Raw genomic sequence first — 144179 nt, 5'->3', positions numbered from 1 at the left:
TTTCAAAAGAAGATATAAGAATGGCTAACAAACATATGAAAAAATGCTCAACATCCCTAATCATCAGAGAAATGCAAATCAAAACCACAATGAGATATCACTTAACCCCAGTGAGAATGGCCTTTAACAAAAGATCCCAAAACAACACATGTTGGCATGGATGTGGAGAGACAGGAACACTCATACACTGCTGGTGGGACTGCAAACTAGTGCAACCCCTGTGGAAAGCATTATGGAGGTATCTTAAACAGATTCAAGTAGACCTGCCATTCAATCCAGCAATCCCATTATTGGGCATATACCCAAAGGAAAAAAGGTCATTCTGTAACAAAGACACATGTACCCGAATGTTTATAGCAGCACAATTCACAATAGCAAAGATGTGGAAACAACCCAAATCCCCATCAATACATGATTGGATTAGTAAGCTGTGCTCTATGTATATCATGGAATATTACTCAGCTATAAGGAATGATGAACATACGACATCTCTATGGTTCTCCTGGAGAGAGTTGAAACCCATTATATTAAGTGAAGTATCCCAAGAATGGAAAACCAAGCATCACATGTACTCACCAGAAAATTGGTTTCCCTGATCATCACCTAAATACACATCTGGGAATGACACCAATCGAATATCAGACTGAGGTGGGGGGTGGGGGAGGGGATGGGTGTATGCCTACACAATGAGTGCATTGCGCACCTTTTGGGGAATGGTCACGCTTGAAGATGCTGACTCGGGAAGGTGGGGGTGGGGAAGGGAGGGATATATACCTACATGATAGGTGCAACGCGCACTATCTGGGGAACAGACACGCCTGGAGCTCTGACTTGGGGGGAAAGGCGGTATATGGGCAACGTATGTAACCTGAACTTTTGTACCCCCATAATAAGCTGAAATAAAAATAAATAAATAAATAAAAAATATTCTATAAACATCCAGAATAGTTTTTTTGTTTGTTTGTTTTCATAAACGTTCCATTTTGTAAATGCCTGGTAGTTTTATTTCTTAGACATAGGGTAAGTATATATGAATTTTATGAGAAACGGCCCAAGATTTCCATAGTAATTATATTCCCACCAGCAAGGTATGACAGTTTCAAGTGTTGCCTATGATTTCCAGTACTTGATATTGTCTCTATTTTTTATATTAGCCAGTCTAATAGTTGTATAGTGGTATCTCATTGTGTTGTTAATAATTTACAGTTCCCAAGAGAATAACGATAGGGGAAATTTTTTTCATGTCTTTATTTTGCATTTGTATATTATCTTTGGTGACTCATCTAAGATATTTTTCCATTTTTAATTAGATTATTGCCTTTTCCCCAGCTTTATTGACAAATGTAAATTGCATATATTCAAGGTATACACATGTTGATTTGATATATGTATACTTTATGAAATAATTACCATAATCAAATTAATCAACACATTCATCACCACACAGAGTTACCATAGTTACCATTGTGTGGGTGTGGTGAGGATAATTATTATCTACTCTCTTAGCAAATTTCAAATATACAATACGGTATTGTTAATTATAGTCACCATGCTGTACATTAGATCTCCAGAACTTATTCATCTTATAGCTGACAGTTTGTACCCTTTGAACAATATTTTTCCATTTCTCCTACCACCAGCCACTGGAAACCACTATTCTATTTTTGGCTTGTAAAAGTTTGATTTTTGTAAATTTCACATATAAGTGCAATCATACTGTATTTGTCTTTGTATGCCTGGCTTATTAAACTTAATGTAATGTCCCCCAGTTTTAACCATGTTGTTGCACATAGCAGGATTTCTTTCTTTCTCGTGTCAAAATGATATTGCATTATACATATACATATCCATGTTTTCTTTATCCATTCATCCAACAGACACTTAGGTTGTTTCCATATCTTGGATATTGTAAATAATTCTTAAATGAATGTGAGGGTGCAGATTTCTCTTTAAGATACTGACTTCAATTCCATTGGATATATACACAAAAGTGGGATTGCTTGATCATATGGTAGTTAAATATAACTTTTTTTGAGGTTTTTGAGGTAACCCCCAAAATACTGTCCCCATAATGGCTGTGCCAATTTACATTTCCACCAACAGTGTACACATGTTCCCTTTTTTCTACACATCATCAATACATCTTATTACATGATTATTAATGTAAAATATTTTGTGAAAGAGAAGAGAGGGAGTTAACAAATGATTATACTCCATGTTTCAAATATTCAAAGTTGATTTTTTTCAGAGGGATCAGCATTGCAAATGTTAGGGAGGAATGAAGTAACCTGACAATTCTTGGAACCACAAAGAATTCGATGTGGCTAAGGGAAGTGTGAAGAAATTTCAGGGGATAAGTATATTGTAGTATTTGTTTTAAGATTGTTGACTGAACATGTGGACTTATCTCTGCCCCCAAACTCAAGTCAGCACAGTAAAAGCACAAAATAACAGTAACAATTAACAGGAGGAAAAAATAAACAGAGAGAATAGGAAAAGAGATAATACTGACTACAATCAAGGAATATCTCAAAAAGACAACTCCAGGTCAGATAAAGGAAGTAAATAGTCAGCATTAGAGCCAGAAAGTTTATGTAGAAGAGATATTTTTAAAAAGTTGAAATTAATAGATTATGTGATATTTTTTATCATCTTAAGAGAATATTTATATTTACTTTAGAGAGATTAGAAGTGAGTTAATAATAGGAATGTGGAAAGCAAAACAAACCGAAAGTATAATGACTAATTCCAAAGAAAATGAAAAAAACATTTATAATATAAACATGGCCTACCTGTGAATGGTGTATATAAGAAATAATAATATACTTTATGTATATTGATGTCACCAAAAATTATAATATAACTATTGCTGCATAAGAATTTGATATGTTCAACAAACAATTTATTTCCTCCTGGATGCACAAAAAGAGTTACCAGCTCATTGAATGGAGTTACCACCATTCAATGAATGGTGAAGTGATTATTTCTAACCACTGGACAGAAATAATATACAACTTTTCCAGATTTGCCCTAAAATAATTCAAAATCTCCTTCACTTTTTTGCTTTTCCTTCACATTTGGCTGACTGAAGACCTCTGTAATAGACATCTTTGAGGTAGCATCTTAAGTTGGAACAGTTTGTATCCTTGAGTATTTGATAAAAGGTAAACTGCCCAGGGATCTTGCAACTAAGAAAACTACATTTGATTTTGACTGAGAAATAAATGTTATGTTAGGTCACAGAGCTGTTTGATTATTTATTTGTTTTCAGATAAGAGCTAGTATTCCTTGGCCTAACTAACATGGAAATTGAAACTGAAGTTTCACTATAGGCTTGTAGATAGTTGGTATGGTTAGAGTTATAATTCTATGTTGAGAGGTAAGATTATTTTTGAGGTTTGACGGTATTCTAGACTATTCTTCAGGAACCACAACATGGAAAAGTAGGAGAACTACAGAACAGCACCAGAATGAGGGATGAAGGTCATTTCCTTCCTTCCTTTCTTCCTGTATTAGTCAGGATTGTCTAGAGATACAGAACCATTAGGAGATGTGTGTGTGTGTGTGTGTGTGTGTGTGTGTTTGTGTGTGTCTGTGTGTGTATAAGGTCAACATCAAAAATAGAGACAAATCTCTTAAGTAAAAAGTTTTTATTTGTGAATAATGTACTTGATGTAGGGGATTGCAATTAACATACATACAGACTAGGGTGGTCTCCAGTATTTCTGGAGAACAAAGGAAAAGGTTAGAGTTTTACTGGGGAAAGAGGAGATTACTGGCACTGGGGGTGTCTTTTGGAATCCCGGAAGCTGTGATTGGTGAGTGGTGGTAATTGCTAGGTAAAACTTGAAATCTTAAAGCTATAGCAGGCTGTTTCATCAAATTGGGCCTGTAAGACAGTATGTCAGGCAAAGGTTTATGCATAAGTGTCTAACTGCCCTTATGTGACTCACGTAGTATGCTGCTGTTTGGAAAAATTTCTTTCAATAGTTCTGCTATCAGGCAAATTGTTCACGAGAGCTCTACCTTCATGGCCTTTGCCAGTTTCATTTTGCCAGGGTTTGACACAGTGACTCAAAGCTGATCTGACAACTTTCACTCTGTGTGTGTGTGTGTGTGTGTGTGTGTGTTTTGACTCACATGGTTATGGAGACTGGGAAGTCTTAAACTTGCCGTGTGGCTGGCAGGCTTGGGACCCAGGAGAACCCATGGAACAAACAGTTCCAGTGTGAAGGCAGTCTGCTGGAAAATTGCATCTTGCTTGGGAGGCCAATATTTTTGTTCTATTCAGGACTTCAACTGACTGGATAAGACCCACAAGTATTGTAGAGGGCAATTTGCTTACTCAAATTTTACTGGTTTAAATGTTAATCTCCTCCAAAAACACCCTCCCAGTTGACACATAAAATTAACCATCATACTTCTTTTCTTTTTTGTTTTTTCTTTTTTCCTTCCGTGATAGCTCTATTTTCAACTGGTTTATATGCTTATCTGCTAAAGGAGTCATAGGAAAAAGATGGAGAAGTTTGACAAGGAGGAGGGATGATTGATAAAGCAATTTGCCTGAATTGTATGCAAATCACAGATGGAAATAATCCTGACCAGAAGGAAAGAAACTTCATCTGCTGAGAAGAGAGAAAACCCTGATGCTATCTCCACTGTGCTTCACTCCCCCTCATCCACCCCAGCTTGGTTGCAAATATACCACTTTCAATGTCTAAAATGCTGTAGTTCTTCTCTTGGACTGCAACCACCTGCCTCACTTCCGCATTGACTCTGCTTTCATCAGCAGCAAGAGGGTCAATCCCTCATTCCTCCAAGCCTTTTAGTCATAAGATTCAAAATATACATATATTTCTAAAAGGCTGCCTTCTTTATAAAACCCCTGTCTCCTTATTTGCTCATTCCACACTCTTCTTCATTTCTCTCCCTCTAAATTCAGTCTCCCAAGTATTGTTGGATATATACATTTTTTTTAGTTTTGTCAATTGCATTTAATACAACATCATGCTGTTCAACTTCATCCAGGGCCTTACTGACTGTCAGAAACATGTTTGTGTTTTAATTGCATGTTGCAAATTTCCGGGGCCTAAGGTGATTTCAACATTCAATTTTGTTTCCACATGCTTCTTTCTCCAACACAACCTTTAATTAATTTACACACCACTTTCATGGAATTATACCAGTGATCTTCTTATGACAGTCAGTACTCTTTCCCCAGCCTCTGTCCTTCTCCACCTCTGCAGGATCTCACTATGTCTACCACATCCTTCTTGAAAGAATCTCATTTCTTAGTTTTATTATTCATTATTTTTCTGTTTCCTCAAACTTCAAAGATGAATCAAAATATCCCTTAAAGTTTGGTTTATTTCCACAAAGTCTACATTTTTTAAATGAGATGCCCTTCTTTTGTACTCAGAGTTACACATGGAAATAGTGAGGAAAAGTTAATGTCTTTTTATCTTGGCAAACATCTAAGAAGGCAATCGAAGTGAATATTTTTCAAAAGATGTTATTTTCCCTAGCTAGCATAGGACATTTTGAGCCATTTGGAAATAATTTTATAACAATCATTACTCAGTAAAAAACGAAGGGACTATACTGCTTTGATACATAATAAAGGAAATATAACTGGTTGATCACCTAAGACTCAAGTTGACATAGAATTATACAGCTAGTGAACAGAATTGCTTGTGTGCAGGTGGAGCTAAAATTAAGAGACTTGTAAACTACAGGTGGTGCTATTATTGGCATCAACAAAAATAGAAATGTTTTACAAAATTGAGGCTATCCCTAACTTGGGAAACAAGGAGACTGACTATAATAGGCATAATACATACAAAGGCTTATGATAGGAAATACATTAATAGATGAAGCTTATATCACAAAGTAAGAATTCAGGCTTGAAATCAATTAAAACCTCCTCCTCTCTGTATAGTTCATTAAATAGTGACAGGAATTAATGAAGAAATTTTTAAAAATGCGGTCTTATTCCATCAATGTTTTTAATAGCAGACTGGTACCAATCTATATAATCTGGAAAAAAAAAACACAGGGCAAGGGATTGAACTAAGCAGGTTCTTAATAGATTTTTAATGCTATATTCTAAGAGCTGAGAGCATTATAGTGAACTCATAAACAAAAAGGTTAGTATGCACGAAGAAGAATAAAAATAATTAGAGAGGATATTAGAGCATTATTAAAAGGGAACATTGTTTTATTTCGTGAATTATTTGAATACATAGAAAGCACATAAAAACATTTATGCAGATATTTGGGATATCTGTATATCCCAAACACTTGCAAACCTCAAAAATAAAACAGTTTTCTGGTAAAAATTCTTCAGTTCTTTTATTGCTGATATTATGCAATTGGAAAGAAATTATTTTTTTTTTTTTTTTTTTTTTTTTTGAGACAGAGTCTCACTTTGTTGCCCAGGCTAGAGTGAGTGCCATGGCGTCAGCCTAGCTCACAGCAACCTCAAACTCCTGAACTCAAGGGATCCTCCTGTCTCAGCCTCCTGAGTAGCTGGGACTACAGGCATGCGCCACGATGCCCGGCTAATTTTTTCTATATATATTTTTAGCTGTCCATATAATTTCTTTCTATTTTTAGTAGAGACGGGGTCTTGCTCTTGCTCAGGCTGGTCTCGAACTCCTGAGCTCAAACGATCCGCCCACCTCAGCCTCCCAGAGTGCTAGGATTACAGGCGTGAACCACTGCGCCCGGCCTGGAAAGAAATTCTTTATTTAAATTTTATTTTTCAATTTTTTTCTTAGATGACAGCTAAAAATGTAGTTGAAGAAGCAGTGTATGAATGCATACATGTGTATACGAGAGAGAGAAAAATGGATATTTGGAGCATAGATTATTATTATTAATTTCTTATTTTTACTTCTATTTACTAATATTGTTTTTTCTACTGGGAAGTATACAGAGAAAAAAACTCACTTCTCACTCTTCAAATAACAGTTTGAAAGAGAATCACATAATTGACCTCAAGGTGAAAAACTCTGCCTCATGGTAGCTCAAACCTTTGATCTATCCAACACACTAACAATATTATTTTTGACAGAGATCCACTGAATTTCAAATCTGGTCTCTATAAACCATTTATAGCTATAAGCAATCCTCACAGGCAGCCTAATTCTGTATTTATGAATCCTTGTGGGGCAGATTTCCTGCTATGTCTCCATTTGATCAAAATAGGAGAGAAGCAGACTAGGAGAGAAGCAGTTTCTTTCAATATTTTTTGTCCCTAGACACATGTAACCATATTCAATGAAGAGTTTGCTAGAAAAAGTAAAACTTATTCACAATCAATTGCCCCTTTTGTACCAACCAAATTCATCTGAGACTTCAGTGATGGACATTTGTAGGATGAGGCAGAAAATGCACTGGCTGAATATTTTATAATTTAGCCTGTGTAAACCTACTTAGAGAATACAAAGTACTGGAATTCTAAGCAAGACAATACTATGAATAAATTTCAGAAACTTCTACAAAGAGAAAACATGCCATTCTGAAGGATGACTTATTTTGTTTTTGCCATCCCCAGAATCTAGTCACCTTACCAATAAGAGCTTGCTGTAGGGCCAAAAAGTTCTTGATAATGAAATAATAGCTTTCACAATTCAGTTCGGGAGGAGGAGGGAAATCACAATGGCCTCCAGCAGTCAATGCTATACTTTTATCATTGGTTGTTTTATTTAATCATAGATATGTTTACAGAAGTTTGTGGCAGAGTAAAAGATCCCTGGCCTGATCAGAAAATAAACTATACCTTTGGTGAGAATTACTATAAAAATTATTATAATAATCTCATTATTTCAGACCTTAGGGACAAAGTTTCATTTTAAAGGTTATACCTTCAAATGTTGTATGTGAAATGTAAATCATGGCCTTCAAGACTTTCCTTCCAGCCTAATTATAATTTTAATTTTTATGCTAATAATTATTGAAAAGCACATTGAAGAGCCAACATATGTAAAGGTGTCCTGAATTTCAACAGGTAGAACAAATCATCACTTAAAAGAATTTTGAAAACAAGAAAAGATTTTAAGAAAAGTGAATCAAGACAAGGATTGAATTAGAAGGAAGTGAAATTTAGAAATTTTTAACTATAATGTACTAAGAAAAAGTACAGTTTCACTTCTATGTAGATTTTTTATGAGGCTATAGTTTCTTCTATGTGTATGGAAGTACACTATGAACTGTTTTTTTTTTTTGGTATCACAACAAAAAATTACTTGAATCACTCACTGCTTTTCAAGTATTTACATTGCTGTATTCATGCATTTATACCTTTCCTACAATATATACACCATTGCACTAGACATTACTTAAAAACAAAAAGAAAGAAAAATTTCTCCTTTGCTATGGAAAGCTGTGACAACTTGACTAGGCTATAGTGGCCAGTTGTCAGTTGTTTGGTCAAACACCAGTCTAAATGTTGCTCTTAAAGCTATTTTTCAGAAGTGATTAACATTTAAATCAGTAGACTTTGAGTAGAACAGATTATCCTCCATAATGTGGATAAATTATGTAATTGGTTGAAAGCCTTAGAAGAAAAGACTGAGTTCCTCCAAAGAAAGAATTCTGCCTCTAGAGTGCTTTTAGAGTCAAGATTACATCATTAGTTCTTCTCTGGGTCTCCAGCTTGAAGGCTTGCTGTGAAGATTTTGGAATTACCAGCCCTCAAAATCACATGAGCCAATTCCTTAAAATTTCTCTCTCTTTGTATCTCTCTCTCTCTCTCTCTCTCTCTCTCCACCCCCTCTTCTCTCTATCCCACCTTCTCTCTCCATCTCCACATACACACACAGCCTATTGGTTCTGTTTCTCTAAACAGGAGCTCATTCATTCATGATACTCTTTGTGAACCTTCTAAAATTGTTTCTTTTATTCCTATTCCTAATACTATAGTCACTTACTTGCTTTTATATGTTTATTAATATTCAAAAAGTCAGAGCTTTCAGAATGTGACATTTCCAGAGAGCTTTTTCTTATTCATTTATTCAAGAATTATTTATTGAAAGTGAACTAAAAGTGCTCCAGTAGCTAAAGCCATAGTGGTGAATAAGCCCAACAAAGTATTTGTTCTCAAGTTTGCAATTCTTATATAGACCAGTCAAGAACCCCTGAAATATCACTAAATTTTTAAACACAATTTACATTAAATGTTATGTAATTTTAATAACTAAGTATACCAAAAGTGTCTACATAAAATTAAGATGCTTCTAGTGTAAGCAGTTCTATTTCATGATAGTCTTTAATGAGTTGAAAACTTCTATTTAACATTAGCATATATATGGAAATGTGAGTATATAATAATTGTTTGATTAATTCATTTTTTCTTGACTCATTCAATTTGTATATCTCTTAAATGTCTAAGAAGTATTTATGACAGCTTGAAAAAAGGCCAAGTCATTGTAATTGTGATTTATGTAGCTAATAGTATGTAACTCAACCAGATACAGAGATATCAGATTTTCTTATTAAAATTTAAACTTGGATTCTAATTTTACAAAGAAACTTACTTATTTTAAGTGGTTTTATGAAGTAGTTTCATTTCTAATTTACATTTGTTTCCTAAATACTGCTACTGGCCCTAATTGAGGATATCATTATCGCCCATTAGGGCTATACTAACAGCCTCTGGATAGATTTCTTTTACCTCCACCCTCTGCCATCTTAAATCCAGCATATCCACCTGTATGAATATGTAATTTCCTTACTCAAAAACTTACAGTGATTTCATATCTAAAACAGAACAAATCTCAGATATCTCCACTCCCAATGTGAGCCCTTTACACCATTGACACCTAACACTCCAGTCCCAGATCTGTTTCATCTGATGTCCTTCTTATCTTCATCTCTGCACATGGTACATATATCTTACTTATGAGTTCTAGATGTGTTTATATTGAATTACCACTTGAATTTTTGTTTATGAATATTTGTTAAAACTGTCATAGATTGTGCTACTCTTAACATCACAGAATTGGAGTGACTAAGTAAACTCTCTGGAGAGTGGCAATTCTAAACACTCAGACTGCGATAATTTCATGCCAAAATGATGCTGCCTCAAGGCTTCCAACTCATTCCACCAGCTGATATAAAGAATAGAAACATTTTTCCCATGGGACTCTTAGACCAGCTATCCAGAGATTTTTATTAATATTCCTCCAATATTAGGCAGAGCCTATGCTCATAAAATAAGCAGGAAGCAGTTACAGAAGACAGACCTCTGTCCTTCTACAACCGTTTAAGATTAAAGACGATTATTATCTCTGAGGGGGAATGAGATAGGGAACTGGCAGGCACTGCTTAACACAGAGTCAAAAGTCCCTAACCAACCCTGATCAAAAACAGGATGTTGTGACAGAACAAGTTAAGACCAGTCAAAACCAAGATGGCAAGGAAATTAGCCACTGCTTGACTGTAAGCTCATCACACCCTAATTATAATATATTAGCATGCTTAAAAAAAAAAAAGAAAAAAAAACCTCCCACCAACACCATGACAGTTCTAGGAGGGACCCTACAAAGTAAAATAAAAAGGGGAAGTCCCAGTTTTAGGAAGTGACTGCCCTTTTCCAAGAAATAACATGAATATTCCACCCCTGAATAGCTTATGATTAAGCCAGTGCTTAAATAAAAAAACAAAGAAATAAATAAACCAACAAAAAATCCAAAGGGGCTGTTCTCCTCAGCAGGGAGAACTAGCCTTTACTCTGTCTGTGGAGTAGATCCTCTGTATTTCCTAAATAAAACTTGTTTTTGCCTTATACTGTTGGCTCAGTCTTGAATTCTTTCTCATGCAAAGCCAAGGACCCACTTGGACTCTAAGTGATTCCCAGCATTGGGAATTATTTTCCTGTGCCGAAGATTATTTCCAAAAATGACAGCTATTCAAAATTCAATTCATCATTCAAGGTGTGGTTCAAATTGTAGTGTTTTAAAAATTGTTCACATTGAAAGGCTTCTTCAGTTCTCTGTATCAGTCTTTTAGTTTTGTATCTTCATAAAGCACTATTACTGCATCTGTCAATATTTTTGTATTGGAAATACTTATACCTTTGTCTTTCTTCTTAACTACTAGAAAAACCATGTTCCATTTATTTTGTATTTTTCCAACCCATCACAGAAGTGTTGTTTGATAAACGTTTGTGAAGTAAAAGTTAAACACTTTAAAAAACAGTAAGACTTATCTTTAAGGATCAGGATAACCAAATGTATGGGGTTGAGTAGCAAAGTTTTCAAAAGAAATATCCGAAATTCCCATTCCTCTTTGTAAATAGGTGCAGTTGGTATATATTCTGAAGTATGACAACTGAATGACTAAAACCAACTTTTAGTGCTGAAAGTATTCATTTATGAGAGCTATTTAAAATCTAGTTATTTCTCAGGCCCAAAAGGAGTAAAGCATGAAAAAAAATGCAAGGAAAACTTGAATATAAAATGAAAATGTGACTAATTACTTTTAACTCTAGATACATAACCTAAAGAAATAATATATTAACAAAAGATACAGGTGGAGCTGGGGTATTTAGGATGCACATAAACCAAGTAATCTTTAGAGAAAGGTCAACTCACAGGCTCAAATTTGAGTACCATAAAACAACTAGTTGAACCCATGTATGAGATGTATGGTCAGAGAGAACACACTAGCAAACAGAGAACAGGGCTCAGAGATCCTGGATGAGGCTCAGGGCACTATGCCCAGCTACTCCTGCCATTCCACATTAGCCTCGAGTTAAGACTCAAAGGGACTTCCTTGCCAAGGTCTTAGGGTCTTACTGCTTTTCAGCAATGGCACTTTTTCCCAGATGTAGCAGGTGCTTCCAGACACCAAATTACCTTTGCATGCTCAGAACCAACATTATGAGGTTCTTTCGGAGGTGGCAGCAGCAGTCTGGAAGCATCTCACTTTCCACACTTGAGCTCTAGCTTTAGAGAATCCCTCCTTGAGGCTGTAGATTTGGACAAGCTCTACTTCCTTCTCTTTACTCAAGCCCTAAAGGAGGTTGTCAGCTTCCTGTAGTTGTTGTTGGGTATACTTACTAGCCCCTTCTTGCTTATTAAATGTTCCAATACCTGTGTAAATAATTTTCTTTCTTAAAGTCCCTCTATTGAAATAACTAGTATGATTTCTGTTTTCTTTTCTTTTTTTTTTTTTTCTTTTTTTTTTTTTTTTTTTTGAGACAGAGTCTAACTTTGTTGCCCTGGCTAGAGTGAGTGCTGTGGCGTCAGCCTAGCTCACAGCAATCTCAGACTCCTAGGCTCAAGCGATCCTACTGCCTCAGCCTCCCGAGTAGCTGGGACTACAGGCATGCGCCACCATGCCCAGCTAATTTTTTCTATATATATTTTAGTTGTCTATATAATTTCTTTCTATTTTTAGTAGAGATAGGGTCTTGCTCTTGCTCAGGCTGATCTCTAACTCCTGACCTTGACCGATCCACCCGCCTCGGCCTCCCAGAGTGCTAGGATTACAGGTGTGAGCCACCACGCCCGGCCTGATTTCTGTTTTCTTGATTGGACACTGGACTGATACACCTATAAATCAGAGATAAAGAAATCATACACTTAATGGAAATAACTTTCTAAAATTGTTGATTATAAAATGTTTAATTGTGGTCAGTTTATGCTTTATATCTAGATGCTGGTTTGATTGAGACAGACCAAAACCTCATGCCCTCTTCATACAAAAATTGACTAATTTATATAAATTTGGAAAGCAATATGAGATGGAAAATTAATATGCCATAATTATAACAAATAGCAGATTACCGTACCTTTAAAGTAAGCTCACTGAAGCAACAATTTGTTGATATTACTAAATGCTGTTAATTGACAGCATATTTTAAATACCACACAGTGTTTTTCATAGTTCTCATTTCCCCACCATGATTAATTCAATCCTCAGTTATAAAGTGAATCTTGATGCATGACTATTAGAATGTTGCATTTCTCTCAGTGTTTTTCAATATTCAAAAACGATGGGATATAATCATTGAAAGATAATACCTGGTACATATTCTAAAGTTGTGATAATACAATGAACTTGAGCTTTAAACAAAGGGCTTTTTATCATACATGATCCAGCTAAGGCCCTTCTATATTTTACTATTTTCTCTATAATATATTGCCTTTCTTACCATGAAGTAAACTAGAAATAAATACTAATGAGATTAAATATGCACAACTCCATATCCACCACCATGTATGTATTCATCTTAAAGACTGTAGTACAAAATTAGTTAGGTTTCTACAAAGAAGGGTGAATATATCTTTTCCCTTAACTGTTACTTCAGTTATTTGAAAGAAGGAATTACATTCAACAGTACTGACAAATAACATAGAACATCAGCTCATTCATGGTGAAGAACAGTGACATCTTTTATTTGTGCTTACTGCTATTTTTCTTAATAAATTTCAAATCAAAAGCTACAATAACACGAGATGAGAAATTTTATAGACAGTACATTCTTCTCATACTCTTGTATTCAAAATGCTGATAAACTAAAAAATTACAAACTGAAAAAGTCAATCATATTGTCTTGGTTGCTAAGATGACCCAGACCTATATGTGAGGATGTGAACATAAAACACGTCATTTAAGCATTTATCTTATTCTTTGACTTATCAAAGCACAGAAATCTCCTAAACTAGAACCCAACTTATCAATGATGGGAAAATTTTTTAGTGATTCACTTTCTGGCCTAAATATTTTTTTTCCCCCAAATATCTTATCTTCATATTCAATAATTTTGAAGTGAAAATAGCATTCAATCTAGCAAATCTTTGTAGGCAATCCTAATCTCTAAGTAGAAAAATCATATGTAATTTTACGTTTTGTTAATATTTAGACTATGCTCAATGAATGGTAAATAATAGGCATTTATTAGTATAGCTTATAAAGTAGAATATATACTGTTTTGGGAAGAAATTAGAGGTAGATTACCTGAATTAATGTTTTACTAAATAAAATGAGTTTTTCCTCTGTGTATATACATATGTCTAAGTACAAGCCACCAATGAGAGTAAAAAATATTTAGCTATGCTTCCACTTACTTTTGTATAATTTTTCTTTATAGAGATTATCCTGTTGCCAACTTGCTCTGTAAGTATAACTATGGGCTTCTGAGGATTTTAAAACATCCATATAGTACTCATCTATGTAAAATCCATGTCATAATAGCAAAAACAAACCAAGTATATAGAAATGTTAGGCACTAAATATTTTACTGTGTTATACCTCATTATAATATTTAGTTGAAATGTAGCTAATCTTTAAGATTGACCTATTCTACAAGGATGTTTTAATATTCATGCAATTAGTAGAACATATTTACACTCAATATAACCACTTTCTATCTACTGATCTCACACTACTTTGTGCATAAAATACTTGTTTAACAAAAGTATACGGAAGGGTCTGTACTTTCCACAAATGTAAGCAAATATACATCTCATGAAGAATCAAATATTTAAAAGACTCAGACTCTTTACATCTATCCCAGCAACAAAAATGTATTATTTTAAAAACCATATTAATTGATTTTACCATACAATTTTGTGTTTACCCTCATGAGTGCATACTATTAATACTATGGTACAGAAACTCAAATGTTTTATTTTTGGAAAATAATTCTGGCTTCTTTAGGTGCAATTCAGAAAGAACATGTGGCTCAACTACCAGGAGGTGAATGCCAAAATTTTGTCCACAGCCCTGGAGTTATATGCATCTCAATAGCCACAGGAATGTAAAACCTATTACATATTAACTTTTTGGTATAATACATGATGGCATTGTTGTAATCAGTTTAAGTTTATCAACTTAGTTTGTTTACTACATGCCTAAAAAAAATTACCTATTTGAACTATAATAAAATACATATTTCTGTTACCTTAGTAAATCCACTACCACCTGTACTAAATGATTTAAAATAAAAAGTTTGGCATATAGAAAGTTAAATAATAATAAGGGAAATATATATATGTATGTGTGTGTGTATACAGACACACACACACACACAAACACACGGCAGTAGTGGGGAAGAGAGAGAGGGGTAGTTCCTTCTTCCCAAACTCCTATTACATTAACTAAATTATATTTCCTGGATCATTATGATTTCAAATAAGAAGGCCAAACTTAATCAACTGTGTTGTATGTTACCTGAATAAATACTAGAGTTAAAAAACAGGAATAATTTTCAAAGAAGCTAAGAAATCATTTAAGAATTACTGTATCTAGACTCTGGTCTAGGGAAAGAGTGCCATACCAGTGAATAAAAGTATCCAGTATTGATAGATATATACTGAAGTTAGAATCAATAAACTGGTATTAAAAGTGTTAAAGTTTAAAAATAAAAAGAATCCAGACTCTTTAAGATCATCTCACTCCCATTTTTCTAATCATATTTTCACCATGTAATTCTAATTTTGCTATCTATGCAGATTGATGAAATCAGATGCCTAAGTTTGAACCTAGATATACTACATAACAAATGTGTGGCTCTGGGAAATTTATTGAATCTACTCTGATTTAATTCCTGCTATGTGATGGAGACTAGTAATAGCTCAAAGTCTCAGGATTATTGCGGGTATTGAATGAATTAATACGTGTAAAGTTCTTGGAATACGGTCTGCCATATAGAATTGGTTAATAAATGTTAGGTACCGCTAAATAGTAATTAACAAATAGTGAGTTATTTGCTACGAACCAGGTAATAAAGTAGGCTTTTAAATACATAATCTTCTTAGTCTTACAACTAATTTGTGAGGTAGGATCATTTCTTTAGATAAGGGAATTGAGCACAAAAAGAATTCCACGAATTATTGGTGACTACTAATATTCCAAAATGCTTTGTAGATATATAATTTCTCACTTAGAGCTGAGATTCTTTACATACCAGTCTCCTATGAATTTGGCTACAATGATTCAATTCCATAAAGAGTAATAAATTTGGGGAGACCAAATGTTAGATTAGTTCATGTACCTGTAAAACTGAAGATTAAACTTTGGAAAGTGATGAGAAACTTTGGAAAGTGATGAGAAATAAGACATGCAAGGCACTGTCTTATTATGAGATTTTATTTGACCCCAGATGATAGCTAAATTTTGTCACTTCATGAATTCGAGAAAAGTTTTCTGTCTGTCCTTTTTATGGAGTGACTATGAAATCTTAAATTCAAATCTCATAATTTATTCTGATCTTAATATTTTGAGGAAAGATCTATACATTCTATTTTATCAAATCTATCAAATCCCCTTACAATATCTATGACAAATTTTCCTGAGATGTTTAATTCAGTTTAATATCCAATTGTCATGTTACATGGTTATAAATAAGCTAATCCAGAATGTGAGGTGGAAATCTCTTTTTTTCTGACCTCTTATTTGTAGATGAAAGACTTCCACTAGAATAACTCTCTTGGCCTCTCTCCATTGCCTTCCAACAAAATGACATCTAAGTGGATATGTGTGTGAATAGAGCATTTAGAGAAAAGAAGATCAATCCCTTACCTTTCCTTTCTTTTAATTTCTATCATCATCACCATTACTCTTATAGGTATCATTATTGTTGCCATTATTGTTACTACTTTGACTTGCTTGCCTTCACAAATGGTATATTATATTCAGGTATAATGTATGTGGTAAATTTAGGGGAATAAATTTTGCTCCCCTAGGAAGGGGACAGAAGGGCTGGAATTGTCCAGGATAGTCTGTTACTGGGTTGGTAAATCTGTTTTATTCTGGGATGAATTATCAGTGAGCTATACTGGTCACAGATCTAAAGTCACATTCTTCTGTCTTTTTTTTAAAGTAATTAAAGTATGGCTGTATTATACATCAGCCTCTTAATTAGTTTTGAATTTTTGAAAAGATATAAAATTAATTCTACTCTAAAACTTTCAACACACAGGACTTTCAAAATATCTTCATTTTGACCACCATACGTGCAGGAAAAAGGAAAAATAGGAGACTCTAGTTGTGAAGCCAAACACCTTCCCTTTCCTCATTTCCGTTACACAGTGCTATTTCATTGCCATAAGCATCTTCCGATTCTCTTACCTACCTATTTTCCCCTGGATATTTCATCATGAAAGAAATAGAGATGTATTGAGAAGCTGCTTGACTGAAGATTTAGTATTGGCTCTCCATACATATAAAATATTTTGCTGAAATATTATATAGAGATTGTTAAAATACAATATATGTTATGCAAACAACAAAAGTTGTGATGATTTTGTAGGAAATAAATCATCAAAGCAACCACTTTTGCTGCTATGGTAAGAACAGCCAAAGGGAGTACATTTGTACTGAACTCTCCACAGGCAGAAAGAATAATATAACAGGTCATTTCTGGCTTTTATTTCTATAAGTATTTGGACTCATTAAATACATTACTAAGCTCCCTAGAGATATGCACAAGAATTAATTTGTCTAAAAATATATTCCATTCTTTCACAGAAAAGCATAAAAAGTTATTCATCCTATTCATTTATTAGGGTCAGAAACTTGGCTTCTAAATAAAAATCCCCGATATAACCAGTAAGTCAGAAGAATTTCTATTGACTAAGGAATGAAAGAAATAAGAAAGATGAATATAGGATATTTTGAAATATTGTTGTCTTAATGTTGATATATGTGCAATCACCTCCTGAAGAGTGAGCTCCTACATAGCTGGTGCTAATGACTACTAGTTTCTAACAACTAAAAGATAGAAGATGCTTCACAAGGCACTCCTCCAAGCAGGTTCAAAGGTAATTCCCAGAACCTTTTGTCATCAAGCTCACCTAAAGCCTAGGAGGAGCAGAACAATAGTGTGTTTTGCTGGAGAGAATTCCAAGAATTGAAAGAATTCAAATATATGTATGGACCATTTTTACCTATGACTATGAGTAGTGTTAATGAAGATGAAAAGGGCCTCATCTACATCTAACATATATCAAGATCCTAATGCATTTATTCATGGGAAGGAAGACTAGACACAGGAAAGACAAAAAAGAAGTACAAAAAATGATTTTTGCCCAATAATGGGATTGCTGGATCGATCCCATTATTGGGTATCTACCCAAAAGAACAAAAGTCATTCTATAAAAAAGTCACCTGTACCCGAATGTTTATAGCAGCACAATTCACAATTGCAAAGATGTGGAAACAACCCAAATGCCCATCAATTCATGAGTGGATTAGTAAATTGTGGTATATGTATACCATGGAGTATTACTGAGCTATAAGAAATAATGGTGATATAGAATCCCTTTTGTTCTCCTGGAGAGAGTTGGAACCCATTCCATTAAGGGAAGTATCCCAAGAATGGAAAAACAAGCACCACATGTACTCACCAGCAAATTGGTTTCCCTGATCATCACTTAAGTGCACATTTGGGAATAACACCAATTGGGTATCGGACTGAGATGGGGGGTGGGGAGAGGGGATGGGTGTATACCTACATGATGAGTGCGTTGCGCACCAACTGGGGAATGGTCACGCTTGAATGTTTTGACTCGGGGGGATGGGGAGTAAGGGGGGAGATGGGGGGTATAACTACATGATAAGTGCAATGTGCACTGTCTGGGGAATTACACGCTTGGAGTTCTGACTTGGGGGGATGGGCGGGACATGGGCAATATATATAACCTGAACTTTTTTACCCCCATAATAAGCCGAAATAAAAAAAATAATTTTTTTCCTTTTTCTAAACAAGAGATGTATAAGCAGAATTCTATTAGTGATTTAGTCTTTTTGATGGCTCACGATCTTTCTTTGAAATATTTTCATATGTGATATACACATGAAGAATAACATTCTACTAAATTAGTTGATTTAAGATTAATAAAACTAATAGACAAATATATCTCTTATTTTCAATGTTAAACAATAAAATATTGACACAGGAACACAAGAACAAAAATATTAAAATGTTTTCAGAAGAAGGAGAAATTCCTGCTACAAAAACGTGAGCAAGCACCTCATACTTCTATACTTCAAACAAGTCTAGCAATTGAAACATGTGTGTGCATATATTAATACCTTGTTCTCTTCTACTTACCTTTTCCCTGTATTAGTAAGACTACAGGATATTTTTTTTCCTTCATTGAGTAGTTCATTTTCACTTCAGAATACGAGTAGCTTCTGCAATTTGATGTTAACACAGACATTCTGTTTTGCTTTGTTGCGATCCACAGATAGTATGTTTTTTACAAATTGAAGAAATTGAAGGCTTATGGCAACCATGGTTAAACAAGTCTGTTGGTGCCATTATTCCAAAATCATGTGCTCACTTTGTGGCTCTGCATCATATTTTGATAATTTTCAAAATATTTCACACTGTCTCATTATTATTATATCTATTGTGGTGATCTGTGTAGACTGAGCCCATGTAAGACAGCAAACTTAATTGATAAATGCTGTGTGTGCTCTGACTGCTCTACCTATCAGCCACTCCATCCATCTTTCTCCCTCTCTTTGGGCCTCCCTATTCCCTGAGACACAACATTATTGAAATTAGGTCAATTAATAACCATATAATGTCATCTAAGTGTCCAAGTAAAAGGAAGAGTGACATGTCTCTCACTTTAAATCAAAAGCTAGAAATTATTTTGCTTAATGAAGAATGCATGTTGAAAGCCAAGGTAGAACAACAGCTAGATCTCTTGCACCAAACAGTAGCAAAATTGTGAATGCAAAGGGAATGTTCCTGAAGAAAATTAAAAGCACTACTCCAGTGAAAAAAATGAATGATAAGAAAGCAGGCCGGGCGCGGTGGCTCACGCCTGTAATCCTAGCACTCTGGGAGGCTGAGACGGGTGGATAGCTCAAGGTCAGGAGTTCGAGACCAGCCTGAGCAAGAGAGAGACCCCGTCTCTACTAAAAATAGAAAGAAATTATATGGACAACTAAAATATATATAGAAAAAATTAGCCGGGCATGGTGGCTCATGCCTGTAGTCCCAGCTACTCGGGAGGCTGAGGCAGTAGGATCGCTTAAGCCCAGGAGTTTGAGGTTGCTGTGAGCTAGGCTGACGCCACAGCACTCACTCTAGCCCGGGCAACAAAGTGAGACTCTGTCTCCAAAAAAAAAAAAAAAAAAAAAAGCAAAACAGGTTTATTGCTAATATAGAGAAAGTTCGAGTCATCTGGATAAATTATCAAACCAGCCACAACATTCCCTTAAGCCAAATCCTAATCCAGAGGAGGGCCCTAACTCTCTTCAATTCTATGAAGGCTGAGAGGTAAGAAAGCTGTGGGAGAAGAGTTTGAAGCTATCAGATGTTGGTTTATGAGATTTAAGGGAGGAAGACATCTCCATAACATAAAAGTACAAGGTGAAGCATCCAGTACTGATGGAGAAGCTGCATCATGGTATCCAGAAAATCTAGCTGATGTAACTGAAAAAGGTGGCTACACTAAACAACAGAGTTTCAAGGTAGGTAAATTAGCCTTTTATTGGAAAATATCAACTAGGACTTTCATAGCTAGAGAAAAGACATCAATGCCTGGCTCCAAAGCTTCAAAGAACAGGCTTCAAAGCTTCAAAGGACAGCATCTTATTAAGGGATAATGTAGCTGGAACTTTAAGTTGAAGCCAATGCTAATTTATCATTCAAAAAAAAAAAAAAATCCCAGGGTCCTCAAGAATTATACTAAATCTACTTTGCCTGTGCTCTATAAATTTAATGACAAAGCCTTCATGACAGCACATCTGTTGACAGCATGGTTTACTGAATATTTAAGCCCACCATTGAAACCTGCTGTTCAGAAAAAAAGATTCCTTTCAAGGTATTACTGCTCATTGACAATGCACTTGGTCATCCAAAATCTCTGATGGAGATGTGTAAGGAGATTAATGTTGTTTCTATGCCTGCTTTCACAACATCCATTTTGCAGCCCATGGATCAAGAGTAATTTTAACATTTAAGTCTTATATTTAAGAAAGACATTTTGTAAAGCTATAGCTGCCATAGATAGTGATTCTTCTGATGGATCTGAGCAAAGTAAATTGAAAATCTTCTGGAAAGGATTCAGAATCCTAGATGCCATTAAGAACATTTGTAATTCATGCGAGGAAGTCAAAATATCAACATCAACAGATTTGGGAGAAGTTGATTCTGACCTCATGGACAACTTAGAGGGGTTCACGACTACAGTGGAGGAAGTAACTACAGATGTGACAGAAATAGCAAGAGAACTGGAATTGGAAGTTGAGCCTGAATATGTGATTGAATTGCTTCAATCTCATGATAAACTTGAACAGATGAAGAGTTATTTCTCATGGATGAGCAAAGAAAGTGGTTTCTTAAGATGGAGTCAACTCCTGGGGAAATGCTCTCAAAATTGTTGAAGAGACAACAAAGGATTTAGAATATTACATGAACTTAGTTGATAAAGCAGTGGCTGGATTTGAGAGAATTGACTCCAATTTTGAAAGAAGTTCTACTGTGGGTAAAATACTATCAAACAGTATCACATGTTAGAAAGAAATCATTTGTGAAAGGAAGATTCATTCCCTTTGGAAAACTTCACTATGGTTTTCTTATTTTAGGAAATCCCCACAGCCACCTCAGCCTCCAGCAACCACCACCCTGCTCAATCAGCAGCATCAACAGCAAGGTAGGACCCTCTAACAGCAAAAAATGTATGCCTTGCTGAAGGCTCAGATGAACATTAGCATATTTCACGATAAAGTATTTTTATTTAAGCTATGCATATTTTTTAGACATAAAGCTATTGCATACTTAATAGACTACATTATAGTGTAAACATTATTTTATATGCACAAAAAATTGTGTGTGACTGCTTTATTGTGATAATTGTTTTATAGCAGTGGTCTGGAACTGAACTCACAATATCTCCAAGCTTTGCCAGCAAATAAGCTTACAAAATAATTTGGTTATGATCAACACTGACTAGGTATGACTGTAATGGCAGTATCCTTATTTAAAGCTTCAAATAAATCTTAAGGTACAGAAAATAGAGGTTTATTGGCTTAAGATGTAAACACTAATTAGTTTTGACAGTTTTGTGGAAAAAAAAAACCTCCTGCCTTTTTCCCCTTCTGGCTTCTGTACAAATATTTGATATGTTTCTGTTCACTGTTTAAAAATTATAATTGCTGGAGATCAATAATGGAAGACATTTGTGGTTCTTGTTGGCATGGAAGAATTTGATTTTTTCATTTAATAAGTGCAAGGTCAAATCCCCAGGAAAGAATGAAAGAAAATAACCTATTCTTAGTTTCCTATTGATTTGTTTTCTGATATTAATGAAATACATAAAAATATTAAAATATATTCTGTATATATTCATTCACAGGCAAAGTATGCATTAATTATGTCACTCTTTTTCCTTGTTTCTATGACAATTGCATTGAATAAACAGATCTATTTGTATTTTAATTATATTAATTATAATTCAATATGTCATTTGAAAATAATTTTAATTTTAATAAGACAATTTTGCATTGGTACAAACTTAAGAGAGCAAAATGAACAATTCAGCAAAAAGCAATTGCTTTTAATTTTCTATACTAATTACTGAAGCTGCATTTGATTTTCAAAATGTAATCAAGCTTTTTCAGTTTTTCAAGCATACATTATTCCTTTTTGATTTTTTTTTGAAGATCAAAGTACTTTATTTATTTATATATTTATTTTTAATCAATGATTTTTTAAATACATATATTTTTGTTTTTAATTAATATGGGCACATAATGGTTGTATATCTTCACAGGGTATATGTGATGTTTTGATACAGGTATACAGTGCGAATTAATCAAGTCAGGGTAATTGGAGTATTCATCCCCTCAGGCATATAACATTTCTTTGTGTTAAGAACATTTCAATTTCACTATTTTAGTTATTTTAAAGTATACCTTACTGTTTTTTATAGTCACTTTGCTGAACTCTCATTCTTTTCCCAAATATTAGATATCAGCTCTTCCACTACAGATGCTCCTCAACTTACGATGGAGTTAGGACCCTAACTACGTAAGTTGAAAATATTGTAAGTCAGAAATGCATTTAATACACCTAACCTACCGAGTATCATAGCTTAGCCTAGTTTACCTTAAATGTGCTCAGAACACTTACATTAGCCTACAATTGGGCAAAATTTTATAACCCAAAGCCTATTTTATAATAATTGTTGAATCACATGTAATCTTTTTAAATATTTTACTGAGAATGAACAACAGAATGGTTCTATGAGTACTCAAAGTACGGATTGTACTGAGTGTCACACAATTGTCAACTCAAAAAATCCTAAAACAGTTTTAAGTTTTAAACTACGTGTACATTATAATCTTGGTATTTATCTCACTGATTTTTCTTCTTAATTCATTACATTGTTTTAAAATTCATGTTTATCAAACCTACTTTCCATTGCCTCCTATATGTATCAGATCCTGTACACCAAGTGCAGGGAAATACTTAATGACAGTCCTAATTAATACAGGATCTTTATTACCATTTAGGATTATAGACATGCTTATAGATGAATATTATAGATAGATATTTTTGGATATTATAACCAATTTCACATAAAATAAGCTGAACTATTATATAGCTCACATAAGTGACCATAGGCAACATTAATTTTATTTTCATTCTCCATCATAGTAGAGGACAGAGATACACAAACCTGTGATTTTCCTTGCTATTAATACTTCTTGGAATTTGTCTTACATTAAGAACAAACTGAATATAGTACTGTGCCCATGAGAACAGACCATTTAAATAAATTCACATTCTTTCTGTCATCAATGTACCCTATAATTCTTCACACATAAGTATTTGAAAGTATTAATGAAATCAATGACCCACATAATTTGCACCTGTGAAAGATATCAACTAGGCTTTTCAGAATTTTTATCCAATAACTTCAATAAAATAACAAGTAAAATATATTCTTGACTTTTTACAAACAATATTAAATCATAAAAAGTCAAATACATGATGTTTGAACTTTTGAAAAATGGTAGCTAAGATACTAAAGAAAAAAGAGACATTTAATGTTTTGTGGATTTAATTTTAATTAATTTGTTAATTAAGTTAAAAATAGCATAGACTTAAATTTAAGGGATTTGGGACCTATGCATATTATCTGTGTGACCTCGGGGAAATTATTTAATAATTTTTGTACATATTTTCTTTATTCACAGTATGAGAGATTTGGACCTGATAATCCCTAGGATATCTTCTAGATTTAAAATGTTGTGACTTTATTAAAAAAAAACAGCAAAAACATAAATCCCAAATAATGTAGTATTCTAAGTGTTGAAGCACTATATGAGGCAAGGGTATTAACTCAACATGATTTTGAATATATTTTATATTGAACAGTGCTACCTCACCTAGATTTACAGTTTTAATTTTATAGTTTAAATACCCCAAATGCCTTATTTACTTTTCCGGGAGGAGGAAGAGAGGAAATTGGTATGGAGTATCTTTCAATCTCAATATTTTGCCACTTAGAAACACTTTTAAATTTGAGAATCATTATGTAAAGGGCACTATGTACAATGTTTGTATAAATTTCCCATTTCACTTTATTTATCCTACTGTATTTAACCTTGATTTTAACCTATTTTAATGAAAAATATTCAAATAGGCAACCAGTGACCTTAACCAATAAAGTTAACAATATTTTTATAGTTAAGACCAAAGGCATAAAGACTGAAAGGAGGGAAAATGTTATTTGGTAAATTCTCCTAATAATTTTCTGTCTATTTTCTGAATTATTCATATTTTGAAGGCTATTACTAGCTGGCATTAAGTGGTGATAATTAATTGGTTGTATTTATCTGGTAATAGCTGAGTGATTGTGGAACTGAATGAGATCACATGAAGAGTGACTAGTGTTAATTCCAATTTCAAATTTGAGTGTGTTAAATAGCCTGAGAAAAAACAAGAAGTTTGTCAAAGCAGTCACTCCAAAGAGATACAAAGTTTTTTTATTAATTTGCTACCCATATGAGAAGTAATCTTTACATACAAATATAATGAAGGCAGATTAGTCTGGACATTTAAGAAGCTATCTCAAAGTCTTCAGGTACATTTATTTACACTCTAGTCCATCTGAATAGCAATGTGAGTGATGAATTGGAGTCTATATAATTAGAAAGTAGTGGTAACAACTCTTCTTCCAAGATAACCTAGAATTGTTATTAAAAAGAAAAACAACTAGATTGCAATTTTGGATATACCAGCCATATAAACTTTAATAAAATACTTTAACTTTTTGAGTCTCAAATACCTTATCCATTAAAAGAGTGTCCTAATAAACTTTAGAAATCCCCCACATATTCACTTTATAGTAATTATTTTTTTTAAATTATCAGAGATGAAGAGAGCCTAAATACAGAAAAATAAGACTGGCTAAATAAATAATATGTGCTAAAAAATGGAAGAGAACATGAATTAGTAAGAATTCATTTAACATGGAGTAATATGAGAGAAGGAAAAATAATCCGGACCACAAAGACATATGGCAGGCTTGACCCATGAAGAAGCCATCAGTGAAAAATAAGTGAAGCAATAAAGATATAACAGAGGAAAATTCTCCAAAGATACAGGAAAAAAGCAACACTTGGATAAAGTGATGAATTAGAGAAATATATCAAATAGAGGGAAAAGGATATTTAAAACTTTACACCTCTAGGGAGTGCAGAGTAGACTTAAGAGTTGGGGGTACGTACAAAATGGAGGATTTTCCAGCTCTGTATGTTCATAGCAAGCTGCTAGCCACTCTCAGGTAAAATAGCTGTTAGGCTCTTTGGTAATCAACTTCTGTTTCATTTGTCAGAAGTGATCATAAAGTTGTGGAAAACTGAAGCCCAATAATGAAGAATAGAATGTAATAAAAGTATCTATATATCTTAGTAAAAATAGTAGAGCAAAATTAAGTTGTAGAAAACTGAAGTCCAATAATAGAGAGAAGAATGTAATAAAGGAATCTGTACATCTTAGTAAAAAAAAATGATTTGCCCAGAGTCTAAGAAAAACTACAAATTCAATAAGTATAGCATGTTACTACACTCTGAGAAATTATGAAAGAGATCCAAAGACTGGATATGAGAATATGACCTTTCTCTTTTTGAAACAAGGAAGGTATATTTCATAATCCACAGGTCAGTGAGCATGAAAATGAATTAATATTAAAACAAAAACAAAAACACTCTGTTCTATTTAGGATTTGCATTGATTTTAAGTAATTTTGACAGTAAGTTTTGTTTTGTTTTTTTTTTTCATGTATGTAGTCTTCCTGGGTTTAAATACTAATATAATGACTACTTTGTGAAAAACTATTTGGTCATTTTTTCTCTTTTGCTGTATTCTAGGATATCTTAAATAGCATGAGAATCATCTATTCATTTTACCTTTTCTCAGAATTTCCCCATGAAAATGGCTGTATCTATTTCTTGTTCTGTAGAGTTTGCAGGATAGCCTTTATGTGAAGTCTGAAGCTGTGAAACATTTAAGATTGTACCCTACTTGCAAGCTAACAAGTCAATCTGACATAGCTGGCTGGGTGTCAAATCAGACTTTTATTTACTCACAGCAGTAACAGCAGCTAGAATAAGTTCATAGCACAGGCTCCTCACGCCCAATTCTCTACAGGGCAACATGATGGGAGCCAGATGGTTATATCAGTATGTACAGAAATTAGAAACTGCTCATCCCTCCCACCACTGATAAAAACAAAGAAGAGATGGAGATGAAGATGGAGATGGAAATGGAAATAGAGATAGTATCTTTTATTCTGCAATGTAAATACATCAACCTTTGGGGAAGGGGGGTAAGTTCTATACCCTGGAATATAAACTGGCTCCAAGAAGATTTAACACACACACACCAAAAAGGTTTTATTACTCTTTGAATGGGAGCAGATGGTTCCTGGAAGAGATAAATGTCTATGGGCATAACACCTTAGAATGGGAAGTAAGAGCTTTGAGGAAATGAATGCATTCTCTCCTTTATAGCACACCAGTTTCTATTTCAGAGGGCCAGGTATGCACAGAACACTGAGAAATGTAGGGAGGTTTGTTTTCCAAAAGTTTGAAAAGAATAACTCATTCTATATTATTTTGTTTGTTTGTTTTTTGCCTAATTATTTTTGGCATGAGTTTTAGTAAGATATGTTTTTCTAGAAAATTATGAATTTCATTTATGTTTTTAGATATATTTGCTTAAACTTGACTAAATCACTTATGATTGCTTCAGTTTCCCCTGTTTCTATGTCTATTTCATTTTCATCATTTCTTATTTTGAGTATTGATATTCATCCTTCTAATCTTGAGGTGACTGGTTAAGATTTATTTTCTCAAGGAATCGAATATTGGATGTATTTATTTCTCATGAGCCTTTGTTTTTAAGTAACTAACTTTTGTTCCTGTGTCAAATAATTCTTTTATTCTACTTGGTTATTCTTATTATAGTATTTTGGTTTTGGAAACATTACTTTCACATTCATTCTTCCACTGAACATAAATATTTAGGTGTATGCATTTCTCTTGTAGTACTGCTTTACTGTAACCCATATGATTTTTATACATTTGCCTTAGACATTTTTTTTTTTAATTTAAAGGTAAATTATTAAGGTAGAGGAGTGTCAAGAAGAAACAAAAAGTCAATAAGCCCCTATTCACAAGCAACTATTGCTTTATTTTTAAATAAAAGTTACACACACACACACATATGGTTTGGAAATTCAAATGGTACAAAATGTAATAAAAGGAAAAGTAAAAATGTCTCCTCCTCCCCATCCATTCTTCAAAGTTAATATTGAATTTTTATTATTCCATACAAAATATGTACATACTCTCATATATATATATATCTCCCTGGACATATACCATTTTCAAACCTGCATAAGGATTATATAATATATACACTGAAAATATCTCTCAGAGATCGCTGTCTGTTGGCATCTAGAGTTCTACTTCATTCTTTCGAGGACATGCATGCCAATGCATGTCTTTTGAACAATGGGTATTTGTAAAGAGCACCAGCACTGCCTTTCAAATGATTTAAAACAGAATTGGGGAAATAATTAGATAAAGCTACAAAATCTTCCCTTGCTTTTTCACAAGGAAGAAGGAAAACAAATTAAAGGGAGATCAACTATATCTAATGGGATATTAGATATTTTCTAGGTATTAGATATATCTGGATTTACATTTGGACTTCACCTTTTGGCTAAGCATTGTTTAAGGGACAGCCCTTCGTTTCTAATTTTCAGTTAGAGAAACACATTGTTTTCTTGTTTTATTCATTTGCAGTGCTATGGAGCTACTATTAGCTGAAGTCATCTATGTATTTTCACTATTTAAATATATTTGAAGTCTTTGTTTCTCTCTGATAGATGAATGCTACAGTATGATCAGTTCTTATACAAATTTTATGGGCACGTGGAAAATGGCTCGTCTCTTTTCAGGGTAAAAAGTTAATATGACATTTAGGTATGATATAACCTCACATTTTTTTTCTACTTGAAAAAGAAGGGATGGCCTGTTAAGTTTTTCTTTTATTTCTTAGGATCTTTGTTTTCCCCTCTTATTTCCTGCTTTCCTCACTATCTTGTTTCCAAGTGGTACCAACAATTCTCTACATATTTGATTCTCCCTAAGAAACCCTGTTCTTCAGAGGTGGCTACATCTGGTTACACACAGCTTCTTAACTTTTCCTTCTCTTCAGAGCTGTGAATTAACAAGTGCTGATCTATGTTTAGTAATTGGGCATTTATCTGCTTTTTCTTTTTCCAGGGTGATTTCATCTGTGTTCCCTCTTTGTTCTTTCCTCCTCTACTCTGCCTCAGCTTCCAGAGTAGGTGAGATTACAGGTATGCACCACTATGCCCATTCATACTAGACTTTAGTGTTATTAGAGTGCTCTTTAAAGTGAAAGAGAATATATATTATTGTTGAGGAAAATACAAAATTATAAGAAATGATATAAAAAGAAGGAATTTAAAAATTATCATAGTGAGGGGGAAGATGACGGAGTGGTGGTGACTGCCTGGATTTGCGCTCCCAGTGAGGAAGTCATGGATCCGGACCTACCACAACGCTAGAGGACGGCTCCCATACAAGAACAGCAGTGTGAATCCACGGAAAATCAATGTGCGACAAACAGAGTGAGTGAGCTGGGGGGCCATGGTGAGCTTTGGAACTGGCCAGGCCCCTGGCTCTGGTACATACCGGAACCTGAGCAGTCACCCCCAGCGCGGGCGATCTGCGGGCACGCAATCGCCATCTTGGGGCCCTCAGCCAAGTCACTGCAGAGCAATAGGGTGCCAAGAGGCTGCCTGCACGGCCCCCTCCCCTGGTCCACGGACCTTATATAGGGGCCCCACCCATGTGTAAACACTGAATACTTCTCGAGAAGCGAGAGTGTGGAGCCTGGTCCCTGGGGACATTGGGCCAAGGCAGACTTTTGCCCGTGGGAGCTGCAGCAACTGGGGCGCTGAGCCAGCGAGGGCACCATCCACTCCCCATAGCTAGTATCTTTCCTGTGGATAGAGACAGAAACCACCCTTATAGAGGAAGAATCAAAGGGAAATAAACAAACAAACAAACAAAGAGAATTTCAGTCTACTACTAGTGTGGAACCTGCCTGCCTTCTGAAAGACCACAACATAGTGTCCAAACTCACCAAAGCGGTCTTGGATCACTCCAATCCTCTAGGGTTGGACCCATCAGAAGCAGTCCCCAAACTGAAATAGAAAAATCTCTAAACAATACACAACAGTCTCCCCCTCTTGCCAAAGGAAGCAACACACCTGGACTGCTTCACAGCCTAAGAATAGAGCACAAAGAGTGCTGTTAACCAGACTAAATCTATAAGAAAAGATCCAACAATAAATCTAGATGGGAAGGGCCCAGCGAAAAAACATGGAGAGCACAAAGAATCAAACGGAAAGCTCATCCCCAAAGAGAAATACCAGCTCCCAACCATTTGACACAAACCAGACTCAAAACACCAACATGTCACAGGAAGAATTCCAATCATGGATCATAAACAAGCTGAATAATATACAAGAATCAATAGATAAACAACACAAGGAAAACACACACAAAAAAATACAGGATTTGGAAGAAAAATTCACTAAAGAAATTGAAATATTGAAGAAAAACCAAACTGAACTCCTAGAAATGAAGAATTCACTTAGAGAGCTACAAAACACTGTGGAAAGTCTCAAGAGCAGGGTAGATCAAACAGAGGAAAGAATCTTAGAAATTGAAGATAACCCTTTCCAACTAAATAAGTCAGTCACAGAGATAGATAAAAGAAGTAAGAGAAATAATCAGAGTCTTCAAGAAACGTGGGATTATGTGAAGAAACCTAACTTGAGAGTTATTGGCATTCCTGAGGGTGAAGAAGATAATAAGCAAGGGTTGGACAAGCTATTTGAAGACATGATTGAGGAAAATTTTCCAGGCCTTGCTAATACTCTAGACATACAGATTCAAGAAGCTCAAAGGACCCCTGGGAAATTCATAGCAAATAGGAAAACACCACGCCACGTAGTCATCAGGCTGACCAAAATATCCACTAAAGAGACCCTTCTCTGAGCTATAAGGAGAAAGAAACAAGTAACATACAAAGGAAAACCCATCAGAATTACGCCAGATTTCTCAGCTGAAACCTTACAGGCAAGAAGAGGTTGGGGCCCCATTCTCACTCTTCTGAAACAGAATAATGCCCAGCCTAGAATCTTGTACCCAACTAAGCTAAGTTTGCTATATGAAGGAGAAATTAAGACATTCTCAGATAAACAAAGGTTGAGGGAATTCACCAAGACAAGACCAGCCCTGCAAGAAGTACTCAAAAGAGAGTTACACACGGATCAGCATAAGAAAGATCCACGAATGTAAAACTACTCAAGAGCTAAAGATGAAATTCCAGATACCACAATGGCTCAGGAGAGAAAACATCGCAATGAACTTCTACCCAACAAGCTGAACAAAAACTGTCTCACTTATCATTTTTCTCAATAAATGTGAATGGCTTGAATTCCCCACTCAAGAGACATAGACTGGCTCAATGGTTAAAAAACACAATCCAAGTATCTGCTGTCTTCAAGAAACTCACCTAACCTACAAAGATGCATTTAGACTGAAAATAAAAGGATGGAAATCGATATTTCAAGCAAACGGTAACCAAAAGGAAGCTGGTGTGGCAATCTTAATTTCCAATAACTTAGCTTTCAAACCAACAAAAATAATAAAAGACAAAGATGGCTACTATATACTGGTGAAAGGCACAATTCAACAAGAAGCCATGACTATACTCAATATATATGCACCCAACCTATGTGCAGCCAGATTCATAAAGCAAACCCTACTAGATCTGAACCAAATGATAGATAACAATACTGTAATAGCTGGAGACTTTAACACCCCACTAACAGTACATGACAGATCCTCTAAACAGAAAATAAACAAAGACATAATGGACCTAAATAGAATGCTAGAACAAATGGGCATGGCTGACATCTATAAGACATTCTACCCAAAGTCCACAGAATATTCATTCTTCTCATCATCTCATGGGACATTCTCTAAGATTGACCATGTCCTAGGACATAAAGCATGTCTTAAAAAATTCAAAAAAATAGAAATTATACCATGCATCTTCTCAGATCACAGCGGAATAAAAGTAACAATGAACACAAACAGAAACCCTCACTTTTACTCAAAGTCATGGAAGCTAAATAACTTTCTGCTGAATAATTATTCTATAAAGGAAGAAATCAAGATGGAAATCAAAAGTTTCTTTGAATTAAATGACAATGGAGATACAACTTATCAAAATCTATGGGATGCAGCTAATCAGTCATGAGAGGAAAATTCATATCCATAAGTGCCTATATCAAAAAGACAGAAAACCTGCAAATAGACAACCTAACGAATAGACTCAAAGAACTGGAGAAAGAAGAACAGAATGACCCCAAACCCAGCAGAAGGCGAGAAATAACTAAGATCAAATCAGAATTAAATGAAAAGGACAACAAATTAATAAGGGAAATTAATAAAACAAAAAGTTGGTTCTTTGAAAAGATAAACAAAATAGACACACCTCTGGCTAGACTAACCAAGAGCACAAAAGTAAAATCTCTAATAACTTCCATTAGGAACATGAAAGGAGAAATCACAACCAATGCTACAGAGATACAAGATATCATCTATGAATTCTACAAAAATCTTTATGCACACAAACTGGAGAATGCGGAGGAAATGGACAAATTTTTAGAAACACATAGTCTTCCCAGGCTCAACCAGGAAGAAATAGAGTATCTGAACAGACCAATATCAAGAACTGAAATCGAAACAGCAATAAAAAACCTTCCCAAAAAGAAAAGCCCTGGTCCAGATGGGTTCACACCTGAATTTTACCATACATAAGAAGAACTGGTGCCCATCCTACATAAACTATTCTCCAATATTGAGAAGGATGGTATTCTCCCCAACACGTTCTACCAAGCCAATATAACATTGATACCAAAACCAGGAAAGGACGCAACAAAAATAGAGAACTACAGACCAATTTCTCTCATGAATATAGATGCAAAAATTTTCAATAAAATACTAGCAAATCGAATCCAAGTACTTATTAAAAAAATAATCCACCATGACCAAGTGGGCTTCATCCCAGAGATGCAGGGGTGGTTCAACATACGTAAATCTATAAATGTAATTCACCACATAAATAGAAGCAAAAACAAAAACCATATGATACTCTCATTAGATGCAGAAAAAGCATTTGACAAAATTTAACACCCTTTTATGATAAAAACGCTTAACAAAATAGGCATAGATGGAACCTACCTAAAAATGATACGAGCCATATATGACAAACCCACAGCCAACATCATCCTGAATGGGGAAAAATTGAAAGCACTCCCACCCACTTAGAACTGGAACGAGACAGGGCTGCCCACTGTCCCCATTACTTTTTAACATAGTATTGGAAGTCCTTGCGAGAGCTATCAGGCAAGAGAGCAGAATCAAGGGAGTCCAAATAGGGAAGGAAGAGATCAAACTCTCATTTTTTGCTGATGATATGATGTTACATCTGGAAAACCCCCAGGATTCAACCATGAGACTCCTGGAATTGATTAACGAATATAGCAAAGTCTCAGGCTACAAAATTAATATACACAAATCAGAGGCATTTATATATGCCAATAACAGCAATCGTAAAACCAAATTAAACACTCAATACCCTTCCAAATAGCAACAAAGAAAATAAAATATCTAGGTATATAACTATCTAAAGAGGTAAAGGACCTCTATAAGGAAAACTATGAAACACTGAGAAAAGAAATAGCAGAACTTGCAGATAGATGGAAAAATATACCATGCTCGTGGATTGGAAGGATCAACATTGTTAAAATGTCTATACTACCCAAAGTGATCTACAGATTCAATGCAATCCCTATTAAATTACCAACATCATTCTTCACAGAAGTAGAGAAAATAGTTATACATTTTGTATGGAATCAGAGAAGACCCTTTATAGCAAAAGCAATTTTAAGCACCAAAACAAAATGGGAGGTATTAATTTGCCAGACCTCAAACTATACTACAAGGCTGTGGTTCTTAAAACAGCCTGGTATTGGCACAAGTACAGGGACACAGACCAGTGGAACACAACAGAAAATCCAAATATAGAACCATCCTCATACAGTCACCTAATTTTTGACAAAGCGGGAAAGAATATACTCTGGGGACAAGAATCCCTATTCAATAAATGGTGCTGGGAGAATTGGTTAGCCACTTGTAGAAGACTGAAACAGGACCCACAGCTTTCACCTCTCACAGAAATCAAATCACAGTGGATAACAGACCTAAACCTTAGGCGTGACACAATCAGAATTCTAGAAGAAAATGTAGGAAAGACTCTTACAGACATTGGCCTAGGCAAAGAATTTATGAAGAAGACCCCCAAGGCAATCACAGCAGCAATAAAAATAAATGAATGGACATGATTAAATTAAAAAGCTTCTGCACAGCCAAAGAAACAGTCACAAGACTAAGCAGACCACCTACAGAATGGGAAAAAATATTTGCATACTACACATCAGATAAAGGACTGATAACAAGAATCTATTTAGAACTCAGGAAAATCAGCAAGAAAAAATCAAACAACCCTATCAAAAAGTGGGCAAATGACATTAATAGAAACTTCTCAAAGGAAGATATAAGAATGGCTAACAAACATATGAAAAAATGCTCAACATCCCTAATCATCAGAGAAATGCAAATCAAAACCACAATGAGATATCACTTAACTCCAGTGAGAATGGCCTTTATCAAAAAATCCCAAAACAACACATGTTGGCATGGACGTGGAGAGACAGGAACACTCATACACTGCTGGTGGGACTGCAAACTAGTGCAACCCCTGTGGAAAGCATTATGGAGGTATCTTAAACAGATTCAAGTAGACCTGCCATTTGACCCAGCAATCCCATTATTGGGCATATACCCAAAGGAAAAAAGGTCATTCTGTAACAAAGACACATGTACCCGAATGTTTATAGCAGCACAATTCACAATAGCAAAGATGTGTAAACAACCCAAATGCCCATCAATACATGATTGGATTAGTAAGCTGTGCTATATGTATATCATGGAATATTACTCAGCTATAAGAAATGATGAAGATACGATATCTCTATGGTTCTCCTGGAGAGAGTTGGAACCCATTATATTAAGTGAAGTATCCCAAGAATGGAAAACCAAGCATCACATGTACTCACCAGAAAATTGGTTTCCCTGATCTTCACCTAAATACACATCTGGGAATGACACCAATTGAATATCAGACTGAGGTGGGGGGTGGGGCAGGGGATGGGTGTATGCCTACACAATGAGTGCATTGCGCACTGTTTGGGGAATGGTCACGCTTGAAGGTACTGACTCAGGAAGGGGGGAGTGGGGAAGGGAGGGATATATACCTACATGATGGGTGCAACGCGCACTATCTGGGGAACAGACACGCCTGGAGCTTTGACTTGGGGGGAAAGGCGGTACATGGGCAACGTATGTAACCTGCAATTCTGTATCCCCCATAACAATAAGATGAAATAAAAAAAAAATTATCTTAGCATTTAATCCTACATTATGTGATTAAATGATTAAATTTAAAATTGTTTATTTAAATTTTTCTCTAGTTATCTCACAATATATTTTAAAAAGAGAAAGCCTGAAAAATTGTTTCTTTTCTATTTAAAATTGCTTTTAATCCTTATCTCCAAGAGCAATGCAAATAAATGTTTTACTATAACTGTGTGTACTTTAAAATGTCCCTTAAAATTGCCAGTTTTGCAGTTTCTAGGAAGAAAAGCCACTTAAAGTATCCACTTTAAAACAAAATTTAATAAAACCTTTGTAACCACAGCAGGAAAGAGGAAAAAACACTAAAGCAACGATGTTAAAAGGCCATTTATTTAAGCATTCATTTCCTTACACATACAGGAAATGAAATGCAAACAAACTAACTAAATATAGGTTTTTAATCTAGGCCTCAGCAGTCCGTGCATTCAGAAGAAAAAAAAAATTATCACTACTTCAATGAGTAGAATAGGAAAAGTGAATTTATGAATAAAGAATTATACATAAATGATGAAACTTTTCATTATATTTAAAATAAAATGTAAAATACAATATAGATATTTTGTAGCTTGACCAGAGCCCAATATAAAGCAAGGCCCTAGGACTGGAGGAGAGATTTCCAGAAGAAATCTCATTTCTTCACTGATGCCATAGCTTAGTACAATTAGGTCAATTACTTTGAAATTAAGCTATTTCTAAACTTGTACAACTTTATTTTCTATTAAATTTCACATTTTTTTTGAAGAATAAGACTGTTACGTAAACATGGATAGTAATAAAGGTAACCTTATTTTTTATTTCCAGAACTGGCAAAATGGTACACAAGAAACAATCCTAGAGATTAGGTAGGATTTGCCTCATCATTTCTTTTCTTATGATATTGAATTTTCCAACACTCCATATTTAGAAATGAACACTTCCACATGCTTTCTGTCAACGGTATTGTAATTTTTGGTTACTTAGCCAAGGTTAATTGAGATGAGAAGTGAGGAAATGATGCATTTAACAGGTTCAGATAGATACACAAATCATAAATATGTTATACCACCAAGCAAATTCTCAGTATCTATGTGTAAATGTGCTCTGTGTATGTGTGTGTTTGTGTGTGTGTGTATGCACATGAGTAATTTGTCAAGTACAAATATCAACTCTCCATTTTGAAAGATGATTTTAACTAGACAACAATAATTCAGGCCTCCTTAAACCAAAAAAAGCTATTGATTTTCACTATGTTTTAAGCATGACTCAATAACATGCTATTTTCATATTCAAAAATTATTTTAATAATTTATAAATCCTCCAACAGTGAAGCATCAAGATATAAGTTTAAAGAACAGATGTTAAAATCAAAACACATTCAAGGATTTCTGGAAAAAAATACAAATAAGGCAAAAGGGATTCTTTAAATAATCATAAATGTATTAATATAAGATATTCATTCAAAACTTAACTGGCACCAGCCTGAGCAAGAGCGAGACCCCATCTCTACTAAAAATAGAAAGAAATTATATGGACAGCTAAAAATACATATAGAAAAAATTAGCCGGGCATGGTGGCGCATGCCTGTAGTCCCAGCTACTCGGGAGGCTGAGACAGGAGGATCCCTTGAGCTCAGGAGTTTGAGGTTGCTGTGAGCTAGGCTGACGCCACGGCACTCACTCTAGCCTGGGCAACAGAGTGAGACTCTGTCAAAAAAAAAAAAAAAAAAAAAACAAAACAAAACAAAACTTAACTGGCAGATACAGTCTATTTGATGAGAGATTTTCAAGACAGATTTAGTATCTGCACAATGGGTGTCTAAAGTTGGTTATTTAAAAAAAACAGAACAGAGAACAGAATATTTATGCTTCATGGTTATTCCCTTAATAATTAGGGAAAGTTATGGAGATTCTGTCTGAACCAGTAAACCTATAAGAATGGGTAAAATCTCAACAGTCAGAAGAATGAATAGGTTATTCTTCAGACTGACAAAATGATAAGAGTAAAAGAATTTGGAAGCAATAAAGATGGGGGAATCACAGAAGATTCTAAGAATTATAAAGGGCCCCAAATTCCAACTGCAAAAAAGAGCAGGCTAGACATTAAAGTTAAGATCAAAGTACCTTTCTTAAAGTTGAAATGAATGAAAGAATTATGAAAGTGTTTAACAAATGTAAAAGATGGAGTTTGATTTAAGAGCAAGTAAAAGTTTGTTTTCAGACAGGTATTTCAGGAGGCTAGATATCATATACTTTAAGTGTCCAGCAATTAATAAGCAATTCAAATTTGGAATTTAAAAAAAGGACATCAACTATTTTGCCATAAGTCTCTCTGTGAGATTACACTTTTCAAACTATTTTTTAAATAATTTTATTAAAAAACTGATTTGAAAAAATAATCTTTATGAAAATGATGCTTGTTGATGTTTGGTGAGCTAATAAAACATAGAAATCCATTGATCTGTAATTCTTGTGTGTTTAGACAAACATGTCTTAGGAAAAGCTGCCAATGAGGAGACATGGAAATAATTAGCAGAGAAAGAGAAGAATTGAGAGTGCATGTTGCTGTGGGGTAAATTGGAGAAGATAATATCCAGCTGAGTGAAATCCATGTCTTCAAATGTGGGGGCATCAATTAAAAAGAAATTGAAAACAGGAAGTCATCAATGCCCTGTGAGATGAAGTGACTGATGAAGTAATAGAGGTGACGAGTTTACTCCACGTTTTCGTTAAGATTTGAAGTGAAATAAATGGCAGTTCTAAAGTGAAATTTTTCAGAGGTGGTAGGTTCAGTAAGAATGTTAATCTAGTCAGAGAAAATATAAGTGAGAATAATCCATCAGCCATCTACTCTGTCAGCTGGATAAGCACTTCAGTGATCTGGAAGTCCCCTCCGCTTCAGTCTCCTACTAGAATTGCCACACACTCTACTCCATCGTCTGCCTGAACAGCTCTACTGCTTACATATTAATTATATACTCATTCTTTTTACCAAAAGACTCATATTTCTCTCCTCATTCTCATTGTATTTCTTCTTTGATCTCAAGCAACAAGGGCACTTCTAGTTCCTCTCTGTATAGCAGACTCTTCCAGTCCTCTCTTTTAACCTCAATCAAGCACTATTTGATTAAACCAGCCCTTCTCTACATTTTCTGCAGGCTGCTGTATAAAGTGACACAATAGCAACATTTTACACAATGATGAAGAAAATCGAGGCTTGAAAGCCAACTTAAAAACTTCCTCCTAATCTTCCTATGTTTCTGAAATCACATTTTTCTTATTTTTACAGCAACCAATTAATTCATATCAATTTCTTCAACATACTCTCTTGAATGCCTTTTCCACTCTAATTACTACCTTAGCATCATTTAGCTCCTCTTACTAGCCACCATTTTAAAATTTTCTTTTCTTCACTTCTGATTTAGTCCTCACACAATGCCTGATAGTTTTTCCCTCACAATGCCTTTGAAACTGATTTTTACAGATATATGAATTTATTTGGGATACTAAATCCAGAAGGCAAATCTTACTTTTTCATTATACTTTTTTATCCACAGCTTTTAATACTTCTCATATAGGCTTTCTTAAATATTGCCTCTCACTACAATACACTCTGCAGGGTTTGCTCCTTCCTATGTTGCCACTATTTTTCACATGCTGCTTTGTAATCTCCTTTTCTTCTGCCTATGTCTTAAATGACATTATTCCCCATAACCTGCCTTAAATTCCTTTTTTTCTTCTTACTCCTCTCGGGTGATCTCATTCACCATCACAGTTTCAGTAAATATTTATAGGCAAAGTGTACCCAATTCTATTCTTCCTTGCTAGTTCTCTCTCCTCATAGTCAGACACGTATTGCTAACATGATATTTCCACTTCATTTGTCACATAGGCACTTCAAATTCATTATCTCCAACACTGAACCTATCATTTTTGTCCCTAAAACTTGCTTCTTATTCTGATTTGCCAATCTCAATGAAAGTTGCCAAACTTTCTACTCAGTTGCTGATGCAAAAAAAAACTTTCATATCACTTTAAAAATAACTTCACTCTGCCGCTTCTTTCAATGTACCACCAAATCCTGTCAATTCTTAGTGCTAAGCTTGCAGACCCATCCACTTTTCTTCCCCCCATTGGGGCTAATGTAGGTGTTTCTCACCTATATTGCTGAGATACAAAGCAAAATGATAAATATGTATCTTTTTAAAAAGTCTACCTGCCCCCAAGTTCTCTTTTCTCAATCCATTCCCAATGCTAAAGTCAAGAAATGATTCTAAGCTATACATTCACTTCCTTACCTTTCAAAATAATCTCACTTTCTTTTCTTTTCATCATCATTGTCTACAAGTCTTTTCACCATCTGGCCCCTACTTACCTACCTAGAATCGTCTCTTGTCGAGGCTTGCACTGTGAAGTGAAATACATTAAACTTTCACTCCTTTAAATGTGCAATGTAATTTCTAGCATCTGAGCAGTCCCCACTCATAACACACTTATGTCTCCTTATTTTATAATATCTAATAATCTTTTAGGTTTCAGAGTAGTTGTTTCTTATTGGAAAATTCCCCACCTCTAGTTAGCAACTGACCGTCTTCCATGTTCCACAAGTGCTTACACCAATTTTATGTTATTTCCTTTTAACTTATCTCTATCTATTATTAAAGTCTAAACTACATGAGGGTCAAGACCATTTTGATTTGTCATTGTATCCACCACACCTATGTCAGGCCCCATATAAATGTTCTAAAGAGATTTATTAAATCAACAGATTCACTTACAACAAATATGTGGAAGAAAAAAAGCCTGAAAGAGGGGCAGGGGCAAATTATACAAATGGTTTATATTAATATTTACTCCAAAAATCCTAATAAATATGCCATGATCCCATAGGTAACTAAGGCTCATTAGATAGTGACTTTGAACTAGAAATACAGGTCTCCTGGGGCCACCATGAACTGTGCCCATGGTGTTTTCCATGGTCACAACTGTAGATGGTGAGAGAAAGTGGCTACTGGCATTGAGCAGATAGAGGCCATGGCTGCAGCAAAACATCCTGCAATCCATATAGAAGCCTCACAACAAAGATTTATCCACCTCAAAATGATAATAGTTTTGTTATTCTGCGTGTCGTCAGGATAAGTGGTATGCACATAATAACCAACTTGCTCTTTATCTTTACAGCAAAATATAATGACTAAAATAATGCTTTCTCAAACTAATGTGTTCTCAAAATCACATTTGTCATTTTTTCCCTTCTATTGGTGTCTGATTAAAACACCTTATGACTTATGACTTGTGCTTTAATTACAGTTAAAATCAAGAATATATCAAAGTATTTGCTTCTGAAAATTTACTGTTTCACATGTCTATGGCTTTCCAAAACACCACCATAGCTTTCTTCTCTTTGTTATTACTCATCTCTCTCCTTGCCCCTTAGCTTAACCTTTTTCAGCAAATACTGTGCTTGTTTGAAAAAAGCCTGTTTGAATTTTAGTGTTATTATTATATCTTGTCATCTCATTTACCCCTTAAAATGATTTAATAAACTGCTACTTCCCACATCTGTACTCTGTTACAAATCTCTCATTCATTGTACATTACACATATGTTTTATGATATCTGACTCTGCTATGGCTAACAATGGTTCCCAATATAGTATCTACAGGATAACTTCAAGCATCTCCAGTATAGATAGTGCAGAAAAAATCTAGTGAACCAAAACTTACACTTAGAATATGAGAAAAACTGGAACAACATGCAATGATTACCAAACAATATCTCTTAACATACTTCAAGGAATATGAATATTACAGTGTCTATATTTGTCATTCCCATGGCAGCGTGGTGAATACGCTAGTCATTGGTACACGGCTAAGTACACTCTCCAAATGCGCACCTTGCTTTTTTCTACTCAGGATTGGGATTTTGGTTCTTTAACCAAGAAATGGCCAGTTTTATAATCCCAATTAGACATAGTTAACCAATTTTTAATTCAATATATTACCCAGTCTCTCCCCACATGTAGTCATAAATTTTCTATGTACTTTGAGTTTATTGTTTATTTTTATTCATTGTCTTTGAACTTGACTCTCTGTTCCAAGCCAAAAAAAATATGATTTTATAGTATATTTTGTAGTTGCTAGGTCAAATATTCTAATTTTAGTTTTTTTTTTTTTAAATCTTGTTAGGTAATTTTCAAGAATATTTTAAGAGCATAAATGGATTGAGATGTTTATTCTTAACATGTATAGATATGTTATTTATACTATTTATGCTTTACTTTGAATATTATTAAACATTAAACTGTATCAAATACACAAATATTTTTGTGAATATTTAATTGCTATTTACTAGTGAGATAAGAAATTTGCTTTTGATAAAAATGCTACTCAACCTGTGCTTTGAAAATTTCAATACCCTTTTGAACCTATATCCCAAAAGTATTTCAATGCTATGGGAATTAGTTGATTTTAGAAATAGGAATAATTCCTCACTAAGCCATATGAGTCCTGCACCTTTTCAATAAAGAAGCTTAAAACAAATTAAAAAAAAAATGATAATAGTGCCGAGGTCATGTGGTATAAGGCTTAAAATTAGTATTATTTTCTGTCTTGGCATCTGATAAAATAGGTGAGCCTCAAAAGATTTAACCACAAGTTACCCTTCCCCTCTGCTCTGGTGAATAACGTCCTCTAGCTAAGAAAACTCTTTTTATCAAACGGACCAGTTGTAATTCCTGCTTATTCCTGAGTAGTAGATTCCTGGCAAGCCTGCAGAATTCAAAAAGCCAATAATATCCTCCTGCAGGACCCAGGGGACACCCTGGCCTCTTGATGCTGCACAGCCTGCCTTCTGTAGACCCTTGTTGTTGATTCTTTTTCCTGAGTGCAAGCCCTGTGTGGCCCTGAGTGGTGTAGCGTCCTCATGCCCTGGGCTGTGAGTCTACATAACTAATAAGCTACTGTCTATCTCATCTCTCCAGTGTCAGGTGTCAGTGTCCAGCCATCCCCATAATCTTAGGGCAGGAATCTCTCCCTCACCAATGAGGTAAGGAGTGAAACAGGTTGAGAAGCCCTGCAGTATGGGAGCACGCCTCTACTTCCTGTTGAGAATTTCTAGCTTACATGAAGAAATCTTGAAAAGGTGAGAGACAATACTTTAGTCAAGGCCTTAAAGTAGAATAGGGTAAGAACCCAGAGTTTTCTCCAGGTCCTTCTCAGTATACACTTCTTGATAGTTAAGTGACTTTGGATAATTCAGTCTCCTGTGGGTTCTGTTTCCTCAGAGTTGTAACTAATTCCAGTAATAAGACCAAATGGATTAGCTTTCTGAAAGAGATATTCCATATTTGGTCTGCCTTCTGTGGGCTTCAAAATCTTGGTTGCAGAAATCAGATGATATCTGCAACCTATATTCATCTGCAAATAGATAGGACTAGTCTAGAGATCTATTTGCAGATCTGGGGTGGTAGACTTACAATATATGGCCTGTAGCCATGTTGGATTATTTAAGAAATCTTATGCCATCTGTATTTTTCTGAAGATATTGCAAAGTGATAAATGAAAAGACTTATACTGAATATAACTTAGAAACATTCAGCAAAAATTTACTGTAATGTTGATAGCAACAATTTTCTAGGTCATTGGGAAGAATGATAAAGATGGAATAACATTAGAGAATCACTGAAATATATCAAAACAGTTACTGTATTAAATGTTATAATATTTAAAATATTTATTATAAAATTCATTACATAATTAGCAAATAATTTCTACCAGTAATTATTAATATTTTCTAAATTGTTATGTAAAAAATATTTCTGATATGTTTATAAAGTTCTGTTAAAAACAATCCATGATAAATTAAGGGTGGGAAACACTAAATTGTTTGGTCCCATCATTGAGTTCCATTATTAGCCTAAAAAATATCTTCAATGTTATTTAATCTAATATTTCCCAAACCTATTTGATTAGAGAATCTCTTTTTGTAGACTAACTTTTAATATCATGTGTTATATTGAATAAACTTTGGGAAATATATGTAAACAATATATGTAAAAAACTGGATTTGCAGATCTAGAATCAGGAAATAGAAAGTGTTCTAATAAACAAGCAAGCAAACATACAACTTTGGGATGGGGTATTATTTTTCTGCCCAAATTTGGCTAAGCAGATCAGTGATATCTTCCAAAACTATTAGTCACCTAGTATTAATCAATTTTCAATGTCAGTTTTCTCATGTTCGTTTTATCATATTGTTGTAAAAATGTCATCTGGGAACTGCAATGAAAGTGAATTCGTTGTAGGACACAGCAACTGGAGAAAACATACAAGCACCAAGTCAACTGCTGTAGCCAGGAACATCCCCACCCCACCCTTGGAAATGCTGACCAGATTGTAGGGAACCCAAACCATTTCTTTAAGTACAAAGTAAATTAATTAAGAAACCAAGCAGATGGCTGAAAACACGTTTTCTTTTCTTTTTTTCTTCCTGTTCCCTTTTCTTTTCATGATGTAAAGAATAGACAGCGGTGAATTACAAGTGCAGAGATCTACCTTGTCTTGCTGCCGACTGAGACTGCCTCTTACGTAAGTTCCCCATGAATAAAATCTTTGACTACCTACTAACCTGGAGCGGTCTGCCTCTTTCTTTGGTCTGAGTTTGCCCTTCACTTACTGAGGGCAATTCTCAGTTCTGGCAGATTTTCTCAAAACATATAAAAATATTAGTTAATATCCTGATTTTTGTACGTGCATGATTATTCAATGTATGGGTATACCATGGCTACAGCTTGAATTGACTTTTCTCTGGCTTTTACTCTGAACAAGAACTATGTTATAGCTTAGTCTGCATGAACTCTACATTGGCCTTTTGTCAATATTTAAGAATAGAATTTGCATTTTAACACCACTGTGAGAGTCAGAGTTGATTTGGAATGTTCTTCTAAGAGATTTTATAATAACTCTGAGCAAATTTAAACTAAGATATACCTTTGTCACTTTATATCTTAATGATATAATATTGCTATTGAATGATTTAGAAATGTTTTTCTCATTAGATATGAGAGGAAAAAGGATGGTTATCCTCATAGATGCAGGTGGTGACGTCACAGAGATGACCTGAAATGATAAAAAGCTGTGGAGATTTTCTTCTTGAGCTTCCTGATATTTCTTCAATATTCTAAAAATATACTGATGTTCCATCTACCCTGGAGAAACAAAGCTTTCCTTGATGATCTTGATTTAGGTCAAACTTTTGCATTGGTTATAATTTAAGTGTTTGTTCAAAGTCACTCTTTCTGATAAACTTTGCTTATATCACACCATCTAAACGAGCATGAGCTCTCCACTCCATCATTCTCTAACCCCTTATCCTGCTTAATCTTCCTTCTTAACAATCACACTTTCACACTTTCTTGATAAGTGATATGACATAATATTATGTCCTTATTCATCTCTTTCCCCAACTAAAATGCAAGATCTTGGAAGGGAAGTACTTTGTCAGGTTAAGATTGAAATAGGATCCATACCTCTCACCACTCACAAAAATTAATTCAAGATGGATAACAGACTTAAATCTAACACATGAAACCATAAGAATTCTAGAAGAAAATGTTTGAAAAACTCTTCTAGATATCAGCCTAGGCAAAGAATTTATGAAGAAGATCCCAAAGGCAATCACAGCAACAACAAATATAAATAAATGGGACTTAATTAAATTAAAAAGCTTCTGCCCAGCCAAGGAAACTACCAATAGAGCAAATAGACAACATACAGAATAGGAGAAAGTATTTGCATGCTATAAATCCAATAAAAGGCTAATAACCAGAATCTACAAAGAACTCAAGTAAATCAGCAAGAAAAAAAATCCAGCAACCCTATTAAAAAGGGGCAAAAGACACGAACAGAACCTTTTCAAACACAATAGACAAATGACAAATAAACATGAAAAAATGCTCAACATCACTAATCATCAGAGAAATGCAAATCAAAACCACAATGAGATATAACCTTACCCCTATTAGAATGGCTTTTATCAAAAAGTCCCAAAACAATAGATGCTAGCATGGATGCAGAGAGAAAGCAATGCTTATACACTGTTGATGGGGCTGCAAACTAGTGAAACCTAAAATATTATGGAGATTCCTCAAAGAACTAAATGTAGACCCACCATTTGATCCAGCAATCCCACTAGTGGGTATTTACCCAAAGGAAAAAAAGAGATTTTGTCAAAAAGATACTTGTAATAAGAATATTCATTCAGCACAATTAACAATTTCAAAGATGTGAAATCAACCTAAGTGCCAATCAATTCATAAGTAGATTAATAAAATGTGGTATATGTATACCATGGAGTACTATTCAGTCATAAAAAATGAATTAATACCTTTTACAACAATCTGGATGCAATTGGAGACCATTTTTCTAAGTAAAATGTCACAACAATGGAAAACAAACACCACATGTACTCACTATTAAATTGGAACTAACCTATCAGCACTCATGTGCACAGATGGAAGTAAAACTCAACAGAAATTTTGCAGGTGGGATAGAGAAGGAAGGGATGGGTGAAATCATACCTAATGGGTACAATGTACACTATCTGGATGCTGGACACACTTATAACTTTGACTCAGGCAGTACAAAAGCAATCCATGTAATCAAAACATTTGTACCCCCACAATATTCTGAAATTCAAAAAAGACAAAATGTTAAAAAAATTAATTGAATTAATAAACAAAAATCATTCAGGAAAGAAAATATCTAAATTCAATTTCCTGGCATAAGACTTCATATATATTGAGCAAATGGAGAAGGGACAGGAAACCCTCCCACCTCAGTGAAAGACCAAATCAAAGAATCCATTGATTCTGGAGAGAGGTAGAAGCAAAACCCTTCTTCCATTGAAGGAGAGATAGGAAAACTTCCTACCTACCTCTAGGACACAAGTAAAGATCTACTGCTTGTGTAAGACAGGAAAAAGCAAAAACCCTCTGCATGGGAGATGAAACATGCTGTGGTCCACAATATTGAATCAATAAAAATGTTTCATTGGGTAAGACAGAGGAGGACAGATAAACAATCCTTTCCCTTCTAAGACCCAAAAATAGAAGTCGGAGTTTGGTCCCCACAAATAGGAAATTGACTCAATTTCCAATAAAGAGAAGATTTATGTCCATTTCTGAGAATAATATTATTTATCTTTGTCTCTACTGATGTCACAGTTTTTCACATTCAATTAAAAAAAATCATGAGACAAAATAAAGCAAGAAAAAAAAATCTGACCATTATCAAGAGATGAAGCAATCAATAGACTCAAAGATGCAAGTACCAAAAAGTCAAATGGAAATGCTAGAAATAAAAAACACAATGTAATAAATGAAGAATTTCTTTCATGGACTCATCAAAAGTTTGGACATAGGTAAGGAAATAATCAGTGAAAGTGAGAAGAAGTGAATAAAAATTATCCAAATTGAAATACAAAGAATAAAATGAGTATGTATGTTAGGGAGTAGAGGTGGGGAAGGTGGGGACTGGAGCAAAGGTCCCAAGAGCTGTTTGACAATATGAATCAGCACATAAATGTAACTGCATTTTCAGAAAGAAAAAAAGAAAGATAATGGACAGAAGAAATGTTTAAAAAAATAATGGCCTAGAATTTTCTAATATTAATGAAATACAGCAAACCACACATCCAAGAAAGTCAGAAAAACTCAAAAGAGGAAAAATTCAAAAAGCAACACACAAAAACACACACAAACATGTCATGGTTAAACTACAGAAAGCCAAAAATAACAAGCCAATCTTGAAAGTAGCTAGAGGGGAAAAAGCAAAACAAAACAAAATAATGCAAGACATTAAAAGGAACAACTGTAATAGTTTTGCTGTGTGTAAACTATATCTTAAAACATTCTTCTGGTATTCATTTCTCAGTTGTATGCCAAAACTGGTTAAAAAATCATATGAGCTTCTAAAATATTTCCAGAAATGTGACAAAATTTAATAACCGTTCATGTAAACAATTCTCAGCAAACTAGAAAGAGAAGGGAACTTTACTGATTTGGTAAAGGCCATGCATTTGTTAAATCTCATTGAACTTTGGACAAGTTATTGTTTTTAATTTATACCTCAATAAAGTTTATTAACAAAAGAAAAAGAATGCAAAATTAGGCCAAATATAAAATTCAAGTATGCATCATTCCCAAGGAATATATGTAAAGTTACCTGACATAAAACAATTGAGAAAAATGACTGAAAATAGCAAAAGATTAAAGAGAATAAATAAGTAGATAATAGTAAAAATAAAATTTAATTCAATCTTTATTTTTTAACAAGATTATTTTATTTTTAAATTCCAGAATATTATGAGGTTACAAACATTTTGGTTACATATAATGCCATTGCATTGACCAAGCTAGACCAACAAGCATGCCCATCACCACACCCATTAGTTGTCAATTTACCCATCTCCTCCACCCCCTTCCACCTGTCTGGCACCTGATGAAAATTACTTTCATGTGTGCACCTAAGTGTTGATCAGTTAATACCAATTTGATGGTAAGTCCATGTGGTGATTGTCCATTCTTGTGAAACTTCACTTTAAAGAATGGGCTCTAGCTCTACCCAAGATAGTACAAGAAGTGCTAGCTAACCATTGTTTTTTATGGCCAAGTAGTACTCCCTGGTACACTTATACCACATTTTATTAATCCACTCATGTATTGATGGGCACTTGGGTTGTTTCCACATCTTTGCAATTGTGAATTGTGCTACTGTAAACATTCGAGTGTAGATGTTTTTATTATATTATAGAATGACTATTTTTTTCCTTTGGGTGGATGCCTTGTGGTGGGATTGCTGGATCAAATGGTAGTTCTATTTTTAGTTCTTTGAGGTATCTCCACATTACTTTCCATAAAGATTGTACTAGTTTGCAGTACCACTAGCAGTGTTAAGAGTGCTCCTATGTCTCTGCATCAACACCAGCATCTGTTGTTCTGGGACTTTTTGATAAAAGCCATTCTCACTGGAGTTAAGTGATATCTTATTGTGGTTTGATTTGCATTTCCCTGATGATTAGAGATGCTGAACATTTTTTTACATGTTTTTTTTTAGCCATTATTCTGTCTTCTTTTGCAAAGTTTCTGTTCATGTTCTTTGCCCACTTTTTAATGGGGTTGTGATTTTTTCCTTGTTGATTTTCCTAAGTTCTATACAGATTGTAGTTATCAGCCCTTTATCAGATGTGTAGCATGTAAATATTTTCTCCTATTCTGTAGATTGTCTATTCACTGTAATGATAGTTTCCTTGGCTGTGCAGTAGCTTTTTCATTTGATCAGATCCCATTTATTTATTTTTGTTCCTGCTGTGATTGCTTTGGGAGTCTTCTTAATAAATTCTTTGCCTAGGCCGATGTCTACAAGAGTTTTTCCAACATTTTCTTCTAGAATTCTTATGGTTTCATGCCTTAGGTTTAAGTCTAGTATCCATCAGGAATTGAGTATTATGAGAGACGAGAGGTACATTTCCAGTTTCAATCTTCTGCATGTGGCTATTCAATTTTCCCAGCACTATTTATTGAATAGGGATTCTTTTTCCCAGTGTACATTATTGTTTGCTTTGTCAAAGATCAGATGACAATATGAAGATGATTTTATATCTGGATTTTCAGTCCTATTCCAAAGGTCTATATCTCTGTTCTTGTGCCAGTACCTGTTTTGGTTACAATAGCCTTGTAGTATAGCTTGAAGTCTGGTATATGGATGCCTCACAATTTGTTCTTTTTGCTTAAGATTGCTTTGGCTATACAGGGTCTTCTCTGGTTCCATATGAAGCATAGAATTATTTTTTCTAGATCTGTGAAAAATGATGATGGTATTCAGATAGGGATTGCATTGATTCTGTAGATCTCTTTAGGTAGTATAGACATTTTAGCAGTATTGATTCTGCTGATCCAAGAGCATGGTAGGGTTTTCCCACTGTTTACATTCTCTGCAATTTCTTTTCTCAGTGTTTCATACTTCTTCCTATATAGGTCTCTCACCTCCTTATTTAAGTATAATTCAATCTTTAGCAATGATCTAAATGGATCATTTTAAAGTTATTTTATGATAAAATGTGCATAACAAAATTTATCATTTCAACCATTTTAAGCATACAGTTCAGTGGAATTAAGTTATTATATTATTTACAATGTTGTGAAACTATTACCATTATCCATATTCAGAAATTTTTCATCATCCCATATTAAAACTATTCAATAAATAATAATTTTCCATTCTTCTATTCCTCCACCCCCTCATAACCAGGGGTTACTTTCTGTATCTATGAATTTGATTACTCTAGATACCTCATGTAAGTGGAATCATATAATATTTGTCTTTTTGAATCTTGCTTATTTCACTTAGTATAGTATCTTCAAGCATGTATCAGAATTCCATTCCTGTTTAAGGCCAAATAATATTCCATTATATGTATATACTATATTTTATTTACCTATTCATCAGTGGATGGATATATGGTTGTTTTCACTTGTTGGTTATTGAGAAAAAGGCTGCTAAGAACATTATTATACACATATCTCTTGAAGTTCCTGCTTTCAATTATTTTGTGTGTATTCCCAGAAGTGGAATTGCTGAATCAAATGGTAATTCTATGTTTAATTTTTTGAGGAATCATAATACTATTTTTCACAATAGCAGTGCTATTTTATGTTCCCACCAGTAGCATACAAAGGTTCCAATTTCTCCACATCCATGCCAACACTTGTTTTCTATTTGTTTGTTGTTTGTTTTCTTTTTTTTTTTTTTGTAATAGACATCATAATGAATGTAAACTGGTATCTCATTCTGGTTTTAATTTGCATTTCTTTGATGATTAATGATGTTGAATATCTTTTCACATGCATATTAGCCATTTGTATATCTTCTTTGGAGAGATGTCTATGCAAGTTCTGTGAATAGTTAAAATACCCATTTTTGACTTTGAATTGGGTTATTTGTTTTATGTCACTGAGTTTTAGGACTTTGCTATATATTCTGGATATTAATTCCTTATCAGATATGTGATTTGAAAGTACCATTGCCCATTCTGTGGCTCGCCTTTTTATTATGTTTATAGTATCTTTTGATGAACAAAGCTTTTAATGTTGATGAAGTCCAATTTGTCTATTTTTTCTTCTGTTGGCTATGCCTTTGTTGCTATATCCAAGAAATTACTGCCACATCCAGTATCATAAAAAGTTTTATTTTTGTTTTTTTCTTTTCCTAAGGGTGTTATAGTTTTTGCTTAAATTTAGAATCTGTGATCCATTTTGAGTTATATTTTGTATGTGTTGTAAGGTAAGGGTCCAACTTTATTCTTTTTCATTTAGACATATAGTTTTCCCAACATCATTTATTGAAAAAGAAACAATCCTTTCCTCATCCAAAGGTCTTGGCGCTCTTGTAAAAAATCATTTTATCATATATGGGAGGTTTTCTTTCTGGGCTCTCATTTTATTTGTTTATTTGTTCATATGTCTGCCTTTATGCTAATACAATTCTGTTTTGATTACTGCACCTTGGTAATACATTTTGAAATCAGGAAATGTGACATATGCATATTTGTTCTTTTTTTTAAAGATTGTTTTGGCTATTTGAAGTCCCTTGAGATTCCATATGGAATTTTAAGATGGACTTTTCTAATTCTACAAAAAAAAATGTTATTGGAATTATAACAGGGATCACACTGAATTTATAGATTGCTTTGGGTCATATTGACATGTGAACAATATTAAATCTCTCAATTCATGAACAGGAAATAGCTTTTCATTTTTTTATGTCTTCTTTACTTTCTTTCAGCAATATTTTATAGCTTTCAGTGTGCAAGTCTTTCACTTACTTAAGTTAGTTCCTAAGTATTTTATTCTTTTTTTTAATTTATCTACTTCAGGATATTATGGGGGTACAAACATTTTGGTTACTATTTAAGTGAAATTGTTTTCTTAATTTTCTTTTCCAATTGTTCATTGGTTGATGTTATAATGATAAAATTTATAAATCAGTATTAAGCTATAACTAGTGAAAATTTATAGCAATGCATTAAATAGAAACAGAAACAGAAAATTATCGGAATAAAACACTTATGTTGGGAAAATCTACCTCATCTTCCTAACTATGTGACAGATAAAGTTGAAAATAAAAGATGAGAGTAAAGGAGAAAGAATCATCACAATGATACAAAGAAGGGGCTGGCAATCTATGGCCAGTGGTTTAAATCTGATCCACTGGTTTTATAAATAAATTTTCATTGAAATATACCCAGGCTTATTTGTTTACAGAGATGCTTAGTTGCATCAGAGACTATGTGGTCCACAAAACCTAAATTATTTGCTATCCAGCTATTTCTGGAAAAGGTTTTCCAACCCATGTTAGAATCAAACTATTTTTCTATATACACAGTGGCTTGAAGAAACATAAAACTCCTTCATATCATACCCATGGAGTCTTATTGTTGGCTGTCTAAATCTCATAAAGTAGCAGTTATTATTATCATCAGGACTCAAACTTAGTCCACTTTCTGCTTACTTGTTCAGAACTGGTTCAAATGGCCACTCCAAGCTACAAGGAAGTCTGCTAAGTGGCATATTCTTAGCTGCACATTTAACACTGGAAATTATATTATAGATACAGTTTTGATGCATTGCCAGTAAGAAAAAAGGGGAGGAAAGGATATTTGGGGCAACTTGCGATATTTCTTGTTGTACTGCACTCCTCAAATGCTATGGACCATGGAGTATTAAAAGAGTTAATGATATATTAATTAAGGTTTAATAATTATATGATGAAAATAAAATCATAAGAAATCTCAAATCAAAGTGCACAAGATGTTTTCTTGATGGTAATGACATAAAAGAAGAAATTACTATTAGTCTAACTAAAAAGAATTATAAATATTTTTGAATAAATGAAACTAATCTTTTAAGTAAAACTTGGGTCAGAGATTATGACAGCACTGAATTTTGTGGTCAACTATTAGAAAAGAAAATTATAACATTTCAAACATGGATTTTAAATTGTATTCAGAAAGAAAAACTTTAAAGGCCTTCCTATTATAACATCAAAGATGGTACAGTAAAACAAGTTGTTAAATGAAACATTCAATCCATCTAATTAAATCAAATAAACTGGTAAATATTTACAGAATAAGCATAGGTAAACAGAAAAATATAGATAAATATAAAAAATTGATTTAGAAAACTTAAAAACAACAAAATTTGGAGCTTACTGGGTTTGTTGTTGTCCTCCTCATGTTGGAAATGAACACCTGGTTTGATTTTTACAGCAAGTGGTACACCAGCATACTCTACCAATTGTGTATAGCCAGTGTCTGCTCTGATATGGTGGTTATTTGAATTTAATGAGTATCACCAATATGAATACCCAAATGCTAATGAATTTTATTATGAGGCACATTGTTAACATAAGGGGAACCTAATTATCAAATGTAATTGAAGTGAATTCAGTTGAATGGGAAATATTTAAACTTATTTCTTTCCCTCAACCACAATCCACATATCTGTCTGAAGCATAATCTTCAGTAAGCTTAAAAGCCAAGGGTCTATACTTTAATTTAAGAGAATTGCTTTAAAGGACTTCCTTCTTACCTGCTGTCCATCTCCCTCCCTCTCTCCTTTTCTCTCTTTCTTCTCTGCCTTTTCCTTTCTTTTTTTGTGTGGATCTCATGATAGGCACTTGTTTCTTCCAAGTTTAAAATGTACAATCTAGGACAAGTTTCACCTGAAACATTCATCATTGCTTTATGTTGGGAGCATTTGAAAACTTCTAACTACTCTGAAATACAGTAAACTATCGTCAACTATAGTTGCCCCATTGTACCACTGAACATCAGAGCTTCTTCCTTCTATTAAACAGAATTACCGCTTCACCAACATCTCTTATTACCCCTTCCCAACACCATGAATATGTACAATCATTATGTATCAATAAAAAAATAAAATAAATAAATAAATAAAATAAAATGTACAATCCATATTTCTCATATTTTTGGTGCATGCATGCTGGACATTGAGATGTTATAAATTAACTATAAATATTATTAAGGTTGCCCAAATTTCCAAGAAGACTACATATATTGGGATAATTGTGCATACCATATGCTGTCAGAAAAGAGCAATGCTTAAAGACAAAGACTAGGGGATGCAAGTATTCCTAAGTAGGGAAAGTAGAATTGGGAAGAAATAGTATAAAGATAGGCTGCTCTGTACATAAATGAAATGGGTTTTTTAGTAGGTAATTTCTCTGGGATTCAGGCTTGACCAGTTGAAAGCAATTGAGCATAATAATATCAATAAACAATTAAAATTCTGTAACCCAATTGGTCTCTGATCCCTTTAAAAAGACATCATAAGAGGAGAAGAAAAAAACACTTTATAGAAATCTAATATAACCAATCAGGAGTAACAGAGAAACAAAAGTAAAAAAACATGAAAAAACAAATAGGAGCTATTGCTACAGTTATGGAGAGACATCACGGTACAATAATTATAAGAGAATACTAAGTGAGGCTTTGTGTTCATGCACTGGAAGAGCTCCATAAAGTGGAGCATTTGCTAGGAAAACATAAAAAATGAAATTATTCCCATAAAGGATAAAAACCAATAATGTATAAAATTGGAGAAAAAAAGTAGAAGTACTGTTCTCCACAAACACTCTTATCCATATTAATTTATAACTCATATCTTCCAAACGCTCACTGAAAAGATAATTTTATTAAAAGCTGAATTCATACCTTTCAATATATATTTTAATATATTTCATATAGGTCTTGATCATTACTTATTAATAGATTTAATTATAAATGTTAATATGAAAGATGTTCGTCTAAGGGTACAAAATTCCAGTTAGGAGAAATACGTTTTTGAGATCTACTGATCAGCATGGTGACGATAGTTAATAATAATATATTGTATATTTCAAAATTTTTAAGAGAGTCAATTTCAAATGTTCTCATCACAAAAATGATAAATATATGAAGTGAAATATATGTTAATTATCTTGATTTAACCATTCCAAATTGCAGACATATATATTATAGTTGTTAATACATTGTACTCCATAAATATACACAATTATAATTTAAACTACCATTTCTGCTAAGGGAGGGCATGGCTAACAGACTTGTCCACAAGGTTCTTGTCTCTTCTGGGAGGAGCCTACCCTTCCTGGAGGCAAGTCACTGGCACAACTACACATCACCCACCAGAGCATTTCAGCCACAGCCCACAGCCAGTCTGGCGGCCCTGCACACAGTGGGTTGAGCTGCCTCTACCACCTCTGCTGCTTCCAAGAAATATAGGATTATGTAAAATGTCCAAATATAAGAATCACAGGTATTCCTGAAGGAGAAGAAGAAAAAACAAAAAGCATGGAAAACCTATTTGAAAGAATAATGGAGGAAAACATCCCCAGTATGGCTAGAGATTTAAACATCCAGATACAAGAAGGTCATTGAACTCCTGGAAGATTCTTTGCAAATAGGACATTACCAAGGCACATGGTCATCAGACTGGCCAAAGTCAAAGTGAAGAAGAAAATCCTACCAGATAGGAGACAAAAGAAACAAGTAACATACAAAGGAAAAATGATGTCTTTCCCAGATAAGCATACATTAAGGGAATTTCACCATTAGACCTGCCCTATAAGAAATGCTTAAAAGTACTCTAAACACTGAAAATAATAGTCAGTATTTACCAATGTAAAAACACTCAAAAGTAAAAATACATAGGTTGTATAAAATAGTAACACAGGGAGAATACAAAACAACTAGGAAACAGTAAATATGATGGCTAATGTATCTCATATATCAACATTAACATTGAATACAAATAGTCTAAATTTTCCATTTACAAAATACAGATTGGCAGAATGGATTAAAAACAAAAAAAACCATATAACTGCTGTCTCCAAGAAATCCATTTGACAAGCTAATGTCATACCTCAGGAAACTATAAAAGCAAGAACAAACCAAGCCCCAAACTAGCAGAAAACAAAAAAATAACATAGATCAGAGCAGAAATAAATGAAACTGAAACCAAAAATAAACAATACAAAGCATCAATGAAATGAAAAGTGGTTTCTTTGAAAAGATATACCACTGGCAAGATTAAACATGAAAAGAGGAGAGAGGATTCAAATAAATTCAATCATAAATAAAAAAGAAGACATTATAACTGATACCACAGAAATATAAAAGATTATCAAAGACTGTTATTAATACTTCCATGTACACAAATTAGAAAATCTAGAGGGAATGGATAAATTTTTGGAAACACATAAGCTTTCAAGTTTCAATCACGAAGAAATAGAAATCTTGAACAGACCAACAATAAGTAGTGAGAGTAACTCAGTAATAAAAAATTTCCCAACAAGAAAGAGCCCAGGAACAGATAGGTTAACAACCAAATTCTACAAGACCCAAAAGTAAGAATTAGTACATATTCTACTGAAATTGTTTTAAAACATCACGAAGGAGGGAATCCTCCCTAACTCATTCTGTGAAGCCAGTATTACCAAGATACTAGAGCCAGGAAAGGACATAACAAAAGAGGAAGACTACAGACGAATATCCCTCAAAAACATACATGCAAAAATCCTCAACAAAATGAATCTGACACCACATCAAAAAAAAATTCAACCTGATCAACTAGGTTTCATCCTAGGGATGCAGGGTGGTTCAACATATACAAATAAATAAATGAGATTCACTACATAAACAGAATTTAAAAAATCATATGATCATCTCAATAGATACAGAAATGGTATCTGATATCAATAAAATCCAGCACTGCTTCATGATAAAAACATGGTCATGTGGTTGAGAAGTAATGTTCAAACTCTTTTGAAAGCTAAGATAGGTGACCATGCACCAGGTCAGAGAAAGAATAAAAATTCTTAACAACTAGGCATTGAGGGAATATACATCAAAATAATAATAGTTGTATGTGACAAACCCACAGGCAACATCATACTGAACATTGTTTAGTTCAGGTGACATTTTTCAGCTACCCAGCATTTCTCTACGGATGATATGGTACGTAGATTCACATTCAGAAACAACCTCCTTGACCCAAGTCATGAAACCAGGAAGACATTCAGTCATGGCAGCCGCTCTGTCTGTGCATATACCAACACAAAATGACCAATTCAGTTTTCCTGATATATAATCATTCAAAGATTTGAATAGTTTTGAAGCTGTGGTGTTGGTTGGCAACAAAAGTGCACATAACATATCCTGATGTACATCCTCCTGAAAAATATATCACACAAAACCAAGCATTGTTGCCTTGTTGTCAATATTGGTAAACTCGTCAACCTGGACTGTGTACTATGGTAACTCACTAATCCTCTCTAACAATTGTGCTTCAATATCCTCTATTTCATCAATTCATCTAGTTATGGTGCTAGCCAAAAGAGGAACAAATACCACCTTTTGAACTGCAGCCTCTCCTGAAAGTTCACGGCAAATGTCCCCAGCAGCAGGCAGGATCAACTCTTCCCCAACAGTAAGGGGCTTTAGCTTTAGCAATGCGGTTAGCCACTAAGAATAATGCTCTCAGTGCAGACACATTTGGTGAAGTGGTGGGCTTCAATAACTACTTCTGTCCTTTGTGTTCGTGGTGTTTTGTTTTGTTTTGTTTTGGTGTTTGGTGTGTTGTTTTTTTTTTTGTTTTTTTTTTACTTTTGAAAAACTCCAAAGTCTTATCTTTTAATGCAGGGTGGTTAGTTTCCATGTGGAGAAGTATATTTGAAGGTTTCATGGCTTCACTGGATAGCCAGTTGCTACGTATTATATAAAGCAGGCTTGGCGAATGGGAATCACCTGTTGCAATGAACCTGTAATTTACTTGTATTTTCTTTTAAATGCAGCTTTCATTTTGTTGGCAGTCTTGCAGTATTCTGCTATCTCACCAATGGATCTTCCCCCCCTTCCAAAGAAGGTCTCTAGCAATATTTGGTTTTGTTACTCATTTTTGCTAGGGTTAGCCTGTGGGCTTAACAAAATTGTGACTGAGACAAGTGTGCAGTGTGGGAAAGAGGCACAGATGAAAGTGGTAATAAAACAATGGGCTGGCCACACACAGACTAAAATAAGTGTCAGATTCTGACTTAAAGCCTGCCACCAGGTGCAGCTGTACAATTGAAGTACATCAACTCACTTGCCACTATAAAGCCTGCCACCAGATGCAGCTTAATGGTCACTTGTCACTCACTGATAGGGTTTTGATATCAGTCTGCAAGCAATTGATTTAGTATGGTCTCTCTGCAGTCAAACCTCTCTGCTAATGATAATCTGTATTTGTAGTCGCTCCCCAGTGCTAGCACCACTGCCTCAGCTCCATCCTCAGATCATCAGGCATGAGATTTTCAGTGTGCAACCTAGATCCCTCGCGTGCACAGTTTACAGCAGGGCTTGGGCATCCCTATGAGAATCTAATGCTGCTGCTGATCTAACAAGAAGCAGAGCTCAGGCAGTGATGGGAGCAATGGGGAGCAGCTGTAAATACTGATGAAGCTCCACTTGCTCACCCACCACTCACCTCTTGCTGTACAACCTGGTTCCTAACAGGCCACAGGCCTGTACCAGTCCATTGCCAGCAGGTGGGGACTGCAGGTTATATGGGCAAACTCTATACCTTCCTCACAATTTTGCTTTGAACCTAAAACTACTCTAGAAAAATCTTAATTTAAAAAGAAATACATAAAATCACAAAAGCAAAATAAAACAAACAACTTAGGGTCAGAAGTAGGGCTGCCTGTGCTTAAATTCTGGCTAACTAGAAAGCTTAGGAAAGTTACTTAACCACTTTTGTTTTAGATTTATATTAAAATATGTACTATAAGAAATTTTAGAGATACAAAAAGTCATACAGAATAATGCAATGCTCATTTAATCATCAAAGATCTCAAGAAATCAACATTGCTGTATTTATCCCTTCATAATTTACTATATTCTTATGCATTTCTAAAATATGCATTGTAATTTTTCATGTTTCTACACTATACATGTTTGGTGTCACACCATATGTGTTCTTTTGAAATTTCTTTTTATACTCACAATAATATATTGAGCTCATTCCTTTTCATGTTTTTATAGTTATGTCTTATGATTTTACCACAATTGACTTTTTCATTTTGATATTAATATTTAGATAACTTTTAATTTTATGTTATTTGAAACAATGATGTTATAAATATTAGTGTATATCATATGGCACACATAATCAAGGCATTCAATAAAGCACACATGTTGGAGTTGAATTTAAAGCTTATAGGATGTACATATTCAGTTTTGTATGATAATATCAAATTGGATTTTCAAAAGTTTGTACCAATTTTCATTCTCATTTACTGTTATAAGAGTTATCATTGATCCAAAAACCTGACAGTACATCATCAGCACTAAGTGATAGGTCAATGTTGTTTAAATATGTGCTTTTCTGATTATTAAGGAGATTGAGCATATTTATATACATTAAATATTTGCCAGTTTTGTTTGTTCTTCAGGAAAATACATGTTCATATATTTTGCTTATTTTTGCATTGAATTTTCCATATTATTGATTTATAAATGGTCTTCATAAGGTATGGATTATATTTGCAAATATTTTCTCCTTGTTCTTCATTTATTTTGCTATTTTCTTTATGGTGGCATTAGATAAACAATTCTTAATTTTATGATATTGTAGTTAAAACAGTCATTTGCTTTAAAAAATTTGCCCTATCAGTGTTATTAAAGAAATCCTTCTTTACCCTCAACTCATAAAGATTTGTTAACATTATCTTCTAAATGTTTGTAAGTTATGTCTTTTGCATTTAATTTCTTAATGTATCTGGAATAGGTTTTAATATATGATTTCAATAAACAATGAAATTATATTTTCTTTCATGTGGATAACTATTCTAGTACAACTTACCTAATTCATTGTTTCACACTTCATCTGCAATTTCAATTCTGATAGGTATACATGTGTTTTGAGATATTTTGTTCCACTGTTGTATTATCTATTTCTGGCACTATTTTATTAATAACTTCAATATACATAATAAGAGTAACTGCATATTGTGGCTTTAAATCTTGGTTCTGTACTTATCAGCAGTATGGCTGGAGACAAGCTATTTAATCTTCACAAAATATGATTTGAGGATTTAGCAAGATTAAAGTAGTTTATATATGTAAAAAAATAGAAAATTTCATGGTGGCTAAATATTATTATGATAATAATGGCATTGATATTGAGTAGGACATATATGTCTGGCTTGATCTTCTAAGGGAATATTTTAACTACTCTTGACTCCTTTTATTCTTATAAATTTTAGAATGTCTTTGTTTTCAAACTCAAGAGATATATTTCTATAGAAGAAAGGAAATATGATTATTCCCATTCAGTTAGTCTTTAACAGGATGTAATATTTTGCAACAAGAACTTGGAACATCCTGTTCTACCAAAATGACATATGACAATATTCTTTCATCTGTGATAATGTTTGTGTGCCAAAATTTACTGGACACAGTCAGCGGACAAATTCCAAGGGTAAGTGAGTGCACAAAGATGGCCAGAAAGATATTGGCTATGTGAAAATGAAGACTGATTAATCATTGGATTAATCAATCTAATTGATATTGGGTACCACAGAGCCAGTGAACCCAGTATGAGATGAACATTGGCCAGCTTTCTATTTATTTCCTAGACCTAATATGCCCTTGCTCTACCAAACAGGCTACGATAACATTTAGATTCTCCTGGTTTCAGCATCAAGTTTGTTCCTGTGTCAGAGTGCCCAAAACTGTTGGCTGTTTCCCTTTCCCCAACTACTCAAGCAGTTGGCTATAAATCCCTTTGGGGAAAGATGATGCTATAGAGTTCTCCTCCTGGACACCTCAACTCCTGTTGAGACAATGGGGTCAGAGATTAAAAATTGGTTAAGGGCACATGATTTTTTTAAAATTATTATTATTAGAGCCAGGGCTCTCATCATGTTGCCTAAGCAGTCCTTTCACCTCAGCCACGTGAGCAGGATGATGTTTTATTGTGGTGACTGCCATCAGCCTTCTGATCATCCCTCTTTAGTTTTTTATAATTGCAAATGATCAGTGATTCCCTTGTTGGTTGCCTGTTTTGCCCCTAGAAACATTTTATTCAATTAACCATCTTCAGAATTATCTGAGTTAGGCCTTTTGGCTGCCACTCTGACTTTACCACACATTAAAATCACTTTAGTCACTGCTACCTATTGGTTTGGGGTTCCATCATCCTTATCAGTAAGTCTAGGTCTACAATGGCCTTTCCATGGTCCAGTCTGATCTATAGAGCAGACCCAGATTCAGGTGCTGTTCTTACCAAAGTATTTTTATGGCCTTGGAAACGGTATGCCCCCTGGGCCTTCCTTTGGAACTCATGAATCTTTATTAATAGGAGTCTGCTTGTGACAAATTCTGTTGGTTTTGTTTGTTTTAAAACATCTCTAAGTTCATTTTTGAAGGGCAATATTCTTGCATGTAGAAATATATTAATACATGTAGTTGCTTTCTGTCAGTATTTTCAATGTCATCAAAATACTATTCAACAATAAAATAGAAGTACTTATACATTGTACAACATGGACCAATTCTCAAAACACCATTCTAAATGATAGAAATCACAAAAAACACATATTGTATGATTCCATTATATTAACAGGAAATTCATTAAAAAAGGAAGTAGAATAGTGGTTGCCAGGGTTCAGGGAAATGAGAAATGATTGCTTAACAGGTATGGCATTTCCTTTTGGGGTGATAAAAATGTTCCGGAGGTAGATAGTGGTGATAGTTGCACAAAATTGTGGATGTCCTAAATGCCACTGAATTGTACACTTTAAAATGGTTAAAATAGGCCAAGCATGGTGGCTTACACCCAACACTTTGGGAAGTCGAGGCAGGAGGATTGCTTGAGGCCAGGAGTTCAAGCAGCCTAGGCAACACAATGAGACCTCATCTCTACAAAAAAAATTAAAAACCTTACTGTATGCAGTGGCACGTGCCTGTAGTTCCAGCTACTTGGGAGGTTGAGGCAGGAGTATCACTTGAGCTCAGCAGTTTGAGGTTGCAGTGAGTTATGACGTTGCCACTACACTCTAGCCTCGATAACAGAGCAAGACCTTGTCTCAAAAAAAAAAAAAAAAACACCTTTAAAATGCTGAATTTTATATAATGTGCATTTTGCTACAGCAAAGATGAATATGCTAAATGACAGATTGCTTTTCATTTTCTTTTTTCTGTTGAAATGATAGCTATTAAATCATCATTGCTTCCTTACAAGTAATATTACTTTTTTCTTTTTTGTTTATACAACTTTATATTTGGTTTGCAAAATCTTAACATTGCTTGCCTAGCTATGGGTTTCTTTGGCATTATCTTGGTTGAGGTTTGCCCAACTTCCTAAATTTGTGGCTTCATGTATTTCAACCCTTGGAAAGTTGTTGGTCAGTAATTCTTCAAATACAGCTTCCCCAGCACCCCCCCCCCCCCGCCCCCGCCATCATCCTTCTCCTCCTCATCTCTAGCTTCAATTACACATATTTGGTATGTTTTAATCATGTCCCTTACAGTTCATATATTTTGACTCCCTTGGCTTTAGTCGATATTTTCTAGTTATCTTTCTTCTAGTTCTTCCTCTATGTGTCTAATCTGGTAGTCTTAATACCACTCGTTGAATTATTAATATCAAGTACTGTGAATTTCAGTTTCAGAATTTCTATTTGAGTCCTTTTTTTATGGATATAGATTTAGTTTTCTGGTGAAATTCTCTAACTTGCCATCTATTCTCTTGAACATAATCAACAAAATTTTCTCTAATTCTGTCTAATTGCTTTAGGATCTGACTCATGTGTGGGTTTGTGTCTCATCTATTTTTGTCTTGAGTTTTAGGCATTTATTTCTGTCTTCTTTGAATTTTTACATGCTAGCACTTACATATAAAGTAAGGCAGATGACCTCTACAATGTGGTCCTCCTTCAGGGATGGTTCACTTGCTTTTGCCAGGCAGTTAGAAAAGGAGCAATTCTTGTCCCAATCAGAGATTGAGATTATTAGATCACATTTCCATCTCTGTAAGAACTGATCTATTTCTGATGTACTTTACTTGAGTATCTCAACTGAAAGTCTCTTGGCAGGCTCAACTGCAAGCCAAGCGTACATACCGGGACACACTCTTGGTGGTCCCTAAGTAATAATTTGTGTGTCTCCTGCTCCATACAACTTGGCTACAGCTCTGCTTAGCCTTTCATCCTTTTGTTACAACTTTCAGCAAATGCCTTGAGAGAGGGAGAGCACCACATAATGTTAGTTCTCTTCCCTCTCATCTCTTTTTCTTCAGTGTTTTTGCCTCCATTGCTGCCTGCTTGGGAAGTGCACCCTTCATGCCTTTCTCTTTAGGACAGAGAGACAGTGAGACTGCTGAAGTGCCTCATTTGCTGTCCCATGGCCCAGCCCCGCACTGTAATTAGTGGATGCATCACAGTGGAAAAGTGGTGAAGAATGGTATTTTTTTCCCAATGCATTTTCCTTTATTTGGGATCTTTTATACTCAAATCCTGGCTACCTTGGGTGTTCTCTGAAACTTTCAGACAACTGGGGTTTTAGTCTCTTAAAAGCTGTTCCATGGTAGCCAAAAGAGACTTTTTTAAACTTGGAAATTTTTTGAGAGCCATGTTGAGGGTGTATTCTTTTTGAAAAGATTTGTGTTAGCTTCTGTCATGTGCCATAACACAATTGTCAATTAATTTCTCAGTTTGGAATTACCCACACCAAGCAGGTGGTATGAATTTGAAATCCAAATTTACAAAACGACATGCTTCTTTTTCTTTGATAGAATTTTTTTTAGTCTAAATTTCATCAAAACTACAGTCTTTTCAAATATTTTGGCTTTATTTGAGGTTCTCAGTTCTTATTACCCATCTTACATGAACCCAATGTCTTTTCCCTAATTCCCTATGTTCACATTAACATTCCAGACTCTGGGTAACCAAAGACCATCAGAGTCAGCAGGTCTGCCTTGGCCCCGTCCAACCTACTGACCCTATCCTGCTTTTGGTTTGCTAAGTCTCGTTCTATTTTTCCTTTTGGTAGGCTATTGAAGAAGTCTTTCTAATCTAAATTACATGTCATCCTGAATTATGTATGATTTATCTTTTTCTTTTAAAATATGTTCATAAACTCCATATAAATTTCTGAGAAACACTACAATCAGTTTTATATACTTTCTATAGCAATGATGCAGCCCACAAACAAAAAAAAATTAAAAAAACAAACACAAGTTTTGGTTTTGTTAGCACAATAGTAATACCTAATACTAACGAGTTCCGCAGCCTTATTCTATATGGTCCCAAACCATTCCTAATAATGTTTTATTATCTTTTAGAACCAGAACTCAAATCCATTTTTTTTCTTTTGTAAGCATAGTATTCCAGTCGGTTTTCCCAGTTTCTAGTGGCAAAGTGTCTATATTAACGGTTCCAGAGGATTTTTAATATTTTTTTGTCTCTGGTAGGCAAATCTTTGATGGCTCATCTCAGCCAGGGTAGCAGGGCAATGGTTTTAACCTTGAAAGCGTATTTGACAACTGCTTAATATCTCCATCCGGAAAGTTCTCTATGTGCTGAAGAATTGAAGTGTTTATAAATGTTAAATAAAACTGATCTCTAGTTTACAATTTCATGGAGAATATTTTTTGAAAATTGATTTTTCTCCATTTAGAGAAAGCATTGGTCCTGCCTACCTCTGTTTTTCTAGTAAGTCCCTAATGGTTTCTGATTCAGATCACAAAGCAGTCTCTGCTGAATGCCTCTGACTTTGCAAGTGTGTTCCACAGCCAGTCATGATTTGATTAGTCGAGTTGTTTTCCTTTGTATAAACATTTGGCTGTCTTGAAGAAAAGAGTTTTATATTCGCTTGTTTTAGGATAAGAATTTTAACAGTAGGTGCCACTAGTACTTCGACAGTACTCTGGCATAATTTTTTTTTAAGGCATTTTAAAAAGATTCACTTTTGCAAAGAGCCAGGTAACTCCTATCAGTACTCCAAAGAAAATTCACTACTATTCCATTTTTGTTATTCATTTTGCATATTGCACAATACTTATGCAAACATCTTCTCCTTTAATGCAAGCTCCCAAACTCTTCCTCACATCCAAATGACTCCCCCTACCCTTATCCCATCCTGCCTTATCTTCTGTATATATTTTATTCTCTTTAGAGAATGTTACTTTTCAGGTTTCCAGGGTAAATCAAGCAGCATCTCTGGACTCAATTTCTTATTTTTACCCATATCTGTGATCTGCCTTAAAATAAAAAAAGAGAGACATTTCTAGCAAAAACAAATGTTACTTTAGCTTTTTGGGATGGACAAGATGCTCTAAAGGATCACCAAATAATCTGTAATATAACATGCACAACACATATGCAAACACACATACAACACGCACATCCTAATTTTTAAATTCTGACCAAAAACTTCTCTGTTCAATGCAATATTCTTATATGTTGTATAGAAAGCTTTTAATCCAAAATTAACTGCTAAAATTGTACTTATAAAAATCTTTGAATTTTTGTTTTTCTTATAGTTTTGCTAAGCAGTATCTTGCCTACAAAAACCATTCTTAGTAAAGTTCTTTATCACCAAGTGTTTACAAACATGTCATGAGTATAAATTTAGATTAGAAAGCAAAATCAATTAATTTGCCAAAATATGAACATTCTTTCCTTCTTCCAACTATATGCTTAAGAATAAGGTTAATATAATTCTTTCAAACAGATGTTCAAGTATGAATTTTTAGACCACTAATATTTGCTGTTTAAGAACATATGTTTCATTTTCAGCTTGATTTTCACTTTTCAATCAAAAATAATTTGGACACACTTACTATATAGATTCTCCTAATATTTTTGTCTATCATAGAAGTCTGTCTACATATAATGGATTCACTGCATTTGCATTTTCCCTTGTTTTATTGGATTGGTATACTTATGCAGAAGCCAAACTATTTATCAATTTAAAATTATCTTTCTTTAAAATGTTTATAATTAGATTTTTAAAATATACACTATGTAATAGACTTATTCAATTATTATCTACACCTTTCTTTCCAAAGATATGCAATGCTTATTTAGTTTTACATCCAATTACTCAGTAATAAAGGACATATTTGCCTATTTGACACCTTTTAGATTGATTTTGCCTATTCTGTATTACAAAACAGTAAGTTGTTATTAGAGTGTTATCTTTAAAGAAAATGAAGAATGAGGGTTTATAACACCAGGTAGAATATAGCAGTTTATGGCAGGCTAGCAGTCCCAATGCCAACAACTAGAAAAACCTGAGTAAATATGTTTTTATAAGCATCAGAGAACTGAAAAATAACTTGGACTAGGCAGTCTAAAATGCCAGAATGGGGAGCCTGTGAAGCGCAGGCAGCCATTTTCCCCTCTGAACCCTGGGAGTGATTTTTTTTGATTGATTCATGACAGAAAGGAATTTTGCAGGCAAAGGGGGAACATTTACTTGAGTTCAATTTGCACTATGTTCCGTTTCTTGATCTGAATGCCCATTAGATGTTCGCTTTCAGTTTTTGAAAATTCATTGAGCTCCACGCTTATGTGTTTGAATTTCATATTTCAATTAAAAAAATTTAAAACTAAGTGAAGAATGGCATCAAAATACACAAACTAGAAAATTTTGTAATTTTCTGATATCTGAGAATTCACTGAGTTGAGAAATGGACCGAGGTATGATTTAATGGTGTTTGTAAATAACATTTGATTGAGTGTAATTATGACATAATTTGAATGCATTCATGAATGTCACCGTTTAATTTTCTGTAATCAAATTTTTTTAAAAAAATACTGTGCACAGTGACAAGTTCAACAATTTATAAAGATAGCTTCTTGGACCTCTTTAGATTTACTGATGAATCTAACGTTACAGCATATTTAATCCAGCAGACCAGCAACTCTCACTAAGCATGTGACAATACAGAAAGAATGATTTTCCCTCTTCTCTCTGATTATGCTGTAGATTTAACACAACTATATTTCCTGCTGTATAGATTTTCTATTTCTTAATAGCACATTGTACTTTTCTGGCTAGAATTTTCATCTCACAAGATTGCAAACACTGATATGAAGATACTGGCTTTATTCATTTGCTTTGTGTCCATGTGGAAAGAAAAGTTAAATTATTTCAAAGACAATAATTACATGGAAGAGATGGCATTGTAACAGAAAAAAAGTAAGAAGTAAATCCAGGAGTCACATGAAACCCATAGAGTATGAAGGATACATAAAATATATCTGACTCAGTTGGCTTCTAGAACAATTTCTGGAATATAATAGGCACTCAATAAAAACTTTTTGAGTTAATTGAATACATTTTTAAAAATTCAAAATATTTTTTTAAGTCTTTAAATTAAACTTCACAAAAATACAACATAAGTATCCTATATCTCTGAGAGCATCCTGCCATAGTATTGTATTCCCTCAAGTACATACCCAAAACTAAGAAGCCCAGGCCACAAATACAAAATTAGGAATACATTAAAACCTCAAATGATAGGTTTTTTCATCACACCATTCATTATAAAATATCACTATAAAATAGAAACTGCCTAAGCATCAAAAATGAGGATCTAGAGACTTTCCACTGTGTTTTGTAGCTCCTAAAACAGGGCACACAGCTCTCACCCCTCACAAAAATCAAATCACGGTGGTTAACAGACTTAAACCTTAGGTCAGAAACTATTAGAATTCTAGAAGAAAACGTAGGAAAGACTCTTACAGACATTGGCCTAGGCAAAGAATTTATGAAGAAGACCCCTAAGGCAATCACAGCAACAACAAAAATAAATAAATGGGACCTGATCATTTTAAAAAGCTTCTGCACAGCCAAAGAAACAGTCACGAGAGTAAACAGACAACCTACAGAATGGGAAAAAATTTTTGCATACTACACATCAGATAAAGGACTGATAACAAGAATCTATTTAGAACTCAGGAAAATCAGTAAGAAAAAATCGAACAACCCTATCAAAAAGTGGGCAAAGGACATGAATAGAAATTTTTCAAAAGAAGATATAAAAATGGCTAACAAACATATGAAAAAGTGTTCAACATCTCTAATCATCGGGGAAATGCAAATCAAAACCACAATGAGATATCACTTAACTCCAGTGAGAACGGCCTTTATCAAAAAGTCCCAAAACTGTACATGTTGGCGTGGGGATGTGGAGAGATAGGTACACTCATACACTGCTGGTGGGACTGTAAACTAGTGCAGCCCCTGTGGAAAGCAATGTGGAGATACCTTAAACAGATTCAAGTAGACCTACCATTCGATCCAGCAATCCCATTATTGGGCATCTACCCAGAAGAACAAAAGTCATTCTATAAAAAAGACACCTGCACCCGAATGTTTATAGCAGCACAATTCACAATCGCAAAGATGTGGAAACAACCCAAATGCCCATCAATTCATGAATGGATTAGCAAAATGAAGTATATGTATACCATGGAATATTACTCAGCTATTAGAAATAATGGCGATATGGCATCTCTTTGGTTCTCCTGGAGAGAGCTGGAACCCATTCTATTAAGTGAAGTATCCCAAGAATGGAAAAATAAGCACCACATGTACTCACTGGCAAACTGGTTTCCCTGAGTGTACATTTGGGAATAACACCAATTGGGTATCGGACAGAGTTCGGGGCTGGGTGGAAGGGATGGGTGTATACCTACTTGATGAGTGCCATGCGCACTGCCTAGGGAATGGACACACTTGAAGCTCTGACTGGGGGGGGTTGGGGTGGGGGAGGGGAGGGGTGCACACCTACATGATGAGTGTGATGAGCTCTGTCTAGGGAATGGACACAATTGAAGCTCAGACTCGGGGGGATGGGGAGGCATGGGCAATGTATATAGCCTGATCTTTTGTACCCCCATAATGAGCTGAAAAACAAACAAAAAAGAAAAATAAATAAATAAATAAATAAAAATAAAATAAAATAGTCACAAAAAAAAGAAAAAAAATGAGGATCAATTAAATCAATCTATTATATACATATACACATATACTCTAGTGAATGGTATAAGCAAGAGAATTTATTTCCAGGAAGTGAATGCTTTTACCTTTTTATAGATTCATGTACTTATACTATCTAGATGTATTGCATCACATTAGCTAAAAGTTCAGGGTTTTTGTTAGAATTTAGTTAATACAACTCAAGCACTTATCATTGTACCAGGCACAAAATAAGTGCAATATAAATATAGCTACATGTGTGTTTTTATTTTTTTATGAACATTTATTGATATTGTTTTAAGAAATTAGAATACATTATTAAAATAAAAATATTTTATGCAGGTGTTCATTGATAGAGAAATATTTTTGAAATAATGTTTAGTGAAAATACATGTTAGAAAATTATACATTATATGATTTTAACTACGTATAGAATGTAGACTAGAGACCAAATAAATAGAAACTAAAAGAAAAAAGAAAATGTTAATGTTCATCCTGGTTTTTTCTTTAATCACATACTCTTTTTACTTTTATCTCCCACTCTTTTTTGTGTTTTACCAAGAAATGCCACATAAATTCATTTAAATAAAAAATGGATAATCACTATGTACTCTTTTTGGAAAACTGTAAATACTGAGGCAGACTATGACCAGCTTATGCCCAAGTTAGTATAGCATGAAGGCAGCTTTTGCATTTTTGTCATCTAGGCTCAAACCTTAGCCTTATCAGTTTTTAGATATTAGATTATTATCTTTTTGTCTCCTCTTAAGGATAAGGCCTCAAATATTGAACTGATGATCTTCAACCCACTAAAAATATGAGCTCTCCAATTGAGATAAATAGAAGAAAAATAATTTGAGTTATATGTCACCCAAAATATATTTTTCTCCTATTTGTTCCAGTTTACAAAGTTCAAGTCCCATATAAACCCTATAGTTTTTTGAGAAATGTATCCTTTTCTGCTCAAAGGATCCTGGAAATAGCCCATTCCTAGTCACCTCCTTTTTTTTTTCAAACGTAGATAAGAGATTTTCATAGCTTTTTCATAGACTAAGTATAAACAGGCCAGTAATTCTCAATCAAGTCTATGAAGCATCCATCAACAAAGGTTTAGGTGATTCCTTAAAACAAGAGGGGAAATAATTCCTGCATGTTCCTCTTTCTAACAATTTATGAAATAATTAGAAACCAATATTTAGTTGAGTCCTTCCCTATGTCAGACAGTCCTTGTAAGATCAATTGCAAATTAATTACCAATATACTTTAAAATAACCTAAAGAAAATATTCACATCGAGAGCTTGAAGCATGGAAAACTACATGCCATAAAATCTTCATATAATCCCAGGAAAAAGATAGATCAGGAGAAACCTGTCAAAACAGGTTGATATAAATTGGGGCCAGATATCTAATCAAGAAGGAACCTCTTTATTTTACTCTTCCCATAATATCCCATAAAACGCTGAAAACCACTTTATTTCTCACTGAAATCAAGCCAGAAACAATATGCGGAATATCCTATTTCTACTTCTTTTGTAGCACATAGCATGCATGGATTTACCAAATACATAATTTCTGCCTGGAGAGGATCATTGTTGGGATTAACTAGCTACTAAATCTGAAGTGAGTTTGCATCCTTCAGATTGTCCTGAAAAGAACTAAGTCACGTGCCCTGACTCTGGAAAATCAGAGGTGGCAGTGGGCCTGATCAGCAATTTACTTAAGCATAAACATGTTCTTATTGAAGGGGTACAGAGTAGTGAGATTATGGAAGTTACTTTTTTTCCACTCCTTCTGCTTTATCTATTTGTTTTGGATATTTCAACATTTACTTAATTTTTGTACATTTCATTTCTCCTTCAGAAAAAGCTAGAAAAGAAAGAATAGAATATGAATAAAACCTACAACTATTCATTTTCACTTCTGTTAAAATAAAAATTACCAATGGAATAGGTTGACAATTTATTAAAAAAACATGTTTACAGTATCTAGGAGTTTTTTTTACCTACATTATTCTTCTTTCCCAAAGGTGTAGATAACTAAAATATTTATCTCTGCCCCTGCTGCCCTCACCAATTTTTTCCCTATAAGTCATTTTAAGTATAAGAGAATGGCCTCTGAATGTATTTTATGTGGACAGACACAGACGCTCTCATAACTTCAACTAATGGAAGTAGCAAGGTTGGTAAAAAAAGAACCATGGCAAAGAGCCATGTTATTTTTATGCAACCATAAGAATTTTGAGGAAGACTAATACTTTTTAATGTTTTGACATATTTATATACATGAAAACATGAGTATATAAAATCACACGAGAATAAGTTTCCTAATGAATAATTGTAAAACATGTTAAATGTTCTGGGCCTCTTTATTAAAAATGATATTCTTCAACAATACTAGTTTTGGATTAAATGTTTGTTTTATTTGGAAAAGTTAATTAACCCTAGGCTAGCTGTCTCCAAGAGATTGACCAGTTCATTAAGTTCCCTCCAATATTGTCATACACCAGTATAGTGAACAGCAGTGTGGCTGGTTTATTCTGGGAAGCAAATGTGACAGTGCTAATGAGAAGTGTTAGAAATAATGAAACTGCAATCAAACATTAACAAGCCTTTATTCCAAGGGCATTATTCATGCACACTTTGGATGTCTTGTCGAGTAGGAAAAACTGGCAGAACTGGCCCTGTTATGAATCCATGTATGTGCACATCTAGTACTGCTCAAAACCCACATGAAGATTTAGTGAATAATAGAATTGCTTTGATCTGATGTATATTGTTAGTGCCTGAGAGGAAAAATTGACATCTGCAAGAAAATCTGTCTAAACTAATCCTGACTTAATCAGGCCCAGAATGTGCTAATTCAATCTTTGGTCGTCATTTACATTCTAATGAGCTGTGGCAATAACTGAAATGTTTAAGTACTAATGTAACAGTGAATGAGTAATTGAAAGTTTCAGTCAGGAGAAAAGTTCATTAGGGTTTAGGTTATCGAATAGTCTTAGCTTCACAAGATACACAGGTGCATAATTAGTCTAGCATCCATATTGTCTCTTGTGTGCCCATTTACCTTTGCTTTAGATGAGAAGTCGCAGGAAAAAGTAATGCCTCAAAGTAAAGAAAAATTACCTAGGAAAAAATGTTCTCAAACACCATCGTCAAGCTCTGAAGAATTTTCAGAGGCTTCAATCCTTAATCGAGGTGAAAGATAAGCACAAGAAAACCAGTAATGATAAAATCAATAATTCAAAATAAACCCAGCAGAAGAATCATTTCATTCACTAAGGACAAAAAATAGACATTTCTTAATGACATAAAAATCTCATCTATGTATCATGTCCTTTTTACTTTATTTTGGACTTTCAGTTTGTGTTAAGTTTCACATTAAAATGGACACCCTCTTTGATTGTTTAGTTAGTCACATCTCTTATCAATGAAGGTAAGTTATAATTCACATGCCAAGAAAGCTCTGCTAGGCTTGCAAAACTCCCCTTTCTTTGTATGTTTATATTGTTATCTTAAATAGACATTGCACATCACTTGCTGTGATAGAAAATATTATGAGGCAGACATAGCATATAGGGCACTAACCAGCAGTGATTTCTGCTAGAAAGAAAGATTCTGCGTTAACTTAGGATAATTTAACAGGTTAGAAAATAAAAATGCATTTGTCCACCTCTGCCAGATTTACCTGTGCTTATTAGCAATAACACCTGGAACCAATGAGCAGTACTTTCATCTAACTTCCATTTATTCTGGACAAACTAATGTGTTAACTCCACATTAAATCACCTAAGGTTACAAGCCAAAAGAACCCAAAAGATCCATAACACTACGTGAACCAGAATATGAGCTGTATCATATATTACTTCTTTGCAGAAGCAGAGTCAAGTTTTCAAATTAGGTGAAGTAAGTTTGGGGGAAGGACAGGGGCCGAGGGAAAGACACGTGTCATTGATTGGTGGGTAAACAGCACATAAATATGTGCAAGCCTTTAATAATCTTTATAAGCATCTCAAAAACTAACCGGGGACTTCAATTGAGTTTTAAACAGACTGCTGCTTTTATATTATATTAAATACTAATTCTTATAATGAAGTGCTCTTCAACTGACTGCATTTCAGAATTACTAGGGAGTTTGTATATAATATTGACTTCTAAATGTTCACCCACAGAGATTTTAATTTAATTAACCTGGAGCTGGACCGTATTTTCACAGTTCTATGGGTGAGTTTAAAAATGATTATGTCAACATTTTGCCTTTAAAAGATATATTGACATGATCATACATCTGGCGTATATGCTCAAGGAGAAAAGCAGAAGTTGCCCTTGATCCCCAACAATATATGCTCACTTATTTTTCCGCATGATTTTAAGAAGGTGAAAATGCGTTTTATAAAATTCGATATAGATACACCACTCTACAAAAGAATGATGTCACTTTAGTAGGTGAAGTCAGAATATTCTAGAAAAGATTATTCTGAAACTTCATAAAAAATCAGATAAGCCCACAGATAAGATATACAGTGTATGTATAACATACACTCATCCTTGTATGTTTTGACTCTATGGCTCTAAGCATGGCAGAAATCCACTTTGATCTGGTTCTATACTCACCAACCAAAGAATATCTCCTGTGGAAAAAATTAGTAATGGGTGGATGCTGGCAGCATCTGGCAGTATCTGGAATGTAATTTTGTTTAATTTGCAAGTCTTAGTATAAGCCTGGATGGTCGTGGTTAGGCATGTCTTAAAACATTTTTGTTTATTTGTAATTCGGCATGATTGGTTACCACTGATTATAGCAATAATTATCACATAAGTGTAGCCATGCAAGTCTGTAATTGCTGAAATGTAGGTTTCGGTTAAGTTTGCAAATGAAGTTTTCAGAATCAGCGTAATATTTCCCAAGAATCATCCTCTAAAAGTAAAATCACAAAAGCTGTGCTTCAAGGGAAATTTTTAATATTTAATGCATATATTAGAAAAGAAGAAATCTCTCAAATCAATAATCTAAGCTTCTACCTTAGGTAACTAGAAGAAGAAGAGCAAATAATACCCAAAATAAGCAGACAAGAAAAATAATAAAAATGGAATATTACTCAGCTATAAGAAATAACGGTGATATGGCATCTCTTTGGTTCTCCTGGAGAGAGTTGGAACCCATTCTATTAAATGAAGTATCCCAAGAATGGAAAAATAAGCACCACATGTACTCACCAGCAAACTGGTTTTCCTGATCATCACCTCAGTGCACATTTGGGAATAACACCAATTGGGTATTGGACAGAGGTGGGGGCTGGGGGGAAGGGATGGGTGTATACCTACTTGATGAGTGCGATGCGCACTGCCTGGGAAATGGACACGCTTGAGGTTCTGACTGGGGGGGATGGGGGGAGGGGATGGGTGCATACCTACATGATGAGTGCGATGCGCACTGCCTGGGAAATGGACACGCTTGAAGTTCTGACTGGGGGGGATGGGGGGCATGGGCAATATATATAACCTGAAATTTTGTACCCCCACAATGAGCTGAAATAAAAAATAAATAAATAAAAATAAAGATCATACGGACAGCATTAAAAAAAATTAAAAGGTAAAGAAATTGAAAACAGGAAATCAGTAGAAACAATCAACAAAACCAAAAAATGTTTCTTTGAAAAGAACCATAAAATCAAATAAGCCTCTAGCCAGGCTAACTAAGAAAAAAAGAGAGACACATGAAAGAAGGGGCATCAGTAAAGAACCTACATATTTCATAAGAATAACGGAGGAATACTATGAGCAATTGGATATCCATACACACACAAAAAAATCTAGGCACAAAATTCACACTCTGTACAAAAATTAATTAAAAATGGATCATAGACTTAAACGTAAAATGTAAAACTACAAAACTAGGAGATAACATAGGAGAAGAAATGAATGACCTTGGTTATGAAGATGACATTTTAGACACAACACCAAAGACATGATCCTTTGAAACAAATGATTGATAAGTTGAACTTCAATAAATTAAAAAAAATTATCTGCAAAACACATATTCAAAAGAATGAGAAGACAAGTCACAGACTGGGGTAAGATATTTGCAAAGATGCATCTGAGACTGTTATCCAAAATATACAAAGATCCCTTTAAGTGCAATGGTAAGAAAACAACCTGATTTTAAAAAGTGTGCATGAGATCTGAACAGATACCTCATAAAGATGATATACAGATGATAAATAAGCATATGAAAAGCTACTCCATATCATATGTCATCAAGGGATACAAATTAAAAGAGCAATGGGCTATCACTACACACCTGCTAGAATGGCCAAAATTTAGAACGACTGATGACACGAAATGCTGGTGAGGATGTGGAGCATCAGGAACTCTCATTCACTGCTAGAGAGAATGCAAAATGGTACAGCCAGTTTGGGAGACAATTTGGCAGGGTTTTACAAGACTAAACATGCTCTTTCTATATGATCCAACAATCACTCTCCAAAAGAGCTGAAAACTTATGTCCATACAAAAGTCTACATTTGGATGCTTATAGCTACTTCATTCATAACTGCCAAGACGTAAATTAACCAGGATGTCCTTTGGTAAATTGATAAAAAAAGGCATAAATCTAGACAATGGAATATAATTTATTCACTGTTAAAAAGAAATGAGTTATCAAGCTTGAAAAGTCATGAAGGAACCTTAAATGCATAGTGCTAATTGAAATAAGCCAATTTGAAAAGACTACATATTATAATATATGTCAACTATATGACATTCTGGAAAAGGAAAAACTAAAGAGATAGTAAAAAGCCCAGTGGTTGCCAGGGGTTTGGGGATAGGGGAGGAAGGAGTAGATGGAGCACAGAGGTTTTTGATGCCTCCTCCAGGCATGAAAGAATCTTAAATGCATAGAGGATTTTTAGCACAGTGAAAATAACCTATATGATATTATTCATTATATATTTGTCCAAAGCAATAGAATGTACAATGCTAAAAGTAGACATTAATGTAAACTATGAACTTTGGGTGATTATGATGTGCCAATGTAAGTTTGTCTTTTAAAACACGTGTACCACTCTGGTGGGGGATACTGATAGTGGGGTAGGACATGAGTGGGGATAGTGGGGGCTGAATGGGAACTCTTTCTGCTCACTTTTGCTGCAAACCTAAAACTTCTTTTAAAAATCAAATCTATTTTTAAAAATATAATCCATGTTTTATAATCATCATAAATTGCAAAATAAACCAAACCAAAACAAAAAACATATTAATGAGTTTTTGTACTTCATATACTCTATAATTTATAAATGGAAGGGTGATTCATATAACTCACAATATTCTTAAAAAAAAATAAAAAGTAAAGCCAAATCCTCACTAAAGCTTCTTAGCAAATACTCCTAAAAAACAAGAAGTTTAGTAGAAAGGCTTATGCTATGGTATTCATGCTAAGTGTAATAACAGAAACTATTCCAGACCACTATGAATTTAGACAACAAGTTCATATGAACAAAATTTTGACTTACTGCAGATGAAATTATTATAGCATGGTAGTTACTTTGGAGTGAAACAAGATTGTCCCACAAAAAGCAGTGATTTATATTCATTTCAGCAGCTCTCACTCAGAAATAAATACACACTGATACTAGGAAAATATCTCCATACTGGAGAATACAACTTCAAATAAACATACTCAAATCAGTGCATCTTGTGAAGTAAAAATATTGAAAAGCACACAGTTACTGGTGATGCTGGAATATATAAAAATGGCCTTTTAAATAAAAAATAATAGGAAAAGTCATAAAGTTCCTGGAATATATTAGATCCTGGTACATTCATTTATGGACCTCAGAACATAATTTTTTTGGGGAGAATTATTACATAATAATTAACATGTTATAGGAATACCATGTAGTAAGGCTGCCTGGAATTCTGTGTAGGAGTAGTTATTCTAAATGGGAAAAGAAAAACAGCAGTTTTGCTAATTCTTATATTATTCTAAAAATAGAGAAAGACAATGTTATTAATTATTACTTATTAAGTACATGTGTTGTAATGAATAAAACTTTCTTTTTAGCATATTTCTACATATAAAGATTTAATATATCTTTTCACATAAAACTTACAAAGTTCAAAAGCTTTAAGTTACCACTGCAAAATGGAAAAACATGAAGACACAGACACATGTGATACTCAGCCGACCTTTCTAATCTAAAAACCAACAGTGTGAATCAACAAATCAAAGTTATTGGAACAGATGAAAAGGAAAAAGAGCATTGCTTTACTCTAGTAATAAATGCTACAATAGAGTTCAAGTGAAAGAAATCAGGAAAACAATAAAAGGGGTAATTAGCAGGCCCTGAGAATTGTTATAAAGACAAAAAAATCCTCTGTATCTCTTTATAACTTTCCAAAATTATATTAGTCATTGTTTTTGTTTTCATTACACATTGTCATTTCCAAGGTTTTTTGTGTTTGCAAAGTTTTTCATAACATTTAAAAATAAGGAGGATGAAAATGCACCTGCTTCTATGAAACGAAACCATTCAAACCTGCTTTTCTTCAGAGATATTGTTTTTTCCTTCATAACTACAAAAGCTGCATTTGTAATTCACAGGGGACAAGAAACTGTTAAACAGCTGTGACTAGCGTCATGGCCAATTAGATGCTCCGGGTATCCTCCCAGCACAGATACTGGCAGAACATATAGTTCTAGCCTTCATAGGAAGTAGAGACAGAGCCTTAGGTAATCACATCACACCACCACATTACACCCCACATCACCCAGACAAAAACCTACCCACCAAACACATACAGACATACTCAAAGGAAAACAAAACAAATGCACACAACTTGGGGACAGCGTTGGAAGTCAGGAACAACAGGCAAATGGGAAGAGTGTGGTTCCCTAACGCTGGGTGCCAAGGGCAAAGCTATCATCTGATGTGATTTAGCCTTGGCCCACATTGAAACCAGATGCCTGAATATAGGCAGAAACTTTAAGGGTACTGGAGTTGTTTCTGGTCAGTAGCTGCCCCTGGAGATAGGCAGAAGCCAAAGCAAACCTGTCCGGAGGAAAACAACAAATTTAGGGCTGTAGGACTCTTACAGTTGGAGACCAAGTAATGAGCTGCCTGCATATCTATTTATCCTTTGATTTCCTGATCATTCTTTCCGGTAACATAGGCATTTACTCTGGATTTATTTTTCTTCTTTTTGAAAAATATCCTAGAGAATTACCTTAGCGCAGACCTTTTTTGGTGGCCTTTTAATTCATATTTTTTCTTAAAAGGTAATATTTTGGGAAATTGAAAGGTGAGCTGACAATCATTTTTCCTCAACAATTTGAAGATTTTTCTTCTTCCCTCTATTGTTGCAATTGAAAATTCTATTATTGTCTACATTTTCACTATGATATGTTTGGGCTCAGACTGATTTTTTCTTTGTTCTGCTTGTGATATGTTACAAATCCTGAATCAATGAATTTATATCCTCTTTATGAAAAACTTGTAGCCGTTTCTTTCAAATATTACTTCTCTATCTTCTGTCTCTCCCGCTGAGTCTATGTTGACACGTTAAACCTTAACATTCACTCAGTTAGCTTTTATCTTCTCTTTTATATGTATTCTTCTGTTTTTCTGTGCAGCATATTGAGTGATTTATTTAGATAGCTCCACCACTTCACCATGTGTCCATTCATCTGGGTCTTCATTGTAAGTCCTCCAGTGAGTTTTTTATTACATTAATCATATTTTTTAAGTTCTAGGATATCAATTACTTTTTCTTTTCTTCTTAAAATTATTTGTTCATTCTTGGAAATTTCTTTATGTATAGTTCTTGGAAGGCTTACTTGTTGCTTGTCTTGCCTTCTACTCTGATTAAGAACTTTGGCTATGAATCCAAACAAATATTGTATTTTAAAAGAATAATAGTGACATTGATTAAGGTGATGATAAATAGGAGTATTTGCTCTATCAAGTTATAGTTCCAAGCTGTAATAACTATAACAATTTAAAATTGAGCAGAACTAAACAAATAGACCAATGAAAGTAGAGGTCCTTAAAAATGATGTATGCATAAATGGAAACCTGATACATGGCCAAAGGTGGTGTGGTGTGCAGAGCAGTGGGAAGAGGAGAGATGACAAAATGACCCTGGAATGGTTTCTTGTATTTGTGGAAAGCAAAAATGCCATAGTGATCTACCATAACCAAATACCACAGAGTGAATGACTTAAACAACAGAAATTTATATTTTCACAATTTTGGAGGCTAACAGCCCAAAATCAAAGTTTGGTTTCTTCTAGACCTCTCTCCTTAGCTGGCAAACAGTCGCCTTCTCACTCGGTCCTTGTATGGTCTTTCTTCTGTGTGTGCTCATCCCTGGTGTTTCTGTCTGAATATCCTCTTCTTACAAAGTCACCAGTCATATTGGACGAGAGCCCACACTAATGATCTTGTTTTCCTCTTTGAAAACCCTAGCTCCAAAGATAGTCATATTCTGAGGAAATGGGTATTAGGTCTTCAACATATGCATGGGGGTAGGGGCGGGCACAACTCAGCCCATAACAGATACTTTACATAAAAATTGCTTACAAATGGATTAAGAACTTAAATGTGAAAATTAAATCTTTAATCTGTTATAAATGTAAAAAAAGTTTTGGCCATGAAATAGTGAAAGATATATTAAATAGGACACACATACACACACATACACATGATTGATCAAGTTGACTACAATTTTAAAATTAAAAATTAGAATTTGAATAATTTTAAATTAAAATTTTTTTAATTCCATTTTTCAAAAGATAAAGAAATTTTTAGAAAAACACACACAAGGAGAAACTATTTGCAATACCTGTAACCTCTAAAAAGTTGATATAAAGAACACATTTTGTGGAAATTAGAATAAACTACTTAGGAAGCATAATGAAATTCCCTCATTGCACTGATATCTGGAATTGCTTTTAACAAGAATAGAAATTTCAAGGGTAGTATATACAGGGTTGATGTGCCTGATAAGTTTGCATCTTGAAGATTATGGAAACATTCTGCAACTGACATTCAATCCAGAAAGAACCACAGAAAAATCAGATATATTGCCAAGACAATTCAGTTAAGAGAGAGAGAGATGTCTCTTAACTTCATTCTGAGTGCACTAGTACCTTTAGGGTGAACACTTGATCAATATGCCATCTCTACCCCTTCATGCCCATTAATCTATATCAGTGTTTCTTAGTTTTTAACCATAACAATAATTAAACTATTTTAATAATTAAATTCAATTTGAAAATGGCTTTTACTTTTAATATTAATATTGTTACTATAAAAATTATAAGTTGAGGTGACAGATATATTAATGAGCTTGAATGAATATTTCTATAAAGTATATATAGATCAAAACATCATATTGTGTCCTATAAATATACACAATTATTATTTGTCAATTAAAAATGAATAATAATAATTTAAAAAATGATTTGGATTATAGTCATTACTTGCTGTTCAGTTTCAATACTTACTATTATGCTCTTGTTTATATTTTTCTTGTTGCCAATGATATGACTTTAATTGTAGCAAAATAATAAGAACAAAAACAGGATAATGTATAAATAGTATTCATTACTTCTATGTGAAGACTAAACCATATCAGAACATGATATATGAGTAAATGTCTTGCAATAATTCAACTAAGGGAAAACAGTGGGGTAATTTACTTATCAGATCTCATGTGCCAAACTCAAAATATGCAATAGTATTGGTACACAAGTCACACTGTGTGCAATAATTCAGTTTCTGCAAAATGGCATTTCTTACATCCAATTAATCCTTTTGATTAGAATGTCATTGATTTTTAGTTTTTCTTTTTATTTAACTTACAAATTTGCCTTTTGTTTTATAGTTTATAGCTGTAAGAATGTAGAGTTGATATTTGTACAAATTTAAGAAACATTGTAATAAAACAATTTAAATAACTCTCAGGATACATGAATGGGTTTTTCTTTAAATATTATCCATACATTATTCTTGAGAAACATAGTTTTATCTTTTTCCTTTTAAAATTTAGGATTTGTTTGTAAGAAATAAAGATATCTGAGAAATAATTCTCCTGCAGAAATGCAATATTAATAAGATAATATCTCTAGGTCTCTTCCTACTTCATAGTTTTGACTCTGATATTGGACCAAGAAGGGTCTGAATGTTTGGGCACTCTAAGGTGTGACAACTTTAAACTGTAAGAAAAAAATCTTACTATGCAAGTGTTTTCTATTTTAAATTTATTTAGATTGAATCTTGGATTTCAGATGATCATATATTTGTAACAGTTTAGCAAGACTAATTTCTCATGAATTCTTGTTATTGTATGGGACCTAAGAAAATACCAGAGATACTTTAGGAAATGCATCTCTCCAGCAGAGTCACTTTCTGTAATGATAGCACATTGTGATTGCTGCAGCATCCCAGCTAGAATAATGTTTCCTGTTAAGAACATAATTTTCCTTTAGACAAACTTTGAAGAAGTGTCTTGAGCCCTTAAAGTAAATTGAAAGATTTACTGACCACTAGAAATAATTGGAATCTGAAGTAAATTCACTTTAGTCTAACAAACAATTCTCATCATTCAAGTCCTAACATTACCATTAGAAATAGTTGGAAGGGTGAAAACCTACTTAACGGATACAATGAACACTATCCAGGTGATGGGCACACTTATAACCCTGACTCAAGCACAACAAAATTGATACATGTAACCAGAAACATTTGTGCCCCAGTAATATTTTGAAATTAAGAAAAGTAGTTAGAAGTTATTTGACTTGTGTATAAATTGCTAAAGTATAAATGGAAATATGAAAAAGTATTATTCTTCCTTTAAAATGTGCAAACACATTTTAATACAGAATGGAGCTAGATATCTATTAATAAAACTAAAATTATAATGCTATTGAATAATATATTGTGATATAACCACTTAAAAGATTTTCCAGGACTTATTAACCATATTAATTTTGTGAAAATACAAACACAGGCTAACATTTTCTCTGAGCCCCAATGCATGGTGGTTCTTATTTAAAAGGTTATAAGTCAACCTTTAAACTTTATAAAACTAATTGTAAATTGCTGATTAATTATATAGTTACATGACGATGTCACATAATTATGTTCAAATTTATCTGACAACCCATATGGCATGTAATAGAAACAGCTTGAACATAAAGGAAAGAAAAGCACAGATTCCAAGTTCAGCCTCTATACTTAACTGTATATTTAACTTTTTAAAAAGTATTTATTAACCAGCAATACCTCAGTGACATGTAAATTTCATTTTCTATGCCCTGTAGATTAAAATATAACTCAGCCATCATTTAGGAAATAAATTATTTTAATAGTTGATTTTTTTTATTTCAGAATATTATAGGGGTATAAATATTTTGGTTACATGGCTTGCTTTTGTACTGCTTGAGTCAAATTTATAAGTGTGCCCATCACCCAGATAGTGTACATTGTATCCATTAGTTATGATTTCACCCATCCCTTACTCCTCCCTCCCACCTACATGATTTCTGTTGAGTTTTACCACCATCTGTGCACATAAGTACTGATCGGTTAGTTCCAATTTAATAATGAGTACCTGTGGTGTTTGTTTTTCCATTCTTGTGATTTCACTTAAGAGTATGGTCTCCAGTTCCATCCAGAATATTGCAAAAGGTATTAATTCATTTTTTCTATGGTTGAGTAGTACTCCATGGTGTACCTATACCATATTTTATTAATCCACTCATAAATTGATAGGCACTTGGATTGATTCCACATCTTTGCCATTGTGAATTGCACTGAATAAACATTCTAGTGCAAGTGTCTTTTTGATAAAATGGCTTTTTTCCTTTGGGTAAATATCCAGTGGTGAGATTGCTGGATCAAATGGTAGATATATTTTTAGTTCTTTAAGGAATCTCCATACTACTTTCTGTAGAGGCTGCACTGGTTTGCAGTCCCACCAACAATGTATAATTCTTCCTTTCTCTCTGTATCCACTCTAGCCATCTATTGTTTTGGGACTTTTTAATAAAAGCCATTCTCACTGGGGTTATGTACAATCTCGTTGTGGTTTTGATTTGCATTTCTTTGATATGTGATGTTGAGCATATTTTCATATATTTATTGGCCATTAGTCTATCTTCTTTTGAAAATATTTTAATGAGATTGTTTGATTTTTTTTTTCTTGCTGATTTGCTTGACTAGATTGATTTGTAGATTCTGGTTATTAGCCCTTAATCAGACATTTTCTCCTATTCTGTATAAGTTGTCTATTTGCTCTGTTGATTGTTTCCTTGTCTGTGTGGGCCTCATTCCTTCTTACTTGTTAGGACTCAATTGAGAAGCCTGCACTTAGCATGGTGCGTTTTCCTTTGGAAGTTACCTGATGTTTTCTTCTTACAGCTCTCAGGAGTTCCTCTTTGTGTTAACTTTGGCTAGTCTGATGACTGTGTATCACGGTGATTGCCTCTTTGTCATGAACCTTCCAGGTGTTGTTGAGCTTCTTCTTGTACCTGGATATTTAAATTTCTAGCACAACCCCGGAAAGTCCTCAATTATTCCCTCAAATAGGTTTTCCAACCCTAGTGTGTTTTCTTTGTTACCCTCAGGGATGTGTATAATTCTTATGTTTGGCCTCTTTACATAATCCCACATTTCTTGTAAGCTTTGCTCCTTTTTATTAGTTGTCTGTTCTTTATCTTTGAAGGACTTGATTAATTTGAAGGTGTTGTCTTTCAGCTTTAAGATTCTTTCTTCTTCCTGGTCTAGTCTATTCTTAAGACTTTCCACTGTGTTTAGTATTTCGTTGAATGAATTTTTCATTTCCAGAAATTCTATTTGATTTTTTTAATAATTCAATTTCTTTAGTGAATTTTCATTCATTTATTGATTTTTTTTGTGTGGTTTCTTTGTGTTCGTTGTCCATTTTCTCTTGTATTTCATTGAGCTTACTTATAATCCATACTTGGAATTCTTTATCTGTCATTTCAATATTCTGATATTGGTTGGTTTCCATTGCTCGAGAGCTGATGTTCCCTTTTGGGGTTGACCTTTCACTCTGATTCTTCATACTTCCAGAGTTCTTTCATTAATTCCTTCTCATCTGGCGCAGCTGTTGCTTCTTATTTTTGAATTTTCTTTTTTTTAGATAGGTCTTTTCCCCCTTACTTCACTCATACGTGTGTTTGTAGCATATGTTGGATAAGAACTTTTGGCTTTGCTTGAGGGTGCTTTGATTGCAATCTAGATTATGGATAGATGCCTTTGTGAGAGATATCCTTGGAATGGTGGTTTTCTCAGTTGCTAGTGGTTTGTAAGCTACAGAAGTGATGAGCTAGGTGAGTGGATAGTTTCCCTACCTTTCTTTGATGAGGGAGGATGGATGTCTTTGAAATCCCTTTTCTGTGTATTTAACTTTTGGTTGGTCAAAAAACTATCTGAGCATCTGTTTCTTCATCTATAAAATGCATAAAATAAACTTTTCTTCATAGGTAATTGCATGAATTAAATGATATATGTAAGGACCCTAGCTCAAGGAAAAGTTCATAGTAGTACGGTCATTACTGTTCCTACCATGCCCAACTTATCATTCCAAAACTAAAATGCAAGTTGTCATGTTTTTATTATGTCTGAATTTCTAATATAGCTTTTGTCATGGGGAAACTATACAAAAATATCTGTTGAATGAATATGCATTGTCAACTCATTACCTAGGCTTTCACTTCTCACTAGGTGCCAAAGAAAGACAACAGAATTTTTTATTAAACATCTCTTTAAACAAATGCTAATTTGTATTGAATGTTTTACATATTGTGAAATTATACTTGGAAATATAATTTTCCAATAAGGAAAATTGTTATTTAGAAATGCATATCAGCTAAATTGATTTAGTTCTCTTAATTGCAAGTTTAGTTTATATGTGTAAAATCAATTTATTATCCACTATAGTTTAGATGTATCATAATATTTAACAGTCGTATACATATTTGCAGTTTAAAATGTTTTCCCCTACTATAACTCATAATGTCATGGAAAGTATTATACAGATTTTAGTACTTTCATTTATTATATTTAGATCTCTGATCCATTTGGTATTAATTCTTGTGAGAAATTAATCAAATTTTATCTTTTTTTCAAATGACCATTCAGCCAGTCAATAATATTATTAAAATATTGATCTTTGCCCCAGTGATTTGAGATGTCTCCTTTAGAATATACTAAATATTTGTTATATTAAGTATATTTCTACTGGCCTACCTATTCAGGCACCTGTACCAAGCAGTTTTACTCTGCATTTCTGCAATTCCCCAATTATGCCTTTATTTTTTTCAATGTTGTACTGATTATTCTTGAATACTTACTTTACCATATGAAGTCAGGTATCAACTAGTTCCATACAGAAGCTTATAGATAATTTTTGTGGGTAGTATTAAATATATAATATTTAGGGAGAACTGAAATATGTATGATGTTGAGTCATGTTATCTAAGAATCTAAGATGTCAAAACATCAAAACTAAGGAAATCTGAATAAACTATGAACTTTAGTTAATAATATTATTATTAATAGTAATATTAATATTAATTCATTAATTTTAGCAAATGTAATCTGAGATGTTAATGGGGGAATCTATGTGTGTGGGACTATATGGGACCTCTCTGTAACATTTGCTCAATTTTTCTATATTTCTAGAACTGTTCTAAAAATATTCATAATAATAATTTTAAAAGATAAGCAGAAATCTAAGAGAGCTATAGGGATATTTTTTGGATAGTTAGGAAAAGACCTTGTAGGTCCCACCTGCCTTTTTCCTTTAAAAATGTGCATTCCATGGCTATAAGCAAAGTCAATTTAGCTTTTTTTTTTTTTTTTTTTAAACAGAATCTCTTTCTGTCACCCAGGCTGGAGTGCCACAATCATAGCTCTCTGCAACCTTAAACTCCTGGCCTCAAGTGATCCTAGTGCTTCTTCCTGCTTCGGCCACCCAAAATGCTAGGATTATAGGAGTGAGCTGCTGCACCTGGCCGGGCATATTTTTTTAAGACAAAAAAAAAAAAAAAAGTGTGCAATCATATGTAAATTAGAATTCTGGACACTCCATTATTCATACATGCATGCCCTGGAGCGCAATCCAAATAATGTTTAAAAAATAATTTTGTCCCAACTTGCATCTAGACCATCAGTTTATTTCCATAATGAGGCAAAAGACCAGCAATTCCTCAATTCGTACAAGAAAATATAAAACTAACCTCCACTCCCTTTCAAATGGCTTTGAGATAAATTGTTTATACTTGTAAAATACATTTCAAATTCATAAAACTATCAAGTGACAGAAGCAAAATTTGGAGAATACTGTTTAATATAATTTTATTTTTGATTCAAACTATAAATCAGTAGAGAGATGGGTACCTGAACCTCTGGTATTGTTTGCAGGCAAAAATCACTCTTATTGATCTGCGCTTAGTCTGATGCCTTCAGCCTATATTGAGTATCAATATAAGGTATAGTCCTGTGCAACTCCCAGTTGCACCTATTATTTAAAAAGCAATAGTACAATATATCAAACTGTATATACCTATGAGGATTTCAGGAGAAAGGTTGTCTGAAAAGCATATTTTTTTCTAAGTAACTGGTTTATTTTTATGAACTCTGTGAATTGTGCAATTATGTAGGTTTTCACATCAACTTTAGCTTGTAGAATGCTTTTAGTAAAAACATTGGATTATTTGAAGCAAGTACATAAATAATATACTGAAAAATATGTGAAAGCACTTTTGCCATCATTCTATTCTAGTGTATCCATTGTTTATATTACGAATTGATCACATCTTTTCTACTGATGAACTATACAGTCCCAACATCTTTCTCAGTCAGGAGAGCTTCAGTCTAGTATACCAATTAATTAGAACAATATCATATACCTACTGTGGATCATTAACATATGCATATGTTTTCCTCATTTCTGGACTGTTTCATGTTCCCATATTTGTTTGTTTCTTCTTTCACTTTTACTTCTAACTTTTAGCATCTCATTGTAAAGCAAGAGTGCTGTCTTGTTTTTGTGGTTCTGCCTCCATTTTGGTCTCTAGAACAACACTCACTAGTTTCGAAAATGCATATTCCAATCTTGATTTGAATTAACTCATCTTACTTTCTGAACACTGTGATTGGTGTAAAGAAAGCACAATAAAAGACAGCCTCCAAGAATTCTTAAAGAATATTTTTACAAAATACTGACTAAATAAAAATAATACTTTTAAACATACATGAGAAATAAAGCATCACAACACAGCTCTCAACATCTTACCTGTGTGTCTCTGTGCACAGGTGTGAGAGTTCTCCAGGATATTTAAATTGAAATGCAATCTTTGGGTCATAATACAGGTGCTTCTTCAACGCTAGAGGTAAAACCATGTGATTTTTCCCAAAGTGGCTGTACCTATTTACATACTGCACAGCAGTATATTTGTATTCAACTTGCTTCACATCTTTGTCCACTCTGCTACTTCTGGGTTCATTGCTGTTGTTGCTTCTCCAAAATAAATCTGAAGTTTGTGTGATGGTGGCTCATTTTGGTTTTGTTTGTATTTACCTTGTTGTTAGTAATTTTGAACATCTCTCATAGTTAGCCATAGGATATCTTCTTTTGTATAATTCCTGATCACATCTTTTGCCTGTTCTCCTAATGTGCTATCTGTATTTTTCCTGTTGATTTATAATAGATATTATAATTTCTGGATACTCCTTGTTCAATTTTATGTTACATGAAACTCTTCTTAGTTTTTTACATTGCTTTTCATTCTCTTCAAGGTGACTTTAGATAAAAACAAAGTTTGGCATTAATAGTCAATTATATATTATTTTCTTTTTGTTTGTGATTTTTTGTGTATTTTACAGAAATATACGCCTACTTTAGTCCTATGAAGATTTTTATCATGCATTTTTATAAAATGGTATATTTTTTCCTTTCACATGTAGATCTTTAATCCAACTAGAATTGATTTTTATGTAGAATAGAAGTAAGGTTTAGTATTAATTTTCTATTGTTGTGTAACAAATTGCCAATTAACAATACTCATTAATTATCTCACAGTTTCTGAAGGTCAGAGTCCAGAGATGGCATCGCTGTGTCTCCTGCTCAGAATCTCACAAGTTGGGATCACATTGTCAGGTGGGCTGCATTTGTATCTGGAGTTCAGTGTCTTTTTCCAAGCTCACTGGTTGTTGACAAAGTTCATTTCCTTGAGGCTGTATAAACCGGTCCCAGTTTTCTTACTAGCTGTTGGCCATGAACTGGTTTCAGCTCTTACATGCCTCCCTCATGGCCTGGTCACATGGTTCCTTCCTCTTTACTTCTTCAAGGCAGAAGGAGAACATCTAGTACTGCTTCTTCTCTTTTTAAGGAATTGCCTGATTAAGTTGTAACAACCAAGGATAATCTATCTTTTGATAAACTCAAAGTCAGCTGAATTGGGGTATTAACTATATATGCAGAATCCCTTTTTCCAGGTAATCTAACATAATTATGAGAGAGATACGTCACCATATTCACAGGATGAGCCCACACTTAATGAGAAGAGATTATGAGGCATATATACCAAAGGATGACAATCCTGAGTTCATCTTAGAATTCTGCCTAGCACAGGGTCTCATTTTACTTTTACACTAATGGAGAGCCAATTGTTCCAGTCTCATTTTGGTCATTTTATTTCCCACTATCATACACTGTAAGACTTCTCATAAATCAAGTTTCCATACCATGTAGGTGTTTTTCTAGATTCTCTATTGAGTTTCATGATGCAATTACTTTTTACTACACCATTTTAATTACTACACCTTTATGATAATTCAGGTCAGCAAGTTCTCTCACCATATACCTCTTCAGAACTGTCTTAGCTATTCTTGGCACTTTGCCTTCTTTTTAAATCTTATAATTAATTGAACAAGTGTCAATTTTGAAAACATTGACATCTTTATTAATCCATGAATATTGTCATGAATTTGTCATCCTTGATTTATGTATATATCCTTTAATATAATTCATAATGCCCTAAAGTTTTTATAAATATCTTGATATTTTTTCTAAATGTGTCCCTATTTATATTTTGTTGGTCTTGTAAATAGTATCTTTAATTGAATGACATTTATAAACTACTTTTTGTGGTACAAGGAAATACAATTGGTTCTTATGTATTTATTTTTTATCTTCACCTTGCTAAATATTCAAAATAATTCTAAGAATTTAACTATAAGTTTTTTTGTGTTATTTACATAGGCAATTATATAGTCTATTAAAGCATGGTTTTATTTCCTCCTTTCTGTTGATATATTTTATCTTGCTTTGTTTTTTAGCTAGAACTTTAGTAAAATGATGAATGGGCATGGTGACAGCTTGCATCCTTGTGTTGTTAAGCTTAAAGCAAAGGCTTTCAATGTTTTATCATCAATAATGATGGCTTCTATGCTATTTTTATTGGTATAAGAAAATAGATATAAGGACATATCTGATACTACAGATGTTTCTTGTTAATGCTTAATACTAACAAGATATCTATGATCTATGGTCATCTTTGATCATCTTTCATAGATCATCTTTGGCACATAAGGATGTAAAACCTTGAAGCTGCGATTGCCAGATTCTCTTGTGACTAGACTCCCAGATAGATTTCACCATGAGAAGTACTGGGACAATTTTCAGAGGATGAAAGAGAAAAAAAAAATGGTAGCAATGGACAGAAGTGTTTTTTTGTTTGTTTGTTTTAAAATTTTGGATGTCTCCTGAGAACTAACCACTTCATTGTTTATGGATGCTATGACCATTGGTGACAATTTTTCCATCATCTAAACGCACCCAAGTTTTTTTTTTTTTTTTAATGGCCTTGCTGATATTTATTCCTTTAGGCTTCAAAGTGTTGTATAGGCTTCTTACACCAGGTACTAAATGTCATTTCATTTTAGATACCCAGAGTGGCTTTGATTTCAAGACTGAACCTAACAAAATCAGCATTTGTTATCAGAAATGATTCTAAATAAAGAACTACAAATATGAGAATCTGGAATGGGTTATCTGACCTAGTTAGATTTGAAAGCATCAACAACCTCATTATCAGTAGAAGTGAGACATTAGTGTGTAGTGGCAAAAATAAAAGTTTAAATTTATACTGGCCATTGCTTGAAATGAAATGGTAATTACAATGGGGTTTGAATGATTAAGTAACTGTTTTAATAGAACATTATGATGGAAATAATCAATATAAGGATTGTGGATATGGGATGGATGAGTCACACTGTAATGGAATGCTTAAAGAAGACATTGTAAGTCCTGGGTTTAAATTCCCAGGTGAAGGTATGGCCTGACAACCAGAGGGCTCCTATGACTTCCCTGAAATAATCTCACTACTCATATAGTTACAGACAAGTGTTTCTGAAAACCAGATACAAATTTTGACCCTGTGAGTTGCTGGATTATAATATAGGCTAAATTTACAGTCTTATTAAATATTTATAGTTAATGTTAAGACAATAATTGGGAAGGAATGGTTTCATGAAAATCAAAATGGAAAGTATTTGGTTGGATTCTCATGAATATGAACACCTTGTAGTACAAATCCTTCTGAGCCTTTCTTGCCATAATAAGCCTGCTTTCTCCACTGCCTCCACCTTCTGAAGACCCTCTAATTAGCTCATCTGAGCAAGTTGCCTTGTAAGGAAAGCTGAGGCAGGTTCCTCTCAGGACCCATGCCACCAACCCTCAATACTTACAGATCTACAATTAGAGCACAAGAGGACAAATTAAAGTCTGTTGCAGGAGAAGATGCATAGATGGAAAGGTTTTTCCAATACATATTTAGAGAAATATTTGGAATATGTGGAGAGATGGATTGTAAGAAAATTAGATCACAGAGGAAGAATACAATATTGGATGTGTCCCATTTTTTAGTTATAAGAACATTTTCTAGAAATTCATAATTTAATGTATAAGCTAGAGCAGCTGAGAATAGCAATCACAATTTTCTTTGGTTAATGAAATACCAGCAGTACCTTAAAATAAGCTGAGATACCAGAATTTCTTTGGTATGATGTAGAAGAAAGACTTCTAATTGATTAAACATTTTAGGAATAAAGTTTGAGTTACCTTATCAAGATAAATTACCACAGCCAGCTTACTTTCTAGCTGAGGGGAAAGGGAACAAGAAAGAATGAGTAGAGGAAGGACATTATGAATATCAACTATAGCCTTATGACTAGTTTCAGAAACAGGACTAAACAAGTATACATATTTCATTCTTTGATTTGCCACATAAGGTTATTTCTAAGTGTATTAATTGATTCTATTTTTACTCTCACCTTCCTATATTATTTATTATAATATATACTGGTTATGGTTAACATTTAAGTCATCAGTTTATATCAGACCAAACAATGGTTATGATTAAATGAGAAAAGAAATGAAAATCATCCAGAAATTAATGAGGAAGAACAAAAGACATGGTGTCTCTTCATTTGAGAGAGAAGGTGGACTTATCTTTGTCTATATTTTAGCTCAAAATATTGTTGGAAATGTGTTTTTAGATATCAAATATTGAAAGATACGGCTTGTGCCTGAGATTGTTTGCTGACATTCAGTAATGCCCTTACCAATGGAAGTCCTTTCCTATATTACAGGGGCATAAAATCTGTAAACTATGTTTTCAAATCCCCTTGCCAGTAGAAACTCGGCTGTATTCTAACAAGGAGGGATGTTTGCAAAATATTTCGAGCACAGAAGGAAAGGTATGTCATTATTACATGGATGCAGCCACATTGAAGTGCATCGGTGTTGGGAGAGGGCAGAAAAAGGGTTTTGCCAGCAATTTCTAGACATCTTTCTGAAAAGAACCGATTTAGGGTTTATAGGAAGCAGAAAACATAGGTATTGGTTTTTCTACGATTCTAGGTCTTCTGAATTTCCTGAAATTCACCTTTTCTAAGTTTTTCTGAATTGCAAAGATTTTAAAAACCATTACCTTCCCAAATTAAACTTCTTCCTATATTGATCACCTACGGTAGCTTCTGCTTTCCTTACTCAACTCTGATGATTTCCCTTTCAAAGACACACTTTCAACTTGGAGTAGAAACACCATGTTCCTCTCAGATGGTGAAAATTCTGCTGTTTAAGTATCCAGCATTTTGGCAGCCTTGCTTCCTGCCTAAGTAAAAGAAATCCCCAGTAATAATGGAAAATAATTTCAACATTTGGATAAAATAAGATGCTAACCTCAGAGCTTCCTGAAGCCACTGAAGTTTCTGGTTCCCAACACCCCTGTTTCTCAGTTATATCCCTGCCCTCACAACAGTTTGGTTATACCAGGCTTGGCAGTCTCATTTTTCCTTAAGTTATTTGTGTCAATTTACTATCACTTACAAACAAAAGCCCCCAAACACACAAACATACACATACACACACACACGAGCAAGACTTTTGTTTTATGTAAACACATGCAACCTATATATTTCAACATGTATAAAAATAAGTTAAAATTTAATTAACTGATTTGTTCTTGGTTTTATGAAACTACTGATTGTTATCCCTTGCTATAGAAACTATGTAAAAAATGAGAAATAACATTATTTTTAAAAAGTCATGGTATAGAAGGTAGAAAAAGTTCATATACTGATATTGATGAGTCTGCAGTATAGAAATCTCAGAACCTTTATGGGATTCTGCCAAAGATGTGTATATATAAAAATTTTATAAATGTAATAAATATGTTATATTTATAAATCATATTATGTAAATATGCATATGTTTATAAATATCTAGATAATTATCTTTATTATATATTATACAGCATGCTATATCTGATGTCTCATATATACTTCAAGGATCAAGTATAGGAGTCAATCTATTGATGTACTATCATAAATATTTTAAATGTGCTGATCATAAAATATACATATTTGACAATAATTTAAAATTACAAAATTTCCTGGAAAGTAAATAGGAAAAAATTCACATAAAATAGACTATTCTGACCTTTTCAGTCATGAACCCAGGTACACTTCGCTCTCATGAAGAGTCACTGTTTCAGCAGTAATATCTTATTATCAAATGGCCTAGAAGTCATAAAAATGACAAAATTTTCCATCATGCTAGGTGATTCTTATTTCACACTATGGAGTAACCTTTTAAGTTCTGTATTCATTATCCCAAATGAGAAAAAATCACTTCAGTGTTTCTGATAATGAAAAGTATGCTTTCAATATCATTTACAGGAGAAATAACCAGCAGCAATTTGTTCTGTACTTTTTCCTTTAGATGAAAAAAATTAATAAAGTCACAAATTAAGTCAACAAACTTGCTAATGCATAATCTTGTCTTATTTTGGAGCATACTGAACTTTTAGGAACATATACATTTACATAATTATCATTAATTATGCATTACATTGATAGTAGCTCTCTCTGTCCAGTTTAGCACCTTTGCACTTAGGTTTTCTGCCCAGAGGATAATGAGCAGGAACTGAATTTCAACAGTGAATATAGCACATCTATATTCAAACATAAAAATTGAAAGCAATTAATTCAGAGTGTTTAACAGTCTCTTTAATTTTGAATCAGTCTGTGCTACTAAAAGTAGATCACCTTATCTTGATGCCACAGAAGACCAGATTAGTCTTTCTGGCTATTAAGGCATTATCTTTAAAATTACAGCCACCTTCATTCAATGTACTTCCAGTGACCCGAAAAAGTAAATATATCTCCAAATGACTTAATTTACATTCCATAAATCTGGCAAGTTGTTATCTCTTTACTACATTATAAAAGGGCCCTTTTTAACCTGGCTCCTAGCGATTTTGCCCTCCTTGTCCATCATGATTGCCCTCATCAAACTTTATGTCTTATGTTCCTGGAACACCACTTACAGTTGCCTGAATGAAACTTGCTTCTTTGGTGTTTTACTTGTTCTATTCTCCTTATCCACCCACAGATATTTAATCAGATATTTACTCCCTCTTCTATAATATACTATTTTATACATACACACCATAGAATACAGTAAACTTCAAAAAATCTAATTAAATGTGATGAAAGGAATGATTAAATGGTTGTGTGAACGTATTTCCTTGTATAGTCATTCATATATACATAATGTTTTATAAAATGCATGTTATGTGCAAAGATGTGTATTAGGTTCATAGGGAATATAAAAGTGAATAAAAAGAAATGGAAACTGCCAAGGAGTTAGAATCTAGGATTTGGGCAGGTTTGAAAGTAACTTTAATGTGAGACAAATCAAATAGCTTTCACAAAGTAGGTATGTATTTCACGGAGATAAAGTGGAAGGGGCAGTTAATTCAACAGAGGAACTGGGGGAAACTTCATGTGTGAGGAAGACTTCATGAATGAAGTAATTAATCTAAACAGAGGAAATAAAATTTCAATAAGTATATAAAGAAATAAAGATCTTAGATAGTTTTGTTTGTTTCACATTGTAAGCAAGTTTTCAGAGGCATGCAAAAACACATATGAAAAAAACCATATGAAAATAATTTTGTCACTAAAACCTAGACACACGAAAAAATAGATGTATTAGCACTGATTGTCTTCAAATGATAGAAACAAATTGGACCTAGTTTATAAAATAAAATTGGGATAAGACAAGAAAAAAATTGTCACATAAAACAGATCTATCTCATAGAACCCAAAGGTAGGGATCTGCCAGGGATCAAGAGGGGCTTTGGAACCAGGACCTGGAAAGCGCCTAGATGCTTTTTCACTCTCTTACCTTTTCTTCTCTTTGCACATCTGATCATTCTATTTTTTAAGGAGTTTCATAGTGTAGTTTGGGGTAGTAGTTTTTACTGTTTCTTTTAGTAAGTACATTATGAAATATAAAGTAGCAAACTCAAACTGTTTCAAGCTATTATGGAAAAAAATCTATTTATACAAAGGGGCAGTCAAGGAAATTTCATACCATATAAAGAGGCTTACCCAGCATAGAAAGACTCTATATTCCAGAAATGGGGCTAGAGATTCTTTATAACAATTAGTACTTCAGGTAGTGAAGAGTAGGAGGGCAATTCCAGCATCCATGTAGATAGTAAAAAGAATGAGAAGATATATCTTCTATTTATGGACAAAAACACAGCCTTAGTTAGATTTTCATATGTTTAAGGATGACAAACAGAACACACGTAGGGATAAAAAAAGAAAAAAAATGCTGTGTCATAAAAGACAAAGAACATAAGATTCAAGAAGGACAAACTTTTTGACCTAAATGCTGCTGTAAACAGGGGAAAATGGTAAAAAATATTTGTTTTCTACTTTTAATGAAATTCAGGAAAAAATCATAGATCCTTCTGGAAATGATACGCTCACTCATTTTCTCTGTTTGCATGTGAACTAGTGTAATGTGTCTTTCTGCCTTTTTTCAGTTGTCATTTTCTTTATAAAGAAAAAGCTAGGATTGCCAAGTAAAAAGCATGGGTAGAGTGATCTCACCTCGGGTCTAACTTTACGATAAATCCTGCTTTCTCTCATCTGTGGCATTAATTGTCTCCACCTGTCTTGGGTTTTAGGATCATTGTGAAATTTCATCTCTTCAGAGTTTCTAAATAATAATTTAATTGAGTAATTGGAACATTGCAACCCATACACTATCTAAGCTCCATGTGTACTATAGTTTGTGATTTCAAAAACTGATGAAATTCTGGATGATGTCAAAGAACAGGTGTAAACATGAATATAAGGGGCAAAATTTTGTGGGTGTGACATTGTTAAAGTGGAAATAGTTAGGGATATGTAGCATAAATCTTAAAAGAATCATCTCCATAGATGTTGAAGGCCCATAAAACATGACAGTTGTTGGAATAAGCCACTGAAGAATAGTAGATAATAACTAGATAATATTGCCTGGAAATAGCAGTTGTTATAATCAGATGGCATGGCTGCAAAGAAAAAGAGGATTTACATGAGAATGAGTATGCATGTAATGGGATAACTACAGTAATAAGAGCTGGGAAGAAGCATATCAGAGTGATAGCCAGTGATACATGAAATGGGAAAAACCTTTCATTTAAGGGAACATGTTTAAAGCAAGGGCTTTCCTTATGGTAGAATCCAGTTAAGGCAACAAAACAATTACTTCAATGGAAAGTTAATATTTGTATTGATGCTGAACAGAGTTTCCAAAAGGCATGACAAAAGAATTTGAATTTGAGATGGTGAATACATTTATTAAAAATTCAATGAAAGATTGAACCCAAAGCAATCACCGCAGCAACAAAAATAAATAAATGGGATCTGATCAAATTAAAAAGCTTTTGCACAGCCAAGGAAACTATCATTAGAGTGAATAGACAGCCTACAGAATAGGAGAAAATATTTGCTCTCTACACATCCGATAAAGGGCCGATAACAAGAATCTATCTAGAACTTAAAAAAATCAATAAGAAAAAATCAAACAACCCCATCAATAAATGGGCAAAGGAAATGAACAGAAACTTTTGAAAAGAAGACAGAATAATGACCAGCAAACATATAAAAAAATGCTCAACATTTCTAATCATTAGGGAAATGCAAATCAAAACCACAATGAGATATTACCTAGCCCCAGGGAGATTGGCCTCTATCAAAAAAAATCCCAAAACAACAAATGCTGGCGAGGATGTGGAGAGATGGAAACACTCTTACACTGCTGGTGGGACTGCAAATTGATGCAACTTCTGTGGAAAAGAATTTGGAGATACCTCAAAGAGCTAAAACTAGAAATACCATTCAATCCAGCAATAGCACTATTAGGTATCTACCCAAAAGAGCAAAATACATTCTATAATAAAGACATCTGCACCCAAATGTTTATGGCAGCACAATTCACCATTGTAAGGATGTGGAAACAACCTAAGTGCCCATAAATTCATGAGTAGATTATTAAAATTTGATATATGTATACAATGGAATATTACTCAATTATAAGAAATGACAGTGATCTAGCACCTCTTATATTTTTCTGGATTGCGCTTGAGCCCATTATCCGCAGTGAGGCATCACAAGAGCGGAGGAATAGCCTCCACATGTACTCGCCATCAAATTGGCACTAACTGATCGACACTACGGTGCTCACATGGTAGTTATATTCTCCAGGGATTAGGGGGTTTGGTGTGTGTGGGGGGGTAATCTCACAACTGATGGATGCGGTGAGCATTGTAGAGAGGAAGGGCATGCCTCTAATCCTTGCTTGGGTGAGGCAAAGACATAAAATGTAACCAAAACATTTGTACCCTCATAATATGAAATAAAATTAAAAAAAAAACAATAAACAAAAAAATTCAATGAAAACCAATGCCATTATCAGAAAACTTGAATTTGGCAAGTTCTAATAAGTTCTAAATATTCAGTGGTTTACACAAAGGACAAAGTATCTGCACTCATGAAGCTTAGCATAAGTCATACATATGTGTATACACAAACACAAAATTATGCCTGTTTAAAGAACATGAAATGGGGTTTGCTTATTATCTCTAATATCTTCTTATGAAAGCATTTTAAAAGTATTATGTTAATCTCAGTGATACCTACATCATAAAATTCCTATTCTTTTTTTCAAAAATGGACCTAAAAATGTTTAAATGAGTTTAGATAGCTAATACATGTTGATGCCAGATAAACTATAACAGTATTAAAGTATTAAAGAACTCTAAACACTAGATATTAAAAGTCTAAATTCATAAGCTCCTGGTTAATTCCAAGTTTTCCTAAAACAAATGCTTCCATAGGTAATTACAAAAGAAAATATATACAGTACTCAACATTTCTGAATTATACTTTTCCTATTACTGCATTGGAGGTACTGTCCCCCAAAGGATAGTGAGATAACTGTACCATTTTCAGAGGTGCTATAGTCAAAAACATCGTGTTGAGAACTGCATACTACAAACAGCAAAGGACTCTGTCATTCAACCGATGGTGGTAATATGGGCAGTTCACTTGACCTGTTTTGTAGGTCAGATGTTAAACTTTGCATGATCCTTGTATGCCAAATATACCCCTGGAAATGTCTATAAGATTTTTTTTTATATTGGGTATCTAGGAAAAAAGTAGTGTATTAGGGCTATAAGAAAACCTATATTTGGATGAGTATTTTTCTCAATTTTCACTAAATATTTTACAACCATGAAAAACCACCATTAGCCCCTTTTGGCGGAAGTAGGCTTGATGCAAATCAGGTATCCACAAGATAATTACTTTATCATTCCATTCTTTTCTCTATTTTATTTAGTTTCACTAGAATTTCTTTATAAGAAATGCATGTAATTGTTACATATTGCAGCTTTGTTTTCTTATTTCATTAAGACAAGAAATTTTAGAAAAAGACAAACATAATTTTAAAGGGATGGAATAGTAAACATAGACAGGAGCAGGAATGACAATGTAAGCTCAAACCTGGGTGTGAAGATGTTTCTCATCAACTATGTTACATACATCAAGACTGTAAGTAAAAAATAATGACTATAGAGAAAAGATTTGATTTTTTTCTTTTGAAAATATCTTTAAATTATATTATGTTAACATTTCCTATTATCAGAATTGCTCAGTGGATGTACTGTTTTTGTTGTTACTGTTGTTGCTAATCATTCTTCTTATTGTCCAATGCATTCATTATTAATTTCTTTATACTTCTACATTGCAGGAAAACCTGGTGAGTTTCATGGAGTGGAACTAATGCTTAGCAAACACATTTGCAAAGCATTCAATATAAATTTTGCACACCAAACAGAATATCTCTGGGTCTGAACTACTGCAAAACTTACTTGCAACACTGGCAATGCCCATTTATGGGAAATAAGAATCCTAACAATTTGTATGTAATTGTACTTGTCAGCAGCAACTATAACTTGAATATAAGTTTTGAAGGACTGCATTTATTATGTCAAAGGCAAATTAGCAGCTGCTCAAATGGGGATGGTAGAATTTTAATATCACATCTGCAAAATAGCTTTACATATCTAGAATCAGCTTTTCTCACCATAGAGCTTTCAGGGAATTTCATTGAGAAACTGCTCACTCCATATGTCTCCTACAGGGTTTCCTATTCTCTATAGTAACAACTATTTTAACTGGTATGGCTGCATTCAAAAACCTTTATGTCATTAAGACTTATCCATCTCCTTTACAACCCTTTCAATTGAACCCTCAAGGTCAGTGTAATGTTTTTCTAATTCATAAAACTGCTTTATATTTTCACATTAGTCCCATATCAATATAGGCCTGGATGATTGAATAGTCTATGAAGAGTTTTTCAATTTCCATCCAATATATTTTTAAAGCATCATATTTGTTACATTGCATTCTCTTCTCAATGACTCCCCCATGGAATTCTGAGAAAATGATGGCCCAGTAATAGAAGGTACCCAAGCCCTGCCACAATAAAACAAAACAAAAAATAAAAGGAGAAGGGAACACATTGACAATAAGGAAACTCTGGCATAAACATGGATATAGAAAGTGTTATCTACAGACCACAGGCAAATATGTTTTTGTTTCCTTATATGTAGAGCAAAAATGATCAAATTTAAAGATATCAGTAAAGAAGACATACCCCAGACTGAGAGAATAATTCTATATTTTGACAAAATACAAAGAAACCTTGGAAAGAAATGAATAGAAGTAGAGGATAGATGGTAAGCCTGGCCATGAAAGATAGCAAGCATGAAGCTACATGTAAAGAAAGCCACAGGTCATGGGCATTTTTTAAATTTGGATTTTCAAAGTGTAGATGGGTCATATCAGGAAAAATGGACCACTTTTCTGAACTGAAGGGAGATTTCCTTAGATTGATGAGAAAAAGGCTGGAAGTAAAAGAAATGTGAGATTTCCATTTGCAACAACTATTGCCTTAGCAGACCAAGAATGAGATCTTGAGGATGGCATGGTGATGGACAAACGTGCAGAAACAGGACTCATAAAACCTGTGGACTGTGCACCTCTCCCCTAACCCTGATTTCTTCTGCAATTTCCGAGTCTCACCTCAACTTGGGCAAACACTTTTCTGAATCTGAGAGAATTCCCTTCAGAGATGTAGAACATTTCTCTGACTACACCAGAAAAGAAACCAGAGGTAAAATAAGATATAGTTCCACTCCATGAGTTAAGAATTGACTGACTCCTTAGAGAATACAAATATGGTCTATGAAACAGGGAATTCCAATGATCTAGAGACCATACTATTTTCATAATGAAACATGAAAGAACAAAATCATGGAAAAAGGTAGAGAGTATATGATGGATAGAAACAAAATGGTGATGAAATATACAGGTCGAACAATCATTTTTTTTCACCACTTAGGCTGCCTAGAGAACTGTCTACAATTTCTACAGTGGTCAATTTCTACAGTGGTCAATTCCAAAGTTCCCCTCTCTTGCCTGGTTTAGAGTCATTGCCCACCAGCCTTGACTAATAAAGAGAAAATGATGTATTCCTCAGGGGGTGATACAGTAGTATCCTAGAATTATGTCAGGCGTTAGAGTGAAGAGACAATTGTAGGTTCCAAAATTAAAATGAATAGAGAGAATGACCTGGAAATAGGAAGATGATAGTAAAAGAGGAGAGGGGAAAAAAAGACCTAAAGCCAATTGGCATGAGCTTCACTGAAGGGAGTATTTTACAAATAGATTTTTAAAAAATGTTTGAAAGCAGCAATACAATTACAAAAATATTAACAGCTTCTGCTTCTTCAGAAAAAGCTTCTAAAGGAGAAAGATTTTAAAAATAGTGTTGATATGGGATACCCAGTTTTCAGTTAGAGCAGTGATTCTGAAACCTGGATGAATATTTCGTCTTGTGGGGAGAATTCCCTTTTTTTAATGCTTATATGGTCAGTGATTTAATTAGTCTTTGGTTGAAGACAAGTATCAGTATCTGAGAACCACTTAAAATAAGGGGGTGAAATGAAGAATAGAGTCAGAGAATGCAAGTTTGCCAACTGCAGTTGGAGAATGCCTGGAGGCACTTTGAAAGAGGCATGGAAGAGAAGCCAGCATGGGCAGGAGCCAGGACGGAACAATGGGAGCCAAAGGGCAGAACTGCAAGGGGCCTTTATTAGTCTTCTGTTGCTACTATAATAAATCACCACACATGTAGTAGCTTAAAACAACACAAATGTACTGCCTTGAAATTTTGTTGTTCAGAAGTCTGACAAGGTCTCACTGGGCTAATGTCAAGTTGTCAGCAGGGTAGGCTGAGTTCTATAGCCTCTAGGAGAGAATCTCTTTACTTGACTTTTCTATCTTCTAGAGACTACATACATTCCTTAGCTCATGGAGCCATCCTCCTTCTTCAAAGCCAGCAACACTGATTCTCTCTGTTCCTTTCTTTGTATCAGTGTCTCTGACTCTCTTCCTCCACCTCCCTCTGATATCTTAAGGCCCCTTGTGGTTACACGGGGCTCACCCACATAAGCCAGAGCAATCTCTCTATTTCAAGGTCACTCAATTAGTGACTTTAATCTGCAAATTTAATTCCCCTTTGTCACATAACCTGACATATTTATAGGTACTGAAGATTTAAGCCATGGACATTTTGGGAGTGAGGCATTATTCTGCCTACCACAGAGAGGTATTTTCAAGGAATAATAGGGAGCTAGAGCTCACTGATGGAACCCAAGATTTAGATGCACAAGAAGATTTTATTAATCTCATGTTTTTAGCTCTAAGAAAAAGTGTTGCCAGATCTGGTTGAGAGCCCCCGGGAGTGTGGGGCTGAAAGCCTGCAGTTGGTACCTCACAACATGGCATGAGCTAGAGAAGAGGTGAGTTGGTGACTCCAACTGAGGTGGTGAGTAACTGAATAGGAAAATAGAGATGTCGGAATAGGTGGAGTTTCCATAAAATACTGAGGGCTAACGGGGAAATCAGAGACTGGAATTCTGGAAAATAGAAATTGTTATGCAGTTTGAGGAATAAAGTAAATTAAAGGAAATAAAACAAGAAACGGAAATATAGAAAAGAAAAATATATTTTTAAAATATTCTCAATGTTAGAAGCACTTTAAAAAATGTCTCAACAGTTGGGTTAGGCAAGGTAAAACTTTAGATCCTCCTTACCATAACTGTTTCCTCTGCATTTATTAGGTACATGTTTAAGTAAATGGTTAAAATTACATTGTTGAATCAGTAATGGTCATACATTTATACTTGTACATTTAGTTTCTTTGTCCTGAACACTGTGTTTTAATGGTCATTGATTAGTAACCATTAAGTTAGGCATTGACTTTAATTTTTACATTGCACAAATACAATGTATAAGTGTGTTGCTATTCACGGTTCAAGTGGAATGCTCCCCTTTCAAGAAGTAAATAAATTTGTGCGATAATTATTATATCCCAGTGTAAAACTTGAGTAATAGCTGTAATGTAAATACTGTTTATGTTATTTTAAAAACAGCTTTAAATTGTCCAGACTTAAAAAAAAAAAAAAAAGTTTTATTGCTTGAAATATTCCATCAACCATTTTTCCCTTTTGACTTACTGGATTAGTCAATTAGAAGGCCGTAAGTCCCAAATAAGTTGATATTCAGTTAGTCAGAACAGAGACTATCCTGGGTGGGCATGAATGATTAAAAGAGACTAGACCTTTCCTGAAGAGAGAAATTCAAAGCAAGAGATGTTCTGCTGGCCTCCATGGTGCAAACTGCCTATAGCGGGACCGTGTAATAAGGGCCTGAGGCAACTTCTAGGAGCCAACAGCAGTCCCTGACTGCCAAAAAGAGAACGGGGGACTTCCGTATTACAGACACAAGAAACTGAATTTTGCCAGCTTCTCGGGGAGCTTGGAAATGGATCTTTCCCTAGTTATCCCCAGATAAGGATACAGTTGGGTTATATCTTGATGTCAGTCTTGTGAGTCCCTAAGCAAACAGTTTGTTAAGGCCATTAGAAAGTTGCCTCATGCCTGGTGAACCTCTCTTATCCATTCAAAAATCATGTCTGACTAACGTTTAGCCATAAATATCCTTATAAAATCTGACCTCAAAATTCTCCCCATTATTTTTCCCCATAAGAACACATGAATATGCATGTGGACTCATTTCCATGGCTCAAGCAACCAAAACCCTTTACAGGCTGCTCCTCCCAGCACAGATTGGAGCATTTCTACCTCATACTCCCTCCTATGCTACAGCACTTTGCAAGAAAAGACAGAAATCTTGTTTTACTCTCAAAACAAAATTTTATTTTACAAATTGGTCTAAACTAACTAGTCTGACATCTCTAGAAGAATAGTGGTATGGTTTTCACCAAGAATGGATATGTCTTTCCCTTAATGACTTGAAGTAAAAGTTTATATATACATACACACACACACAGTAAAGGTAATATTTATATATGTGTATATAATACTGTAGCAATGTGTTACACTGACAAAAAGAAGCAAGGAAAAAACCTTATACTGCATATAGTGTGGACCGTGGTCTTTTACAAGGTGTCCCCTCTGGCATTCTGTTGGATGCTGACCAGGTTCCTCATTTGTACAGTCTAGGCCCTTCCCCCACACACTGACCACCCCCTCACCCCCAAGCTCAGGCCCAGAGTCTACTGAAAGTACACATAACTCTGTTGAAATGAGACCCTGGCAAGGAAGAAGACAATAATTCACGTTGTTATACAAAGTGATTTACCTCCTCCCTGATTTAAATGCTTCCATTTCAGGAAGGGATTTTAGCTCTACTTCTACATAATCAAAAGAAAATATTTTATATTACAAAAACAAAAAATAGCCTTCTACAAAGATAAATCAGAAAACATCTGTGACCAATTTAAAATAATAATCTGTACCCATTTTCACTCATCCAGGTTGCAAATATTGAAATACAACATCATTGACAGCATCACATTAAAAGTTTGATGTAGCTAAAAAGGTATTTGAGTTCAAAAATTGAGACTAAGGTATTGCAAAAAAATTTATTAATTTTTATATAACAGCATAATTTCATCATAACTATCGTGGATAAAACAAATTAGCGTTTATGGAACATAGGTATGTGTATATCTCTATAATTTGGATGACTGCAGTAAAGGCTCTGCGTGTGTAATTACATTTAATGAGCTCACCTGGATTTGATACATAACATCAGCTAACACCCAAAAGATTAGCAAAGGTTGCACTGATGGTTACAGGGTAGCTAAACTAGGTTAGGGTCTGTGATAATTCCAATTACGATTTCTTAATTGCTTTATTTCATCAATTGAATTATCCACTCTGTCTTGAAACTTTTATCTCCCTTAGAATAGTCCCCTGTTCTTATAGACATTTCTTTGTGTCCCCATCCTCATAGTATCTAATTGCCCAGGACGTGAACATCAAATGCCTCTGGAATAAAGTAGGGGACATTTTGTGTAAAGCATGCTGGATATCAAAGGCAAGAAGGGGCCAAGGGCTACATTAAATTGAAGAATGCATTACCAGACTAAAAGCATGTAAATGCAGACTTATCTGAATATGATATAACCAAGGAAGACATATCTGAAGAATGAATTTGGCCAAAAGATGTTAATTTGTGCCTACCGTCTCAAATTAGTAGTTTATAAATTCTTTGGGGGGGGTAGGTTTCAAAGAATCCTTTAAGATTTTAATGAAAGATTTCTTCCATGTGGAGTTTTTTCTGTTTTTGTACACTTTGGATAAATTCATTTAAACCTACAGGTGCATTTTTCATATATGTTTTAATATTTGCACACATATATATATGCATATGTATGTTTGAACAGTTGACTCTTGAACAACACAGGGGTAGGGCCTTGGAGCTCTTCACAGTCAAAAATTTTTGACTCCCCAAAATCTTAACTACTAATATCCTACTGCTGACCAAAGGCCTTACCAATAATATAAACAGTCAAATTATCTCATATTTTCTATGTTATATGCACAATATACTGTATTCTTATAATAAAGTAAGCTAGAGAAAAGAAAATGTTATTAAGAAAATCATAAGAAAGAGAAACTGTGTTTACCGTTCATTGAGTGGATGTGGATCATCATAAAGGTCTTCAGCCTTGCCTTCTTCACGCTGAGTAGGCTGAGGAAGAGGAGGGGTGGTCTTGCTATCTCAGATGTGGCAGACACAGAAAAACTCCACGCATAAGTGGATCCACATAGTTCAATCCCATGTTGTTCAAGGGACAACTGTATATATGTGTGTGTATGCATATATACACACTTCACTTTTATTAAAACAATAAATGTGCATGGTTTAAGAATAAAAGGATTACATTAAAAATCAACCACTTCTTGCTCCCACTTTTGTCTACCCCTTTGCCTTGTCCTCAGAAATTACCATTTTTGACACAAATTTTGTTTAAATTAGCACTTGTGTTTTTAAAAATTATTTTCATTGCTTATTAAAATGATCAAATCTATAATTTTTATTTACTTCAAGTTATGATGGATGAGGATTAAGCAATCTTACAATAAATTCTACTATCCTTACCCATCCTCTTAATGTATTATATCACTATATTCCATTAAAAAAAACATTTATGATATGAAAATGTGATTCACAGTAAAGCTGACCATAGTACTATCATTACATTTCTTTTCTTTGTTTTCTTTTTAATGTTTTAAAAATATATTTATTTATTTAATTGGCAAATAAAATTGTTTCTAATTATGGTGTACAACATGATGTTTGAAATATGTATACATTATGGAATGGCTAAATCAAGCTAATTAACATATATATTATCTCACATACTTATGTTTTTGTGGTGAGAACACAAAATCTACTCTCTGTAATTTTTCAAGAATACAATGCAGTGTTATTAACTATAGTCATCATGCTGTATAATACATCTCTTTAATTTATTCCTCCTATCTAACTAAAATTTTGTATCCTTTGACCAACATCTCACATCTTCCCAACCCCACTTAAAATAGTTCATCTTTTTGTTCTAATGATTGTCTTTATAATAATAAATCTATGTATTACCCTCTGTGGTATTATATAAGTACCAGGCTTAAAATTAAGATTATGTGCTGCTTTGTTACTTGAAACCAAGAGGGCCTAGAATAGCCAAACTTCAAGTTCCCCTCTCCTCTCTGTTCCTGTGGATAAGGCTCCCTAGTCAAACAACATTGCTTACAAAACATACCAAATGCAATTCATGCTGATACCCGAGTCGTAGGTTTCAGTTCCCTCCTGATCCACAAAATTATTCAGTCATCTCATCCTCCTGTGGGAACCAGAGGCTTCCTCATCCTCTTAATACTACAAAGTCTACCTCCCACAGACCTGGTTGTCTACTCCATTTCCAAGCAGTTCCATGTGGCCCTGCATGGCATGTAGTATATCCTTGCCCCTGGGCTGTTCATACATGGTACTGTATAACAAACTGCTACTTATCTGTGCAGTGTTAAATGTCATGTATTCTGCCACACCCATAATCTGTCCATAAGGCTCCATAAGGGCCTTATGCTCTTATAGATAATATTTTAAAACTCTGGACAAAATAGAAAAAACATATTCATATAAAAACACCAGACAATAAGATAAATCAAACAGATTCTAGAAGGTACTTAAAACTTGGAAGATAGTACTAGAATTATATAAGTTTCCCATTTTCACAGTTTTTAGACTGAGGGCAGAGTCAGTTCTTTATGGGGCAACAAAACTTAGAAAAGTCTCTTTGCCTTAAGATCCAAAGGACAGAAGTCACATAACTTGAGCCACTGGAAAGTAAGAAAGAAATGCTAAGAAAAGAGAGATCCAGAGAAAGGGAGCCACCAATTAGGTGCATAAGTCCTACACACCTATCTGCTAACCACTAACTCAACTATCATTTAACTGAGCTCTGAGCTGCAGCCCGAGACCTAACCTTTACAATTTGAATTCAACCAAATAAATTGCCTGCCAAAACAAACAACATAAATGTGCTTTGGAAAAATAAAACAGAATCCAGAATCTTTAAAATATAATATTTGCCATATCCAAGATTCAACCCAAAATTATTCAATATAGAAATAACCATGAAAACATATCCAACTCTCAAATAAAGATAATCAAATCAGGCCAAATCCCAAGATAACACAGATGTGGAATTCACAGACAATTTCAATGCAACTATTATGACTATAAATTGAAGGAAAATATCCTTACAATGAATAAAAAGATATCAGCAAAAAAGAAATTCTAGAACAAATAATTATATTATCTAAAATTTAAAATCTACTTATTTAACATAAAATCAGAATGAAGAAAAGAGGAAAGCATGAAGGAACTTGAAAGTTGAAGAAAGAAATAATCCAGTAAAATGACGAAAGATTAAAAATAGAAACATGAAGAGCTTCACAGACCCTTTTGGTACAGTAATAAAAAGTATATCATGTGTGTAGAGTTAGAATTCTAGGAAAAAAATAAAGAGAATGAGGCAAAAAAAAAAAAAAAAAAAAGGAAGCTATACTGCCTAGGAAATACCCCAAATTTGTTAAAAAACACAATCACATACATTTACATATATAAGAAGTACATAAATCTAAAGTAGGATATTTTCAATGCCTTGGTACATAATTGTCAAATTGCTGAAAACTAAAGATAATGCAAAAATCTCAAAAGTAATCAGAGAAAACCGAGGCATTATACTCAGGGAAACAACAAGGTGAAAACTATTAATTTCTCATAAGACATTATGAAGATCAAAGACAGTTGAGCAACATCTTTAATGTGCTGAGAGAAAAATAAACAAACTACAAATTCAGAAATCTATGCTTAGCTAAAATACTCTTCAACAATAAAGGCCAAATAAAGACATTTTCATATAAAGGAAAATTTAGAGTATTTGTCATCAAAAGACATACATTATAAGAAATGCCAAAGGAATATCAGGTGAAAATATGCATCTTCAAGAAGAAATGGAGTGTATCAGAAATAAAATAAAAGACTACTTTATCCTTGTATTTTTTTTACAATACATATGACTGCTTAAAAATACATATATACACACACACACATATATATATTTAGTTTTCTGTCAACAGAAGGTGCAGTTTAAATAAAAAGATACTGAGACTAAAAGTAAATGGATGAAAAAGATATAATATGCAGGCAATAAGCATAACTACACCAAAGTGGCTAGATTAATATCAGGAAAACTAGGCATCAAGATATAAACCATTACCAGAAATAAAGATACATTTTCCTGAAAATGAAATGAAATGAAATGAAAAAAGTGTCAGTTCATCAGTAAGATGTGAATTCATAAATACATTATAACAGTCATAAATATGTTAATAAATAATTTAAAAAGCTCTGGAATTCATAAAGTAAAAAGAAATTATTACTAACCTCCAAATCTTTATATTTTTATTTTCTTTTGCATAAAGCAGAAATTGACATATTCAAAGGAAAAATAGAGAATTTCATAATCATAGTTGGTAGTTTTAACACCCAAGTTATAGCAAATAAAAAAACAGAAGAAAATTAGCAGAGATACCAATAATCTAAAAAAGGTAATCAACAGCTTTGATCTAATTGATATTTATAGAACATTAAACAATACCATTACAGAACACACATTTCTTAAAGTATACATGCTATATTTATCAACACAGATAATATACCTACATGAGATTGTTATAGCAGCAGACACGTTGCCACGCATTGAAAGGGACAGAGAGAGAATGAAATAAAGACAGACTGTTAGATTCCCAAAATTCTATAGACAGAAAACAGGCTGATAAAACTATTCAGCTGCAAATATGTCCTGTCTTTCAAGAAAAAGGAAGAATGCTTCCAAGGGCAGAGTCTTGGGCCTAGAGCCTCAAACTACAAAGGGTTATTCTCAGCCTTGAAATCGAATGGAGTTTGCCTAGTTGGATTTTGAAATCACTTGAAACTGAAGATTTCTTTCTCCCTTTCACTTTCTCTATTTTGGAATAGAAATGCCTACAACTGTTATTTCATGTCTTTGTAATCATTGCATTTTGGAGGCAAATAACCAATGTTCTGGTTTCAGAGGTCCATAGATAGAGAGGAATTTTACCCCCAAATGGATGATACATAGAGTATTGTCACACATAACTTGATTTTGATGATGATATTTGCTATTTTTGAGCTAACTATATTTAGGTGAGATTTTAGATTTGAATTGATATGGTAATGGGTTAAGACTTTTGGAGATGTTAGGATTGCACAAATATGTTTTGCATGAGAGATGGACATGAATCTTTGGGGGCAACAAGGAGGACTCTGGTAAGCTGAATAATATCCCTTAAAGATATCTACATTTTAATCCCTGGGACCTATGAATGTTACCTTACATGGCAAAGGTGACTTTGCACATGTGACTAAATTAAGGCTCTTGAGATGGGGAGATTACTCAGGACTATTTGGGTGGGCTCTAAATGTAATCACATGTGTCACGTAAGAGAGAGGTAGTGGAAGGTTTGACTACAGAAGAGAACAGAAGCCATGTGACAATGGAAGGTAGAGGGAGAAAAGGTGATGTGACGCAATGAAGAGATCATGACCCTAGAAATGCAGGCAGCTTCTAAAAACTGAAAAAGGCAAGGAACCAGCCCTGCCAACACCCTGACTTTCTGGTGGTGGGTAGAGGGGTGGGGTGGGTAAACCCACAGCTAGTGGAGATGGAGCGCATCGTATGGGGGAAGAACATGCTTGTGGCCCTGGCTTGAGCGAGGCAAATGCATTTCATGTAAACAAAATGTTTGTACCCCCATAATATCCTCAATTAAAAAAAAAGACTTTTTTGGACTTCTGGTCTAAAGAAATTGAAGAAAATAATTTTGTGTTGTTTTAAGACTAAAGTTTGTCATAATTTGTTACAGTAGTCACAGGAAAGTAATTCAATAATGGAATTATGTTTAGAAATCAATATCAGTAATATGTCTACAAAAACATAAAATATTGGAAAATTAAAGAATAAATCTCTAAATAATGCATGTATTAAAGGAAAAAATCACAAGGGAAATTAGAAAATGTTTCAAACTGAATAATAATGAAAATATACAAAAACTGTGGTATACAGCTTGCAATTTCTTGCAATTTCAAGAAAAACTTGCAGCTTTACTGCTTGTATTTTCAAATCAGAAAACTCTAAACTCAATGATCTAAGGTTTCACCTTAAGAAACTAAAAAAAAAAAAAGAAAAAAGACCAAAGTAAATCTAAGTTAGTAAGTTAGTAGAAGGAAAGTTAACAAAATGAGCAGAATTTGTTTATCAATTCCAGTAGTCTCATGGCAGAATCTTTGGGGTTTTCTAGATATAAGATCATATTGTCAGCAAAGACCGATAGCTTGACCTCTTCTGCCCCCATTTGGTGTTCACCATCAAACTGGTATGAACTGATCAATACTTATATGCACATATAGTAGTAACATTCATTAGGTGTAGGGTAGGTGGGGGGAGGTGTATATTCACACATAATGGGTGCAGTGTGCACTGTCTGGGGGATGGACATGCTTGAAGGTCTGACTTGGGTGGGGCAAAGCCAATATATGTAACCTAAACATTGGTAACTCCATAGTATGCTGAAATAAAAAAAAGTGAGCAGAAGTCAATAAAATAGAAAATTAAGGCCGGGCGCAGTGGCTCACGCCTGTAATCCTAGCACTCTGGGAGGCCGAGGCGGGTGGATAGCTCAAGGTCAGGAGTTCGAGACCAGTCTGAGCAAGAGCGAGACACCGTCTCTACTAAAAATAGAATGAAATTATCTGGCCAACTAAAACCATATATACAAAAAATTAGCTGGGCAAGGTGGCGCGTGCCTGTAGTCCCAGATACTCGGGAGGCTGAGGCAGTAGAATTGCTTGAGCCCAGGAGTTTGAGGTTGCTGTGAGCTAGGCTGACGCCACAGAACTCACTCTAGCCCAGGAAACAGAGCAAGAGTCTGCCTCCAAAAAAAAAAAGAAAAAAGAAAAAGAAAAATAATAAAGAAAATTAGCAAAGCCAAAAGTTTTGGTTAATAGATAAGTATCTAGAGAAATTCATCATTACAAAGGAATAAAGGAAAGAAAAACTAATATCATTTCAAAAGAAGCAAAATTGTACTTGAAAAAACCAATACCTATTTGTGATTTAAAAAAATTATCAGCAAACTGATTCATAGCATTTATGGAAAACCAATAGCTGGCGTCACATATGAAGGTAAAATATTGAATTCTTTCCCACAAAGATTGGGAGAAAGACAAGGCTCTTACCACTCCTGCTCAGTATTATGTTGTGGGTGTTAGCTATGACATGAAGAAACAGAAAGGAAATAAAGTTATTATGATCTAAAAGAAAAAAATAAAATTGTCTCTATTAGCTCATGACATAACTTTTTACATAAAAATTCTATGGAGTAATGAAAACTATTAAACATAGTATGTGCATTAAGCAAGGTCACAGAATACAAGATTAATACTCAAAAGTCAATTCTATTTTTATACCAGCAAGATAATTTACAAAATAAAATTTTAAAATAATTTGTTTTATAACAGGGTCAGAAAATACACTTAACAATACATGTAATGAAGGATGTGCAATACTGCTTTTCACTACAAAACTTTGATAAATGAAATTTAAAAACTAAACAAATGGAAAGACATGTGGATCGACTGGAAGATTCAATATGGTTAAGATGTCAATTTTTCTGCACCAATTGATCTGTAAATTCAATGCAATCAAAGAAAATATTTTGAAGAAATCGACAAGCTTATTCAAACATTTTTATGAAATGTAATATCAGAATATAGATGCAGAATATCATAAGCAATCTTCAAAAAGAAAAACAAGATTGTAAAATTTATATTACCTAATTTCAAGACTTAGAAACTCTAGAAATAGACCCATACTTTTATGGTTGTTTGATTTCTAAAAGTCGCCAAAGTAATCCGATGGGGAAGGAAAAGCAATTTTAACAAATGATACAGAGAAAACTGTATGTATACCCATATGAAGAATATGAGCCTTTACCTCCACCTCACATCATATATATTGTAAAATTAATGCAAGATGGATAATAGCTCTCCATCTAAAATCTAAGCCATAAAGCTTTCAGAAGAAAACATGAGAGAATATTTTCATGAATCAGAAATTCATAAGCATTTCTTAGAAAGGCATAGAAAATAATAAGTAAAAAATTGATCAATAGATTTCACTAATATTAAAATTGGTCATAACAAGACATTAATTAAATAAATAATTATTACAGGTGAAGATAAAATATTCTGAAATATATATCTGACAAAGGAATGAATCTTATCATATATAATTTCTAAAATTGAATTTAAAAAGACAACCCAGTGAAAAAATGGACAAAATACATAAATGAAGATATATAAATAACCAATAATCACATCTAAGAAAGTGTTCAAACTATCAGTTATTAGTAGGGAAATGAAAATTACAATCATGATGAGATGCTACTACATACCCACCAGAATGCCCAAAGGTAAAATAACTGACAAAACTAAATATTGGAGAGATTCTGAAGTTACTGAAACATACATTGTTAGCAGGAAGGTAAAAAGATATAAGCACTTTAGAAAGAAGTTTGCCACCTTCTTGTAAAATTAAAGGTACATCAATCACATCACCAACAATTCCACTTGTATTTATTTTTCCAGTAAAAATCAAGATATATATTCACACAAGCATTTGTACAAAAATGTTCAAAGAAGCTGTATTTATAGCAAGCCAAACTGGAAACAGATCAAGTTTCCATGAATAGCACTGTATATAAACTCTGATGTATTCAGGCAGTGAGATATTTCTCAACAATAAAAAAAATGGGAGATTTACAGATGCACATGTCAACATGGAAGAATTCCAAAAAGAATAAAAGAAGCTTGACACATTCAAATTCACATTGTATTACTGCATTTATAGGAAATTATAGAACACGTAAAAGTAATTTATTGTGTAAACAAGCAGGAACAATAACTGCCTCTTAGAGTGGGAATAACAAGAAGCAGCATAAGAAAACTTTCTGTGATACTAGGAATGTTGTATATCTTCATGGGAGTTTGGATTACATGGGTGTATTCATTTGTAAAAACTCAGTGAATGTAAACTTACCATTTGGACATTTTGTTGTATATAGATACTACTTAAAAGGAAAAAACTATAAAACAAGTTTTGAACCCTATTTGATATGCATGCTGAAATAGTTAATGGGAAGTTTATTAATATCTTCATTTTACTTTGAAATACACCAAAATAACTCATGGATTAATGGATGGATAAAGGGATGGATAAATCGATAACTTTATAACAAATGAGGAATAATAGAACGTTAGTGGTAAAATTTTGGTCATGGATATATGGATATTCACTGTAAAATTCTTGAAACTTTGCTGTATATTTGAAAGTTTTTGTTAAAAAATGCTAGAAAATACATGGAACATTACCATCCTTTCAGAACATTATCTTTTTCCATTTTACAGTTAACTCTCCCTTCCTTTGCTCTAAACAGCTAATGATCTTATTTCTCCCACAATACTTTAATTTTGTCTATTCTAGAACTTTGTGCAAATGTAGTTTCACAGTATATATTTTATTGTGTCTGGCTTCTATTACTCAATATGTCAATTTTCATTGGTTGGTAATATTCCACTTTATAAATATATCACAGTAGAATTATCCATTAAATTATTGATAATTATTTACATTATTCCAGTTTCTGATTATTATAAATAAAATTCTAGGAAATGTAATGACTTCCCAACATTCTGTGTTTCAAACAGACAGAATTGAGAACCACCTCACTATGTGACTATTAAGATTATTTTATATTAGAAAGCTTGGTATTATAGCTATCAAGGGAAGGATTCAAAGGAAGATAATCATCACTACAGTTTTAGCCCTACTACTGTGATACAGATGTCTCCAAATCAATTAATACCTATTTAATTGCTGTACACTTCCTAATTAGAACCAATTAAATTAAGCAAATAAACGGGCTCACAGGTCCATATGTGTCAGATTTTAATAGATTTTTAAAACATAGTTTGCTTAAAGTAAATGTGAAAACTCACATTTTAGCCTGCCAATTTTAGCCAGTTTTCTTATGTATGAGAAGAGAATAATAATAATGAGAAAAAAAAAGCCACCATCATGAGTTTAAAAATATAAGCCTGGTAAAAACCATTAAAACCAAATAATAAAGCAGTCCTTATTTTAATATTTTATCAGTGGGTCTCTGAACTTACAATGCTGTTTTTAAAATCACACTAGTAAAATGAGTACTATTTGGAAACACACAATAATTTGTCAACATAAAAGATTTATATATATTTTTTAAAAATTACCTAGAGAGACACAAAAGAATTAAAGTGAGTACTTTAAATTTAATGTAAGTGAAAAACACATTCCCTCAGAGATTACATACAGTATGATAATTTTTTTATAAAGTTACAAGCAATTGTTAAATTAACTTAAATTTGGCCTGAGATTGTCTCCATGCCTTGAGCCCCTGTGTAGCAAACTTCAACCTAACTTGTTATGTAAATAATGCAAAATCTAATTTAGGATTATAACAAACATCCAAGTTTCAGGCAATCACAGGCAGCCAACTCATCACACCAGGCCCAAATAAGGCAGATGCCTATCTGTAGCCAATCACGTGATTTCTCTAATTTGTTTGTGCATTCTGCCTATAAAAGCTTCCTGCTCACACTACTGGATGGAGTTCTCTGAACTTCTTTTGGTTCTGAGTGCTAATTCACGAATTGTTCTTTGCTCAAATAAACTGAGTTAAATTTAATTTGCCTAAAGTTTTCTTTTAACACTGTTAAGACCAAAGAATATACCTTTAAGGAATGCATACTTGACAAAAACGATCTATATAACGATGGAAAGTAGAGTATTTGAAGTGCTGATTGCCATAAGATAATGGCCATAGGCAGATAAATGGGGCGGAGGGAGGAAATTAGACCAATTATCAAGTTCTAGTTTTCATTTAGAGGAGTGAGTTCATGATTACTTAGTGCTTCACTAACAACAACAAAGTAAACAAATCCTTACCTAAATAAAAACAGACTATGCATAGACCAAGGATGAGAGTGTATCATGAATCACGAATTACAAATTATCCAATTGTATATAGCTGAACATAAAAATAAAATAAAATAAAATAAAAAGAATAAAAACAAAAACCTATCACAGTAATTAAAATTTCTGATAAATGAGAGACCATATAACCAGACATTATTATGTTGCCTATGGGACAAAAAAATGTCCAAAGCCAGAATTTTGAGAATGGTTTTTTATACTCTATTTTTACAAAGAGCTCACACCTCTGAAAGATCCTAACCATCATATATTCAGCAAGGAGATCCTTTGCTTAAAAATTCAAAACCTCCCCAACATATAATAAGGCCTGAAACACAATGACCTATTAAGATATAGAAACCACATGATTAAAAAGATAGGTAAAAGACTAGCATCCCAAAAGAAAAATGGGCAAGAGATATAAATAAGCAAATCATAGTACAAAAAATGTTATTAATGAATAAACATGGAGGCAAATATATACCCTTATTCATAATAATTGTTTTAAAAATAAACACTGAGACTTACTGTTCATAACTCAGATTTGAAACAATTTAGAAGATTGAAAACATCCACTGCTGAAGAGAACCTGTGGAATTCGGCACCATAATATCTGTTGGGAAGAGTGTGAACTAAAGCTGCCTTTTGGGAAGGCAACTTGGGCATATGTATCCAAAAATAAAATATGTATATCCTTGGTGAAAAAAAGTCAGAGCCCGCTATCTTAATATAATCCTTTGTATTTGTAGGTGCTAACATTTCAGTCAAGCATATTTCCTCCTTCACATTTATTGGCCATGACATTATATGCACAGGACAGATGAAAATACTCAATTAGTTCACATAGGAATTCAGAAAATAATAAAAAGTAAAGGCTACACTTTATGAACATGATGTTTAGCTTACGAATAATACTCTACAGATGGCTTAAAATAAATGTGAGTGACGTCAAGTCAATAGAAAAATGTGGTTCAGGGAAAGGCAATGGTTTCTTTTTATCTTCAGGCCAGTAGAATTTAATCAAGAGTCTGAACTATGTTTGCACATTAATAAAGGCATCCACCAGAGAATGTTAATCTTGAGGTTTTTATGCAGAGGAAAACAGCTAAATGAAAATAAGCCGTCATGGCTTGTAGCTTAAATGAGCTTGTTCAACTTGGAGGTCATGAAATAATCATCCCGTTAGAATAAAGTCCTCCATGATTTGTGTGTTTCTTATAACTAAAAGATAAATTCTTTGATGGGAGCAGCATCCAAAGTAGATTAATATCTTTTACCGAGTTTAAAAGAAAGGAAGGTCTTCTGAGTGGATCTACGTGAAAATAAACCAGCTCAGTAAATATAAATAGGCGACCTTGTTGCCCCCAAACAAATTCTTACCATAGTGATTCTGACTTTGTAATTCAAATAGAAAAATACCTCCCCAGTTCCCAGATTTTACTTTTTTCCCCAGCACAAGAGCACTGCTCTAACTCACATTCGAGTTTATAAAAATAAGATTTTTCAAATAGCCACATGATTTATATTAGAGATGTCAGTCACCAAGTACGAGAGGTTCTTTGAAGAGGCAGAAATATTCTGCTGGAGTCAATAAAATATATCTAAATTGAGGGTACAAGAAGGTTCCCAATTATATTAAGAAAAAAACTTTAGAACGTTGAAAATCTTTGCAGGATTATCCTCTGAAGAGACACATAGAATAAGAACAGACAGACCCTCAAGAGATACAAAGGAATAAAAATAATACAATAACTACAACTAAATCTGTGTTACATTTCAGAGTTTGCATCATTTTTAATCTATTATCTGTGCTCATCCTTATAGCAACCTTGCAAAATACACATTACTAAGCTTGTGTTACAATTGAGATAACTGAAAGACTTAGAAAACAGTTTGCCCAAGGCAACTGTTGTGCCTGGAGTGAACAACCCAAACTCAGAGATTCATTTTTCATTTATCCAATTAGGTTCTGGGTTCTCATGGGCCTCTTAGTGCAACACACATCCTTGCGCTCATTAGGCTGAAAAACTTTCTATCTCCTGTAGTGACTTCCCAGTTCATAGTACAGTGTGATACTCTTGCTTCTGGTTTGACTCTGGTTGCCTACTAGGATTTTAGCTATGTGATATCTTAGAAGATGCTTCTCTATATTCTTCTTACTTCAGGCTATTTGTTAGGGTCCCATTGGATTCATGCCTGTCCCCACCGACCACCACCACTATCCTTGGTTATATACAAACATTGTTCTGATTGCAGGTATTGCGATAGTCTGTAGTACTATGTTATGCTGCCATATCCACTGCCAAAACACTACTGACAACACAGATGAAGAGTGTTAATTGCCCACACTCTCTTGGACATTTTTATTTGGGTTTAGAGTAATACTCAAAGGAGCCATATCCAAAGGCAAGCAAATGCATCTGTCTGTCCCAGACTTTTCATTCCCCAGTTTACACAAAGATTACAAAGGTACTACTTGCTTGTGATTTCAGTCTCAGTTTTGCAGTTGGATAATGAAGAAGTTAATATTTATTGAGTACTGGCTATGTACCAGGTATTGCACTCTTCATTTATTTATCTCATTTCTTAAATGCAAAATACTATTTCATAGGCATTAGTATCATCCCCATTTTGCAGATGAGAGAACAGAGGCAAAGTGAGGTGAAGTTTCTTGCCAAAAGACCACATATCGATCCAGATGTCAATCCAGGCATTCTGACTTTTAGTGTCTGACCTGTAAACCCTACTTAATATTCCTTCACAGAGTGAAACGATGTGATTTTGACAAAAGTTATCATCATTGAAGCTATTTTTGTAAGAGAAGAGTGCTCACCTCTCCAACAAATTGGAAATCTTAAACCAAGTTTTGAATAAAGACAAGCATTAAAGACTTAGCTCAGGTTAATTAAAAAAAAAAAACTTAACTATGTGTCCTGTTAAATTGACCTTCCCTTCTCCAGTCAATTCAAAGTAAAACCAGACTCACCAGTTTCTGTCTGTTCTTATATGATCACCTTGACCTTGCATTGATCTTAAGGAGATGAGGGAGGATGACAGCCATAAGCACTGCTGGATGTCACCCTCCACCTCTCTGCTCCAGACCACACTCTTCTCATCACTGCCTTCCCACCCCTCAAAATCCTGCTCAGACATCCCTGTCCCCCAAAAGCCTTACTTGATCCCATGGGCCTGCCTAAATGACTTTCCCACATATGACTATGACAACCATATTTTGTCATAGTTTGTTCTGCCTGGCCTGAAATCATCCAAGTGTTTGTGCTCTGCCCTGAAACTGACAGCTCCCTCTGAGACTGTCATAGCACACTATGTCTAGCGTTTTGCAGAAACATAAAAACCTCAAACCTGGGAATGTATGTAGTAGGGGATTAGGTAAATGTACATATCTGGTATATTCTTCTTTGTGAAGCCAGAAATGTGAAAGCCTGCAACTAGTCAATCCATAGCTATAATTACAATTATTGCTTTGATCTTAGAAAAATTGCAAATGCTCTCCAGTCCTCAATTTTCTCATCTGGAAAATGTGCTCATCCATAGGATTCTTGTGAGAATTAAATATGTTCCTTATAAAATTGTATAATATAATAAGCATTTAAATATTCATTTCTATCATATTATAATTTGTTTTTCAAAGTTGAGCAAAAAAGAGTATCTTTTCTGGAGATGGTTTGGCACAGCAAGACTGGAGGAGATGAAGTAAATCACACTTGATTCAATGTTTTCCTCTATTCATTCTGAACTCAGGCCAAAATAAGCCAGCAGGAATCATAGGAAAAGAAGGAAAAAATGAACGGGAAAAAAATGACACAAAGACCTCTGTCTGTTAAAGTGAGTGGGTTTTCCTATTCTTCAATAAATATTTTATTCCCTTATTCAAGTTTGATATAGTGCTATGGTTTTATAATCTTAGGATTCATTTCAAACACTGTGAGAATCTGACTTGCAATATTTCAAATGTATCTTTCCCCTTCTGTGACCATTAGCCACAAATTTTGCAATGACTTACAGCAACAAGATGTTTCACAATCATTTTGATGTGCCACTGAAACACAATTGGTACTACCAGAGGGGATCTAAAATGTTCCCTGAGTCATAGAAGGCATTTTGGGGACAGAACTTTTCCAAAAACTAAAGAAGCTATATTATATAAGAGACATTGTGGGAAATTATGAGGAAACTAGAGGTTAGTTGTCACAACAGATAATTAATTTATCCATTAAACTTCCCCTAATTTAAAATTCAATAATCTTATCTCAAATAGAATCAATTTTAGTCAATTCATGTGGTACAGAGCAATTTAGACTTTCGTTAGAGCTATTTTTCTTCCCTTCTATCAACATAAAATATAAAAACATGGTACAAATTGCTTAATGCTGACTTATTTTGTAACCAACAATAAAGGTTTTCTGCATAGACTATCAGAAAAAAAGTATAATGTATGTCGTTTCAATGTCATTCTTCAATGAAATAAAGGGCTGAATCCAAAATAAGGAGAATCAATGTCAGACATGGAGGAGAGAAGGCAGGTACTCTGGGTAAAGCAGAGAAGATCCCTATGGCTGCAGATTTGGGAACAAGCCAGAAATGTTCATTTTCTTACAAGCAAATCAAAATTTCTCGTTTGCAAACAATTGAAAGGGGTACACAAGCTAGTGAGAAAAACTCCCCTGGACTCGTTTGGTCCTTCTCCAAAAATATAAGATCCTTGAGAGCAGGTAAAGTGTGTTTGTTCACTGTAGTATACCAAGTGTCTAAAACAATATCTGACATTTAGTATATTCTCAAAAAATTAATGAATGCCAAATGCAAAAAAATATAATAAAATTATTTCAAATGAATATGTCAAAAAGAAAGAACTATATGTAATGGCAATATTAAATGAGGTTTCATTGGAAGTCTTTTTGGTGGAGAAGTTAATGCACGAACTACCTGACTGAGCTTACTCTGACGTGGGAAGAAATGATATGGGAATAATCCAAGTTTGCACTCTGGCTGTGATGCCAGTGAATTAATACATCTACAGTTCTATAGATATTCTCCTAAATCCTATACCAATGGATAGCAACAATATGAATCATTAAGTAATAGCTCATCATTCCACAGCTACAAAAAAAAATCATATAAATCTTGTGGTTATGGAAAACTTGTAATAAGATAATGGCTTATTTTAAATCCCTTCAACTAAAATACACTGATGAATTCCATGCATGAGGAAAATCCCATACACTCTGATTTGCAGTAGCAGAGAAAGGAAAAGGGCCATTTAAATGCATATATAAACTTCAGCAGCAAATATTTAAATCATGGATCTAAGTAGCGCATAAATATTTGCTATGTCAATTGGTTAATTAAGCAATTAATTAAAAGAACTATTATCTACCTGAGCTCTACCTAAATGTCCAGGACTCAAAAGAGAAAAGGCCTGGTCTTCCCCTTAAATCATAGGAAAACGTAAATTAGTGCTCTGGAAGAAGCCCGCTATAGCCTCCAGAGGAGATCCATCTAACTTTGTTGGAGGATTAAGAAAATATTAAAATCGGAGTAATACGAGATAAGTAAGAGTTAACCATATGAAAAGGGTGATCTATACAGAGAAAATACAACATGCAAAGCTTGGGGGGCCTGAGAAAACAGGAGATTTGACTGGTTCACCATCAATGAAGGTTTTTATGCTAAGTTTATCTTGCAAACACTGGTGAAGTCAATTTCTTACAATGGTTGAAGACATAAAGAGAAAAGTTAAAATTCTGACTCATTTTTTCCTAATAGAAACTTTCCATAGGATGATATTACATACCTCAAACAGATTAGGAGAAAGGAAATGTATGTATCCAAGGCATGTATGTTCTACGCACACTCAGAAACACAGTCTGCCAGATAAACACCTTTAAGTTTGTTTGTTAAAAAAGAATAGAGGGAAAAATTTCTTAGTCACTAATGTATTTTATATGTATAACGTATTGATATTATATATAAATTAATATCTATATATCAAGGTGAGGTGAAGGCATTTGAGATTGGGAAATTATGATCACATTAGTGGCTGAGTAATAAAAACAGCATTGAGTGACATTAATTGTGTAGATAATGGAGCTGGGATTTAATTGAGAAGTCATGATAGGGTTATCACCCTGTAAACATGCTTTTATCTTGCTTGGTTACGTAAATAAGATACTTAGCTTATTAGTATGGACTCAATTGTTTCAAGGCCCCAGTCACTGGCAAAAATAGATGATTGCCCCCTTTGTAATCATTAGTGAAAGGGCACCGGGAAAGGTACAGGAATCATTTAAGAGCTTGGACTAGAAATCTGGAAATCTTTTTATGTTCAAAGTATAGTTTACCTAATTGCAATTGAAAATTTTTCTTAAATTTTATAATGTAAATCTATCTGTGTAAAACAATCAAGCTTATGGAAACTCCTAAAATATATTCACATTTCTCATTAATATTGAGCAATCTGGTAGGCTCTATCTGTGCAGCGAGGAGTCCTACACAATCTGAAATTATTTTTGAGTAAAATATTTTTTCCAAAGAAGCAGCCATTTTTGTAATTCCCTTAAATAGCACATAATATATAAAGTGTAAAAAATGTTTCAATAGACTTCTGTAAAGTGAGATAAAAACAGAATATTTTGAAAACCCATGTTTTTTTTAATCTTTAAAATTTTAAAAGTCCCAGTGGGACTGTTTCCTGAACACACAAAATGCTATATATTTAATATTTCTTACTTTGACTCTCTATTAAATTTTACCTAAAATGTGCCACAACATAGTTTTTTATTTGTTTGCTTGTTTGTCTTACGCACATTTTTCTAAGTATAAGTAACAGGTAATCATCAAGCTAGAGCCTGAGAGGGGTTATTTGGGAAGAAAACCAAATTGGCAAATTTCATGCTAGTATTTTGCACTATGGCTACAAGTTTACAGAAATACATTGAATTTAAGTCAGAATATCCATATTATCAATGTATTATGTCTTATTTGCAAAGTCTTCATATAACCACTTTATACTTACTTACTCTTTGGTTCAGAAAAGCAGACCATAGTTATAATTTAAGAGTGGCATAAAATGGCAATAATGGGAATAATCCAATTCCAAATTATTATGGCAACATGCTTTCCCATGTAATTTACCTCATGCCAAATGCCAGTTATTAATGTTCCAGAAATTCAAGAAGACAACTGGAATAGCATAGGGAGTAACTCACAGCAGTGCAGTGCAACGTAAAGTACAAGCTATCAAAGACAGACTATAAGTACTGTAGATAAATACAATCTGCTAAAAAAACTTTCTATAGTTGATTGTTATAAAACATTATCAGAAATATGGTTGCATTCTTATTATTCCAGAAGGTTTCACAAAGAATAAAAAGATGTTTAAAAGAGTAAAATTGTAAACTATAAAAAAGATTTAAAAGATTTAAAGTCCTGCCTCATATAATGTTAGGAAAGTATATTCTACAACATCTGTATAATTAAATTATTTACATAAAAATTATTTTGAATATATACCATTTTGTACTAGAAATTGTACAAAGGGCAACTGAAAAGACAAATCCCTTTTAACAGTGTACTTATTAGCACAAACAGATATATGAAAACCATGTACAAATATCCAAGATTTGCTTTAACATTAAGAGTGAGTGGTTTTTGCATGAGCAGAAAAAAATGAATGTGCTGTGAGTTACAAGTTCAGGCAAGGTGAAAGGCAATGAAGTTATTTTCAAGATCCAAGGAAATCAGTAACACTGGAAGATTACTTTTTCACAAGGTGAATAATTTTTGTTTGGTTTTTATAATTTATCCAACACTTCAGGGGATGTGTGGGTCCATATTCCCTTATGGATATTCTGACTTAGACACCTTGCAATTTGAGCTCTCTTATAGAAACACATATGCAAAGGACATGCCTTAAAGCCCTGTTAGAATAAATTCATCTTATTTCAATCTGTAATGTCATCAAAAGGTTAATTTGAAAACTAACTTCCTTTTAATTGCTTTAGCTATTCGGCCAATTAAATGTTTTGGAGAGTTTATTTTAGAACACACCTAACTTATGAAAAATCAAACAAATGTAAACCTCAAACATATCTATTTTTTCCGTTCATTTATTATACTTATATTTAAAATGATTAAAAATTGCATCAATTTATTAAAATGTCAAACAATCCTAGAATATATGAGGTAAAGTTTAAATATCCTACTTCACCATTCCCCAATACATTCTCTTCTGTGCATCAGAGATCATATTTAAGTAATCATACAGGCCTTTTCTCTATGTAGTTATCCACATGCTTTGCACACACTATCACGCTGATTTGTTAAAAGAAAAATGGAGAGATCATACTATAGATACTATAGATACTTTTTTTTGAAAAAAAATTTTTAAATTCCCTCATTAAACAAAAACTCATGAACATATTGTCACATTATCACAAATCTACCTCATTCTTTGCAAAAGGCACAGGGTATTACATAATGCAGATATATCACTGTAAAATCAAACATTCTCCTGTGGTTGTAGGTTGCCTCCTATGTAGGTTGTCTTTAAAAATTTTGCTTAAAATGTGTTACCCTGAATATCCTACAACAAACCATAGTTGAGCACACGTACAAGCATTTCTATAGTTTTAATACCTTGGAAAGAAATTTCTAATCAAAGGTTATGTGTATTTAAAATTTTGATAGTTATTCATGAACAGACCTCAAAAAAAGATTTATCAGTTTATATTCCTATCCAAAACGAATGAAAATACAAATTTTCACCCACATTCAATACTAGATATCATTAATCATTTAATTTTTTTCAATATAATATGTAAAAAATAGTATTCATTGATGTAAAACAATTTGCTTTTCACTTATTTTCAGTGAATCTGAACATTTTTCAGATACTTATTGATCATTTGTGTGACCACTATAAATTATCCATTTACATGTTCTGTCTACATTGCTCTTAAATTGTTTGGGGATTTTATATAGGTTTCTAAAGGAATTCCCATATAATAAATGATAACTTATTTAGTGAATATTCTGCAGATATTTATTCCCAAATTGTATTTTATATTGCACCTTTTATATTTTACTATACTGACTTGAAATGTACTATTGCCAAATCCTCAATCTTTTCTTTGTAGTTCCAAAACTTAAGTAGAAATCTATGTGTCCCTCATTATAAAACGATTCCAATCTGGCACTGTCATATTTTTTTCTACATTTAAGTTATTTGAGCATCTTCCATATTTGGTATAGTGTTAGCCAAGAATTTAACATTATTTTTGATACAAATCAATAGCTAACTTTTCCAAAAGCATTTATTTAGTAGCCATGTTTTCTCACCTTAGCCTGTATAAAATCTTCATTTTCTTTAGCTTGCTTTGAGCCCATCTTTATATTTACATTTCTTCCTTAGTTGCTCCTTTATTTGCTCTTTATTTTCTAATCTTCTAGAATCAAATGTTTCTCCTCAATTAAGTAGCACCAGTAGTGAAATTTAAAAATACAAACACATGAACAATCCACTACTGTTAATTTCTGAAAAAGAAAATGTCAAGGAATTCACATGGCCATAAAACCAGAATGTACATTTACATCCAATTATATAAATATAAGATATACAAAATAATATAAAATGTCATCACTATTGTTCTACAGGCAAACTTTGAAAACAGCTGTTGATATTTTCCAAAAAGTCAAAATTAATATTTGTCACTACAGGTGTTTAAATAACAAATTTTAAAAGGGAATGGGGACAGCAAGCCAGCAATCAAATGTGCTTGTGCATCCCACTTCTGTGAGGAAACATTCATCGTCCTGCAGCATGAGTAAACTCCTAGTCCTGGTACGACCAGGGGCCATTATTGGGCCCCAACAGTGAACATTAGAAGAAAGGCAGATTTCAGGCTAGAGAATTAACAAGAGGAAATGAGAGAGAAGGAAAACATTGTTCTAATCATTCTTAGAGCCCTTATAATTATGAATTTAAATCATTCCTTGAGGGTTATTATGGTGATAGCTGTATAATGAAGAGGGGGCTGGCAGATTAGGATAAGATATTTTGTTTCTGAGCTTGTATAAAAAGTAAATTTAGAAAAATACAGCAAGAGTTTCTTTAATAGAGAAACATCATTTTGATTTTAGTCTAGCAATTCAACAGTGTTTTTTAAGAGGAAAGTTAAAACTAGAAGCCCTTTCCAAAGCAATTTGGAGTAGACGTATAGCATTGAACATAGTATTGTGTTGGTCATAATTAATGGAATTGGACCCTTGAAGAGGCATTCTCTAGATGTTTATTGTTATTATTGCTATTATTATTAAAACAAAATATCTTTGCCATTGCTATTTATAGAGTGATTTAACCTCACTTTCAAATCCTACAATCACAGTTCCGAAGACTGTGTACTACGTATTTCAACATTTTTATTTTTAAAATAATCAACTGAGGTAAATTCACAAAAGAGAGAACAGTTCAGTGGATTTAGTACACTAAAAATTCTGTACAATCATTGGCTTTATCTAGTTCCAAAGTATTTCCATCACTACAAAGTAAAACCCCTTATCCACTGAGCAGATTCTCCCCATCCCCTGCTTCCACTATTCCATAGAAAACACCAACTTGCCTTCTGTCTCTATAGATTTTTTCATTCTGAGTATTTCATATAAATGGAATCATACAAGATGGGACCTTTTGTGTTTAGTTTCTTTCATTAGCATTATATTTGGGAGGTTCATCCATATTGTGGTGTATATCAGTACTTCATTCATTTTTATGTCAAAATATTCCATTATATGTACACACAGTGCTACAATTTATCCATTCACCTTTTGATAGAAATTTGGGCCATCTGCACCTTTGGGTATTATGACTAGCTATGCTATGCCCCTATGTGTACGCGCATTTGTTTGAATACTTGCTTTCAAAATTCCATTCCTAAGGATGGAATTTCAGAGTCATATGGTAATTCTATGTTTAACTATTTGAGGAACTGCCAAACTATTTTCCACAGAAGTGGAACCATTCCCATCAGCAATATATAAGGGTTCCAATTGCTCCATATTCTCACCAACACTTGTTATTCTCCCCTTTTTTTCACTATACCCGTCTAATGGTACCTCATGGTGGCTTTTCTTTTCTCTCCTTTCCTCTTATTAATTCTCTAGCCTACAATTCACTTGAGCAAATTAGTCATTAGGGAAATGTAATGACTTTAAGCATCTTTTATGTGCTTATTGGGCATTTGTATATCTTTGGAGAAATGTCTATTTAATATTTGTAATATTTGTATTCTTTTTCTTAATTAACACATAATAATTGTACATATTTGTGGAGTACAGCGTTATATTTCAATACATCACTAATCATCAGGAAAATGGAAATCAAAACCACAAGGAGATATCATCTCATCCCAGTTAGAATGGCTATTATCAAGAAAACAATAAATAGCAAATGTTGGTAAAGATGCAGAGAAAAAGTAACTCATGCATTATTTGTGGGAATATAAATTAGTCCAACCATTATGGAAAACAGCAGAGAGGTTTCTCAAAAAACTAAAAATAGAACTACAAGATTATCCAGCAATCCCAACACTGAGTATATATCCAAAGGAAAGGAAACTGGTATGTCAAACAGCTATTTGCATCCCTATTTTTTATTGTAGCACTATTCATAATAGCCAAGATTTGAAATCATCTTAAACATCCAGCAACATATAAAAGATAATGGATAAAGAAATTATGGTATATATACATAACAGACTACTATTGAGCCATAAAAAAGAATGAAATCCTGTTATTCATGGCAATGTAAATGAGCCTGGAGGACATTATGTTAAGTGAAATAAGCTAGGCACAGATAGATGGATACCACATATTCTCATTCATATATGGAAGCTAAAAAATTGATGTCATAGACGTAGAGAGTAGAATATTGGTTGTTAGAGGCATCAATGGGTAGGAGGGTAGGAAGAAGTTGGTTGATGAATGTAAAATTACAGCTAGATAGGAGTAATAAATGCTAGTATTCTACAGAACTGAAGAGTGACTATAGCTAATAGTTTATTATATACTTTCAATTAGCTATAAGAGAGGGTTTTTAATGTTCCCAACACAAAGAAATGACAAATATTTTAAGTGATATATATGTTAATAACCCTGATTTGATCAACATTTGTGTTTTTAAGTCCCATGAAATGGACAGTAACTTTTAAATTTTACTTTCTTTGTTATAATTCTTCAAATGTCCATTCTATTCTTTTATTCTAAGACCAAATAAAAGGCCCTCACCATTCTATTTTCCACAATCTTTTACTTCAATTCAGAAGATGTAGGCAAAATTCCTCAAAAACATATAATTAAGAAAGCTGGACGTGCCTCACATATTGAGAAAGCACACAACTAAGTCTTTCGAAGCTAATCAGCAAATTGTATGCACTAAAATGGGTTTCACCCTTTATGCCCATGTGGTGAAATGGAAATGTAATTAAAGGAATTTGAGTCCTAAATGGATGGTAACAACAGCTGAGTGACAACTAATGTGACATAAAATCTAACAAATGGCCTTTTCTTTTCCTTGAATTTTAGTTACCCTAAGGCTGTCTTACTTCACAGTCAGAGCAGAACATTGGAAAAACAAATCTCAGCTACGTCTACCTTTAAATATTCCTAGAAAGTCAATGCCGACTAGATACAGAAGTTCCTCTGCCATTGTCTTAGTCCATTAGTACTGCTATAACAAAATACCTGAGACTATAAAATTCATAAATAATAGAAATTTATTTCTCACAGTTCTGGAAGCTGAAAAGTCCAAGATCAAGGCACTGGCAGATTCAATGCATGGTGAGGGCCCAGAGGCTTCCAAGATGGTGCCTTAAAAACTGTGTCCTCACATGGCAGAAGAAATGGAAAGGTGGAAAGAGGAGAGGCAGCTCTCTGAAGCATCTTTCATAAGGGTGTTACTCCCTTTAATCACTTTTTATGGGCCCATTCTCTTAATACCATCACTTTAGGGGTTAAGTTCTAACATACGAATTTTGAAGAGACACAACCATTTAAACCATAGCAGCTATTAATGAAATAAGTATTTTGTACATTAAATGACATCAGAAATCCCACATACCTATCAGTATATCAAGGACAAGCTCTTCTCTATGTACTCTTTTTCCCCAAAATTGTATTTCTGTTTTCTAGAAACATTCTGGCTTCCAAATTGACTTGGTGACTCTTCTGGTTGGTTTTGGAAATAATTCCTAATTGACCTGTTTTTATTTTTCTTTATTATAAATTTAGTTACACATGCAAGCCTAGACATCACAGAAGTTTTCAGTTTCAGTTTGTCCATTTATTCTTTCAGTCAAAAATATTTTAAAATGTCTTATGGGGCTAGGTACCATTCTAGGCATTAAAGATTCAAAATGAATCCCACCTGGGCATATTTCCTAGTAAGCTCACAGTCTATGGAAATAGACAAACAAGTAAATTTGACAGTTACGACATGATACATTAAGTGCTAAGATAGCCATGAACTCAACATGCTATTAGAGAAGAGAAAGAACAGATAACTCAGATAGGAGGACTCATGAAAGTTTTCCAAAAGGAAGGAGAACTTGAGCTAAATCTTACAAAGCAGGTAAAGTAGGCAAGCACAACTAAAATTTTCTTTGAATGTGATGCCTTTATTGCCCAAGAATGCTTGATTTGCTCTTTCTTATCAACTACCACAACGTATAAATTTCATCGCAGCTCCTGTCCACTGTCCTGAGACTCTCATTGATGACAGCCATAGTGCCACATTATCACCCAGAACACAGGATGACAAAAACTGGACACCATCTCTAGGGTCACAGTGGTTCTTATTCGTATAAAATTCAAATTCATCAATTGAGTAGAAGCTTCAATAATATATAGACTTCCACTAAAGCTAACACATATATCTTTTTAAAAAATTAAATAGTGCTTTGGCACTGATAACATATTACAAATGGATGTAAAATTGAGGCTAACTGCAGAGCCCTAGAGCAGTTATATGTTAAGATAAATAATATCGATCACCTAGAGCAGTTTCTTATGGATAAATTTAAAATTTATAAAGCAAGTCAATATTGCCAAGACAAATTTAATTATTGGGTTCTGATCTTAAAACTATTTATTTAATAGAAATCAAAATAGAAAATTTTCTGATTTATAAATCATATTTTTTAAGAAATTAAACATTTTCATTACTTTTCACCTTGAATTTGAGCTCTATTGTGTCTGAAATCTTTTAAAGAGAATTTCAATTACCTAAATGTTATTTTTTAGAATTAGTTGATCTTTGTTTAATCAACATGAATGATATATCTACACATCTTCTCTCTGTGGGGAAGCATTTCTTTCTCTTCAGAAAATAATGGCCATTTGCCTTTTTAAAAATTCACAAGGCTAATATGAGCATACACACAAAAAATGATTGGATCTCTTTGCTTCACCCATGTATTGCAAAATATAATTGTAACCATTAGCATCCTTCAGAGTAAATAAAAATTTGTTTCTATATCATTAACTTTTTTGAAAGCATTGAATAACTAATACCTACAACTTGGCTTTGGGAATTCATGTATATTTGTGTTTTGTCTTACCTCAAATTAATGCCATAAATTTATTCCTACTGCTTGCCCTGCAGCAATTCCAGGGATTATATTTGTTATTTGATATGATCTTTGGGGTAGGGAAAACTCAGAGACTTGCCTAATCACTATTAATGTACTCTGCAGAGTATCTGGAGTCAAAACAGATAACTTCCTTGAACGAAAGATTTACTCCACCCAGAAAACTGAAGCAAAACCATATCAGTTTTCAAACTCACTTGATTTACTTTACATATCTCAAGCTTCCTAAGGCAATTATAAATGTCAAATGAAATTTAAAAGGCTTGAGGTAGAAAATCAAAGAAAATAAAGGAAAATAAGACATAAAGGGAACATATGATTAATGTACGTTTGTTTTTCTTGCCTTGTTTGGAATTAAAAGATAATCAATAAATTAATTATGGTCTATAATTTATATAATAAAAGCATTAAGAAAGAATATACTGCTATTTATAAAAGCTGATATTTTACTCAGCAATAAAATGGGAATATGGTATCTACCTAATAAAGATTTTTGTAAACATTAAAAGATATAATGTATATAAACTGCTTGTACAAGGATGTGCACATAATAAAAGTTCAATAATTAATAAATAATTTTAATAGAATAATTTAACTCTAATTTTAACATAAAAAACTGTATCTATTAATATGAAAAGATTATTAGAATGATGCATAGACTACCTGACTGGGGCTAAAGACCAAGAATAAAATATGAATGATTAAAACTCTCATTGAATAAACTCTCATGAAAATGATCATGATAAAAATCTTATAAGTCTGATAAAGTAAGCAGAAATGAGGCAGATAAGTTTCAATAACAGAAAGGAAATAGTAATTTATTTATATTTCACTGAAAATAAAATCTTGGTCTTTAGGGTAAAAAATTAAGAAGGCATCTTTACTTCCCACCCAGAGGAGATAAATATTATCTTAATGGTGGTTGATGGTTACCATTGGTTTAGAAAGTCAGCACAATGTAGGTGGGTGACATCTAAACAACATTGCTAAATTGATCTGGATAAAAATTCATCAGGAATTTAGGGATTTCCACTAGCAATTAGGGGAAGAACCAGGAAAAGAATAAGATATGGAAGGAAAAGTCTCTCAGAATAATGTAAGGCCTGCAAATAGTGAGTGAAAGGTCTTAGAGCAAGGACACCAAGGATTTGGCGGGGACAGTATATCAACATTAGAAAAGAGATGTCTAATGACATTGAAACGTATATTGTTGCCTGAACTGTGAGATGCTCTAATGCTCATCCATAACCCAGGCCCTCAGGAAAAGTCTGCCACACTGTATATTTTCTTATTGATGCTGTAACAAATTATCACCAATTTAATGGCTTAAAACAACACAAAATATTTTCTTATAGCTATGAAAGTTAGATGTCTGACATGAGTCCTGTGGGGCTAAAAATCAAGGTTGTCAGCAAGCCTGGCTTTTTCTGGAGGTTCTAAGGAAAAATCTTGCTTTTCTCTAATAGAGGCTTCTGACATTTTTTGGTTTGTGGTCACATCACTGCAATCTCCACTTCCTTCATAACATTGCCTTCTCCCACTACTAACTCTCATTATCCTGTGTGTCTTACAAGGACCCTTGTGATTACACTGGGCCTACCCTGATAACTCAGGTAATCTCCTCCTCTCAAGATCCTTAACTTAATGACATATAAAAAGCATCTGTTACCATGTAGGGTAACATATTCATAGGTATTCTGCCAGTGATTAAGATGTAGATATTGGGGAGGGGAGCATTATTTAGCTTATCACACATACACTCATAGCTTTTGGTTAGAGATGCTTTAATGAAAGATAGAAAAAATATCCAACATAGGAAAAACAGTGTATACAATGGACAGAAGAAATAAAATTAAAATAGGAACAAAGAGAATTCTGTTAAAGCAAAAAAAGAAAAAATAGAAATTAGTTGTGATCATAAGAAATGGAATCACTTCAAAAAGTTTGAATAGACTCTCAGACATATCAAGGATATCAGGATGATAGAAGGAAAAAGACTGTTTTTTTTTTTTTTTTTTTTTACAATATGTGGGATTAAGGACAAAGCAATTTAATTTAAATGTTAAGGAAAAGAGTAACACTGAAAGACAAGTAAATTCCAGATGATAAAATTTGGGGTTATATAAGGAAAGTGAATACTAGCAATAACTGAAACATGTTTCTACAGTATCAGTTACAACCCTAGAAACAGATTTGGGAATAGTCATAACTCAGTTCCTCCCAAACATTTTTTATCAGGACATCCATAAAAACTGCTAATATTTGTATAGCAACCAGGATAAAAAAAAAATATGGGCAAGAAGCTATAGGTCAAATATCTCCAGCCACCCCAGACCTGTGAGGCTGCCCTGAGGCCTGGAACACCAATATCCAGGCATATCTGAGCCCATTCTTGACACAAGAGTCAGGGCAAACAGCATCTGGAATGTCTGTGTGAGGAGCTCCATGGATCTACTTCCCAGCAAAACAATCACAACTAGTGAAAACCATTAAAAAGAAAAACAATAACAACAACAACAAAAAAAAACCCTACAATCATTTAAAATCTCTAGAAATTGTCCTAAGGCAAAACAGCAAATAAATAAATATTTATTCAATAAAATTGACTAAATCTCAGTAAAAACATCAAGTCTGTGCTACTGGAGCCATGTCCTACTCCTTCCACCCAATACAAACAGCATGATGAAAGCTCTGCTCTGGGTTGGTATGGCCAAGAAGATGGAGCTCACCCTCTCACCAGCTACCAGTGAAGAGTTATAGTATCTACCAGGGAAGGGAAGGCTACCTGCATTTCTTATCACTCTCCCTAGCTCTGTGTTGCAGAGAATAATTTCCAGGGAAGTGTATCTGAGAGGTTGAAGATGCCTTTCTTCAAAATAGCCCTCACTGGCAGAGTTGAGGCTCTTCTCCAGGTGTAGCACACTGAGAATACTGAGGCCCTGATTGTTCTTGCCCAGCCCAGTTGTAGAATGGAAAATCCATGCTGGGAAAGGCAGCCAAGTAGATGAGAAACATATGCCTCTGTCATAAAGCAGGAGTGTAACTCCCAGAGAAGTGAGCCGGCATCCCTGCCCCTAGGTCTGGAGAGTAACTTAGAGATTTCACTCAGGGGTAGAGGCAGGCCATAAGGACACAGAACTATAAGTTCCCTCCAAAGTAACTAACTTTACTTGGAACATAGTGTGGAGAAGTTCAAGCTTAAGGGTACTCTCAGAAACTATGGAAATTTTGGTATTAAGCAATTAAGAGAAAGGCAATTAAGAGAAAGCTGGCAGCTTCATGAAGGAAATACATGTAAGCTAGCTGTAGGTCAGCTAATTTGCCAAAGAAAACCAGGAAGAGAAAACTAAGAAGAGCCCTTTTATGGTCAGAACAAAACACAAAGACCGACCTCAAAAATTATCCATGAAAAGGAGCCCAAATTTAATTTGATCAGAATGTAAAACCATTTCAGCCCCAAGGTATTTTCAAAAACAATAGATCAATCAGCCAGTAATTAAAGGAGCCTAATAACTGGACTTGATACAACCTGGGAATTAACCAAACTACAAGGTTCAGGGCACAGTCTTCCAGATTGCCAAATCTGCCTAAGACTTCTGACCCTACTGCAAAGAGTTAGAGTCCAAGTATAAAGTTAGAAGGAAGAGTCCACACAAGACTATCCTAACTTATGACACCAACAGTAAGTTTGGGGTGTTATGGACTGAGCTGTATTCCTCCAAAATTCATATGTTGAAGCCCTAAACCCCAATGTAATTGTCTTTGGAGATAGAGCCTTTACAGAGGCCATAGAAGTGGGGCCAAAATCCTTTGTGACTGGAGTCTCTACAGAAAAAGGATAAGACTACAGGAAAGCCCACTCAAAGAGAAAAGGCCATGTGAGGACATAGCAAGAAAAGGTCCATCTGCAAGCCAAGTAGAGAGGCCTCGGGAGAAAACAAACCTATTCTCACCTTGATTTTGAACATTCAGCTTCCAGATGAACTGTGAGAAAATAAATTTCTGTTGCTTAAGCCTGTGGTCCCCAAGCTCCCGGGCCATGCATCTATATGAGCTCTGTCCCCTTTCCTAACCCTATTCCCACCCCTGTCCATGGAAATTTGTTTTCCATGAAGCTTCTGAACCCAGCCACACAATAGGAGATGAGCCGGGGGCCAGCAAGTGAAGCTTCATCTGTACTTAGAGCCGCTCCCCATCCCTCGCATCACTGAGCTCCACCTCCCTCCAACCCCCACTGTCTGCAGAAAACTTTTCTTCCATGAAACCAGTCAACCTTTCCCAGGTGCCAAAAAGGTTGGGGACTGCTGGTTTAAGCCACCAGATCTGTGGTATTTTGTTATGGCAGCTCTAGCAAACAAATACAGGGGGATTCCCAAAACTACCCTCAGTTTCAATTATTCACTAGAAATACTCACAGAACATAAATACATAAATTATATAAACAAATAATTATAGCAATGCCACCTTTGTAATGTATGTGTGCAATATATGTACTAACAATTGCACAAAGAGATAAGAGGAAATAGAGCTATATAGGAGTAACGTTTATATATATTACTGTACTTGTTAGTGTATATCTGAAGTAGATTCAATTAAGATGTTTATGGTAAACCATAAAGCAACCAATAATAATTACTCAAAAATATTCTGAAAAAAATCATATTAATTAAAATATTATAATAGAAAATACTCACAATGCAAAAGAAAGCAATAAAGGCTGATTAGAGGGATAAAAACAAAATGAGATATATAAAAAACAAAATGTAATTGAGAGAGAAAGAAATCCAGCTCCATTAACAAAATCAAATTTGATTAGATTAACTAATTAGATCTGATGTGATTAGATTTAATAATTAATAAAATGCATAGATTGTCAGACTGGATAGTAAAAAGATGGGATCTGACTGTATGCTGTCTACAGAAAACACCTTTAGATTCAAGGATACAAACAGATTGAACATGAAAGTAAAAAAAGATGTCATGCAAACAGAAACCATCAGAAAGCTGGAATAGCTACGCTAATATCAGATAAACTAAACTTTAAGCAAAAAAAGTGACTAGCAAAAAATAGAAATGTATTATTGAAGAAATTTCCAATCTATCAGGAATGTATAATAATTGTAATCTAAATCATCTAATAAAAGATCATATATCTAATATATATTCTATATCAATACAATAAAGGACAAAACCACATAATCATCCTAATAGATTCAGAGAAAGTATTTGATGAAATTCAACATCACTTAATAATAAAAATCCTTAACAAATTAGTAATAGAGGGGAACCTCTTCAATCTGATAAAGACATCTACAAAACCCAACTACTAATGTCATACTCAATGGAGATGGACTGAATGCTTTCCCCCTAAGATCAGCAAGAAGGCAACAATGTCTACTCTCACTACTTTTACTCAACATTGATCTAGAGGTTCTAACCAGGGCACTTACTCAACAAAATAAAATCAAAATCATCCATACTGGAAAGGAAACAGTAAATCTATCTTCAGTCTCAGATGACGTGGTCTTGTATACACTATAGAATATCCTGATGAATTCATTAAAAAACTATTTTATTGATAAACAAATTCAGCAAATTTGCAGGGTGTTCAATTACTTGTACCCACCAAAAATGAAATTCAAAAAGCAATTCTATTTGTAATAACATAAAAAAGAATAAAATACTTAAAAAATCAATTTGACAAAAGAAGTGCAAAACGTATATTCTGAAAACTACAACATATTGTTGAAATAAATTAAATACCTAAATAAATAAAAGATTCCATGTTTATGGATCAGAACACTTAATATTATTATTTTTGTACAAATGAAACAGCTGATCATAAAAATTCATATGAAATTTTAAGGAATCATGAAAAGCCAAAACGATCTTGAAAGATAGGAACAAAATTGGATGCTTTACATTTATCCATTTTAAGACTTACTACAAAGCTATGCTAGTTAAGACGTAAGAATGAACATATAGGTTAATTTAATAGAATTAAGAGTCCACAAATAAACATTCACATTTGAATAGTCAATTCATTTTCAACAAGAGTGCCAAGACCATTCAGTGGAAGGGGAGGAAGGGGAATATCCTTTTCAACAAATGGTACTGAGACAATTGCATGTCAAGATGCAGAAGAATGAAGTTGGACCTCTTCCTCACACCACCCACAAAAATTAACTCAAAATGGATTACAGACATAAATGTAAGATCTAAAATTAAAGAAATCACACAAAAAATGAATAAATCTTTGTAACATTGGATTAGTCATAAACCTTAGTATAACACTAAAACCAAAAGTGGCAAATGAAAAAGTAGATAAATTGGACTTCATCAAAATGAAAACCTTCTGTGCTTCAAAGGATACCACGAAGAAAGTAAAAGGACAATCCACAAAATGGGAAAAATATTTTCAAATCATGTATCTGATAAGAAACTTATATCTAAAATATATAAAGCGCCCTTAAACTCAAAACTAAAATGACAAATAATCCAATTTAAAAATAGGCAAAGGCTTTAAATAGACATTTCCCCAAGGAAGATATAAAAATGGACAATAAACACATGAAAAAATGTTCAACATTATTGGCCACCAGGGAAATGAAAACCAACATTACGAGATACCACTTCACATCCACTGAGATGACTTTTATTTAAGAGAGAGAGAGAGAGAGAGAGAGAGATAAAAGTACACAAAAGAAGGTGGAGAAATTCTAACCCTCATACACTCACTGCAGGTGGGAATGTAAAATGGTTCAGGCACTTTGGAAAATAGTCTGTCAGTTCTCTCAAAGGTTAGACATAGAGTTACCATATGATCCAGAGATTTTACTTCTAGGTATATTCTAAAAAGGAATAAAAATATATGATGACATAAAAATTTATACATGAATATTCATAGAAGCATTATTCATAATATCCAAATGGGGAAACAAGTCAGATGTTTATAGACTGAGAATGGATACACAAAGTGTGGTATATTCATACAATGAAATATTATTCAGCAATAACAAAGTATTAGGTACTGATACAGGATGAAACATGAATGAACTTTAAAAATATTATGCTAATGAAAGAATCCAGTCACAAAAGACTATATATTGTATAATTCCATTTATAGGAAATATTCACAATAAGTAAATAATTAGAGGCACAAATAGATTAGTGGTTGCCTAGGAGTTAGGAATGGGGTTAAGGAAAAATGGGGAATGACTTCTAAAGGGTATAGTATTTCTTCTAAATTTGTGGTGATAGTTGCACAACTCTGAATATACTAAAAGCCATAGGATTGTACAATCTAAGTGTATTAAATATATGGTATTTGAAGAATACCTCACAGAAGCTGACATATTTTACACACACACACACACACACACACACACACAGTCATGTGTCACTTAATGACCAGGATAAATTCTGAAAACTACATTGTTAGGTGATCTCATCACTGTGAAAATATCATAAAATGTACTTACACAAACCTCATTGGAATAGCCTACTTCATACCTGGGTTATATGGTATAGCTTATTGCACCTAGGATACAAATCTGTACAACATGTTACTGTACTGAATACTCTAGATATTAATAATTGTAATACAACAGTAAGTATTTATGTACCTAAAGGTATAAAAGGCATAGTAAAAATATGGTAATATAATCTTATGGGACTACATAGATATATGCAATCTGCTGTTGACTAAAACGTCATTATGCAGCACATTAGCACATACACACACACACACACATACACACACACACATATATTTAAAGAGCCAGTCTGAAACATTATTAAGGAAGCTTGGCTATATAATTTCCTGTGTTATATTTCTCCTAGAATTAGCTGATTTCAGTAAAAATACAAAATGTTATATATCATTAAATCAGTAATGCAAACCAAAGGAAAACATATATTTTATATTTTTTTATTTCAGAGTATTACAGGGGTAAAAAATTTTGGTTACATAAATTGCCTTTGCACCACCCGAGTCAGAGCTACAAGTGTGCCCATCCCCCAGACAGCATACACCACATCCATTAGTTGTGAATTTACTCCTCCTCCTCCTCCTCCCCCCCTTCCAACCTGCCTGATACCCTATGAATGTTACATCCCTTATGTGTACATTAGTGGTGACTGATTACTAACAATTTAATGGTGAGTACATGTAGTGTTTGTTTTTTCATTCTTGTGATATTTCACTTAGAAGATCAGGCTCCAGCTCCATCTAGGATAATAAAAGGTAGTTCACCATTTTTTATGGCTGAATAGTACTCCATGGTATACATATACCACATTTTATTGATACATTGATGTATTGATGGGCACTAGGGTTGTTTCCACATCTTTGCAATTGTGAATTGTGCTGCTATAAACATTCGAGGGCAGGTATTTTTTTTTTTTTATAGAATGTCTTTTTTTCCTTTGGGTAGATACCCAGTAGTGGGATTGCTGGATCAAACATAGTTCTACTTTTAGTTCTTTGAGGTATCTTCAAGTATGAAGATACCTTTCCATAGAGGTTGTACTAGTTTGCAGTCCCACCAGCAGTGTATGAGTGCTCCTCTCTCTCCACATCCACACCAACATTTGTTGTTTTAGTACTTTTTGATAAAAGCCATTCTCACTGAAATTAAGTGATATCTCATTGTGGTTTTAATTTGCATTTCCCTGATTTATTAAACAAAATATACACCTGGAAAAGAACTTGTACTACATTTTAGATGAAAACAATTAATTTATTAAGATATTAATAAATAAATCTAGAATTGTCAATAAGATTAGAAAATAGTATATCTTATAAGAAGAAAATGAAAAGAACTGAATTCTTGTGCGAGGATAATAAACACTAGGGTAGATAATACTGAATGAACTCCATGAATTCTTGAATGTCCCAACTAAGGTCAACATAACATAAAGGGACAATTTTGTGAATCAGTCAAGTAATTTAAAGATAATATAATAACATTTATTGAAATAATTAAATGGAAAGACTTCACTAACCCAAAATATGATAGTAGCTGAAAAAATAATTTTATTCAAAAAGAGTTAATATTAAATTAAGAACTATAAGTTCTTTTTCTTTTTAAATGAATTATTCTATTTTTTTATTTCAGCATATTATGGGGGTACAAATGTTTAGGTTACGTATATTGCCCCTTCCCTCCACCCCAAGTCAAAGCTTCGAACGTGTCCATCCCCCAGACAGTGTGCCTCACACTCATTATGCATGTATACGCCCATGCCCCCCTCCCCACTCCCATCTGCTGGACGCCCGATGAATGTTATTCCTATATGTGCCCTTAGATGTTGATCAGTTAAAGCCAATTTGATGGTGAGTACATGCTTATCTTTCCATTCTTGGGATACTTCACTTAGTAGAATGGGTTCCAGCTCTGTCCAGGCAAATACAAGTGGTGCTATACCACCATTGTTTCTTATAGCTCAGTAGTACTCCATGGTATACATATACCACATTTTATTAATCCACTCATGTATTGATGAGCACTTGTTCTTACATGTAAAAACAGTGACCTCTAGAGTTTATTTTGGAGTGCCAACAAAGTTCTCCTCTATTAATAAAAACCAGCTGGATAAGTCAAATTTCAAACTCAGGAAAGCAATTCTCATTTTCCACTGGATTAATCAAGTAGGCCATTAGATACACAGGTCTGGCATTCAAAGTAAAATTCTGGGCTGAAGGTATACATACACTGGGATGAATTTCAATGAAATTTAAAGCCATGAGAATGGATTAGATCACTGAGAGAGTGTATATAGACAGATCACAGCAGTGGATAAAAAATAAATAGATGTAAGTAGAGTATATGGCAAATAATATGATAGATATAATCTATGATGTACTGTAAGAGTATATTTGAAGGGATAATTCTTACTACTGAGTTGATCCAAAATCAAGTACAATTCATGGTATTTGAGTTAAGGTTTAAGAAATGGTTACTGACAGTTTACAACTAGAAAATGGAAGGAGAGGCATTGTATTAAAAATTAATTTGAAAATAAAGACTCTGAGAGAGAAGATTCAATATTGATTGATACCTTGCAGGCTGGCCTGCCCATAAAAAGTTGGAAGACATGAGTTTCCCTGGAAATTGGCTATAGTGTAGCCTTGTAACTAAGGCAATGTATCATGGTCAACTGCAAGTCTGACACCACCCCTATCGTGCCAGAGGAGGGTCTCTACCTCTCCAACACTGAATTCTGATATGCAAAATCCTGACTGCACTTTTAAATATAACATAGCTGACACCACAAGTCTTGGCTCTCAGGCCTGTATCATGCCAGGGGCGGGACCTAAAGTGTATCCAACTAGATGAACAAAACTGGGACCAAGTTTCCTTTGGGAGGAAATGAGTGGATGAGGTTATAAAGAGACATGAATTACACTGTTTACTTTTTGGCACATTTTAAATTTCAGATAGTGTACACATATTACTTAGACACTTTTTTTCCTAAAAGTGGATAATACTGTCTATATCTTTAACAATGAAAAGCATTGCTACCATCTTATGTTTAGATAAATCAATTTTCTCATAAAAGTAAACTGAAATTTCAGTTTGCTAACTAATTAAGTACAAAGCATTTAATATACATTATTAATCTGCTTCTCTTCAATATCTCAGAACACTTTCTCAAGTAACTTTATCCATTTCTTCTGATTCTTATAAAATCACAGTATAAATTCTCCTTAGATTAATTAGGAAATTTTGATCCTGATGTGAAAAATGAAACCTTATCTGTTATTAAGTTAATTTTATCCTTGCTGAGGTTGACTTTTCTGCTCTCTTTGGAAGCTCTGCACCTTTTTAGAGATATAAATTAAATAAGCAATTATTTTAATTTTTCACATTACTTTTTTTTCACTTTATGGTATTTTGTAATAGCTCATATCAAAAATCTGCACAATGCTTTGATCAAATATTACAGTTCAAATGATTCATTTTTCAAATTAGTCATAGGAAGTCACTTTATTCATTATTTGTAATCACATCTCATCTATGCCTAGATACATAATATGAGGTGGTTTTGGCCTTTTCTAAAGTTCAAAAAATATTCTTTTTTTTTTTTTTTTTTTGGTCAGTGTATCATTAACGCCTAATCCTAAGAATTCTAAAAGGTAAATAGGCTTTGAGATTTGTAAATCTATGGCCACCAGTCTCTTGGCCAACCATCAGAGGAAGTCCACACTGGATAAATGTACAGCAAATATTCCCAAATGTAAAAGGAAAGTGATTTTCTGCTGAGGGTATTAAACAAGTCTGGATGTGCACTACAGTGTAAGGGAAGCAGAGAAGCAGGAATGTGTTGCCCTACTGAGAAGTAACGTCACATGCAACAGCATCCATTTCCCAGGCACTGTCATTCCTCCTTTAATATGTGCCAAATACATCACACATTTTATCTCTTGAATCACTACAGCACCTTTGAGGCAGGTACCATTATTATCCCCATTCTGTTCTAAAAAAATTCCCTAAGTTCATATAACAAGGGAAGTTGGCAGAGCCAATAAATGCTTATCACCTGTTTGAACTTAGAGGCTATTTTCTTAAACACTGAAGTTGGCCTCATAGTAAAGTGTAGGAATAAGGATACTCTGGCTTAGAACAGTTCTTTCCACATCCCAGGTTTATAGATATACTTAAGGCATGGAGAGGTAAATAAATGGACACTTTTCCAGGTAGCTGCAAAATAAATAGGTCTATCTCACAGTCCTTTTAAGGTCAAAATTATTTCTACAAGGCCACACTTCTCACTGATTATAAACACAATTACAGATTAAGAAAAAAAAAATCTATATTGTGCTGTTTTGGTGTATTAGGTATGTGAATTGTATGCTAAAGAACCCAAATTTATAAGATTTCTTTCCTCTTCAATGATCTTTGGCATATCTATATCTTCAGCCATGAGTAAACAGCTACATATGAATTTTTATCAGATAATGTGTTCATATCCATAAGACATTTCCCCAGCACTTTTATTGATGTATGTTGGCTTAATACACATATTTGCTCAGGAAAAATATGTACAAATCCCTAAAATAAAATTGTCCAGGAAATAACATTATTTATAAGCATAACATGACAGCTCCATATTCACATCCCATTAAGGTGTCCATGGTATAATATATTTTAAGATAGCCTTCAGGCTTATATTTACATTTACAAAATAAATGAAAATTCTGGGAGTTTGCTAGTGCAGGAAAGCTATGAATGTGTAATATTTCTGTTTCCGTGGAATTTTCTCACCAGCCATATTTGGCTATGGGATCTGTATCTCCTTCATTTGCTGTACTGAGTAAACCACTCCCCAAGACAGTTGATTGCTGAATTAAAATCTAAGAAGAGAAAGAAATAAATTTCTTCACTGTTTGTACAACAATATATTCAGCAGTGTACTGTAAGACATTATGACTTAAAGTAATGCTCTAGAATGCTAGCAACAAAGAATTTAGAGCAGACTCAGAGGGAACTCATAATCATAAAGTCATCCTTAGACAAGGATAATAAAAACACAGTTACAGTAAACAGACTGAGTCCTCAATAACACTGGATAAATCACAAGGTAAAAAATGGAAAAAGCAAACTCCAGGCATCATTTGAGTAGGGAAGAAAGAAATTATCAAACAATGAGGTAATAGAAATGTCACGACACTGGAGCCAGTGTTCATTACAACTTCTCTCAGCGCCATGCATTGCCTTTAAAGGTCAAAGAAACTTTGGAAATGATGAAACATCAGTTTCATTTACTTTTTTTTCCCCTTCTCTTATTTTTAATTCTTTCTTAGAAGGCTTGCCTGAGATCTGACTTGAATATCACATTGTGTTGACGACAATAGCAGCTCTTGGATTGGAGAGAAGAGCATATATATTTTCTTTGGAAACCAAATATGACACAAATATTCTTAAAAAGAATTCTATTGTTGTTAGATAACGGAAAGACGTTTCAATATACTGATAAATGGGTTCACGGAAACACTGAGGATTTACCGTGAGAAATAAATCCCTGATCATCACCTAAGTGCACATTTGGGAATAACACCAATTGGGTATGGGACAGAGGTGGGGGCTGGGGGGAAGAGATGGGTGTATACCTACTTGATGAGTGCGATGCGCACTGCCTGGGAAATGGACACGCTTGAAGTTCTGACTGGGGGGGAGGGGGTGGGGGAGGGGATGGATGCATACCTACATGATGAGTGCGATGTGCACTGTCTAGGGAATGGACACGCTTGAAGCTCAGACTCGGGGGGGATGGGGAGGCATGGGCAATATATATAACCTGAACTTTTGTATCCCCACAATGAGCTGAAATTAAAAAAAAAAAAAAAAAAAAAAGAAAAGAAAAGAAAGAAATTCTCTCATAATTCAAAGGCAGAACTTCCCACCGTTAGACCCTTTTGTAGGTAGAAAATGAAATGCTGGGACATTGGTTTTGTTTAAAAACCATAGATGACTTTCACCAGCTAATCATAAAATCAGATGGTCCTGGCCTTGTCAAATCAAACAAGTGAATGTTTTTTATTTTAAGGAATACCTATGTGTTTACCACTTCTCCCAAGGACCTACAGTAAGAAGAACTAATATACCACATGTACAATAATAAGTCTAGGAAAATTAGATCTTGGCACAAAAGATTTTCTAAGAGTCAAAAGGAATCAAACTAAACTGCCAGGGTCTTGGCTAAAAGAGGAAGAGATTAATTCAAGTTTCTCCTTTATAATTAAAGAATCTAACCTTTGGCTTTAAAAATTATTTATTTTGAGAGTGTTTGATTGAATCTGTGTGGAATACTTAATTTATGACCTGGGTTAGACCACCAAGGGGCCACCAAGAAGCACATAGATCCAATAAAATTAGTAGGAGAGGTCAGATAAGTAGCCACTTGCCAAGACCTACTGCTGCAAGCTCTTGACGACTTGGCAGATTCTATTCAATTAACTGGTTTTGAGTCTCCATGTGACACCAGATTCCACATCTGTCTATTATTAGTTATGTAGAGGCTAAGCAACTCTAAAAGAGACTCCAAAATACAGCAGCTTAAATAAGGTAGTTTTTGTTTGTTTGTTTTTACTCTTTAAAACAAAATAATCCAAAGAAAGAGAGCAGTCCAGGACAGGTAGGCCAGTCTGCTCTATAAGAACATCCAGGGACTGAGGTCATGCATAAAGGCTTTGTCCTCCTTTTTGGGAGCTTTCTCGCCTTCTCTTTCTAGGGCTAATGTTACTGGCTATTCCAACCATCATTTTCCAGACAATGTGAAGGCAGAAAGAGGGCAGTGAAGGAAAATCAGCATTCATTTTAAGGCTGTGGCTTGACAATAGTATATATATATTATATCTATTTATGTTTCATAGTCACAGGGCCATACCTAGCTGCAAAAGAAGCTGGAAAACTAAATGTGAAGTTATTAAATGCCATGCCTTACTAAAACCGTGATGTGTGTCGGGGGCGGGGGGGGTGGTGTGGTGTGGGTGTGCCTGGGTCTTTGAATAATTCAGTTGCTCTAACGGAAAAAAAATAGTAGTGAAAGAAAACAAAGAGCTTGTCTCTGTTACATATTGTTTTCTGGTTATAGAAGTGGGATATTACAAAGTGAAGCTAAGCCAATCAACATACCTTGCAAGTGGACCTCATATAACATTTTCCAAAAGAGCAAATTTCTATGTGCCAGTAAGAGAACCAAGGAGTACAATGTTTTATTAATAGTGAATCACATAAAAATGGCAATGAAAGATATATCTAGATGGGTATGTTAACTCTATAAGAAACTGCCAAACCATTTTCCAAAGTGGCTGAATCATTTTGCATTTCCACCAGGAATATTGTTTCACCACCTTGCCAACACCTGTTCTTGTCAGTCTTTTAAACTGGGTCTACTCTAGGGGAATCTATGGTATCTCAATGTAACTTATTTACATTCTTTTATTGAATAATGATGCTGAGCATATTTTTATCTTTGCTTTTCTACTTGATAATCTTTTACAACATGTCTGTTTAAACATATCAACTGTTTAATTCCATTGCTTGCCTTTTTCTTATTGAGTTATCGAGTTATCACACATTTTATATTCTGGCTAAAAGTACTTCATAAAATAAATGTAATGCAAGTATACCCTTCCAGCATGTGTGTTACAGTTTAATTCTAAAGTCATGACTTTAGAAGAGTTTTTTTTTTTTAAATTCTGATGAATTCCAGTTTACCTATTTTCTTTTATAGTTTATGCTTCCATGTC

This window comes from Eulemur rufifrons, chromosome 15 (genome assembly GCF_041146395.1).
Source record: "Eulemur rufifrons isolate Redbay chromosome 15, OSU_ERuf_1, whole genome shotgun sequence".
Taxonomy (NCBI): domain Eukaryota; kingdom Metazoa; phylum Chordata; class Mammalia; order Primates; family Lemuridae; genus Eulemur; species Eulemur rufifrons.
This window is presented reverse-complemented; position numbering follows the sequence as displayed.